We start from the raw sequence: 115895 nt of genomic DNA, 5'->3' as shown, positions 1-115895 counted from the left end.
TAGAAACTTCTAATGAGACAGATGGCGTCAGCGCATGCAGAGTGAGTGTGAGTGCGTTTTGACGTGGCACGGTGCAATTAATGATGATCAGAGTGTAGGGTTTTGGGTGCGTTTCTTAATACAAATTTTGGACAGGATTTTAGAGCATTAATGACGTGCTTTGACAGGTGGTAGTGGTTTAAATTTCCGAGACCTTACACTTAGATCTATATTCCATTCTTAATCATCTTTTTGTTAAGATATGTCATTTTCATATTTCCATATACCAATCATTAGTACTTTAATTGTGACTTTTATATACTATTATTTTGTCAAAATAATATATTAAGGTTGATAAAATTATTGTCACAAAAAAAAACTTATATATAGAATCTTCATATATAACATTCTCTATAACTTGTCGAAATCAATTACCAAAATAAATCACAAGTTATAATGATAGATCTTTAAATAGATTTATTCTAGAAATTAAAAATAAGTAGAATTTACCTAAGAGACTTATACTTAGATTAACTCAAATCCAAAATATTAAGTATTTTTTTTATAATATGTTTAACTTTTTCATCTCTGAACATATCTAATTAATATTTAAAATTTTAAAAGGTAGTAAATATGTATATATCACTTTTGTATATAAGACAAAATTGGAAAACTTTACGTAACTCGTTTTCTCATAGAACACTTTTTTTTTAATATGTTTTCAACATTTGACATAATAATATAATTTATATTACAAAATTTAATTTTCTAAAATCTTAATTCCTAACGTGCGTAAAAATCTACTTTAATAAATCATGTTATATGAGTTTTTTTTATAATGATTTATTGCTAGAAAAAAAAAACCCTTATTTTCACACTTTAAAAGATAATTGAAGCATGTGTTCATTCTACATTTTGAGAATTTGAACTCAGTTATGTTAATTTTTTCCCCAAAGCTATATTTATTTTCTCAAATAGAAATACACGTCACAAATTAAACACGATATACAATTTACACAATTTACGAATAAGGTTGATGTGGAGCTTTTTAAATTTAGATTTGACAAAAGGGAGGCACCAAGTTCCAAGAATGTAGTAAAAAAAATATAAAATTAATAATAAAATGGTTGAAAGATTACATCGTATAAGCTTAAACCTCATAAATTATAACTTATTTATTAATTTACGTTACTTAAAGATTGTATTCACGTCTTCATTTTCAAGAAATCAACGTATCTTTATTTTGTTTTCCCTTATCCTGTTAGCTTTCAATCACTTTCTAACTTAATATTTTATTTTTTTATTTAATTTATAATTATTTTTTCTTAATTCAAATTGCTCCATCCCAATGAGTCAATACCCAACAAATTTTCAGTTTGAAATTCCCGTTTTAATTTGTATATTGAAGTGGTATATTCTATCAAAAGAAATATCTCATCCATATTATTATCGCTTAATATTATTTTAAATTTAATTAATATTTTTTTCCATACACTCCATCATATTGATTTTTTTAATTTTTTACTCAATTTAATTAATATATTTTAAACATAATTGATTTTATTATATTGATATTAACAACGTCTGAAATATGTTTTGGGTTAAAGTTTGTATATCTTTTTATATTTGAAATTTTTTGTTTTGATATGGGTTCCAAATTTTAACACGAACACTTTTCCTAACCTGTAAATATAAAGATTAAATTATTTCTAAAGAAATATTATATTAATATAATAAATCAAATTAATTTTATTTAATAAATATTAAAACTCAGTAAAAGAAAAATTAAAAACCAAGTTATTAATTGATTTTTTTCTGATAAATTTTTTAACATATTTTATATACTTTTAACTGTTACACAAAATAGCATATTGATTTTTCTAATAAATTAAAAAAATGTTATATACTTTAAGAAAAAGTTATAGTGTTTTTCTAATAAATTAAAAACCAAGTTATATACTTAAAAAAACACACACACACAATAGCATATTGATACTGCTCAATGTATTACAAAAGAATTTTAGTGTAGAAAGATGAAATATTTTCTTTATAAATAAAAATTAGTTTATATATTTTTTAAATAATTTTTATGGTATTGCATGTAAAAGTGCAAAATATGATAAGATTTGACGAAACATGGAGGCAGAGCCAGAGAAGCCTAAAAGACGGTGTTTGTAAAACAGGTTCAGAATCCGAAATTGAATTATCTGTTTTCAATCATAATGTCTCAAACAACAACGTATTGAAAAGTAATATTGTAATATAAAATCACGTTTTTCTTGTCTATATTGTAATATTCCAACCATCAATAATTGTAATGCACCATGCCTCCAAAAGGACTTTTTTCAATATAAAAAAGCGCTTTTATGGGATATCGGCCCCCACTTTCAAAATCATCAAAATGCTGGTGTCATTCCCATCTAACATTACCAAAAAAATTAAAATATGCATTTAGCTTTTCTTATATAACAGAAATTTTAGACTTTTTTTACTTATCTCCTATTGAAAAGTGTGCCCATCTTGCGTGCACAACTGGAATTTTGGTTTGACAAAAACTTAAGTTTGTTTGATGTTATACGAAATAAAACAATGTTTAAACAGTTAATTTATTTATTAAAGTTGATCTCGGCATGGTATGATCATTCCGTACTGATTCGGTCAATTTGCTTTCGTCAATTCAAAACTGAACGGTTTTGCTAATTTGAAATTTAAAAAAAATCTGTCACATATTCTGCCGGTCATTTTAAAGGAAAATTAAGGTTAAATTTAAATAAGATTATTATCATTTAAACTGTATTTAAGTTACTGATAATATGAAATTCATTCAGAAATTTATAAATTAAATTTTGAGATATTGTGATAGAATTTATTACATATTTATTTATAAATTAAATTTTGAGATATTGTGACAAAATTTATTACACATTGATGGTATTATTGAATTCTCATTTACTTTGTTATAGAAGATTTTATACAAGTAACTTTTCAGATAATGAGCGCAAAATAAAATAAAAACTTTAACTAAGTTTGGATATAAAGAAAAAAAATTGATTTTGTCTCAACAAACCAAAACAATATATATTAAAAGAATTAGAGTCAACCAATAAATGAAATGTAGTGTAGATTTCATATAATTATATTGATGATAAATAAAATTAATTTATAACACTTGTGATCATATAAATTATTTCGGTATGGTGGAGATCATGATTAAATACTTTTTCACACTTAAATGAATTTAAGTATCTTTAAGTGAAATTCATCTGATGTTCAAATCAGTGATATAGTTGATGGTTTATTTCAATAAAGATTAAATTCATAGTAAATGTAATTATTTACTTTCTCATCTCAAACTTATATTTATAATTTTTAACGTAAGCTTGTGATTAGCAAGTAAGTTTGAGATAAGAAAATAGGTAATTACATTTATTGTGAATTTAATTTTTATTGAGATCATCGATCTATCATATTATTAATTTGAACATCAAAGTGTCTTTTTGACAAGTATCGACCGTATCATTTGGATTTATAGTTTTCGATATGAGCTTATGATTAATGAATTTATAATCACAGTCGAATATCTCATAAGTACGACTTATTTATAAACTTGATTATAAGTGTGTTTAAAGTTTTTTAGAGTTTATAACCGTTTAGTCAATCCAATGCCTCGAATGATCTCATGACCAATCAATATTTGATTTTGACCTTATGTCCGACATATGGCTATAAATTAATTTTATATATATAAATAAATTAAATTTAAATTTAAGTCTTAAAAGCCGAACGAATTCCTAACTAATATTAAATCTCACTTGCAACATGATTTTAAAAGCCCGTTTTGAAGAATAAGTTACTTATAAACATCCCTTTCGGTATTTCTTGGTGCTTTCTTTCGCTGTTCAAAATAATTAGGAGTGGTTGTTGCAGAATTTGCTCCTTTTGAGTGTATAATAATGGACCAAACGAAGGCTGGGAATTAAGCAAATCTGAGAAGTGCAAAATGAAAATGGGAAAGTGATTATATAACTAAGTCGGCAAAGTAAACGACAGAAAACACTTTTTTCGATATGCAGGGTTCACACTATGATCTTGCTTCAGAATCTTTGAAACATGATATTGTAGAAAAAGGTCGGCACAAGATAAGAAAGGAATATTTCCCTTTTAATTCCTCAGATGGATCACTTTTTCAACCACCTATCGTCTTTACATAGTGTCATGATGTCAAAAGCTAATTTCATTTATAATGATTAATTATTTAATGAATTAATTCAATTTGATTCATTTAAAAATTTTGAATTTGGTTTTATTTATTACAAATTTTTAGGTTAAATGATTGTTTATTTAATTATAAGTTTTTTTATAAAAAAAAAAAATTTAATTTAAATTTAAATAAATTTTAATTCAAAAAATAAAAGTTAAACGTTGATGAATTAATCAGATTCTTAATAAATTAAATTTAAAATTCATTTATTTTTACTCAATCTTATTCAAACTTGTGATGAATCAAGTTAATTCATAAGTTTTAATTTTGACAGCATTGATATAGTATTATCAAATTTCAAATAATTTAGCAAATATCTTCTTAGAATGGATTTTATATTCAGTCGAATCCTTTTTATAATAAAAAACAAAACTTTAGCATGTGGTGTTGTATGTTATTGCTTTGGTTGTGATTGAACTAAGTATTATATTTTATTAGGACAAAACTTTTTCTAATTGATGAAGGTATAAAGATCGAGAAAAATGCAATTAAATAAATTTAAATCCAACGTGATTGATTTTTAGACAAATATTTTAGTTATTATGTAATTTCTATTTTTATTTTTATTTAATTGTCAATAGTAAAAAATATAAATAGATTATTTATATTAAAAAAAGAAGTTAAATTCTTAATAGTGATTAAATTTATATTTAATGATTTAATTTATTGGATTAATATTATACAAATTGTTATGTTGATAGTTGTAACATCCCAAAAATACAGTAAAAAAAACTATATAAGGGAATAATCACATATTAATAATATTCCAGATCAGTATTACAAAAGATAAGACGTACGCTTATGGCCGAACGACCTTACAAGATAACGGGAAAATTAAAACTGTACAAATATGCAATCTAGACCGAACGATTTACAGAAGACGTACCGAACGGTCATACAAAAGAAGAAAACAACAGATGACCGAACAATTATCACACAAAGAAACTAACTAATGACCGAACGGCTCTACTGTTCGGTCTTAACTTCTACCTCGACCAAACTTTCTTCTTCCAGCGCCTCTTCCAGCAAAGCTTCTCCTTCTGCTCACATCCACACGGATGATCATTACAACAGAAGGACAACCACCGAACGTACAAAATGGACAAGACAGGAAATAGGGTAAGCTTATGTAATTTAATTCAGTTATCAACATATATCTCACTCAATCAATTTAAACAAGATAACTCATTAACTCTTTCATGCAAAGCCTAATACTAGACTCTGACTGTCCAGACTGTATGAATTCTGTATAGCTACGACGTTCGTGCACCCGGGTGATGTAGTAACTGGGATACCCTCAACAGCTGCCACCCGAGGTTAGTCCGTTCCGTCCAAATTAACCATAAGGACGAGGATCTCCTACCATTCCCACACATGACTTATCCTTCTCTACGTGAGAAACGAGTAATCACGGAATATCAGGATGAACCGCCAACTTAGCGTGCCCACATTTATACTTTACCATTCCAATATCAAATCATGAGATATTCCTCCCCGGAACACTCTTCCATAACCAAAGTCATTTCATCCATATCGTATTCTATCATCTTTCATTATTAAAACCTTAACTAAACCAATTTGAATTAAAGATCCCTTAGGATACCAAATACCGCAGATTAGTTTTTTTAAATACAGAACAAGACCGAACACTTGGAGTGAGACCGAGATGTCTCCAACTCAAAACATAATCAAATTGAGAGAGTTACTCACTAGTTGTGAAAAAGACTGAATACAATAATACTTCTCAAAGAGTAATAGAATCGAATGTTGTTTACCAAGTGAGCCAATTTAATGAACTGACTCTTGAGAGTTCAAACTGAACACCGTAAAGCCTAGGTCGAGTACTAAGACTCTAGGCCGAAACCAATTGAGACAGATACTGTAGGACATCACATAATAGCACTTGACGGAATCATATGAAGAAACTGATCGCCAATAAATAATTAGCTTCTTAATGAGCTAAACCTCAAGGAAATCGAATGTCAGTCGAAGACCGAGCACTGTAGAGAGCGAACTCTATTGAGTTTGGATGAACGCTCTTATTATAAAGATAGATTACGGAAACGAGAACGAGCACCTGGTGTAAGACCGAGCACTTACTTAGTACGAGCGCTTGGTGTAAGACCGAGCACTACTAAACTTATAGAAGAAAGGCTTGATAAATATAATAAGATATAATTTAAATAGTGTTCACGAACGAACGAAATATACAAATACATATAGGTATACTTGAGTTTATAACGAAATACCAAGGAATGACTACCCTTGGCCGAACGCTCATGTACAAATATTACAAAGTGAAAACATTCGTCCTCAACTAGAATTCTTTCCAAATGAAAGAATCCCGTTTCAGCCGAGTCCACAAGAAAACCCAACGGCAAAGACCTTCAGTGGCGAACATCAATTTTCACATAAAACTCCAGACTTAGAATTCATACTCTTATCAATACATTTCTCAACATCTATCTTCATACATTCATACATCCATATCATAGTAAATATTCATACTTCATATAGTCAAAACATATCAACAATCATACTTCATATTCATTCAGAAATCAACGAACGTACATTCATTCAAAACAAGAATCTTAATCAAATTATATAAGCTTTCCTTACCTCTAAGCGTGACCGAACATTCACAGTTCAGAATACGGGTTCACCTTTACCAGAGGCCTTAGCGTTCTATAGTCACGCCTTAAGAAACTAAACCAAACAAAAATCCAGAAACTCTCAGAACAAGATGATTGACTCATGCAACCCATAAACTATGTTTGCATGTACCAGGAAACCAACCGGCTGAATGAAGAGAGAACCTACCAACTCAGAACCCGAAAGTGATCGGTTTAAACGAACGTCCTCGACGTCGAAAATGCTCAGGTGTGGTCTGTTTGATGATCGGAAGAAGAAAAGAGTGAGATTTTGTAGAGAGAGGTAAGAGCTTTTTAGAGAGAAGGAGGAGAAAAATGAAGTTTCAGAAGATTGAAGAAGATGGTTGCATGCAGAGAAGTGACACGACATTTGAAATTTTACCTTAAATACTGTCGTCGCCCAAAACGAACCGTCACTCCCTTGCAGCCACCTGTTCTCCACTAACTGAGACGCTCACTCACTTCTTGGCACATGGATCCCACTACTTGAAATTTTAGGTGTGTTTTAATGAGGTCTGACAATAGTTATTTTAGCCGAATTATTTGGATTACGAGTTTATTTAAGTAAATTTTTAAAAAAATTATTTTAAATAAATAAAATAAATAGAAAAAATCTTTAACTTAAAAATATGGCACGTGTGATTTTAATAGTGATTACTACGACCAATTTATTATTAAATTTCAACAAAAAACATTATAAAAAAATGAAATTTAAAATAAAACCACAAATTCTTTAGTATTAAAAAATAAATTTAAATTGGATCGGACACCATAAAATTTTAATCCCGATCCCACTCCTATTATCCATTTTCCTCAATAGATTTATTTTTTCTCATGCATTTGATTCACTGGTTGACCATGAAACAAGAGCCTTATGAATGTTTTTCAAAACGTTTGCATACTGGGAAGCAGCCTGACCCTCTCCAGGAGTTGCACGGTTACATGATTTTATGGAACGTTTTAATGTAATATGGAAACATGTTTCATTGCCCTCTTAAATTTCTTCTTCTATCGCCATCAGTATTTCTGTACACAGCTACTTATGTCTCGATTAAAATTTTAAAATTAATTTATCAATTTTATTAAATAATATACCTTTTAATCTGATTTGATTTACAAGTTAAATTAGACATGTTCAAATTACAAGATGTAACCTCCTAAAAAATATAGCTTAAAAATATTTAAAGGAGTCAATATATAACAATATGATAGGATACTTAAAAGATTTACAGTTCTAGATAACCTAAAATACTGAATATTTAAAACTTTACATTAAAACACAAAGTTTAATGTCACATAAGATAATAAACTGAACGGTTTCAAAACTATAAGCCTAAACCGAAAGGCTATACAGAATTATACTAATCCTCCTGACCGAACGATCCTATGCTTCAACTTCAAGATTCTCTCCTTCCAGAGCTTCTTCTAACGAACCCGCGTCCACTTCTGCTCACATCTACAGGATGATCATTGCAACAGGAAGTATGATCGAACGAACAAACAAAGACAAGACAGGAGAGTAGAGTAAGCTTGAGTAATTTAATTAATCATATTAATATAAACTAATTCATTCACAACCAAAGCATACAATCATCATAAATATACATTCAAGTAAAGACAGAACACATAAAGATAATAACCGACCACTTTTACTCTGACTGTCTGGACTTTATGAATTATGTAGTTACGACGTTTTAGCACCCGGATGGTGTAGTAGCTGGGATGCCCTCAACAGCTACCACCTGAGGTTAGTTCGTTATACCTCGCCCAAGTTCACCTTATGGACTAAGACCTCCTGCCATTCTCACGCATGAGTTACTCTTCTCTATTTGAGAATGAGTAATCACAGAATATCAGGATAAACGTCAGCTAAGCATAACCACATTCATACTTTACCATTCAATAACCAAATCAAGAGATATTCCTCCCTGGAATACTCCTTCATATCCATATTATTCAATTCATGCCACACTTTAAATACCATCATATGTAGCCTTCAATACAGTTAAACCACACAATAAAATAAGATCCCAATCTTTGACAAAACCGAAAGAGATATCATCATTCCTATGAATCACACCGAACGAAAGAGTACTTTTTAGTGACCAACATGACCGATCGTTATAGCCAGGCTTAACACTATAGATTAAACCGAATACTTATTGTGAGACTGAACGTTTTCTCGCTACTCAAAAGCTATGACCGAACGGTCTTTACTAGATAGAACTCAAAGAATTTGCTGAATACTATATTACACTTGTAGTTAAACATGACCAAATACTAAAAGCTTTTAACCAAAACCTAAGAGCTAGGACCGAACACTACGAGCTTAAGCTGAACACTCTTAGTTTCAAATACAAGTACATAATTGAGTATTATGACGAGACCGAGTGCTTGGTTCACGATCGAGCCTTATTGAGACCGAGCGCTTGGTTCAAGATCGAGCACTACTAAACTTATACAAAATGAATAAATAGATTCTCCCATACAACTACAAATACTTATTTACAACTGAGGATAAGTATAGTATCTAAGACTTAAGTCATATCGAGTATCTTAACTAAGCTGATTACTAAGAAGAAATAGGAAACTATAATTAGGCCGAACGCTCATTTACAAGTATACTAATAGAAAAATCGATCGGTCAGTAACTGAAATTCTCTACAGAAGAAGAATCCAGTCCAGACCAAATGCCCAATGGAAAACCGAACGGTCACGAATGACTCTCGGCGACAATTACAGAATTTTTGAATGCTGCAGATTTAAGATCAAACCTTATTCCTACCCAGTTCCCACCATTTATAAATCCTCAACACATACAGATTAATCATGCAACAACTTCAATATTCAATATCAACTAGATAACCAAACAGAACATCATTCAAACATGCAACCATTCACAATCAGAGAATCATAATTAAATTACAAGCTTTCCTTACCTTTTTAACAGCACAGCTACTTAATCAACAACAGAATACGTCCACCAAACACCAACCTTTCTAGAATGCCTATAACCCACCGAATAATAAGGAAAGATCAATTAAAAGACCATAATATGATCAGGATTTGTGAAGATGAAGCTGATGAACACATGCAACCATAACTTTGGCTTGCATGAGCCTGAAACCAGTTTTCTTAGAAAGAGAAGGAACTTACCAACTCATAATCACAAATTGATTGGTGCAAAGTGAAGTCCTTGACACCAGGAGTACTCAGGTGTTGCCTGATTGATGATCGGAAGAAGAAAAGATAAGAGTTTGTAGAGAGAAGAAGAAGAAATTTAGAGAGAAGGAGGAGAAAATGAGATTTTCAAAAAGTTGGAGAAGAGATGGTGCATGCAGAAAGTGGAGCGTGATTTGAAATTTTTCTTTAAATACACCGTCAAAACCGAACGGTCCACTCTGCTGCTCACACCTGTCTTTCACTTTCTGAAATTTTGAATTTCCTGCACCAACACTTGGCTTCCACTATCACTGCTGAATTTAAGGCTTCTGACACAAGGTAGACTTGGAATTTTAGATTATCATACTGCTTTTATCTTTCTTTTTTGAAAAATATTTCATGTCTGCAATGAGTATAATGATAACAAACGCTGGCTATAATAGGGCTGCAGTGTTATTTTTAAGAGTGGGCCTATGCCAAACTAACTGGACTGGGCTTCTGAAGGCGGTCCAGAAAAATACTATGAAGAAAGAGAAAAGAATAAATTTAGAAAAAAATATTTTGAACTTTTTTTTCCGAGACATATTTCATGTAGTTTTGAAACTTATCCTGAAATATATTTTATGTAAGAATGTTTTGGAAAACTGATCCCAAAAAATATTTTATTATTTTTGAAAAATTTATTCTAAAAATCTCATTCTAAAATTTTTATTATAGAATATATTTCGTGTGTTTTGAAAATTTTATTCTATAAATTTTATTTCAAATGTCTCGTTCCTGAAATCTTGTTCTAGAAATTATTTAAAATATATAATCCAAAAGCCATTTTTATAAAAGGTAAAATGATCATTTAATTTGAGTAGGTGCGCTGACAAATTGTGGGGTTGGAAGAAGTAAAAGACGAAGCGCTTGCTTCACATGGCCCATATTTCCCTGATAGCACGTTTTGGGCCTACGAATTATTTTGTATGGACAATAAAAAATTTAATTTTAAAAAGAAATTTTTGGACAGGTAGTGAGTATATGGTTGTTATTTGGATGCGTAAAACCTGAAGCATCACTGGAGAGGTGTCTCTCTCTCCCGCCATTGAAGTAGCTATCTATCGTTCTGAGAATGAGAATACACGCATTTTGTGTCTCCGCTTTTGCTTTTACGATTTCTCCTTTTCCTAACCCTAAGGTACATTTTTTCAAATTCGTGTTTATGTATTTACACTATTCAGTTTAACCTCTATGATGCTTATCGTTAAATTGTGTTATCTGTAGGGTGCACTTTTGCAAGATTGGAAACTTCGAAAGCATGCGTTGAGCTTGAGGCTCACGCCATTTCCTTGGAATTCAAGTTGCAGAAAGAGGAGGTAGCAGCTATTCGTGTTCGATGTCACTGATAAGTTATTATTGTTCAATTAACTATTATATCTAGTTGTGGTAAAAAAAACTGGATTGAATTGAACTTCTAAGAACTGCACTAGATTAAACTTTTAAATTCTAAGCTGTTTAGAATTTTACCTACTGAATTGTTTTATGACGGTTCACAAATGAAACAGAAACATAACATGAAACTGTTGTTGTGTTTAATTGTACAATATCAAACAATAAAGCAAGGTAAACAATATCAAAACATTAAACGAGATGAATAAATTATTTCTATTTGAAAAAGTTAAAAGTCGTTAACTATATACAGCAATGCAGTTCAACTTCATGATGATTATCTTGGTCACTACTTCATATTTAAACCTGTTGCTACACACAGAAATGCAGTGACTGCGTGAAGAGTTTTGGAGAAAAAAATGTCAGATTTGGTAACCTTAAAAGCCTGCAGTTTTTGGATTTAGTAGTAGCAAATTAGTAGCTTTGCAATATTTTGAGTATTTTATCTAAAACATGTTCTTTGGTGTAATGAACTGTTTTAGGCACAATTCAATTCAATTAGTATGAAGTGTACTTGTAAGAAAAGTGTTGATTTGAAGTTGAAAAATAGTTATTTAAAAATGCAGTTCAGTTTATATTAAAAGAAATACTTCATTTTGGTTTAAAATAAACTTCAGTTCAAATATCTCAAATAAAGTTCACCAAATTTAGAAACAGTTTACACCAATATACTCAATTTTGTTTTTCAATTCGGTCTCATTCCTATAAGCTATTTTTTTCACTTTAATTTAATTATAACCCAACTCAGTGCAGTTCAAAAATTTTGTCTACCCCTAATTATATCATGTGACGTGAAGGTTTATTTTCACTTCTACTGTTGTATTCTAATTATATTTTATTCTAATATATTCTAGTGTGTGATTAAGCTATTAAGAGTCAGAATTGTGAAATGGCGTGTTTGGATCTAAAAACAGGAGAACTTTCATCTGTGCAGCCAATCAAGAAGCTGAGGATGCTTTTAAGAAGACTGTTGAAATTGATAGGCTCATAGATACACTCAGAGAAGCTAATCCTCGCGAAGTAAGATTCATTCTAAGCAACTTTTATAGCTGAATTGTGATTCAGACTCAGTTAATATTTTTATTGATTGGTTTTAGATAACTTTTTTAACGGCATCCTTGTTGTTTTCCTTTTTTGCAAACAGCTTCAGCAACTTGTTGTTGAAAACATTCTTGCTTTCAATCCTAGCTTTTGGGTTCGACTTGCGGCAAGGACTGATACTTGCAAGTCTGAGGATGATAAAGTACACTTCTAATTTTCCAAAATATTTATGTGGTAGTCTTTGAATAGTTCTTTCTTACATTACACTATTTTTTGGTTTTTGTTATTGCGATACAGAAAGATTATGAAGAATTGGCTGCATCGGTCATGAGTGTGGTGGATTGTGTGGTGCATAAGACTAAGGTAACCCTCTCTCTTAACTGAACATTGTTAAACAGTTATTTGGTTATCTTTGTAGCTTCTTCTAACAGTAATTTTGTTATCATGCGCATGCTTTGCAGGAGAAGATAGAGTCTTCCACCGATGTATTGAAGGGAGTACTAAAACCTGTGATTGATGAGGAAGGAGAGATTCCATGGCCTCCTAGAGATCCCCATGCCGTAACATTGATGGAAAAGGTGTGTTCTGTTTCTCTTTGATTTTTCCAAGACTTGCCTACTTAACTCCAAGAACTTTCTTATAAATTTTATATTATGCCCTTGTGCCCCTCTCAGTTCCTTATGTGGTAAAGCAGGCAACAATACACAATTCGTGTCATGTGTTAACATTAAGCTTAATTTGCGTACTATTTGATTTTTAGTTGTTGCAAGGATTTCCGACTGCCTACCTTCATTCTAAAACCCAACATTTGATGTACGCATTGTGTCTTGAGTCTCTCATTCACCTTCAGGTTTTGTAAAAACTGAATTTGATTAGACTTTGGAGACCAAATGATTGATAGCGATAATTAACTAGGTGATGTCTATGTGCATGTTTGCGTAAACTTCTCCATAATCTCTTCAAGGAGAAAAAAAAAACTTGTTCACAAATTAAAATTAACTTACGTATAAGTTAAAATAATATTTTGATATTGGAGAACTTTCACAAATTAACCTATTTTTGAGTTAATTTTAGTTTATGGAGAAACTCTTTCATTTTTTTGTGTCATTTTTTTCTTGTATAAATGCTTATAAATAAATATATTTATCTAAAACGACTCCATGTATTATTCTATTCCCTTGTTAATGCAAGCTTAACTGAGATGAACACCATACAGTCATTTCTGAATTCAAAAAGTAAACAAGGTGTAGGCTAAATTGTGATATTTATTATTGTTTCTGGGTTTCTTCCCTTATAATTTCTAAGGAGGAGCTTGCATTTTGTTAAGCTATTCTATTTGCTAGTGGATTGTTTTGGTTATTTGAAAATATTTTCGGTAAATCCACTTTCAATATAAATTTTAACTCCCAATCATTAGGAAATAAGTCAGAGGGAACAAGAAGGACAACTAGATGAAGGCTTCCTCGCTGAAGTTAATGCACAGCTTCGACAAGTAAGTCTGATTTTTTCTTTTACTGCTTTTTGTTTAACTTTTTCAGTTGTCAATACTCAACAGAACCTTATACCCTAGTAACAACAAACGTTTGTCCAATCCTCACTGTCTGTGCTGTATTTATTCTTGAAACTTGATGTGTATTTTGTATCTGATTCACACTTTCCCCCCTTTTTTTCACTGCAATATTACATATAACAAATTACTTGTTTGTTTATCATGCCTATAATGAGCAGGCAAAGGAAGACGGTGATAAGCCTGGGCTCGAGGCTATGTTGCAAAAGGTGTTGCAGCTCTATGCTTCCAAAGTTCTCTCAAAACGTAGTTATGCCATTAAAGGTATGTTCGTAGTTCTTGTATTTTATGTAGAAAATTTATTTCCAGTTAGATGAGTATTTGCTTGTGAAAAATGGCACCAATCAGTGTAAGTGTTAGTTTTGCTTTTTATTTTTATTTAATTATTTTTGTACTCTAAATTTATGAGTACATTCGCTTCATTGGACAGGATATAGAAAAGGTGGGACAAACTAACTTGAATTAATTAAGTTAAATGCAGGAATTTTCGTTCTACTTGCTATGGTCAAACTATAATTAAATGCTTATTTTTTTCTTTTAACACGATCATGGTTGATTTTTAGTTCTCTTTTTTTCTCTTGTTTGTATATGATCTTTCTAGGTGCTCTACAATTTTTTATCCTTTTAGATCTGAATGGCCGTTCTGAAAACTCTCCCCTGAATGAAGAAAGGCATGGGATAAAAATAAGCGTATTGACTGTTAATTGTGAGGTGCTAGAGGGAACAGAAGAGGGAGATAGCGTTTGGTTGGTTCGTGATGTCGAAGAGTATATTACAAATTTAACAAAAGACAAGAAGAATATAACACGAGTAATACAAGTTTCCAAGTTTAAATATATTGGATAAACATTGCAAAATGATGGGAAAATTTAGTATTGACAAAATGGGTTGTAAACGGCGAACCAACTGACTCATCACGGGTTTGATCTGGGTTGGGTTTGAAAAAAATGTAATTTTTTAATGCGGGTTAGTTTTCAACCCGGTTTACGCAGGTTGAACCCGTGGTGAGCCGGGTAGGCTCACCAACCCACCTAATTTAATTTAATTATTTATTATTTTGTGTTTTAATATTATTAGTTAGTATTTTTTTATTATGTTGTAGATGGGATAAAAAAAGATGTTTCAAGAGAGAAAAATATTATAATTTATCTATTCAAGACTCTAATATTATAGATGAATAAGTGATACAAAATATTTTAATTTATTTATTTTGAATTGTTTTTTAGTTTAATATCATTTTAAAGTGAAATTTATTTAGATTTGAATTAAAAAAAAATTATAATTTTTTTATTTTAAAAAACTTATAATTAAGTGAGCTAGTGAACCAACCCGTTTAACCCACCAACCCGTGGTGGATCGGACCGGGTTCGAATTTTTTCAGCTTACTAATAAGTGAGTCGGGTTGGGTTAACTCACTAAGTGATCAACCCGTGGTGGGTTGGGCCGGGTCGAGGCAGGTTACCCGACTCACTTATTGGAGGAATTTGTTCAGAGAAATTTCATGGTAAATTATATCTTTGTAAAATATATGACGAGCATGGCATCATGTGATTTATATAGCTAATCTCACTTAGTGGGGTAACGCTTTTACTCGAAGAGTTTAACAATGGAAATATATGACGAGCGTTTGGTTGGATTGATTCATTTGGGAACTAGGATCAGGTTTACCGATGCATTGGGATGGCTCCCACGTAGTGAGATCTATTTTTTGTTATTGCAGCCATTGAGCTGCTATTTGATCACTATAATGTTTCTCGTGCAAAATATCAGTTTCATCTAGAAATCTCGTCATCTTGTTGAATTCTTGCTTGTGGGTTACCAGAAATATAGGGCTTTTATGTCTAATTTGGAAGGTTGTTGTGTTCTTTTTGCAGGGAAGGAAGTGTTAAAGGACGAGCAGTTCCTTGAAACCATAATCCAAGGTGTCTTAGTTATCCTAATTTTTTTATGTTGTTGAAAAACATTAAATTGTAAATTTGATATCAGAATTCTCTCCCTATTTCTTGACAAAGAATCGACGTCGTAATTTTCGAGTTTGGGTTTAATTTCTTTGTTTTTTTTCATCCTCTTTAATTCAATGTATTATGTGGTTTTTGATTTCATTTTTCCATAAGTATCTTTCTATGGATTGTTCGTTTCACTTGGTTTAATAGTAAAAAATGGCATTTGAAATGATGAATTTTTATTTTTATCATAAATATAATTTCTTATTGGATGAATAACCTTATCTTAAAATCAATACATCTTGTGAATCTGATCAAGAATCATGGAAAATAGTTTATATGAAAGGGATTTTGGCAAACCAAATTAGTAAAACTTCTTTTTGTAATATTACTGATTAATACTGTGACGTCTTTTATCTCCAACTACTGATAAATAGCTTGTTTCAATGATCAATCATTGGTTATCCCTTGCAGCTCCTGAACAAGAGTGGAACAATATTTTGATCAATGGATTGACAATTGGTGCGGGGAATATTTCAGCAGAGGAGCTCTTCGCTGTCTTAAAGAAACGAATTGAACGCGTTTTGATTCGAACGGTGAGACAGAGCTTCGTTTTTATTCGTGCGGTTATTGTTTATTTTCGTCCTCTACTTAACTGATGATGTTTCTTTGATTTGTCCTTCTTCTTTCTATTCACTTCGTGCTGCTAAAAAACAAAGGAGGGAGGCTCTTACCGACAGCGCATTCTGACAGAGTACCTGAGAGGCATTGAAAAAAGAACAGAAGAGATTGTTCAAGCGCTTCAGGGGAAACCACAATAGCATTTTCTTCGAACCTGAAAATGGCTTGGCAGTTAGAATGTCATAAACCAAAGTAATGTTCTGCATGGTGCTGGAAGTGGGTTATTATTTGTGAAGCAGATCAAGCTGATTCAATGAGCTGGAGAAATATAATCACATATCTTCAATCAGTAGCAATACTCACACGGATCAGAAGATTGGCTTTCAGAATAGTATCTGTCGACTTTCATATTCAGGTAGCAGGTTAAGTAATCTCTCCTGGAAGAAAATATACATATTTATTGTAATATTGGAATCTGGAAAAATTATTTTAAAAAATAAATATAATCATTTGTGGTTTAAATTTTGTTAATATTTTCTTTTTAGGTAGTTTTTGTTTCTATAACCTTAGGCACTTGCATCTGGTTATTTATTCTCAACCTGAAGATATGCACCTAGAGTGAGTTGCGATTCTTTTTTGAGACAATGAAATTTGAAACATAAATATATAACATTATTATTATTATTATTATTATTATTATTATTATTATTATTATTATTATTATTATTATTATTATTATTATTATTATTATTAATGAAAAGTGTTCTTAAGAATTTTCAGCATGCTGTTTAAAGAATTGCAGAGGATTTAGATCAAATTCACGTGCGTGATACAACTCCGGGCAAATAATTGTAGGTTATGTATATAGGGCTTAAAGATTGTTATAGCTTTCTAGCACCATTTAAAATTTATTATATCAAATCTCAAATAATCCAACAATTAGTATAATAAGTGATTAATCTGAGCGTAGCATCATAGTTTTTTTAAAAATTAGTTAGGGGTATTCATTGAAATAGGGTGTATATCATTTTGATAATTAAAATTGTGATAATTTGACTTTTTAAATGAATAAAAAGGTCTTAAAGTGATAAATGTTTTTAAATATATTTACTTTTCTTATATTTTTTATTAAATGACATTAATGTCCCTTACATTAAAACTTGTGAAAACTAAAACATAAAAAATATAAATATCATTTATTAAAAATATAAGAGATAAAGTCTCATTTATTGGAAAAAAGTAATGTAATTTATATAAAGGAGATATGAGAAGGTAGATGTTTATCTAAAAATTACAAGGAGTAAGTTCGATTTGGTTAAAAACATAAAAGGACTATATACAGAGTTGGTGTTATTTATTTAGTACAAAAGAAAGGTAACTAAATTTTCCTTTTTTTTTTTTTGTGGATTCCAGATTGAAATTGTGAAAGAGCATGTGAATGAGTGTTTTCCTGAGAAGGGTATTCTAAATATTTCTTAAAAATATACGGAATTTATAATTGTTATGAACGCTATTATTAAAGTGTTATAAATCTTGGCATCATCTTATTAATATAATATACAATTTGTGAGTGTTGTATCAGGCTGGATGATTCTATGAGTTGGAAAAGCCACATTGAAGACTATATTTACTAAGAAAATGCATATCCATTTTTGGTGGATATATGGATATATTAATGTATTAATTTTTTATTGAAACTGCACCTGAAATATATCTTGAGATGATTACAATATTTTTACTAATACATTTTCCTAAAACATAATTATATTTATGTTACATTTTTTAATATAAAAGAAGACTAATTAGCAAAAACTTATTTTAATTTATGACTCTTGCTTAAACAGTGAAATATGGTGCATTGCATAGAATTTTGGCAAGTGGCTTCTAGTGAACGAAACACTCATCTCCTTCTACCTTTGTTTTCCTTGGTTGTTTGGTATGATTCCATCATCATACTAACACTACCACACTTCGCTTCAAATTAAAGCTAAAAAATAACTAATAGACCAATAGTTTAGAATTTCCACTCATAATAAATCAATTTCTGAATTGTATATTTACATTATTGACCACTATCAAATTATCACAATATTAATGTTAACATTAATTAACTTAAAACAAAGTATCATTATTAATAAGATTTTGATTAAGTCATTATTAATCTAAAGTTTAATTCAAAAATTATAAATATAAATTAAAATAAGTGATTATATTTATTATCTATTAACAATTATAAATGTTAAATATTGATTTTCATATCGAAATAGTTTTTGATAGATAATTTCAAATTCAATCAAACGAAATAAAAAATGAATCGTGATAAAAACAATTTAAAAAACTTATAACATAGACCTCATAGAACAATTTCTACTTTCAGTCGATGTTTATTCGAGTGAAAAAAATTGTCATTGACCACCATTTACAATTGTCGTAACAAAACAAATGTTGAAATTGACGGATAAGTTTGTATTTGAATTCCTTTATTTGTTTACTTTTAATATAAAACATTTTATATTTTTCTTAATATATAAAAATAAAATAATTATAGAAAAATTAAAAATATATATTAATTCCCGGAAATTAATGGTTGATAAATATGTAATAAATGGCGATGATGGCAGAAATGCAATAACAATGTACCATTTGAAACTTCTGAAGGGTACAGTACACTACTTATAGAAATTTGATTCCGATCTCTCTCTTTCTCTTACTTTCTCTGTGTCTCTCGTTGTTCTTTTTCTTCGTAAATTAACAGACATACCCAAAAACCATAGCCAGATCTCATCTGAAAAGAGAAGTGAATATTCTCGTTCTCTCTCATCTCTCATACATGCTTATCATCACTCTTCTGTCGGTGAACTTGATCTCTTTGTTGTAATCAGATCTGAGGTAAATTCGCTCCACTTTTCAATTCCGCGTTGCATTACGAATCCACCGAGTAATGGTAATTCCGAACAATGAGATTTGATTTTCATTCTGATTAGTCGGAATCAGTGAGAATCGGTGGGGGCAATGTTAATTGTTAATTACTATATCTTGTAATGAAATTAGTGTCCGAGGTTGGTTCCATTTGAGGCGAGAGAAACGTTTTTCGTGTGTCGGAATGGGGATTGGGGTTTCGGGTTCTTATTGAGGCATTGGAAACTGGAGTTTTTATCAATTTGATTGGATCGTGCAGAAACGGTGTTTGTGATCGAGGGAAGATGCTTACCAAGTTCGAGACCAAAAGTAATAGAGTGAAGGGACTCAGTTTCCACAGCAAGAGACCCTGGATCCTCGCGAGTCTTCACAGTGGCGTGATCCAGCTATGGGATTACCGAATGGGCACCCTTATTGATAGATTCGACGAGCATGATGGTCCGGTCAGAGGTGTTCATTTCCATAATTCTCAGCCCCTATTTGTCTCTGGAGGTACCTTTTTCACAACCCGTCTTATGTTTTTGAATCTGTAATTTACTATCTTCAATTATCCTTACACTGATTATACTCTGATCCGTTAGTTATATATCCTTTATTGTTGTTGGTCTGCTATATCTGAATGGGGGCACTTAATTAAAACCTCCATATGTTTCTCTATCTTTAATTTACTATCTCCAATTTCCTACATACTGCTTATCTCTGATCTGTAAGTTGTGTATCCTTTATCGTTGTTGGTCTGCGCATATTTGAAATATTAGTGGCAAAATATTAGTTGTTACGGAGACATGTAAACTCCACTATAATCCGGTAAATCTTGCCGGTTTATATAGATTTGTTTGTGTAAGAAGCATCTCTCTGTCTAGATCTGCCATGCTGAACGAATAAAAGTAAAATTATGACTGATGACTCGTATTTGGGTGTCTTGGAGAGGAATTTACTGCATTATATATAATGCTTCTTTTATTAGTTCATATCTCTTTGCTCGCCCTTGGTTGATGAAACAGGATTATAGCATGAACAGTAAGAATGGTGGATTTGCATATATGTTTTAGTGTAGTTGAAATGCTCTGGATCTGCAAATTAATAACTAGTATAAATCTGGCTTTTGAAAACAAAACAGTGGTGCATGGTATCTTGTTCTAATGGTTGGGTTCAGTGTGATCTTCTGAATGTTTCATTTGTCACTTGGAGTGGAGAAGATTTTGATGTGTCATGTACTCTGATAAAATAAATTATTGTTCTAGTAGAATGGGGAGGGGTTTGTACTTTATACAATTTGACTATTTTTTTTCTTGGGACAGGGGATGATTACAAGATTAAGGTTTGGAACTATAAGATGCATAGGTGTTTGTTCACTCTTTTGGGACACCTTGATTATATCCGCACTGTGCAATTTCATCATGAAAACCCATGGATTGTGAGTGCCAGTGATGATCAAACAATTCGCATTTGGAACTGGCAGTCACGGACCTGTATATCTGTTTTAACCGGGCACAATCATTATGTTATGTGTGCTACATTCCATCCAAAAGAGGATATTGTTGTGTCGGCCTCCCTTGATCAGACTGTTCGTGTTTGGGATATTGGTTCTCTCAAAAGGAAGGCTGGGCCTCCTGCAGATGACATTCTACGATTGAGTCAGATGAACACAGATCTTTTTGGAGGTGTTGATGCAGTTGTTAAGTATGTATTGGAAGGTCATGATCGGGGTGTCAACTGGGCTGCTTTTCATCCTACACTGCCTCTCATTGTCTCCGGAGCTGATGACCGACAAGTGAAACTTTGGAGGATGAATGGTAAATTTTAAACAAAGATAATTACTTTATATTCTCCTAAATAGTAACTACCTAGAAATGTCAAATTCTTTCTATTCCAAATTTTGTATTAATGCTATTCTGATTGTTATGAATATTAACAAAACAGTGTTTGGGCGAACTTTTTCTTCCATTGTTGGTAGCAATACCTTTCATACAGGACAGTACTTTCATGCATTAACTTTTTAGTGCTTAGTTATCCTAACCAAGTATAGTATTTTTATTGACCTTCTCAATGTTCCTAATATTTTTCACCTGTTTTCAGACACTAAGGCATGGGAAGTGGATACTTTGAGAGGGCACATGAATAATGTTTCATGTGTTATGTTCCATGCCAAACAGGACATCATTGTGTCAAATTCCGAGGATAAGAGTATTCGAGTATGGGATGCCACAAAGCGGACTGGAATACAAACTTTCCGCAGAGAGCATGATCGGTTTTGGATTCTTGCAACACATCCTGAAATGAATTTGTTGGCAGCTGGTCATGACAGCGGAATGATAGTCTTTAAGCTGGAGAGAGAAAGACCTGCTTTTGCAGTCAGCGGCGATTCACTATTCTATACGAAAGACAGATTCTTGCGTTTCTATGAATTTTCTACACAGAGAGAGACACAAGTACTTACAATCAGACGACCTGGCTCCTCAACTCTTAATCAATGTCCAAAGACTCTTTCCTATAGTCCTTCTGAAAATGCAATTCTTCTCTGTTCAGACGTGGATGGAGGATCTTATGAGTTATATTGCATATCCAAAGATAGCACAAAGGACAGTTTTGGTAGGGGGGATATGCAAGATCCAAAGAAAGGTGTTGGAGGATCTGCAGTCTTTGTGGCTAGGAATAGATTTGCCGTCCTTGACAAAGGAAGCAACCAAGTCTCTGTAAAAAATCTGAAAAATGAGCTTGTGAAAAAGAGCGCCCTTCCAACTGCTGCAGATGCTATATTCTATGCTGGAACAGGCAACTTGCTATGTAGGTCAGAGGATAGGGTTTTTATATTTGATCTACAGCAGAGGATTGTTCTGGGTGATCTGCAGACCCCTTTTATAAAGTATGTAGTCTGGTCTAATGACATGGAAAATGTTGCTCTGCTCAGTAAACATGCAATTGTCATTGCTAGCAAGAAGCTTGTGCATCAATGCACCCTTCATGAGACAATCCGAGTAAAAAGTGGAGCCTGGGATGACAACGGCATTTTTATTTATACTACATTAAATCATATCAAATATTGCCTCCCCAATGGAGATAGTGGGATAATAAAGACACTGGATGTCCCCATCTATATCACAAAGGTTATGGGAAACACCATCTTTTGCTTGGGTCGGGATGGGAAAAACAAGGCTATAACTGTTGATGCAACAGAATACATCTTTAAGCTTTCCTTGTTGAAGAAAAAATATGACCAGGTAATGAACATGATAAGGAATTCACAGCTTTGTGGGCAGGCTGTGATTGCTTATCTACAACAGAAAGGGTTTCCTGAAGTTGCCCTCCATTTTGTTAAAGATGAGAGAATCAGATTCAATTTGGCTTTGGAGAGTGGCAACATTCAAATTGCTGTTGCATCAGCAACTGCAATTGATGAAAAAGATCACTGGTATCGATTAGGGGTAGAAGCTCTTCGACAAGGTAACTCTGGTATAGTAGAGTATGCATACCAGAGGACCAAAAATTTTGAGAGACTATCATTCCTTTATCTCATTACTGGTAACGTGGACAAACTTTCAAAAATGTTGAAAATTGCTGAAGTGAAGAATGATGTCATGGGCCAGTTTCACAATGCCCTATATATGGGTGACATAAGAGAGCGTGTCAAGATCTTGGAGAATGTTGGACATTTGCCTCTTGCTTACGTCACTGCATCAGTGCATGGACTACATGATGTTGCTGAAAGGCTTGCAGCTGAACTTGGCGATAATGTTCCATCTGTTCCCAAGGGAAAAGTACAATCTCTCTTGATACCACCGTCACCTGTGTCGTGTGGTGGTGATTGGCCTCTTCTCAGGGTCATGCGAGGAATATTTGATGGTGGGTTTAACAATACAGATCGAGATGCAGACGATGAAGAGTACGAGGCTGCTGATGGCGATTGGGGCGAGGAACTTGACATGGTTGATGTTGATGCATTACAAAATGGAGATGTTTCTGCAATTTTGGATGAAGTAGAAATGGCTGAAGAGGATGACGAAGAAGGGGGATGGGACCTGGAAGATTTAGAGCTCCCACCTGAAGCTGAAACACCAAAAGTTTCTGTCAGTTCACGATCTTCAGTGTTTGTGGCCCCAACAGCTGGGATGGCCGTTAGTCAGATATGGATTCAGAGATCTTCTCTTGCAGCTGATCATGTAGCTGCTGGCAATTTTGATACTGCGATGAGGTTACTGAACAGGCAACTCGGGATAAGGAACTTTGTCCCCTTGAAATCTATGTTCCTAGATCTGCATACAGGCAGTCATTCCTATCTGCGTGCCTTTTCATCCGCACCGGTTGTAGCAATTGCTGTTGAAAGAGGTTGGACTGAGTCATCTAGTCCAAATGTGAGAGGCCCACCGGCACTTCCTTTCAAATTGTCTCAATTAGATGAAAAACTCAAAGCTGGTTACAAGTCAACAACTGCTGGAAAATTTTCTGATGCTCTTCGCACCTTTATCAATATTCTTCATACCATTCCTTTAATTGTTGTTGAGTCAAGGAGGGAGGTTGATGATGTGAAAGAATTGATTGTCATAGTGAAAGAGTATGTTTTGGGGTTGCGGATGGAACTAAAAAGAAGGGAAATTAAGGACAGTCCAGCACGCCAGCAAGAGCTTGCCGCTTATTTCACCCACTGCAATCTTCAAGTGCCTCACTTGAGGCTAGCTTTGCTGAATGCCATGACTGTCTGCTACAAGGCAAAGAACCTTTCCACGGCAGCTAACTTTGCCAGGAGATTACTTGAGACCAATCCTACTGTTGAAAACCAAGCTAAGACAGCAAGGCAAGTGCTGGCAGCTGCAGAAAGAAATATGACTGATGCCTTACAATTGAACTATGATTTTCGGAACCCATTTGTAATTTGTGGGGCAACCTATGTGCCCATTTATCGTGGACAAAAGGATGTCTCTTGCCCCTATTGTACTTCCCGTTTTGTGCCAACCCAAGAGGGACAGCTATGTGCTGTTTGTGAGCTTTCGGTGGTTGGGGCGGATGCTTCTGGATTGCTCTGCTCTCCTTCCCAGATTCGTTGATTGCACTGGATCAGGAGCGATTAATGAATTTTTGTTTCAGGTCAATTTTCAACAGCAGATAAGAGTCCTATTCATCAATTAATATATTTTTCTGTAGAAACTAGAAGTAGTCAAAAGTTACTGTTTGAGTGAATTTCTGTCTTTCCTTTTTTCCATGGTTTCCCTTTATGATTTTTCCCCCTCATCTAAGTATAAGAAGAAAGGGGACAGTCTATTATTAATCTTTCGTGCATGTGAAGTTTTCTTGTATTATGTTGAATTAATTTTGTTAGTTTGAGTTGGAAAAAAGTAACATTTTGAGGCTTTAATAAACGAACTTATACAGTAATTCATGATTACTTTTTAAAATAACGACTTGTTTTGCAGTATAGACCATTTTTCCATTTTTCTGCACTTTTTAACTGCCCAATTGTCCCCAATATATGGGTACTCCTCCTCGTCCTGTTTAGGTTGGTGCTTGGAGCAATAACGAGACCTGAATCACGTTCTCAAATATGATATCCTACTACATTATAGCTTTTGTGTCAAAACGTTTGTTGTGAATATGATAAATCCTATTAAACGTTTACCTGTCCTGAAGACTCGAATTTGTCTCAATTAAATGTTAATCCTATTTCTTTTAATAATAATAATTGTTTTGGTTCAAAAATTATATGATCGATGTATCAATTGTATAATTCAAATTAATTAGTTGAATAAACAAAAAATTATATTAACATATGTAAATTTAACTTTAATATAAAAACTATTGTTTCGAAACTTTTTTAATTGGAAAATAGCATAAAAGATACAAATAAGTCTGCATCTGAGTTTTATTGGACGATGGCCTTTTTTTCTCTTCTCTTAATTTGTTTCGATTTCACTTTCTTTCATCTCTTTCACATTTTTAATTCATTCTTTTTCAACGAGATTTTTGAAGAATTGTGAGATTTTTACATATTTGATCTTTGCGTGTCTATTGTTTCGACCAAAATATCGTGTTAACATAAGCAAATGGTTTTAACTTCAAAATTATATTCAAGTGTTTTTTAGACAATAGATTAATTATAACCAAAACATAATAATTTAGTCAGTCGAAATAGAAGAGAACAAATATTGATTCTTAAATTATATTCCGTTTTAATCAATCATTGACTTCTTTCTGTTTTAAATTAATTTTCCAAGCAAAATTAGATTGAAAAAATGTTTGACCTAACAAATTATTAATGAATATTTCCTCAAAGAAAAATAATATAATAGTTTGAAAGCTGAGCCGTACAACAAAAGACACTGTTAACTTCGTTTTCTTGTTGTGTAAAAGAAAAGAAAAAAATAAGTTATTGAATTAAAAAATCTTAATGTCCTGTAATATAAAACGGAACGAAATATATTGATTTAATATATACAACAATTTTTTTTACCATGCATTGCATATATCATGTTTATTTAAGAAAGTAAATTTTTTAAGAATTCTTTCTATTTTTAAAACTTTTTAATCTACAAAAGTAAAACATTTAAAAAAGATTGCTAGGTAAATAAAATAATGAAATAAATAAGAAAAAAAAAACTAAAATTTATTTTTTGTTAATAGCTTGAAAATTTTTATACAGGCTACGAATGTCTTTCACATAGACAATCATGTTCGAAATTAGTAAAATCACTATGACCAACACAACTCTCTTGTTTAAAATATTTAACAGATATGTTTATACAAAATTGAAGTTTGAGACTTTTTCTTGAATTGAGTTTATTCCACCTCATTCCATTATTGCATCCGTTATGGTTATTAACTTAATTCTAACTACTTGATAAGAGCATTATTTGACGTGATTATTAACATTTAAAGATTAACTGAGTTCGAATAACTATTTACAAAATGTTTTTTTATAAAATATAGATGTGTTTTCTGTAATGAACAATAACACAACACTATCTTTGCTTTCCCAAAAATTTAGAATGGTTGTTCACTTTCTCATAATATATTTTGCTAAGTTTTTTCTTTTTCATTTTTTCTTCTTCTTTATTGTTATTATTATTATTATTATTATTGGAGAGCTTTTAATAAATTTTATTAAGCTATTAGGTATTTAAGAATTTTATATTTTTCAATTATGTAATACCGTTTAATTTTCGAATAACTAAATTCAGTTGTTGTTATCTTATTTCTCGTCTTTCTTACTTGTTTATAAAGTAAAAGAAATATGAGATTATGATATAAAAATTATATTGTAATAAATATAAAATAATAAATAAATTTGATTCTTTTAATTTGTGTTGTCAATAACAATTTTATGAATGGTGTTGATGTAGACAATTTTATTATAACTATAGATGATGATATAGAAATCATTATCGAGACAAATAACATAACCAATTATAAATGACAATATAGAAGTCATTAATAAATACGACGACAAAACGATAAAATATACATTAATCATTATAAGTGAAGATGTGAAAATATTTGAAGACCATGACAATATAGAAAATAATAAAATCACTGATTATTTTACATTATTTATAATATTATTTTATATTAATCATATAATTTTACATTTTTTATTTCATAATGAAGACAAATAAAAAAAATAACAACCATAATCTAATTAAAGAACCAAATATAACAATTTTCAATACTCAACAAATAAATAATAATAATGAAAATTTCACTACAAAAATATATAACTTTTTTATAAATTTAAAACTTAACTAAGTCTTACTATTTAAAAATGTCAGTTTCTCATTTGGAATCACGAGTATATTTACCTACTACATTAAGAATCAAGAAATAAGTGAAACAATTTCTTTCCTCTATTTTCCTTATTATGAAGCTAAATTAGAAAGATCGGTTTTAATAAAATTATTATTTGCAATAAAAGTCAAATTACTGACACTTATAATTATTATTTACAGTATAAAATTAAACCAGAAAACTCTTGTACAAAACAGATTAATATCACGTATCTCACCCAGACTCAAATAATAATAATAATAATAATAATATTATTATTATTATTATTATTATAATTATTATAATTACAATTTACAATTATAATTATAATTATAATTATGATAAGACATCCACGTTCCTTAATCAAGAAACGTTGATTTTTATTTTTAAAGGTGCATTTAATTTTTTAATTTTTTAACAATTTATTTTATACGTTATTCCACACCAAATTTATACATGACTATAAGAAGCATGGGTGAGTGGCGAGCACAACACGTAACTCCATTTTTGCACCACCCAACCACCATTTTAAACCATACTCTCATCTTCTTCCTTCAACTCTCTCTTTAAAAACCTAATTCAACAACCACTTCCCTAAAAACCATCACAAAAACAATGACTTCAATCACAAACAAAAGACCATCATAGCAATGTAAGGTAATTCGAAATATTTAAGATCGTTATTTATAATTTGAAATTAGATAATATTATTTAATTATTATTACTATTTTTCTCACTTTTAACAAAAACATATTATTGCTTTTTTATTATTAAAAATTAATCATATTTTTATTTGTTAGATATGTATTTTATTTCTCTCTTAAAGTGTGTATTAATGAGAAAATTATACTTGCATGTGAGGGCATGTAAAAATATAAAGGAGCCAGTGGGTCTTATGTGAGACAGTCAGGCCCGTCAAACCAAGGACAACTTAGCCTTATGAAAGACTTCTCAGAAGTCTAATTCAGTTGCTTAAGCTCTCTCTCTCTAAAACTCTTTTTGCCCTAAATTCTCTATGCATTCTCTCTAAAAATTTTCATTCACTGAACCATTCAATCTTGGATTTGAAGGTGCTCAGGCGTCCACCACACCGAAGGCTTCCTTTTGACCCGATCGTATTTTCGTTTGGACCGGTAAGTGATTTTTCCCATTCCTTCGTTGTTTCTGGAGCCTAGGGCATGCAACGTTACTGGTTGCATGTTGCTAGTAGGGTTTCGTCTTCATATTTTCTGTCAAATCAAGCTCTAAGAGTCGTTGTTGTCACCACTTTGGTGGTTTGTAGGGTCAGGTTGAGTTCTCGTGCTGTGAAGGGTACTGTTAGGGCAATTTCAATTAGTTGTGCTTGGAAAAACCCAGGTAAAGGGAGCTAGTTATATTTTTTTAGGAGCTGTATGATGTGCATGTTTGATAAATTGTGAATTGTCTTACTGATATACTATATTTTGGTGGTGAGCATGTTGAGTTGCATTTGTTGAAAATGTGAAATTTGTGTAACCATGGTGTGCTGATTATTATTTGACTTGGATGAGTTTGTTGGTTGTACTTGATTTTGTTAGAGAGGTTTGGAGTAAGAATTCAGTAATATCGTTAATATGGATAGTAAGTAGGTACACATGTACTGTTTTAGGTTACTGTGAGGGGAAGTGAGGTATTGAAATTGGGCATAGGTGGTCTTGAGTGCAATTGGGCTGTTTGACTAGCTTGGATGAGTCAATTAGAACTAGTTAGGGTCATAAAACTGAGTAAAGTCATGTTCAAAATGGTAGAATTGAAATTGGGTTCTTGGTTTAATGAAATCAGAGTTTTAAGCTAACAGTTGGATATTAATCACTTTAGAATCATGTTAACAATGTTTATAATCAAATAGACAAGTTTAATTAGGCTTATACTACGATCTAGGATCATTAGAAGTTAAGGAAGAGGTCTAGAACGAGTTATAGGGTGTTGAGTACTTGAAATTTTCAGACTTTCGTTCTGCAGATTATGCAGAGTCGCATAGCGCACCCAGTGCGCTATGCGAATTTTAGCTTAAAGGCTCCCTCGTCAGGAAAAATCGCTTAACGCACCAAGGGTGGTGCGCTGTGCGAAATTTTGCTGTCTTGCCGTGCACCCTGATGCGCTTAATCTCTAGTTCTCATTTTCACTGCCAACAGACCAATTAAGCCCTTAACCTCTAGTTCTCATTTTCACTATCCCACTTCCTCCAAAATGACTTAAAACATGCATAATTCACTTAACCTTCTATCTAGTTATCCTTATGACAGATTACCCTCGTCCATTATGATCAAAACGGCTTTGCACCAGATCCAGTTCAGTTCAAAATCATCATTTTCACAAGTTCAAAATCAAGCAATCAAATTACATAAAAGACAATATTACTCAAATACCTAAATTCAGTTCAATCACTATTATATCACAAACTTCATCACACATACATGCCAAACTACCAATCAAAAACAGAAATGTAGTTTTCCTTACCTTGAATAATTCTGGACAGCTCTACCAAAACCCTGACAGCTTGTTTGCAACGTAAGGAATTTTTAGGAACACCTACAAATCACCAATTGACAATAGAAAACAACTCTTAAAACCTAAATTGAGTTAGAAATTGAAGAAGAAAGCACCCAAACACATGCAAACAACAATTGTTGCATGATCAAGGTTAGAAACGTACGGAGAAAGGGAAAAAAGACTTACTGACTCAAATCAAGAAATTGATCGGTCTAGATTGTTGTCCTTGACGCTAGGATCGTCTAGTCACCTCCTGATCGTCAAGCCGACAACTCAAATGAGAGAAGATCTAGAGTGAAGATAGAGAAACGGTAGGAAATAATGTTTTAGAGAGATGAAGTGTTCTTAAAATAATGAGACGCGTTTATAAAATTCTATTTATATTATAAGATTATTTTAAAGTAAAATAACCGGTCTCATTATTTTAAAACACTTATCTACTATAATACTTTATTTTATACCAATTAATATTTTGTTACTATGTTAATATAATAAAAAACATTTTATAAAAATGTATGCATGTACATATTATATAAAACGTGCTTGCCAAGTGTTCTTGTATCACCGACAAAATCCCTTGCCGCCACTTTTTCCAACGAAAATGTTATTTTGTTAATCTAAATCTTAATTAAATATTAAAATTATAAAATATAAGATATAAGACTTAAATTTAATTCAATGCGAACAATATAAAGATATTAGGACCAAACTTTCACTCTATAACCAGAGTATTTAATCTGTAAATAATCTATTGAAACCTATCATATATATACAGTGTAATTAAATTTATCATAAAATATCAATACTTTAAATAATGATCTTAAAAGTTATATTTATAGAATAAAGTTACTTATATCAGTAATATACAATTGTTGAATTCAGTAAAACCGACACCTTTCAGTAAACTCGCCTAATAAAAGGAATATTAATGAAGTACTGTTTTATTTATAAAATTTGATTTTGGAAAGCTTCTTATTTTTTATGAAAAAATCATTTTTTTATATTAACTATAACTTAATCTCATTTAATATTTCACTTCATTTAGTTATATTCATAATGACCATTTTTTTTATATCAAATCGTATTATTATAATTTAAATTTTGTATTTAGAAATTCCAAGAGTATTTCAACTAGTTGAATTAATAATTCGTCGTACCACAAAATATCAGTACTTTATTTATTTTTGAGAAAAAAAAAAGAGTGGGTAAGAAGACGTAACTAGCAAGCACCTACACGTACGGAATTCCACGTGTCGAATTGGTATTGGCTTAAGCACGTAATAAAAGCTGTTGTAACGTTGTCCCTTAACGACACGTATCCGTGCATTGCAAGCAACGTATTTTATAAATACTTTATTTATTATTATATTTACTCACACCACACACCAACGCAACTAAGAAGAGAGAAAAAAACAGAAGGAGAAGAAAGAGCAAGAAGAAGAAGAAAGAATCAATTAGGGTAACCATGGAAAACCAATCCTCAGAGATGCACTTTCTTCTCCTCGAAGAGGTTCAGTTTTTGAAGGTCAACGACGATTCTCTCTTGCAGTGGGAGCTCGTCGATGTCGTCGACGCAGAAGAGGAATTCGACGAGTTCGATTCTTCCGATTCCTGTCCCAACCGTGCTCCAATTGAAGAAATTCGCCTTCTTCTTCGTGAGAGTTTACACGATCACGATGTTGATGGCGAGTCGCAAGTAGAAGAATCGGGTTTAGATGTTCGGCACTACGATCATCACCAACGTTATTTTCCCCATCGTGATGTTGATGATGAGGAGGATGAGGATGACGACGACGATGATGGCTATGGTTTGGATGATGAGCTTGTTCCGTGGACGGTGAGCAACAAGTTCGGGAGACAGAGGATGAGGAAATTGGGGAAAAGGGCATTTTCGAAAATGCACAGCTCCAAAAAATCTCCTTATCTGTTTGTGAGGCCTGGGTGTGTCCGTGGCAAGCACGGTTTGGGCCTTAAGCACGTTACTGACTCCTAATTAGGGTTATGGATTATTGATTTGGGGGACTCTCCTGAATATGTTAGGCTGCTTAATTTAACTTTTAGAATCCTTGATTATCATTTGTATTTTAATATCAGGTGGATATATCTCTAGGACATGTAATGATTGATGTCTCTCTCTTTTGTGCATACCTCGCACTGGTTCTCAATGTATTTACCAATGGAAAATGCAAAAAATTCTTATGCTTTTGCATATGTTTTGTTGATTTTATGTTTGGAGTTGGAGTTTTGTTTTGATTTTGAATTGGTTGATTTTGTGCTGAAAAGTCTGTTTCTATAGAGGAAGGGCAAAATTTGAAAGGGAACATTAGTCAATTCAATTCTTTCGTAATTTTTGTTGAATCAGACGAGTCAGAAATGGTTTTCATTCAAACCTGTTTGATTCGTTCAAGCTTTTGGAAGTTGAGATTGAGCCATTCGTGGAAGTTTCTTCTCATTCTTTCAATGCAATCTGTGACTGGTACGTCTCTGTTATCAAGCGACACTTAACTTTTTCGTCGAGAGAAAAATATATGAAATTCTTGTTTTCAATTTTGTTTCTTTTTTCTTTTAACGGAATACTTTTATTTTTTATTTTAGTGTAGCAACTTATTTTATAATCGAAGGATTGATTAAGATGTACCGACACTTAAAGAACATTAAAATATTTAAATTTTAAAAGTTAATATGTAAATACTGTTTCCAGATGCGATAAATTAAAATAAAGGATTTGTGTTTTAAACATAATTTTAAATTTAAATAAGAAATTGGTTTTAAACATAATTTTATTTCATATTTTTAATTCATGTTTATAAAATCATTTTTGAGAGAAATTTATGTTTCCAACTTAATATTTAAATAAATCCATGTTTTTTAAATATAGCATTTATAATTTTGTTTTTGTTTTTAATTCATGCTGACAGAACTAATTTTTATTTTAACTTTTTAAGACAAATTTGTGTTTCTCGTGAAAAATAATAGAGTAATTGAAAACAACACTGTTTGTTAACATTGGAACTCATAAATATAAGTGAAAATTAAAAAAAAAAAGAAGAAGGAAAAACGAGATTCACGTATAGACATTGATTGTGTATTCTCCTCCAACTATGACGACCCTTTAGGAAGTGAAGAGACCCAAGACCAAAGAAGAAAATATAAAAAAGAACCTCTATTAAAATACAATAATATTTTTAATTTGTAAAACATAAACCCTAAAGAAGAACACACAATAAACAAAAGTCATTAAAATAAAATTTCAGAACCAATTAAAATAACAATTTATATATATATATATATATTTATATAAAAATTACTCCCTAAAACTTCAACCATTCAAATAAACATTACCTTAAGCTGGGATGTAATTGTAAGGGGTGCAGAAAGCAATAGCCAACACGAAACCCCCAGGCCCGGATTCAAGCCCACAGGTTTTGGCGGGAATCTACAAATCATTCCCCGCCATATCTTCCCGTTATTGACCCCTACTCACCAGTTACCGCCCTTTCTGTATCACTCACTCTTGCTTCTGTATCTGATTTTCTCCGACAACCAAATCTATGGCTTCCGATTCTTCTCCGAATTTCAACAACGGTTCGTGCCGCTCCTCTCTCTGTCTCTTCTTTCGGTTTTCATTTTCCGAATTTTCTGATTTGTTATTTTATTCAAACCTCCTTTCTGATAGGTCCTTCTTCCCCCGACGACTCCCTTTCCAGCCCCATCGGCAACACCTTCTCTTCTCCGGGAAGTAGGCGCCGCCGCCGCCGCTCCTCCACTCCCTCCGCATTCGCCACTCCGTCGGAGCGTCGATCTCGATTCGCCTCCTCCGAAGCCACCCCAACCGCGCCGCGCTCCCGCCATGGCGTCGGCGGAGGTGGGCGCGTTCCCGTCACACCTACATCCACAACAGATGACGCGGCGGCCTCGTCTGACGGCGGCGATGGCTACGACATGGACGACGCCAGGCCCACCTTTGTGTGGGGCACTAACATAAGCGTGGAAGACGTGAACGATGCGATTCACAGGTTTTTGAGGGACTTTAGGGAAGTGTCTTCGTCGCAGGGTGAGGATGACGGGTTGAACTTGCACACCGAAGGGAAGTATGAGAAATTGATCAGACAGGTTATTGAAGTTGAAGGAGATTCTCTTGACGTTAATGCGCGTGACGTGTTTGATCATGACCCTGATTTGTACACCAAGATGGTTAGATACCCACTTGAGGTGCTTGCTATCTTTGACTTGGTTTTGATGAATATGGTTAGCCGATTGAAGCCGATGTTTGAGAAGCACATTCAAACTCGGATTTTCAATCTCAAACACTCAACCTCAATGAGAAATTTGAACCCTTCTGGTGAACTTTCATTTCATAATTCGAAATTATCTATCTTATTGTTGGCAGCTGGGTTGATATAACTATACCGTGACATTTTTTTTGTAGATATTGAGAGGATGGTGTCATTGAAAGGAATGATTATAAGGTGTAGTTCAATTATACCTGAAATTAGGGAAGCCATATTTAGGTGTCTTGTGTGTGGATTTTGCTGTGACCCAATTCCTGTGGAGAGAGGTAATTTTAATGGGATGTTTATGCTTATTCCTCTAGTGATTAACCACTTACTGTCACTTTACCTTAGTAATGTTTTGCTGACTATTGCGATTTTGTAGGACGAATAACGGAGCCCACTAGATGTCTGAGGGAAGAATGTCAATCCAGGAACTCCATGACACTTGTTCACAACCGATGCAGGTAATGCAAATCTTTCCTTATGTATTAGGAGAAGCTTGTAACCTAACAATTTGAAATGGAGAATCTTTCCTTTATAAAGAAAAGCTCGTTGAAATGTTTTATGGTTTTTGTGGAGCAAAATTCTGAACGAAGACATCTTTTATTTCTTTTCTACCTCGTTGATTCGGTTCCTTTATTTGCTTTTTGTACAATCTGGGATAACTAATGCTTTTCTGGCAAAGTAAAAGATACCTGAACAACTTGCTGCAAAACTTAAGCTTCGGAATCGGTTGTTATTCACCTATAAATTTACCTACTTCTAAACACCTTTTAAAACTAGCAGACTAATTAATAATCCGTATTGTGCCTTGGTTAGAATTCTGGTTTTATTTTGTAAAGATGATAAAATATTTCTATGTTAGTAAACATAATCAGCCCATTTTAAATTTAAATGAAATTTAGCTTTCTGTGTAGTCTACTGTCTTTCAAGTCTCGGCCTATAATCGGGTAATTTGTTACATAGGTTAACTGTGTTGAATTAAAGGTTAAGAACCATACTTTCTTTTCAAGAGGTTTGCGGTGCATTAAAAGATAATTTAATTGAAGTGGAATGGGTACTGGGTAGAATTTGGTTTCGGGAATAGAGGGGTACTGTCGCAGTCAGACCCTGTTTTACAAATGTTTATTTTTTATTATAATTATGAGCTTAGATTTCAGTTCTGGTAAGTAACCATAAAACTGCAGTTCACATGTATTTTTTCTTCTACAACCAGGTTTACTGATAAGCAAATTGTGAGGCTCCAGGAGACACCTGACCAGATACCTGAAGGAGGAACACCTCACACAGTTAGCTTGCTGCTACATGATAAGCTGGTGGATACTGGAAAGCCAGGTGATAGAGTTGAGGTGAGACCTTAGTGATGTACTAATGTACTTGTGATATCTATATGTGCATAAGATTGTCTAATCATGCCATCAAATGTTTTGTTTTTTTATCAGGTGACTGGTATCTATAGGGCTATGAGTGTTAGGGTTGGGCCAACTCAGAGGACTGTTAAGTCATTGTTCAAGGTATGCGCTAAATATTCTTAGCACTTTTCACTGATTATGCTGTGTAACTGACGTTTTTATTTTGTCCTCTTGATGTTGTAGACATATATTGATTGTCTTCACATAAAGAAGACCGATAAATCTAGGATGCAGGTAGAGGACGCTATGGATATTGATAGTGGCCCTGGCAGAAATGAAGAGGAAGTTGTCTTTGAAGAAGATAAAGTATGGCTTGTATATATTTACTATGAAATCCAGTGCTTGCTTTATAACTTGCTAATTGTATGCTTGTCTGAGTTGCAGGTGGCTCGATTGAAGGAGATCTCGACACGGCCAGATATATATGAAATACTGACAAAGTCATTGGCACCAAACATCTGGGAGCTAGATGATGTGAAGAAAGGTCTTCTTTGTCAGGTTAGGCATGTTTTAGTTATGCATTCTTTGATTTCTTACCAATTTTCTGAGGGTGCTAATATATAGTTGGCTGCAGCTTTTTGGTGGCAATGCATTGAAATTGGCTTCTGGTGCCAGCTTCCGTGGTGATATAAATATTCTCCTAGTTGGTGATCCTGGGACTAGCAAGTCCCAGCTACTCCAATACATACACAAACTATCTCCACGTGGCATTTACACCAGCGGAAGGGGAAGCTCTGCAGTTGGATTGACAGCATATGTAGCCAAGGACCCTGAAACAGGAGAAACTGTATGGACCATGAATGGGATATTTTACTGCCTTTTATACGTTCAACACTGGAACCTAATTTTTCTGCTTATGGTTCAGGTTCTTGAGAGTGGTGCCCTTGTTTTGAGTGACCGAGGTATCTGTTGTATTGATGAATTTGACAAAATGTCTGAAAATGCAAGGAGCATGTTACATGAGGTTGATTACATTTTTCATCTCCCTATTTTAGCCAATTTCTGCAGTCATATACATATTTTTTCCTTCAAAATTTGTCTTCAAAATTTGTCTTAGTTGAAAATTATGCTGCAAATTTTACTGAGGCCAGGTTTCTCAGCCGTACTGTTTAGTGACTAATGCACTTGTCTCTGTTTTATCCAGGTGATGGAACAACAAACCGTTTCAATAGCAAAGGCAGGTATAATTGCTTCCCTCAATGCTAGGACTTCGGTGTTGGCTTGTGCAAATCCAAGTGGTTCAAGATATAATCCTCGCTTGTCTGTCATTGACAACATACACCTTCCGCCCACACTTCTGTCCAGGTAGGCTTTGCCTATAAGCTGTGATAACTAGATTATTAGATTATGGGTCTGGCAACACATTTATGCTAGCTCCCATCTAGGCTTACTAAATATATTATCTATGTTGTACAGTGGGAGCCTCTAATATTTTTTATTCATTTGTTTATTAAAAGAAATACTAAACATGCTATATTAAATGAATTATTTCTCTTCAACAAACTATGGTGTGAGAAGTAGGGGTTAAAATAAAGTGTCACTTAACTATAATGCAGGTTTGATTTAATCTACTTGATCCTTGACAAGGCTGATGAGCAAACTGACAGGCGCCTTGCTAAACATATTGTGTCCCTACACTTCGACAATCCCGAGGTAAACTTGCAATTATTTTATTCAAGGTTAAGATTCAAATTTAAGCGTTATGACCTACATTGTTCCGTGTCCGTGTTATGCAGAATATGGAGCAGGATGTGTTGGATCTTTCTACATTAACAGATTATGTTAGCTATGCCCGGAAGTACATACACCCTCAACTTTCTGATGAAGCTGCTGAAGAATTGACTAGAGGTTACGTGGAAATAAGGAAAAGAGGAAATTTTCCTGGGAGTAGCAAAAAGGTAATGCTTTTCACTTCAGAAATCATTTCACTCTCTTTAGTATTTGCTTCTTGCACGGAGCTAAGTTTTGTTCGTTAAAATTTTACTCAATGGCTCTAACCAATCAATTAGCCAACAAGAACACCAATTTTGATGTAACTACTAGAGTAAATTTCTCAGCGAAGAATGACGTGCATGATCGGGCACCGATATTGTGTATTTTGGTATTGATATCTGTAATGTGAATGAAGGAATTTGCCATGTTGGAATTGTGAAGGTTTCTGTTTTTATTTTATAATGTATCTCTGACATGTTTGCTCAACCTTACCAATCTATTTAAACAGGTGATAACAGCAACGCCGAGGCAGATTGAGAGTGTGATTCGTCTAAGTGAAGCATTGGCTCGTATTCGCTTTTCGGAATGGGTTAGTAACACTCAATCTTCGCATGATGTACATATATATGGAATAGTACCACAATTATTCAATAACCTGATACGAACAGGTCGAAAAGAATGATGTAACGGAGGCTTTCAGGCTTTTGGAAGTTGCAATGCAGCAGTCTGCAACGGATCACTCTACTGGTAGGTTTCCGGTCAAGCCTAGTTCTTAAATTTCACCTGGAAAAAATAAATTGAAAATGTGTTTAATTTTCATGCCGTATTTTCCCCTTTGCAGGAACCATTGATATGGATCTTATTACTACTGGAGTGTCGGCAAGTGAGAGGATAAGACGAGAAAGTTTGCTGCAAGCAACACGCAACTTAATCATGGAGAAGATGCAGATTGGGGGACCTTCTATGCGGTTATTAGAGGTATGGTTAATTGTTATATATGAAACATGCACTATATAGATTATTTAGTTTCCAATGACTTTAATTAATACAATTAAAATGATCACGTAGTTATTGGAAGAATTGAAGAAACAGGAGACTGGTGTTAGCGAAGTTCATCTCAATGATGTAAGTCTGTAATTTCCCCTTTATAAAAGGAAACTTTTAACCTTATTTTACGAATGTCCCATTTCAAAGGATAAGCTAACTACTTGGCTAATATTTGTTAATGCAGCTAAGAAATGCAATAGCTACCCTGGCTACCGAAGGATTTGTTAGCATGCACGGTGACAGCCTAAAAAGATCTTAACCGGAGGCAGGCTCTAGCCGTGTATGCTGCTATTTCTCCTTTAGTTTTAGATTGTCCAAAAGCCTTATTAACAGTATGTATCTTGTGCTCATGTTTAGTACATATATTTTTTATATTGTTTTATACAGTGCATTTATAGGCCTCTTTAGAGTCATTTTGTTTTCTTTTTACTTTTCCTTTACCCTAGTAAACGATACTAATCAGACATCTCATGTCATAATTAAACGTCGACATCTTTAACAAAATCAATTTGTTAACGTGGATTTTCTTTAGTAGAAGAGTTTAGTTTCAGATATAAAGTAGCAGGAGTTTACTGTGTTGTATTTTTTTTAATTAGGCAATTTTGGCTCCAGTTATAATTGTATGACTTAGTTCATTGTTATATCCCTTTACATTCTGATAATATGGTAATTCAATAGTTATTTTTTTAAGTTGGATAATGCATTTTTGTGACTGTTAGTATGTTTTAATTTATTTAATAATTTAATAAGTGATTTAGTTTTGAGAAACTAGTAATTTTGTTACTAGTAATAAGAGTTGAATATTGATGTCAAATTATAGGTTAAAAGATGAACGATAATTGGACATTAAAAATTGTGAGGTTTAAAGTATATAGACATAAAAGAAACAAGTCAAATGGTAAGAACAGTATTGTCCGTGACACCTACTGAAAAATCTTGTCATGTCCTCAATTATCTACATTATTGTGCCCTTTTCTGTTATCTAAAAATAACATTTCGTTTTAAAAAATACAAATCCCGATGCCTTTAGTAGGGAAATATTTTGTTTACTTCCCAGGTTACTTAGAAAGGCACCATCTATAATCTCCAACCTTGCTTAACCATCTAACTATTTACAAAGATAATTGCCAAAGTGGTATTTAGAATAATAGTCAATTAATAACCATGTAATATTTGAAGTATTTATTCTTCATAATCAATGTTCATATTTACCACTAGAAATTCAACTTTTAGGTAATATGCTATCATAAGTAAAAAAAATATATATTATGATGACTAATGGATACTTATAGAGTAAGAAAAAGTAAAATAACTTTTTACATGTATTACAGTTCAAAATTAATTAGTTATTAAATTTATTGTTCTAATAGTTGTTGGACGGTTATCAAATAAATTAATATTTAGCTTATTATTTGAAATTTATATAATTTTTTAAAATTAAATTAAATTTAAAATCTAATTTTAAAATAAAGCGAGATTCAAAAATTTGTACAACTGTTACTGACAAAAAAAAATTAAATATACCATCAACATTGGTATAAATTATCCAATTTAAAATTATGTACTTAACAAAAAGGAAAAACTTTCTCTTTTTGATTAATAAAAATTGAAGTAGATAGTTTTTACACATTCCTAATTTTAAACGATCGCCAGCGCAGCACCCTTGCCCACAGGAGTTAATGCACGTCACATTTTATTTTAAAAGTTTAAAGAGAGTTTTAGGTATGGAATAAATTATACTATAGAAGATAAGTTTAAAACACTAAAAAATATCTAAATATCTTAAATTGAATCAAATATTATATAATGTGATAAAATTCTAACATGTTTCAAAAAATAAATATGTTATTCAATTTGTTATTTTATTGAAGATTAATAAAGAAATATGTAAAGAAAATATTCTCTGATTTTATATTATATTTGATACAACTATATTAAACGATAAGTAGAATGTTATCAAATTATTCATTATTAAAATCACATGTAAATTTAAGAAAATACTTTTTTATTTTTACTTTACGTTTTTATACGTGATTAAAAAGTTATGACCTTAGTTTTATTTTATTTTGAAATTTTCAGCTATTTATGTGACATACAATTTAAACGATTAATTATTTCTCTTCATCTTTTTTACTTGTTCTCTTTTTAAAATTTTCTTAAATATGATTTTAATTTACTTTTATATATTGGATTCACACGTTCACACAATATATATATATATATATATATATATATATATATATATATATATATAAAGATAATCTGATAAAAGTAAAATATAAAGCACCATAAAATCAATAACAGTAACGAATTAATCAAGCAATGATAATTTATTTTCTTCTTCAATAATAATAATAATAATAATTATTATTATTATTAATTGAAAAAACCTAACTGATATAATATTATGTAAAACTTAAAAGATATAATAGTTAAATTTAGTGCCAGGGAAAAATAGGTGAAAGTAAAAAAAAAAAACAAAATTGAGCAAGGAAGGAAGGATCTTGAAGAGATTGGAAGGTAGTGATTCGATAAGGGGATTATAGAGAGAGAGAAAGAGAGGGAGGGAAAGAGACGGAGAAAGTCTCTCTGAAGCCGTAGTTGAGACTGAGATCGATCATTGCCTCGATCATCTGTCTTTGATTTCGCAGCAGAGAGAGAGATAGAGAGAGTGAGAATGGGAGAGGTAGCGCGCAGAGGATGTTGTCCTCCGATGGATCTGTTTCGTTCGGAGCCGATGCAACTGGTTCAGCTCATCATCCCAATCGAATCCGCTCACCGCACTGTCTCCTACCTCGGCGACCTTGGCCTTCTTCAGTTCAAAGATGTTAGTACTCTTCTCTTCTCCGATAAACCCTTTCTCACTTCCCTCGTCTTTCAATTTTTCGTCGCGAACTCGTAATTAGGTTTCCGTCTTCTCCAAATCGGTTTCTCTCTCTCATCGCATGATTTATCTGCTTATTGATCTGAAAAGAGACTTGGATTCTGTTTTATGTTCGCTGAGGAGTGCAGGTTTACTGTCGTACTTAATTGGCCTATTTCTGAGTGATGATTAAACTTAACTTGATGTTTTTTTTTCTCGAAATTGATTAGTTATTTGAACTTAATCCCGGTGATTCATTAATCGTGGGTGAGTGAATGGGGAGAGTACAGTTTGATAATAGGTTTTTTATATTGGAATGCTGAAACAGCCAGGACGATGTTATTGTAGTAATCTAGCAGCGTGATACAGTTTTTCTTGTTTTTTCATAATTTTGGTTTGTATACATGTTTTTAATTAAGTTACAAAGGGCTGTTTGGACTAGATTGGAGACAAACGATTATCCTAGCAATTAATTAAGCAAGTTGTTCCTTGTTTTTATGATATGAAGCATGGTGTGCTGCTTTGAGAGACCTTTCTAAGCTTAATGTTTGTGTTGTTTCCAGCTCAATGCAGATAAGAGTCCTTTTCAGCGAACATATGCAACTCAGGTACGTTGTTTTTATGCTATTTGTCAGTCAGTTCTTTGTTTCTGGAACCTGTACATGGTCTTCTTGTTATAAAGTTTTGTGGAGATGTCTTGCAATGATTTGTTTTTAATGATGATTATTACTGGTCTTGTCTGTAACTCAGTATTTCTGTTCTACAAAATCTTCTAGAAGGGAACGGTACTCAGCTGAAAAACCCAAGCCATCAATTGATGCGGAAATGTTCTGACTTTCTTTGTCAGCCTTTGTTTTTGGGATATGATTTGAAAATCATACAAATTTTGTCTTTACATTTGCACAACTTGTATCATATCATTTTAATTTACAATGCCAAAATTTCCATAGGGCAAGAATGGCTTAGGTAGCGAAGAATGAGGGGAGTAGAGTTTTTTCATAGTGGATTAAGCTTCTCCATTGGAGTTATTGTTTCTCTCACATGACTTAATTTTGGAATGTAGCTTTGCTATATATATTGATTGTGTGGTTGGCACAATAACTGATTTCGGTAAAGACTGTTTGTTATCTATTTGGTGTAAATCATATGGACTTTTTAAGTAGTTTTCTTCTACAGCTTTACTGATGAAATGGGCAGCTTTTCTCCATTGATGTTTTCTTTTTCTCTTTGATTTTGTGATCCTGCCCTTACATTTAAGGGGATTTGTTGTCCTGCAAACTCATTGTATTTTCTTCTCTTTTTTTCATTCAATTTATTGTTTTACCAACAAAAGTATTGATATTATGTTTTTAAATTTGTTGGGGGATTTATATTTGGTCGTTGTGAAGATAAAAAGATGTGGAGAGATGGCTCGGAGACTGCGTTTCTTCAAGGAGCAAATGTTGAAGGCAGGTGTTTCACCAAAATATTCCACAACACCAGTTGATGTGAACATTGATGACCTTGAGGTACATGAGCATACTTGTGGACAGAGTTTGTTTCCATTTCCTTTTTATTTTCTATAGTTTATAATTTGACATCTGGCCTGTCTTGTAACAGGTAAAACTTACAGAAATTGAGTCAGAGTTAGTTGAGATGAACGCAAATGGTGAGAAGTTGCAACGGTCATACAATGAGCTTGTGGAGTATAAGCTTGTTTTACAGAAGGTACTGTGCCTATAAAGAATACTATGATTTTTGTTCAAGAATAAAATCTTATTGGAACTGTCCAGTTCATCCTTTGGAATCATATAAGATCCTGAATAGGATGAAATAGGATGAATTGAGACGGTATTTTGTAGGTACATAATTATTTTGAATAAATTCACTATTTTTTTCTTTTCCTATTGCCTAGAAAAAGCAAGATGTTTCTTTTGTTCCTTTTTAAACAATTTTTTATCTCTAGTAGACCTATGGGTAGGATTCTAAAGTTTTGACCACCCGTCAGATTAAAAAAGAATGAGTGGCTCTTGCAGGATTCTTAAGAAATTCTTTGATTTCTTCCGGAAGCATATGATTATTCATCTGCTTCTCACGTTCCATGAATAGTTCGCACATTGAGAAATATCCAGAAAAGAATATGAAAATAATTAAAAAAAGAGTAACTAATGTCTTTTCCTTAATAATATTGCAAAAAGTGAAAATAGAAAATATTTAGGTTATAATGTCTCACATTGGCTAGGAATATGATCAAAACACTAATTATAAGACTAGGGTAATCCTCCCCCCGAGAGCTAGCTTTTGGGTTTAAGTTAGGCTTGATTTACTTAACTTCTAATATGGTATTAGAGCCTTCCAATCTTAATGTTGGGCCATCTGCAGATCTTCATCCCTACAAACCTCATGCTTCACATGTCCAGTTTTGGGCTCTGAGGGGGTGTGTTAAGATATCCCAAATTGGTAAGGAATAAAGTTAGATTCTCCTAATAAGACCTAGGCAATCTACCTGCCCCAAGCTAGTTTTGGGGGTTGAATTAGGCATGGTTCATTTCTTACTATGGGTATTTCTGATATATGCTGTACTAGAAATAGGATATATGGAAGTTTCATTTTTACCTATTGTGTATTGGATCTTCTCTTTTTGTTTCCAAAAAAGCATATAACCAAAGTGCTTCAAATATAGTTTTTCCTATTTTTATAGAACTTAACTAAAATCAAATATGGGCACTTGAATCACTTCTGAACTTTTATTTTCTTCCCTTTGTACTCCTTAGCCAAACTCAATTATTTTCGTATGCTTGCATTGGGGTGCTTCTTGACTTATACTATTCCACTTCCTTGTTTGATTGATGCATTAAAATTAATTTTAGCGTTAGTAATTGTTGTATGCTGCTTAGGGAAGAGAAATGAAGAATTGATAGAATGATCAGTTTTATTGAACAACTGGAAATAGGAGAAAGAACTTTTCTTGAATGGGTTCTCCTCTCAAAGGGATTTCTCGTTTGTACACACTATTTCTCTCAGTGTATCCCTTCAACCCTATTTCTCACTATCAATCTAATTGACATCCTCTCTAACTAACTGACTGCTCTAACAATCCTTAGCTACTCTTCCCTATCTTCCTATTAGAAAGTGAGTTTATGCCTAACTCATCCCCACAAAACCGGCTTGTAAGGTGAGGTTTGCACCTCAATTATATATTATCATTTGGCCTTATCTCTAGTCGATGTGGGACTTCCAACACACCCCCTTCACGCCGAGGTATAGACATCTCGTGCGTGATAGTAGAAATTGGGTGGTCCGGTAACGGCCCGATTGCGGGTGGAAGAGAAGAATAGAATGCCCACTTAGAACTCGCTAGGATAGGCTCTAACCTGGCTCTGATACCATATTAGAAAGTGAGTTTATGCCTAACTCATCCCCACAAAACCGGCTTGTAAGGTGAGGTTTGCACCTCAATTATATATTATCATTTGGCCTTATCTCTAGTCGATGTGGGACTTCCAACACTTCCTATCCTAAAATCTGGTGGTCTAAAAATGGGATATGCTTGATATAATGCAGAAAGAAAATGTGTCCATACATGCTTTCTGCAAGCTAAGGAGAGATACAAACTTAGATTTGCATAATGTTTACAAAATTACACAATTTTATCTAAATCAGTGAATGAGAGGTATATGTGCTTTCATTTTATGTTGTATTCTTGTTAATTTTGTAAGATTGAAATTTTAGATCTGTGTTGAAATGTAATGTTGTTTTATTATTATTTCTTTTGTGTGTGCCCAACTTTAGGGTTAGGGTTTAAGGTGAGTTCCTTGCCTCTTTTTGTAAGACGCACACACACATTAATAAAAGGTACGACAATGTAGGTTGAATATATTGTGTTTTCTCCATCTTATTTATTCAAGTTGGTATCTCAAGGGGAACGGTGCCGCATTGTCTTATCCTTCATTGTCTCTATCGAAGTCTGTCTTTTCAACAATTTCGAAAAGAGTTGTTATTTCTTTTTGTTTTAGTTATTTTGTATTTCATTGATGTACTTGAGTTTATTTAATGAAAGACAAATTTGAGATATTATTTGTTTCTTCATTGAAATTAAGAACCAATTTAGGAAGATAGTTAAAATTCTAAAAAATGATAATGTTAAGGAATATTTTTTGTTAAGTTTTTTTCATTCTTATCTTCCTAGGGAATTTTACATCAGTCAACATGTCCTTACATTCCACTGCAACAGAGAGGAAGAATAAACATTTTATTGAAATCACAAGCTTAATCCTAATGTTCCTATTCATCATCGGGGGAGATGCAATCCTCAGTGCCGGTTTCCTATTCAATAGGATGCCTTCTTCCTTACTCTATAATTTTTCCAAATGAATCATGTCTCTTTGTTTTGTTCATAATGTTCTTCAGGACTTGACAAGCTTTCTTCAAATACTATTAAGTGTCTTAAGTATGAAATAAAGTGTTATTACCTGATCTAGTGCAGAAGCCAAAGCCAAATATAGATCTATATCCTTGGTTACATGTGAACTTGTGTGGATTAAACAACTCCTTCAAGAGTTGTAATTTTGTGAAAATGAGTAGATGAAATTGTATTGTGACAATTAGACACTCTTCATATTGCCTCTAATTTGGTGTTCCACTAGAGAATTAAACATATAGCGATTGATTATCATTTTGTTTGAGAGAAGCTGTTGCTCAATATTTTATTATTGAGTTTGTCAGTTCTAATGAACAACTTGTAGCCCTAAGATTTAGTTTATATTTTCCAAGCTTGGTGCATATGATCTACAAGTTCCAGTTTGAGGGGGGGTGTTTAAATGAAATGTTATTTTATTATTATTTTTTTATGTACCCAACGTGAGGGTTATAGGTACAACAGTGTAAGTTGAATACACTATGTTTTTTCCATCTTATGTACTCAAGTGTATAAAACCTATACTGCAGACCAATCACTAACTAGTAATTGTCTTTTTCCAGGCTGGTGAGTTTTTCCGCTCAGCTCAAAGCCGTGCCATAGAGCAGCAGAGAGAATTTGAATCCCGTCATCTGGGGGATGACTCTATGGAAACACCTTTATTACAGGACCAAGTAGACTTCTTACATCTCATTTCTAATTTTCTTTTATACTATTGATACTAAACTTTTAATGAATTGGTTCTTGCTGTTTGTTGTGTTGTGAAGGAATTGGTAGGTGATTCGTCAAAGCAAGTTAAGTTGGGGTTTTTAGCAGGTCTTGTTCCCAGGGAAAAGTCCATGGTATTTGAGAGAATTTTATTTCGTGCTACTAGAGGAAATGTATTTTTAAGGCAGGCTACTGTTGAGGATCCTGTCACAGACCCTGTTTCTGGAGAAAAGGTGAATCCCACCCTCCATTTTTTCACAGAGAATGTTTGAAATAAAATAAATAGTTGGATTATGCAACAGGCTATTTTGCTTTCTTTCTAGCTGATGGAAAGATCATACAGAAATTCTGTGCTGATGCATGTTAGTATAGATGCATTCGTAGGCTCATTTTGAGTCTGTAAATGTAATGTTTGCTATTGTGAATAGTTACATAAACCCTATTAGATAAAGGTAGTTTGTTGGTTTAACTACTTAGGTTTGTTGGCTATCGGTTCATGTCAATGATATATTTTGATGTGCATATTGCAGCTTGCCATGCCATCAGAGATGTATTGACAGATTCCTCTCTGAATGATGACTTTTCATAATGTGAATATAAGATTAGCCTCTTTAGTTGTACTGTATCTTGGGTTTTCTAATTATATTTCGTTATGTTAATACTCAATATTGTTTGTGCATGTTGGCTTGTTGTGATTAGAAAATTTAGAAAACAGAAGCGATTATTGAGTCGTAAGCTCTATAGTCTTCTGTTTTTTAATAAGACTGGCTACCTTCTATTTTGTATTATGCTTTTAATTAATACATGTATCTGCTGTATAGATCTATGATTGCCAGTGAACCTATAATAATTAAGATTCTTCATTTTTTGCTTAAATAAGTTTCTCTCTGTTGTCATATATATATATATATATATATATATATATATATATATATATATATATGCGTGCGCGTATTGTTTAATATTCTATTCTATGGTGACTTATGGATGTTCACCTGCAGACTGAGAAAAATGTTTTTGTGATCTTCTATGCTGGAGAAAAAGCAAAAGCCAAGATTCTCAAAATATGTGAAGCCTTTGGTGCTAATCGTTACCCTTTTGCTGAGGAACTTGGAAAACAAGCACAAATGATCACAGAGGTTGGTATTGGTTCTCAATTTTCCCCAGGAAAATCTTCTTAACTTTCCGTGTGTCAGCCCAAGTTTTTGGCTGCCACACTGTTTAATGTAGTACATGTGAATTGATTGCCAGAAACAATTGGATTGTAAATTCCTAGGTGGAGTACTGACAAGCCTCTCTTTACATTTTAATTGTGGGTGTGGGAGATATGGTGTACTATTACTGATTCTGATGTTACACAAGCCATGTTATTTGAAAACGCTGATTAGTCAGCAATCAGTAATTAATTGATGAACTTAGATATTCTTCCTTTGTAGTTGCATACGTGGTCGATAAATAATTCTTGCTGGAGAAAGAATTTATGGAATGATAGAATAAATCATTATAGTTGCTAGGCCTAGGCCTAATCGTTCCTTTCCATGTGTCAACAACATATATCTAGCCAAGTTACTTTATTTTGTCTTATTTTGATGATCCTTCATCCTTTATATGTTTGCTCAATGCATTATAGTTTATGGCTTTCTCCCCCAACTGTTCAAAAAATTCACCTGCAGGTTTCTGGAAGACTTTTGGAATTGAAGACCACTATAGATGCTGGACTACATCACCGGGATCACTTGCTAAATACTATTGGGGCTCAATTTGAGCAATGGGATGTTCTGGTATGTCAAAAATAAAAATTAACAATGTTCTGTATTATTCATGTGATGAATTAAATTTATATGCCTATCACCTACTTTACTTTATCATTCTTTTGATTTGATTGGTTATAAATTTTAATTCTCAAGTATTCAATTTACTTTTCTGATTTTTGTTGTTGTTGACATTACTGTTTAATTTCTCTTGACAATACATTCATGAAGGTGAGGAAGGAGAAATCTATTCATCATACCCTGAACATGCTGAGCCTTGATGTGACGAAAAAATGTCTTGTGGCTGAGGGGTGGAGTCCCATCTTTGCAAATAAGCAGGTATTTGTCGTTATTGTGATGCTTTATTTTGTATTGAGTTTTCATTTTACCTAACCAGAGTTAATTCCTTTGTGGTTTTTTGTGATATTGATTTTATGAGACTTGTTACCTTGAATTTTCAGATCCAGGATGCATTACAGCGGGCAGCATTGGACTCTAATTCTCAAGTCAATGCCATTTTTCAAGTTCTGCATACCAGGGAGTTGCCGCCTACCTTTTTCCGCACAAATAAATTTACTTCTTCTTTTCAAGGAATCATTGATTCATATGGGTGAGGACCATACTGTTTTCTCCCCCCACTCTTTCCTTTTTTCTTATCCCTTTGTAGTGTGGAGTTTAGTTATTGATAATATGTGCATCTGTTAAACTTCAGAAATGTGCAGGGAAAATTGTGTGTTCTCGTGCTGGAGAATTCTCTCTCTCTCTCACACACACACACACAGTTACAATACAAAATTACAATAAAAGAGAATAATAGTTACAATACAAAATTACAATTACAATCGCATAGACTTTGCTGACTTTAAATGTCCAGCTGGTTTTGATGACCAGATATTTTGCCAATTAAGGTTGGTTTTAATGACCAGCAGATTTCGTCAATAATTCTTTTGACAGCATCATTCATATTATGTTCATGGTCATGTGTTTATACATGCCAAAATAATACTGTTTATAGTTGCAGGTCGTCACCAATATGATTAGATGAGTCATGTTTCCCATCTATGAAATATTTGTTGTGCTCTTTTAAGAAGTGGACCCTTACACTAGCTCTACCAATGTTGACTTATTTTTATGTATATATATGTGTATGTATATATGTATGTATGTATGTATGTTTTATTATTATTACAAGTATACCATCTCCAATTTATGGTTCAGTACTATGGTCCACCCTTAAAAATCTGACTTATAAATGAGTTTGTTTACATTGAAATATTCATTTCATGTATTAAATATAATTATCAATTTTACATCTCGTTTAGACATGGTTGAAGGTGTATCTTGGCTCCACTATGTATTTGTCCAGCATTTTATTGCAATGAACTTCGATGTATTGATATTAATCTCATACTATGAACTTTATACTAATATTTCAGGGTTGCTAAGTATCAGGAGGCAAATCCGACCGTGTATACTGTAGTTACCTTTCCGTTTCTTTTTGCTGTTATGTTTGGCGATTGGGGACATGGAATATGTTTACTACTTGCAGCTCTATATTTCATAATCAGAGAGAAGAAATTATCTAGTCAGGTAACCCTTTGGTTTAGCTTGAAGAACCTTCCTTTAAGAAAAGTAAAAAAGGCTAGATTTTATATTTTAATAGGAGAAATTAAGTAGCTTCTCCACCTTAGTAGAAAATATCTATGCATCGCCTTCCTGGGAATCTGTGAAACTTGGATATTTGATATGATAAAGATGCAATACTCTGAGGAAAAACTAGATCCTTCTGTAATTCTAGTTGTATTCAAAGTATTGGTGCCATATTTGAATATTTCAAATGTTAAAAAAAGAAAAATTGAACTATACTTTCTTGGTATTGAACTACACTTATTGTACTCCTGTTAATATTTGATTTAAGTCCAAAACCATTACCTTGCCATGTTAAGACTTTAAGAGCGTTTTGGGGTTCATAGTTGGTGGCTAATGCTGACGTTTTATCTTGGTTAGAGTCCTTATGTATCAACGAAGATCTGCCGCAGTCTATAGGTTTAGGTATCTGTGCAAAACTGTTCCTTCGTAGACCTTAATTGTTTTAGGAGTTCCAGTAACTGTTTTCCTGCTGCAAACTTATTGGGGCATGGATTTTTTTGAGAGTGCCAAGAGTACTTTAAATAATTCAGGTCACTGATTATTTTTCTGTAAAAGATTATAGTTCTATTTTGAGCTGGAGGCAGTCCTCCTCTCCCTATATGATGAAGTTGGATTTAGGTATTCAGCTTTTGGTCCCTTTGAATTGTTGCAAAGGACGTTCCCAACAAGCTAACTAGCTTTTTTATTATCATTTCATTTATTGCTATTAACCAAATAATAAGTAGTATTTTAAAGAAAAATTGGTGAAATCCATTTCTGATTGACATTAAGTGACCTTTTAGTCTGAGAAAATATTCTGTTTCAGAAGTACCACTTTACTTATGCTTTATTTCCCATTTTCAAATGTTTGTAGAGGAAAGAATGAAAATAATTTCTGCTGTTTTCTGCAGAAATGAAATTGTTTTCACTGTTCCCTATACAAATCTTTGAAGTGAAAAAAAGTGATGCTTTTATAATTAAAATGTAAAAATAAAAAGTAATTTACCAAATCAAACTACTCCTAAATTTTCCATTAATTTGTGCTTGGCGTGTCTTTTTGTTCCTCTTATGTTTTAAGTATTTGCATGTTTTCAATCTGTCTTCTAACACGGAATCTTGGTGTAAAAAACAGAAGCTTGATGACATCACGGAGATGACTTTTGGAGGTCGTTATGTTATTTTGCTGATGGCGCTGTTCTCAATCTACACTGGCTTTATCTATAACGAGTTCTTTTCTGTTCCATTTGCACTCTTTGCCCCCTCTGCTTATGATTGTCGTGACCTCTCTTGCAGGTAAATCAAACCTTTTGACTGGTAATATTGTAATATTGTGCTTTATGCTTCTAAAAATTAAGCCACCGTCTCTGTTTTTTTAATGCGATCTTTCTGATGCAGGGATGCTACAACAGTGGGCTTGATAAAAGTGCGGGACACTTATCCTTTCGGAGTTGATCCTGTATGGCATGGAACACGAAGTGAACTACCATTTCTGAACTCATTGAAAATGAAAATGTCAATTCTTCTTGGAGTTGCTCAAATGAACCTTGGAATTGTGATGAGCTATTGCAATGCCATATTCTTTAGAAACAGGGTGAATGTGTGGTAAGTTAATCACCAATATTTGTTATGGAGAAATCTTATTGTAGAGAATACAAGTTGGGTGGGGGATAGAAAACAGTTACTTTGCAGTTTTTTGCTTCTGTAATCAATTCACTGATTCTATCAGTACACTTTCTCACTCATTAGTATTGATGCACTATTCTTTTACTTCAATGTTTCACTCTCAGGTTCCAGTTCATTCCCCAGATGATATTTCTCAACAGTCTATTTGGTTATCTAGCCCTTCTTATTATTGTGAAGTGGTGTACTGGTTCTCAAGCTGATTTGTACCATATTTTGATCTACATGTTCCTTAGCCCGACTGATGAGTTGGGTGAGAACCAACTCTTTGTTGGTCAGAAGAATTTGCAGGTTGGTTAACTTCCAACACTCCCTCGGGCATCTTTGTAAATCTTAAGAATGTACTTCTATATGAATAGTACTTACGTTCTTTGTTTTATTTTTTACCAGCTTGTGCTTTTGCTTCTGGCATTTATCTCTGTCCCCTGGATGCTGTTGCCAAAACCTTTTATCTTAAAGAAGCAACATGAAGCTGTATGCTTTTTTTAGTACTTAAAGGTTCCTCCTTGTTTACATGGAACTATAATATTTGTAGTTCTAACTTGTAATATTTATGCTACTTCAGAGGCACGGGGCTGAATCCTATACACCACTTGAAAGCACAGACGAGAGCTTGCAAGCGGAGTCAAACCACGAATCCCATGGTCATGAGGAATTTGAGTTCAGTGAAGTCTTTGTACATCAACTTATACATACCATTGAATTTGTGCTTGGAGCAGTGTCTAATACGGCTTCTTACCTCCGTCTGTGGGCCCTTAGGTATGTCAATATGTCGCAATTATTCTATTCTAATAGATGTTGGAGTGCCACTAGAGAAGCAAGTTTAGAACCTCACATCAAGCAGTACATTACCTTTGTTTCTGTTTGTCTATAGATATGTTTCATGCATATATTAAATTGCAATTATGCATTGACTGATTTTTCGTTTTTTGTATCCAGTCTTGCTCATTCAGAATTATCAAGTGTATTCTACGAGAAGGTTCTGCTGATGGCATGGGGGTATGTTAAAATTATAAATATATTACGTCTTTTTTGTGACTCGTGATGTCGATAGTGGAGGGAAGAGTTGTGAACGCTAAACCAGTTGAAATTATTCAGCGTGACCTATACAAGTGGAAACTTAGAAACTTACGGTTAAAATGCAACTGTTTGATTTTTGAATTTTATGCTTTTAATAGCAAAGGATAATTGGAAATGTTATGCAATAGGCTTATTGAATGCTTTCTTAAATTTGCCTGGTTCTTGTTGCTCATGGTTTATTTTCTAGAATAGGTCAGTATTACCCGTTAAATTTAGCAATGATTTGAACGGAGAATGACTGGTAATTTCTCTGCCTGATGTTACAGGTACAATAATGTGATAATCTTGATAGTGGGTCTCATTGTTTTCATCTTCGCTACAGTCGGAGTGTTACTTGTCATGGAAACACTTAGTGCCTTCTTGCATGCGTTACGACTTCACTGGGTGGAGTTTCAAAACAAGTTTTACGAGGGCGATGGTTACAAGTTCCACCCTTTCTCGTTCTCCCTACTGGATGATGAGGAATGATATGCTCTAAAATCGCATTAATAAGGAGTAGTTATGTAGCTTTGGACCTGTATTGATTCTTTTATTTGATGTAAGTAGTCAGTGATTACTATCTGCAGCATTGTATGCGGTGGAATCCTTTAAGGTTTTCATCAAACGTCCTCTTTTGTTTATTTATCCATTGAGGGAATAAATATTCCCAATTAGGGGAGTAACTTCGCTTGAGCTAGGCAGGGTGGCCATGTGTAATAATAATTATACTTGCGACATACACTTAATATTCATGTATTTATGTGTTTTAATTTTAAAATGTCTTATACGATGTCTTAATATGCATAAAATATTGGAAATAATTTACTAGTATCTGAAATGAATTTGTAAGTAAGTCTGGATGCCCTTTTTCAGTTAAGACTTGTTTTGGTCCATGTCAATTATAAAAGTCGTCCTTTTCTGTTGGAAAAATGTTTTTGAATTATTTTATATTTTCAAATTTGTGAATATTTTTATATTTTTTTAAAATGTAAAGTCACATTGAAAAAAAAGGTACTTTGGAGCATAGTTTAAATGAAATTATGTTATAATTTATTAATATAAATACAATTATCTTTCTAAAAAATTAGTGTAAAGAAGTTGCTTATGGACACAGTTTTGTGATTGGTGTTATTTATCATGCTTTTTTAAGGGTTTATGTTTAAAATAATCTCGATATATTAGTTTTAAAGAAGGATTTAATTGTAAGTGAAACTTTTTGTCAATTTTTTTTATGGTGGTGGATATATGAAAATAAAATTAGACTAGAAGTCATTGGTTCAGCAAGAATTCGCTCGGAAATAATATAAGCAGTAAAGTAATCAACTCACCTATTATTCTGCATCTGTAAACTAGATAGATAAATTAGCAATTAAGAGCAAGCTCAAAATTGAATGGATTTTTTTTCATAAGGATTTCAGTAGCTCTACACATTATACATAAAATTTAAAATTTAGGGATAAATATATTTTTGATGTATTAAACATAGTCTATGGTTAAAATTTTTGATACAGTTTGATTTTTGTATTTTTTAAAGTTCTTTAATTAAAATAAAAAATGTAAAAGGGTGGATGGATAGAAAAATAGGAATTGCTCTTGATAATTTTAGGAATTGTGTAGATTTTGATCATTTATGGTTCCGAATTTAAAGAAAAATGGAATAAAAGAATTAATCATTGCTCTCCAATAGGAATTGAATATTTTTCTTTATAACTTTAATTTTATAAGTATTAATAAAAAAGCATAAATTTATAAAATAAAATTCTTGAATATTCTGTTAATGTTTTTCTTAACTTGATCTAAAAAAAATTCAAAGAAAAATCACTAACAACAATTAATAGATATAAGGAATACTGATATCATGAAACTCGTATTTATTCTATTAATGTCGACTTAAAATAATTAAAATATAAGTATTACGTTAATATGATATAAAATATCATATTTATCAGAAAACAGGAATACGCTACTAAAATATTAACCAATCAGTTCAAAAATAATAATATTAATATTTTAATTATATATTTTATTTTTACATTAATTATTAATATATATATATATATATATATATATATATATATATATTATATTAATAAAATAAATGTGTGTTTTATAGATAGAAAATGTCGAAATATATTTTTTTCTACTACGAAATAATGAAAATTACCTATAAGTCATCAATTTTTGGCATGGGGTCTTTGGCACTAATATGTCTAAGGTTTGAATCTAAATAGTTGAGAAGAAAAGTCATCATACATGGCAAACAGTGTGTTTATGTCGTCCTAGTGAGTAGTTGTATGAACTGCGGCCACAGTTGAAACCATAGAATCTACTCCACAGATATTTCGGCCTCTACAAATCTTGTAGTATCCATTTTCTCCCCAATTCTCTCCCCAGGAGTTTTTGATGATCCAATATGGCTTCTCCTTCATCCGAATGGGTGCATAGGAACCAGAACCATATCCCACCAGTAATACTCCATGATTCAGCCTTTTTGAGCATATGTATGGGCATGATACTCCATGCATATATGTCTGCATGAATACTGCATTGATGGCAACTGTTTTTGTGCCCATTTAAAGTCACAACATATCAGCGTTAGTAGTTCTCATCTGCAAGAGGATAGTAATAGTAGTTTATAATAACAGCAGTAGTAGTTCTCACCTGCAAGAGGACCGTTTTTCACAAGATTTGCAGCAATCTGGTCTTCATCAAGTGAGACCACACTGAAGTTTGACACTGATGCTGCAATCTTTGCTTTGTCAAATTTACAGGTCCCTCGATCAGTACCAGAATAAGGATAGTCTTCCTCGCGCATCACCCCACCAGATTTTAGGATGTACTCAAAAGCACTATTCATCAATCCACCATTGCACCCAGAGTCGCAAGAACCTGCTTCATCCGGATCACACTGCACATTGAAATGGATCCAACTTAGAGAAGATCAGAAGGAAATGATTAGTAATTAATAATATTTCTCCCTCATTGTGTTTGATTCAATAGAATTATTTCACTCATTTACTATTTTGAAGGGTGTTAATAAAATTATTGAATGTTCCAAACATAGGGCAAAGCATACTCATGGTATGCACATTGCTATGAAAAGACCTTAACATGGACCTTTTTAGATTCACCACCTTTTAAGATGGAGGATATACATTAGAAAATTGACTGCATTTATTGCATTGACGTCTGAACATATATGAATGAAAGTATTTTGACCTCTAAAAGTATCACCGTTCGAAATCATATTCTCTAATTGGCAGCCATAAAAGAATTAAGGTAGACTAAATTTTTCCATCAATAAGCATAGAAGAACTAAGTTCAGAAAAAGCACCTTAAATGGTAAAGCCAAATTATATCTCAGGACACTCGTTCTAAACAAACCATTACAAAATTTCACCTCCCAAACTCAGCGCAATATAGTGACATGTCCTGATCAATAATAAACCCCAAAAGAACGAACAATTGAAAGGACACAGGCCTAGTAAAAACACACATGCTTGATCTTCATGTCCTAAAAGTTTATCATTTTTCCAGAACAGTTAGTTTCCTAACTACAGAGGACATGAAGTGTCTTAAACCAAGACAAAAGTTACACAATATCAAGCAATAACAAGACTACATAAAAAATTGCACGAACAAACAATGAGTTAAAGGTCGTTAGCAAGAAGATAAAGGGCGAAAGAAAGAAAGGAAAAAAACCTCGTGATCACAATCAACAAGCTGCTGCTCACTAAGACTCACAAGTTCCCCTGTTGCCAGAAAGTGAGCCCCTTCCAGAGCCCCAGTAGCGCTGAAGCTCCAACACGAACCGCATGAACCCTAATTCACCAACCAATCGAAATCAATTATTCTAAAACAAACATTCACAAATCATATCATCATGATTAGTACTATTGGCACCTGATTCTTGACAGCGGTAACTGCACCGTTATCTCTCCAATCAAAATCACTCGGAAGATTATCGGTGGGGAGAATGGGAGCTTTTTCCGCATCGGAGGGCAACCTCACACCTCGCAGGCCCAAAACCTTATTTCGGAACTCCGTCGGCGTAAGGTCGGAGAACTGAGTCACGCCGTGAACCGCGGAAGGATCCAGGCTCTGGTGGCGCCGAGCACGGCGCAAGTTAGCCTTGAACACAGTGAACCTGTAATCGTGCTCTTCCCCGGTAGCGTACGCCTTTCCGAACCTACGCTTGAACTCCAAAAAGTGCTCTTCTGCTCCGAGCCGGACGCCGCCCACCACCTGGCGGATCAGAGGGTCCTCGCCGACATCCGAAGAGGCAGCCGCCACAAGAACGACGACGGAGAACAGACCAGCGAAGATAAGATTCCGATTCATGTTGGAATAATTTTAGTGTGGAAAGTGAGTTTAGGAGTTAGTTTTTATAACGTAACGGTCATGCTAAGAATAACAACCCAACCTGCGATTGCTTAGGAGACAGGTAAGCTCTAACAGGTAACACCCAATCCCTACGCGACACAAACCTACTCTCCGCTGTCTTTCACGAAAAAGCCCAATAACAATAAATGGGCTTAATTTCTTCAAACTCCATTCCTGCACCCCACCTTTTTTTTCTTATACTCCCAAAATTTTCATTCTTTCCCATTTTACTTAAAGAAAAGGTTTAATAGGTTCGGAGGTCCCTATATTTGTGGGTTCGTTTCAATTGGGTCCTTCAATTTTGAAAGTGATCAATTTGGTCCCTAATTTAATAAAATTGAGTCAATAATACCCTTTCCGTTAAATGCAATGGACGTCATTAACTTTTTAAACATGTGGTATGTTGAAGCATCCTTCAAATAAAACTGTGCCACCTGCAAATAAAAGGATGCCTCAACATGCCACATGTTTAAAAAGTTAACGCCGTCCATTATATTTAACGGAAAGGGTATTATTGACTCAATTTTGTTAAATTAGGGACCAAATTGATCACTTTCAAAATTGGAGGACCCAATTGAAACGAACCTACAAATATAAGGACCTCCGAACCTATTAAACCTAAAGAAAAAGGAAAAATTCCGCAGAGGATTACTGAGGGGTAAAATTGAAAAAGGGGAAAGGTTTGGGTGTGTAGGAAGAAAAACATGGGCTGCAGGAAGAAGCCCCTAACTAATTGGGCCTTTTCTAATAGTCCTAATAATCCATAAAAAAAATATCCTCCCTCAAATCCAGCATTGTTCTTCTTTCACGGAGCAGCGAGCAAACGGTGAAAACGTTATTCGTCGTTTCTCTTCGACCTTCATTTCACGTTGACGCCCATTGTTGAGTATTTGTTCTTATTGTCTGTTTAGCTTTTTCTTTGTTTTATTGATGTAATTTCTCTTAAAGTCTGTGTGCACTGCAGATGGAGGGTCGGTTTGCTGAAGAATTTTATGCCGAAAGTTTAGAACTGTCCAAATTAGAACTCACATCCACCAGTGCTGTTGATGATAAAGATAAGTTAAACGGTAAGATGTAGTGTGAGTGATTTGATTTGGAATGAATGCATCTATCGTTGTTGTTTTTCAGTCTCTTGCTTTAGTTAAGGCTTTTAATTTCTCACTATGGTTTTAGATCGTGGTGGTGATGATGATTTGAGTTTCTGGGATGATTCTGATGACAAGTTGGATAGTTCGTTGGATTTGGACAGGGAGTGGCAGAGGAGGCATGACCAATTCCATACGGTGTTTGTTTTGGCATTGTGGAATTACTTTTCCTTAGTTTTGTTTCCAATTCTACACTTCTATATTGTGATTATCTAACTATGCATTTTCAATCCTCCATCGTATTTTAGATTGGGTATCGAGATGGTCTTATAGCTGGGAAGGAAGCTTCTGCTCAAGAGGGGTTCAATATTGGTTTTAAGCAATCGGTTCTTGATGGTTACAATTGGGGTGTTGTAAGAGGTGTTACCAGGTACTCTCAGAGGGAATACATGCAGTTTATTTTATTTTTAGCACTGTGACTGTTTCACTAATTGTATTTTAAAATTAATTATTTTTGGCGACTTGCTTCTTGTGAAGTGCTTTTTCTCATCTTCCACTCCAATTAAAAGAGAGGTTGATTCCAACACAAGAAAAGAGGAACGAATTCCAAGGGCTGTATGAGTCTGTGCATTCTTTGTCAACACCAGATGCCCTTGGATTGTTTGGTGAAGAAATCAAAGCACAAGAAGCTTTGGAACATAGTGAAGGCTCAGAAGCTAGCCATCACACAGTAGGTTTGCAAGAGCATCCTTCCCATGGCTCTCAACTGAGAAATTATCGTGGACAACTTGAATCTCTGATTAGTGATTTTCCGGCCATTGATATTCATTTACCTGAACCAAAATAAATGGTGATCTCTCTATCTTATGTAATATGCTTCAGCATCGAATGATAAGAGCTTCTTATGGGACACATTTTCCGACTTTATGATTGTAAAAACATATCACTTTGTAATTGTTTAGTTTTATTAAAAGTTTGCTTTATTTTTATTTTTTGTAAGTGTCCAGTTTTACCTTTTTCTTAGTTATAGGTGTTACCAATTGATGTTCTCTAACTTAATCAAATAGATAATGTTATTCGTGTCTACTTTTTGCTTGATAAAACACAGTTGAAGCCAACAAAAAAGTTGAAATGGTGTTGTATTTGGTTTTCTGAATCATAGTTAATTAAACATCATCCATGCAGTTCATTATGACATAAATTATTATGACTACGTTTATATATCGTCACAAAGCAGTTTAACTTAAGTTTCCCTTATATACCTTTATTTGTTTATAATTCTAGTATATAACTTGAGCAACATATGACTGTTTTTTCCTTCACATCAGAACATCATGTTCGCTGCAGTTTATACTTTTCAGGTGCACGCAAGTTCATCAGAACGTCATCTTGAGTTAACATACAAGAAAAGGTTATTTTTTAATTTGATCTCGAAAAATACAAGTTTACTGCAGTTAATAGTTTTCAGTTGCACACAAGTACAAACTTCCAACCACAATTTGAATTATAAAACCTAAGCGACTAACTAGGAATTATTATATTTTTTTTTCATTTTTCACCAGCCATAGATTCTTCTATTGGTAACTAAACCTCAACAGTTGATTGATTGGAATTATTAACTGAACACATTCATTCACAAGTTGTACTTCTATAATTCCTTGTTATGAAATGAGTAAAATAAAAAACAAAACCATACAAAACACATACTGATAGCTATGCTCTTGGATAGAAATAAAATGCACTAACAAATCTCGAGGGTGATTTGCATTTATCATACACAAAAGTAATAGTGCACCAAACACAACTTAAGAAAAGCAAATACCAAAGTACGCAGAACAAATTCATATGGCAAATCCACGTCCATTTCTTGTGTTTCAGTATTCATGTAAAAGCCACAAAACCCTGCGGGTTGAATTTTCTCCAAGCTTGAGAAAGCAGATGCATAGAAAGTTACTCATTGAAATGGGTACTTGCAGATTTCTCCTGGTCGTGGAGATTGGCTTTTTCCTGGTGTCTTTGATTTCTGTGCAAGATAGCACTTGATGTAAGGAATCAGAGAAGACTCTCAGTGTTTACCTTTGTAGCATGCATTGCATACATCAACTACACGCTTGAATAGGTCTTGCATGAGCAAAGGGTGAATCACTTCTTATATGAGCTTCGCATTTGGGCATTGACATTACTTCTTCAAAAGCTTCAACTAGTAATGACACTTTCCTTTTCCCTGCTGGAGCAAGTTTTGTGACAGCTTGTCTCAGTGCAAAATCAAGCATCCATTCCTCTGCATCTTTTCTTTCCTCTATCATTTGGTGCTTCAGATCAACTTTCTCTGGTTCTACCTCAGAAACTAAGGGCAGAAAATTTGGCTTTCGTGGGTTGATCTTTCTCATTTCTTCTTCCTCTTCTACAGGTCTCTTCCTCTTAGTTCCCCATTGCCAATTCTTGCTTGTGTGCTGTTCTTCACCACCTGTGCTCTTCAACTTACCACCTTTAACTTTATTTTCCTCTGATAATTTTTGCTCCTCAATAATAATGGTGGTGCTTTCTTCAGGCACTTTAGACATGTGAATTATGTGCTCCTGGTTAAATTCATCATCATCTTCATTTTCTAGGCTTTCATCTTTGTCTTCATAGCTCTCATCAATCTTGCAACTTTCACTACTGCTGTGGCCTTCACTATTTTCAACTATCTCTTCATCAAGTAACATTGAGACACAACTAACCTCATAATCCAAACGTTTCTCATTTACTCTGTTGTTATCTTTTTCATTAGCTAGATTCTGAAATACTTCCTCGCTCAAAGTAGATTCGTCATACTCAGAATCTATATCTTTGGATGGATAATATTTTTCTTGAATGAGAAGCTCGATGCTTTCACTTGTGTCTTGCAGAACAAAATTAGTACAATGAGGTTGTGCTTGAAAACAGATTGACCTCTCTTCTTTGGCTTCTTGGAGTCTGACATCTTCAACCATAATGTCTGCATTATTGCTGTTAAAGATGTCATCTAACCACATTTCAGATATATCATGCGAACTCTCGGATAGCGACTCGAGTTTTGAGTTGATCTCCTCCACTGAGCAGATGGAAGAATCGGTAGTGTCTTCATAGCTGAATTCACGGAAATGTTGTTCCTCCCAGCATGGAGAATAGGACTCATCCAACTCAATATCCTCCATGTGTTCACCGTTGCTGTACCTTTCTGTACAGGTTTCTTCATGAATACAGCTAGTTGGATGGTTTTCTTCTGCATCTTCAACATCTTCTCCTAGATGAAAGATCCCTTTGTTATCTACTTCAGTTGCAGCAGCAGTGAAGTAGTTTCTGAAATCCCCTTCAAAATTCATCTGAGACTTTAGGAGATCATGAGTCATACCTGGAGTAACTTGCTTGACACCATCCTCTTCTGCTGCAATGCCATTCTCATCCTTTGCAAAATTGATATCTTGTTGCTTTTCAATCTCTTTGACGGTGTTGAATTTTCTCATTTCTTCAGCTCCTTCCCATTCCTTGGCATAGATTTGAAAAATGAAATTCATACCAATTTCTTGTGCCAAGGGAGAGATTGTTGGATTACCTGTAGCAGCTTCATCATATGCTGTTTTTTCATGAAAGAAAATCTGCTCAATATCAGAGTTTTCTTTTGTATCACAGCGGGTCACCTTCCATCTTTGAGGGATCACAACTTCCAGCTTCGTATCCTTCTTCCGAGTCTCCAAAAGATGCCTCCTTTCTGACATGAAGCTCTTCAATGGAGGCAAAGGAGCATGGCCATGGCCATTAAGAGAACAGTATGTATAGGGGCAAACCTTCATGACTGAAACTCCCTCAGACTCAGTTCCTCCAGGGTGAAGCGTGAGGTACTCGGGGAAGTTATACTCTTTCAAAGTTGAAGAGCAGGTAGCTCTCTCTGGTGCATTCACGTCTTCGAACAGAACTGCTGATGTGAGATTTTTTGAACAAGCTTTGCAAGGCTTTAAACTATTACTCTTTGTTAATGTTCTCATTGAATTCAAACTACTCGATCTAGACAAAGTTTTTGCAGGTTCTTTGCAAGAAACGAAAGTAGCTTTTGAATTTCTCATACCCTTTTGTGGTAGACTCTTACCATCTGAACTGGATTGAGTATGTCGATGACTAAGCGAGAAAAGCTCTTTCTTTGCTTCTGAACTGCTGGTGGGCTTCATGTAATTGGGTGCCTTTCTCGGTTGAGATAAGCTCCTTACCGAAGACGATGAATGAGAAAACTCAAAATCAGAAAGATGAAAGGACCTTGACTTCATCATTTTCTTCATCATATCAGTTTTTCTGGTTTTGCCATCTTGGTGCTGAGAGGAAGATGGCTTCGAGTTTCCTAGAACTATTCTTTGAACCATATTCAACAGAAAACCACATACATAATAACAAGAGATTTTGAAGCAAAATCAGTCTTCCTTTTCTGTGGTGGAATTCAAGCACAAGAAAAAAAATCCTCTTGTGCTTTTGTTTTCCACAAGGAAGTTCACATTGCAAAAGAAAAGAAGGAACTATACCCAAAAGAAGCAAGAAAGATTCCTCCCTCTTGAACATCTTCTTGATTATTCTCAGTTGTTGGGAAGGTAATGGAATTTGAACAAGGCTGATACAAGTATTCCATGGTGATGCGTACAGACACTTTGTGCTTGAGCATTATTAGTACTTTGTAACACCACAACTCTCCATTTGCTAGTGACTTTCGTATATTTAAAGCATAAAATCGTTGTTGATTTGATTCCTTAACTCATTCTCCTTATATTACAATGAATAGAGACTTCAATTTGAATTATGTATTGGTGTTTAATATGTTTAATGTGTATATGTGAATCATGTATTAGTGTTTTGGAAAATGTTTTTTCAACAACTTTTTTTTATAACTTTTTTACAACAGGTGATAGTTTATGGCTGATTCATTTCAAATATACAAACTAATAATAATAACACAATCTATTGTAAAAAAAAGTTGTTAAAAGTTGTTAAAAATTGTTAAAAAAAGTTGTTAAAAAAAGTTATTAATCTATCATAATCATAGTGTTTTATAAATATATACTTGAAATATTTAATTTATAAAACAAAAATATTTTTATGATAATTAAATTTATAATTTTTTATTTTGGTAAGAATAACAATCATATTTTTAAAAAAATATATTAATATTTTAATATACATATATAATATTTTATATCATATCATTTTCAAAATAAACTTATTAACGTAGACATACATTCATCGTAGATATTATCTTATCTTTCATTTGGATAAAGAAAACCTTGAAGGCCTTTTCTAGGCGACAGACGAAGACAACACAAATTTTTCTACTTTGCATTGCTTTTGTTCAGTGGCAATTAAGTTCTATTAAAGCTGCCTTTTGCTTCACGAAATCGCCTCAACGGTTTTTTGCTTTCAATCAATTGCATGTTAATGGTGTTACATAAACAGATTTCAAAGTAGAAAAAAATATTTTAACACAGTATATATTTTTTCATAAATTCATTATTTATATTATAAATTGTTGAAAATATCACTTTGATAATAGATAGGTCGGATTATAATTTATAAGTAGATACAAACCTCACTGATATAAATTTAATAAAAAAATATCGAACCACTATCTGATTATTCATTGTCGGGTCATTATCAGACCATCTATTCATTTTATTTTACGCTTGAAATGTCTATACCTAGACGTGAAAAAGGTATGTTGGAAGTGTTACATAAACTAAAAATAAAACTAAATTATTATATTAAGATATTGTAAAAAAAATCTATATTAATATATCATTGTCAATTATCTACTTAGTTATAAAAATGGTAGTAGGTATTTTATCGAATATGAATAACTCTTTTCACTTTTCATTGAGAAAAGTCTTCAGTTCGTACAGTGTGGGGTTAGTTTTCTGTTGAGGAGTTCGAAGTAGCTAAATTTGCTACATAGAAATAACTACATCAACGGAAAAACAGATGTTCATAAATTCTACAAGTTATGGAGGACGCGGCACCTTCAATTTTTAAACACGAAATTTGCACAAAAAATACGAAATTCCTTGCTAATAGTATAAAAAATTGTATGTACTGTATAACCTGTATTAACTAATCACATATATGCTACACATAAATTTGATAACTGCTCTAATTATTCAAAATTGTAAGTTTAAGTTTCAATTCATTCTCATAATTATAAATAGTTTCAATATTTACATAAGTTAAATTCGTGTTAGTGACGGATGTTCACTAAATATTATAAAAGAGTGTGAAAATTGATGTATAAATATATAAATAAATGGGTTCAACAAAATATAATCTGTCATTGCTTATTAATATATATTTTTTTCGATGAATCCCTCAAAATATTGACTTAGTGTAAAAGGGAAAATATAATTCACTGGGGTGCTATCTTTAGAAGAAAAAGAAAAAGAAAATTATTTGATGTATAAATAAAATAAAAAAATAGTCTTTTAATCTTAAATTTGAATTATGGCTCTGCCAAAACCCGTTTTCTTCAATTTCAGTATACCCACTTTCTTCTCACATTATTTTGGATCTTCCTTGTGTTTAAATGAACGGTGCAACTCACATCACATGCAATGTCAGAAGTTGATAATGAATGAATATACATTTTCTAATAATTCAACGATTAATAAATGGTATTCTTCATGATTATTAATCACAATGATTCAAATTTTGGAAGTTTGTATAGTTGTTTGTTTGTATTAAACAAACACAAGAGTAATAGTGTAATATCATACTTTGAAATTTATAATTAATTTAAATTAAGAAACGTATTGAACAGGCGTCAGTGGACATTTTTTTCTTTTTGATGTCAAAGATATCTGTAAATATGGGTTAGAATTTGGATTTTCTTCTAAGTTTCATTTTTCTACTGTGTCTTTAAAATACATTGAAGATATGATTTTGAAATTTTAAAATATATTAAGAAAAGTTCATTAAAACGGATTTTCTGTGAGCCTAAATGGGCCATGGGTCCATCTCAAACTAACGTCTCAGCTCCTTCAAATAATGGTTAATGATAATTATGGGATGGCCCACAAAAAAATAAAAAATAAAAAGTTAAAACTTAAAATCAAATGGTAAGTGTTTTGGATATAGAAATTGAAATCAACGGTTTATCGTCATCTAAATCTAAATGTTTGTAATGTTGCAGTTGTCTTAAAGATTATTTGCAAAAGCACTTTGATCTCATGTTATTATTATATATTAAATGTAATTATTTACCTTAAATTTGTATTTATAAATTTTAAAATAAATTTCATATTTATAATATGATTCACCGTTAAGGTTATGCAAAAAATAATATCAGTAAACAAAAATATATAATAAATGTATCTTTATATTGATTTTGAGGTAACCAAACACCACCAACAAATGCTTTCTCTTAAGTAATCGACAATGATGATAAATTAAAAACGTAGTTTCTAAAATAAGGTGAAAGAAGATGTTTTTGGGTAGAATTCCAAAATCGTGTAAATCAGTGTTGAAAAGAGGGTGACCACAGGTCTAACATGAATACAAATTTCTAGATAATAGACTTTATTTATTGAATATTTAATGCTTATATTTAATTATCATTATCAGTAAGCAAAGAAGTTCATTTTAAAAGTTGAGTCAATTGTGACAGGGAAAGATAATCCTTACTTTCATATACTTTTTCAACCTTTCATTTATTTGATTTAAAGATCAGTTCAACTGATTTTTTAAAAAATCTGTTTCACTTTAATGCTAATATTTACATTACCTGTTTCATTTGTATTTGTACTAAATGTGTTAATATTTACATAACACTTAGACTGATAATGCCTTTTTTTTAATTCTGATGCATAAAAAAACACTAAAACCATATTAATTTAATAACTAGTAACTAATATGTGTAAGTAGAAAAAGTTTAACTTATAATGATTTTAAGAAATAGATGTCAATGTGTATACTGCTTTTTTTTTTACGGTGTAAGAACCTATTTAGCTACTTGCTTTTCTTCTTATGCCACAAGCATCATTTAGACTTGTTTATTATATCAAATTATTTATTTCTTATTTAATTGAATTATTTTTTTGTTTAAATTTACTTTTAATTAACATTTAAACCATCAATTAACTTCGTAAGTAATCATGAAATGCACAAGATATTAGCTAAATATTATTTTAATATTCATTGGCGGTATGCTTATTGATTTCCAACTTTAATTTTTTAATTTAATAATAATTTATAATGTTTTATTTATAAAGCATAAAACATTATAATTAACAGTCTTATTATTAGTAAAGAACATTTTAAGCAACAAAAAAGTAGAAGAATTTTCTTAGCCATTTAGTGCAGAAAAAAAAAAGGTTAACCAAATAATATACGAAACGTTATAAAAGAACTAAAAATAGAAACGCATTCGTAATATTTACATATCAGAATTTTATGTTAAAAAACTACTCTTTATTTTTGTACTCTTTCCTTCGAGAATCTGTGAACAGTAACATTTAATTACAGATTCAGCACACAAAAATACTTACAACTTTATCATTTCAAAAATTAGTACCTATTAATCATGGATATTAGTTCTAAAAAACTGAAAATTGCATCCTGAAATATGACAGCTTCTGTATAACCTAACATGAATGAAAAAAAGAATTAATATTATTACTATTATAATTGCTCTAGCCAAAAGATAAAAATTCAATAAGTTGTGATATACTTTTTCTTATCTCTTAAAGTTTCTTTATGCTCATCATTCTTCTCCAATATTCTGGATTTCTTTCGATTTTTATTATCCTCAAAAATTCTTTCTTCTGTAATAATCCTCAAAATTCCCTATTTACAATAGTAGAGGTTAATTTTGCACCAAAATTGAATGAAGCAGTCCAAATTGGAAGAATTTTCTTCTGTTCAAAGGATTTGATCATTGACATGTATGTAATAATATGAAGAAAAACAAAAAGGGACACGTATACAAACTGAAAAAAATAAAATTATTTATATTCCTTTCTTAAGAGCAACTAATAATACAATAAAAATAGGAGAAAGAAGAAAAAGAATATACGGCACAACCTGATTCATTGCACTTTCTTGAACCAGGTCATCTTCTTGAGGGTAGTTAGACTTTTTCTCTACAAATGCATCAAAATAATTCTGGTAGCCTGTGTTCTTTAAATAAAACGGAGAACTTGCTGACACCTTCATCATTTCCATAGCCTGACAGAGTTTGTAAATGCAAAAGATAAAAGAAATAATTAAATGTGTGCTTTCTTTTCCATGATGTGCGTAGAAAACATCATAGATTGATGTTTTAGACATTAGATAAAGTACAGTTCTTTTAAATTCAGGTTGAACTATTATGTAGAGTATCATTTTGCTGAAAGGAAAACATCACACCAGAAATTACCTGAAAGCTGTACATGAACTGTCTTGCTTTCTTGCTTACTTTAGGATTTGGGTGAGATAGAAGCTTCTCGTACATACTTCTAGCCTCATTGGACCTGTCAATCATCAAAATATGTTGGAAATCTTGAAAAAGGAAAAATCGGGTCAGTTAAAAATGAACATAACCACTTTCTAGTATTCAGGCTGTAATTGTTCCTACGCAAAGTCCCACTAAGATTAATGGGCATGGCAATAAAAACATAGAACTTATTTTAAAGAAAAACAAGGTCTAAATAAATATTAGCTGGGTTTCGTATGCTGCAGTGGAAACTTACAAGGATTTCATTATTGCAACTTCACCTTTGGAACAGTTAAATAGTTAAAGCGACCATATCTAAATGAGGTAGCTCATTGATGAAAGTTCTATTTCACTATGAACTAGATCTTATCTTTCCCTTTGCACCAGGCAAATAATTAACAATGGAACCCTGATTGTGACTGCGGCTAATGTTTCACCACTTCAATGGCAAAGATCCATTTTTCCAGAAAGAACTTCAACAGGTCTGAGCCATCTCATCCAGGAGAACCAACGCTTCAATTAGAGTTTACTTTTAGAACCATTTTCTCTATTCCCAACATTATGAATTCTGGGGAGGGGGTAGGGGAGGTCCTACGTCATCATTTTGCATCAAAAGCCTAAAATTATACAGTAGGATTGGGTGATGATGACATGATCAAGAAATGAAAATAAACATCTATTGAGGGCTCAAATTTGTGAATTGACCCGGATAAGGATAACAATATTGCAGACTACAAGGCAATATATAATAAACCAATTTGACACACAACATATGACACCATTTTCAGAGCCGTTTAATTGTTCATCCTTTTAAGCTAAACTTACAGGAACAAACAAAGTGCATGATTTTGAATAAGAAACAGTCATCAACACGAACACAACACAAGTTGAAGTTACAACCTTGCACATGCATATTCAATACTAGGATGTCATCAATTCTAAGTAGAACACAGTTTGGTAGTTCCCATTAGAAGTTTGGGTATGTGAAGTTTCTGAACATACCTGCTGAGGGAGTCTTGACAAATCGACCACTGCAAAGCAGCTAACCCATGGAGTTCACTCTGCAAAGACATGATTAATCTCATACATTCCTCCAAATTTTTTTCCTTAGTTTCCCTGCTAGAGTATATGTTATTACATTTAAAAGTTCAAAAAATAGATGTGATGCTATGCTCAATAAAATGTAAAAGTACAAAAGAAAAGAGCATCTTCCTATGGTCCCTATTTCACCTTCACCAAGCATGAATTTAGCTGGTTTTCAGAGGGGTGGTGATATTAGCCTTTTACGGAAAAGATAAATATGATTTTTTTTTTCATATCAGACAAGTATTTTTATATTAAAACATTTACCTCGAAGGTTAATTTATCCATGACCTTCTCATAGTAGGACAATGCTTCGTTCAGCTTTCCCTCATTCATTAACAAGTCGCCGTCCTTCAATGTCTATAAATATCACATACAATTTAGAAAGTATGTAAGCTGGGATTATCAAGCAAAAGATAATCAACTAAAGAAGAGGCAATAACACATTAAATTGCAAAGATAACCATCTAAATAAAAAAGCATTGAGAATTTAAGATATCTTAGCTAAAGGATCAAAAAAGTTTGTGCATGCTAATTTTCATTCTCATCGCATAATTCTGTCCAACCCCTTTCTTCAATCGTTCAATCAAATACTGAACTTAAGGCTTCATTGCCATAACCAGTGAAGATAGAGTTTACTAACCAGGAGGAAAATTGCGGTTACATTGCAAACCCAAGAGACTATTATTAACATGTCCGTCAATATAAAGGTTAAGCTTAAACCATTTCATTCCAAATTTCCATTTTGATGTTGCTCGATTAATTTGTTTGATATGAGCAGGAAAAAAAAATTGAAAAGTTTTTTTTGCTTAAAATCATCAGTTTTGAAATTACTTATTATATTTTCTTGTAAACATAATTGCTTTAAGATGAAAACAGTTAGAAGGCTCTAAATTTACTTTATTACCACTGAATGCATTTTGAACATGTAAGTTGAAGGTCAATCTATCATATTCTATCAAACAAAGTTATGTCCATTATTTGAATAAGCCAATAAACCAGAGCATCTTGAACTGTATTTTCTTTATACTGGTCATAGCAATCAATTGTTAATGATGATAATGAACAGTCAGTACAAATATTACAAAAAAAAAATCTTAAACGAAGGAAATCATTAGAGCAATAATTGGGATACCGCTATATATGTGTACCTCCTCACACTCAGATTTTAGCTTTGGATCAATATTCAATCCCATTTTCTTTTTGTAGGCAGCAAGTAGTTGCTTTGTGCGTGCTTCTTTAGCAGCCTTTTCTTCTTCAGTCTCTAGAACATCTCCTGGACGTATAACTCTCCCACCACCAAACTGAAAGCGACCAAAAGGAAAGTGTAAAAAGTGGGGGTATAAATGATAAAGGGGAATCAAAAACAAGGGACAAAATTGGTTTCATTAGGCAGGAGCATTTGACAAACGCTAAATACCATACTGTTTTTGATATATTGGCAGGTCTAGGAAAGACACCCCAGGTAGAAACTTTTGGCTTGTAAAGTTCAGCCTCGTCTTCATTAGCTTGTTCAGGTTCTGGAGCCATTGCATCACCAAACTTGCTTGTGTCTCCAACAATAAGCTCCACCTCAGGCAATTCATCATCAAAGAAAGGGTCCGAAATAGGAACCAACCCAGGTGGCAATCCCCTAGTCGTCTTCTTATCTGCAAAGTCAAGCCCCACAAAATCCATTTTTGAAACTGAAAGTTCTCCCTTCTTGCCAACCTTGTCGTCCATAACATTTCCCCCTGAACTTCTCTCACTCCCTCCCAAGGATCCTAAAATCGAATCCAAGCACCCATTTTAGCACCACATGCATATCGAAGGACAGATACATACCTTGTCGCTAAAAATTACCAATGAAAAATCAATGGAAGTCCTGGTAAGATGGAAGATATCATCTAATATCTATCACACAAGTGCCCTCTGCTTTGTTTCTAAAGGATCAGTTTCTCTATGTACTTATAAAGAAAAATAAATAAAACTAATTAAACTTTTTTCTCAGTTAAAATTAAATTAGTTTGTAGATGAAAAACCTTCCATAGCAGCAATAAGTATACAAGTTTATTTAACGAGAGTATTCAGTTGGGATTAAAGAAAAGACTTTTATAAAAAGTCATCTAGATTCTACAAAACTATTTAAGAATATAATGATCTTTTAAACAATTTGATTAGGATTTTGTAATTTGAATTTTAAAGGATTCATAAAATAAGAAATTATAATATTCGGAAAGGATTTCTAAGAATCTAAAGGATTTAACGTTTTAAAAAATGTATCACTAGTCCATATTTTTTTTTACCAATTATGTGAATAATAGTATATCTTAGTTGTAATTACAGTATATCTTAACTGCACTCCATGCCAAAAATATCTAAGATATAACATTTGGTATTAAATTATGAAGTCATTATTAAAAATATTAAGCAACTAAATAAATAAAATATTAAACATCCAGTTTAAAAAAAATATATACTACATGACAATTTATTATTTCAGGCAAAAGTAAATTGAACTTATGATAAATAAATTTTAAAACAATTATCATAATTAATGAGACAAATAAAAATAAAGAATACGATTTTGATTAAAAAATGTAAAACTAATATAAATTCTAATGACCAATTAACTTTAATATATTATTTTCTAATATAGCATTTATCAAGTTATAATAACTCTCCATATTAATATTTTATCATCCTTACATTTTAGTCTGAACAATAAGTTGATAGTCATGATTTTTTCTTATCCAATAATTTTATGCATGAAGATTCATCTTCCTAATTTAATAGAAAATTCACAATAATAACAATGACAATAAAATAGTAAAAATGATTATCATTACAACTTTTTATTCTATAAATTCTTAGTAATTTTTGTCATACTTATTTACTTGAACCTTACAAAATATCTTTTTTAGACTTTTTATTTTATAACATTTTCATAAATGTGTATAGATACTTGAAAAATAAATATAAAAAGAATTACAGTAACTTTTAAACGAATACTCACATGTGAATATCATTTCAATGTTTAAAAGTATTGATTGAATACTACAAGCCTATTATTTTATTAAAAGAATTAAAAAATAAATAAATCTGAATAGAATCCTCCCTCATAATTTTTTAAAAAGAAAACCCAATTCATTTCATCTTCTAATTTTCTTCTTCTACAAGTTTATTCAAACAAAGTTTGAGTTCAGACATTTTCGTTAAAAAACATCGGAGGAGACAAGCATCGCATAATCACATAGAATTATAATAATTGTTAAGAACATCGGAGATGAGCATGGCTTAATCACTAAGAATTATATTAATATTACATTAATCGAACACGTGAATGAATTTATGAGCAACAACAAGCACTAATTAGCATTACCTTGTGTTTGTGTTGTTTCGCTATCAGCAACACCTTTGTTCTGCTTGTACTTTTTGGCCTTCTCCATTGCAATCTTCACGGAATCCGGCAAATCCTTTTGGCCCTCACCACCGACGTTTCCCTTTTCGACGGAATTGTCATCGTCAGCCCCTTGCGTAGTTCCCAACCCAGAGTTCGATATGTTGGACTTTTTATAAGCTTGGGCCTTGCTGAACGCAAGCTTCACGGGATCCAAGGGGCCCGTTGGGGCTTCCTGTGAGGGTTCAGAAGATTCGGTATTGTCGGGACCCAGGGCCCAACACAGCTGCTTGGCGGGCTTAAGAGAAGCTGAAGGCGGGCCTGCGAGTTTTGTTGGAGGCGCGACGCGTAACGAAGAAAACCACGGAGGCTGTAAACAAGCCATGCGTGATGTGAGTGAGAGGAAGCGAAAGATCAGCACCAACAAGTATGTGTCGCAGTGTTTGCAACGCAGAGCAACCGAGCCATCTGGTTTCTGGTTCCTATTCTGTTGTTTGTTAGATAAGGCAAACAAATCAAACCAGCAATTTTTCTACCCTTTTTATTCGATTTTATCAATTCCTCGTTCTCTTGAAATTATTTTTCACAAAAAAAAAAGTAATATAAAAGAAATTACACAACTAAAATATATTTTTAATTCCATTTTATTTCTAATACTGAATTTGTGTAATATAAAAGAAATATCGTTTACGTATTTGTTCACTAAAAATCATGCATAGTAGATTATAAATGTCAAGGAAGGGACGTGTGAATATCAAGAAGACAGGTGTGTGATGCAGATTGGACGTTCGATTTTGACGGTAGAATTAAAATTCAAAGTTTCAAAATTTACGTCATTCTCTGCATGCAACCATCTTCTTCCACCTACTGAAAATCATTTTCTCCTCCTTCTCTCTACATCTCCTTCATCTTCTCTCTAAGAAATTTTCACCTTTTCTTCCTCCGATCACCATTCAAGCACCGTTTCTACTCCTCCGGTGTCAAGGGCTTTCGTTTGAGTCGATCGGTTTTGGGTTCTGAGTTGGTAAGTTCTCTCTTACCTCAGCCGTGTGGTTTTTCTTGAACATGCAAACCAAGTTTCTGGGTGCATGGGTTTCTTTTCACATTCTGAACGATGCTCTGTTTTGGTATTTAGGTAGTTTCTTAAATCGTGAATCGTAGTCTTCAAAGGAATCTGGTGGTGAGCCTTTATCTGCAAAACCGTGAGCGTTAGGCTAGCTTAGAGGTAAAGGAAGCTTATATAATTTGATTTAGATTCTTGCTTTGTATGGATGCATGTTCTTTGATTTCTGAATGAATATGAAAAATGGTTGTTACTGCATTGTTGATTGTATGAGGAACTAAAATGATATTGTGTTTGATGATTTGGTTGATGATGAAATATGGTATGTCGTTTAAAAGTATTGATGATTAATGAAAGCCATGAAGTGGGTAGGGATGTTGTCGAGAGTCAATATTGAGCATTCAATTATACCAACTTTCGTTCTCATTAGCGTTCGTTCTTAATAAGTGTTTGGTATTAGACCATGTTGTCGAGAGTCGGTATTGACCATTCAATTATACAAGCGTTCGTTCTTAATAAGTGTTTGGTATTAGACCATGTTGTCGAGAGTCAGTATTGACCATTCAATTATACAAGCGTTCGTTCTCAGTAGCGTTCGTTCTTAATAAGTGTTTGGTATTAGACCAGCACTCGTTCGATATAGTGTTCGGTTTTCTCGTGGACTCGGTTGGAACTTGAATCTTTCATTTGGAGAGAATTCTAGTTGAAGACTAGCGTCTTCGTTTCGTTTTGTAATATTTGTACTTAAACATTCAACCAAGGATATTCGTTCCTTGGTATTTGATTATAAACTTCAGTATATCTATATGTATTTGTATATTTCGTTCGTTCTTAAACATTAGTTAAATGATATCTTATATTTATCAAGCCTTTATTCTATAAGTTAAGTAGTGCTCGGTCTTACACCAAGCGCTCGTACTAAGTAAGTGTTCGGTCTTACACCAGGCGTTCGTTTTCATTTTCGAAATTTATCTTTATAATAAGAGCGTTCGTCCAAACTCAATAGCGTTCGCTTTCTACAGTGCCCGGTCTTCGACTGGCATTTGGTTTCCTTGATGTTTAACTCATTAAGAAGCTAAGTATTTATTGGCGTTCGGTTTCTTCATATGATTCCGTCAAGTACTATTATTTGATGTCCTACAATATCTGTCTTAATTGGGTTCGGCCTAGAGTCTTAGTACTCGGCCTAGGATTTACGGTGTTCGGTTTGAACTCTCAAGAGTCAGTTCATTAAATTGGCTCACTTGGAAAATAACGTTCGATTCAATCAGTCTCTGAGAAGTATTATTGTATTCGGTCCCTTTCACAACAAGTGAGTAACTCTCTCGATTTGATCTGTTTTGAGTTGGAGACATCTCAGTCTCACTCTAAGTTTTCAGTCTTGTTCTGGGTTAAAAACTAACTTTCGGTATTTGGTATCCTACGGGATCTTCATTCAAATTGGTTAAGTTGAGGTTTTAATAATGAAAGATGATGGAATATGATATGGATGAAATGACTTTGGTTATGAAAGAGTATTCCGGGGAGGAATATCTCATGAATGGATATTGGAATTAGTAAAGTATGAATGTGGATAAAGCTAAGCTGGCGGTTCATCCTGATATTCCGTGATTACTCGTTCTCATTTAGAGAAGGGTAAGTCATGTGTGGGAATGACAGGAGGTCCTAGTCCTTATGGTTAATTTGGATAGATAGGACTAACCTCGGGTAACAGTTGTTGAGGGTATCCCAGTTACTACATCACCCGGGTGTACGAACGTTGTAGCTACACAAAATTCATACAGTCTGGACAGTCACAATCTAGTATTAGGCTTTGCATGAAAGAGTTAATGATTTATCTTGTTTAGTTGATTGTGTGAAATATATGTTGATACTTGAATTAAATTACATAAGCTTACCCTATTTCTTGTCTTGTCATGTATTCCCGTTCGTTTGTCCTTGTCATTGCGATGATCACCCTGTGGGTGAGAGCAGAAGGAGAAGAGTTGCTGGAAGAAGCATTGAAAGAGACGAACGTGAAGGTTGAACCTTAGGACGCTCGGTCAGTTGTTGGCCTACTCTTTTGTAGGAGCGTTCAGTCATGCGTTTACTTTATCTTTTGATTTGACCTTCAGTCATGCGTTTACTTTATCTTTTGATTTGACCGTTCAGCATAGGAAGAGTTATAAGTCGTTCGTCTTATATTTGTAGCCATTTGTGCAGTTTTAACTCCCTGCTATTTTTGTAAGGTCGTTCGGACATAATTGTACGTTCTATCTTTTGTAATAATTGAACTGTAATATTATTATATATGATCATTCTATTATATGGTTTTACACTGTATTTTTTGGATATTACATATTTACATCACAACTTGATATTGAAATAATTATTTGTCTTTTGATTACGAAGAATTTAGTTCATTTTAAGAAAAATCTCTTCTGCTGATCTTCTTAGTATTTGCAACCTTAAACTTTTATTCTTTGACTTTACCTTTTTTTTCACCAACTAAAACCATATTTGCAAAACCTCTAACTTGACATAATTTTTTCAATTCCTGCTCAACCAATCTCAATTTGAGTAAAGTTAAAATGTGCAAGGGAAAACTGTATTCTTACATGTATTTTTCTAATTCATTTATTGTCATGCGTTCTTATTTGAAATTTTTTGTAATATTAATTTTTCTATCATATTATTTATAAATTTTAATTTAATCAACATTTATAATAGCTACAGAATAGTTTGCAGCTCGTTTCACACTCATATTTGGAAATGGGCTTTCATTATTGGGTTTAAACATTGACTGTGGCCAACCCAACACCATAGAGTTTTTATTTTTAATATAAAAATGAAAAAAAAAGTTTAGGGTTTTTGCAGGCTTGCTCGTTGATATAAAAGGTAGTCCTTATCTCCTCTTATTGTTTAGGTTTTCTTAGCGAGTGTTACCCTTTGCTCTCAGTACTGAGCTTAATCCAACTTCACAAAGGTACCGTTTTTATTGCTCTACTATTCTATCACCCAATTTCATCTTTCTTTCGCTGTGCCATGTCAAGTTTTGCGTTAATTATTGGGTTAATCGGTTTCTAAGCGGTTTTGTTTTGTCCTTCCTGTACTGTTTTGATGATGTCATGATTGCGGGTTCTATCTGATTTCATTTATCTGAATTTGGTCATTTTATTGGGATTTGTATAACATTTATCTCCTCTTTAACATGTGGGATTTTGGAAATAAAGGATTTTAAGTTGCAATGATTTCTTGCATCATTTGGTTTTAGGGCTTGTAGGATTTCGAATCACAATTTTTGTTTTTCAATTTCGAACTGGTTTTTGGTGGATAGTATATCGAAGATTGTTTTAGTGGATAGGTTGTGTGAAGCTGTGACATGGAATCAATTGAGGGTTATAATGTGTAGGGCAAGATGATTTTAGTGAAGATTGTTAATTGTATTTTACATTTCCTCCGAGGATGAACAAAATGAACTTTCGTTCTTCTGAGTTGTTTCCAATGCGGAAAATTACTGGAGACCTGAACTGAGGAGGCTGTGTGAAATGTTCTTATGTATTTTGTATGTTATTTTATTCTTTTTTTTTCTCGGGTTGCATGTTGTTTTTCAATTCTCAATGTTCTTTATCGTAACCCTTTATTTAACGTAGGACTATCACCTTGATACGATAGGAGCTTGTATTTAGATGAATTCACATTGTCTCCAAGTTTAGGAGTTTTGTCTTGTTTTGATGGGCAACACGGCATCGTCAAAAACCATTTATTTAGTTTCAGTATTGAACATATCTACTTTAGATCTGTTCTGAATTTGGGTGTGCATTTAATTATTTGTCGGGTGCTAAGTAAAGTCCATATAAAATTACTTCTGTTGTGCTGTTAGCATTTGATTCATGCATGATTCAATTATACAATGTAGCCTGTTTATACCTTTGCATGTTGCATGTCACTGCATTTTAAATTGAATCTACAACCAAGTTTGTAAATCGGTCTTAAATTTCCTCACCATTCATTTTTGGATCTTTCTATGTTCCTAGTTGACTAGGATGAAATTTATTTTTTTCCTTCTTTGCCTTTACCCAGATGAATCGGGAAAAGTTGATGAAGATGGCTGGTTCGGTTAGAACTGGAGGGAAGGGTACCGTGAGAAGGTATTTCCATACATTTAACTTGTTTTTTTCATTTCGATTAAAGCTAGTTTTCTTAGTGTACTGACAATTTTGGATTTTAACATGTTACCTTATCATCTGTGATTGGATTTGACATTATCTTGTACAGACATTCTTTTTTTAGCTTTTCTCCTCGCTCCCCCTTTTCACTATGCACTTATTTGAGGGATTATGATCAATTTGTTGGCTTTTTCTTTTTTCGGAAATAAACACTGTGCATCATCTGTTAGGTTGAATTTTCAAATGATGTTTTCTCTTTTTTCAGAAAGAAGAAGGCCGTCCACAAGACCACAACCATAGATGACAAAAGGCTTCAGAGCACTCTGAAGAGAATAGGGGTGAATGCCATTCCTGCAATTGAGGAGGTCAATATCTTTAAGGATGATGTAGTTATCCAGTTTCTAAATCCCAAAGGTAGTGTCAGTTCAAAATACTTATAAAATTTAATACAATAGGCTATATGTTTTGCTTCAATCATATTAAGTTGGATTTTTTTCTTACAGTTCAAGCATCTATTGCTGCAAACACTTGGGTTGTCAGTGGTTCTCCACAAACAAAGAGTAAGCAACTATTTCTCTTTTCTTTATTGTCGTATGCCCTCTTTTCCACGAGTATTCTCAATTTATTTGTAAATGTTGCAAAATAATATTAAATTAAAAAAAAGTGGCTGTGTCAAATCTTCATGTTTTTCTAATTAGGCATTAATGCATTAAAGGGCACAAGAAACTATGGTTAAATTGGCAATGAAATATCCGGCGATTGTTCTATAAGTTGGACTATGCCAACACTTCGCTTCGTCCAATTTCTCGATTACTAGATAGACGTGTATTTGGTTCAGTTTATTTCAGACAGATATTTGCTTGTTTTTCTCATTAGGCTTTAATGCATTAAGAACACAAGTGCCTCTGTTTAGATTGACATTGAAATATCCGGCAATTGTTATAAGTTGGACTATGCCAACGCATTGCTTCCTCTAATTTCTAGAGTAAGACAGACGTGTATTTGCTTGTTTTTATCAACATTTTTGAAAAACAAGCAATTAGTAATTAATGAAATTTGACATGAAACTTTTTTCCTTTACAGAGTTGCAGGATATACTCCCCAGCATTATCCACCAATTAGGTATGTTTTCTGAATTTGTTTGTAAGTTGTCTAATGGTGTTTCTCGTGCCTCGATCTAATATTTTTGATTATTAAAATGCAGGACCAGATAACCTAGAAAATCTTAAGAAGCTTGCGGAGCAGTTTCAGAAGCAGGCTCCCGAAGGAGCTGCTGGCTCAGCAGAAGCTCAAGAGGAGAATGACGACGACGTCCCAGAGCTTGTTGCAGGACAGGATTTTGAGACAGCTGCCGAGGAGACCAAGGCATCTTAGACTGTTATTGTTATTGTGCCCATCGTTATATATTCTGTGTTTTTAATTTTTTTTTCTTGATTTACCATTAAGTATTTCAGGTGTTCAGTTCTCCTGTCATATACTTTAAACACTTAAAACCCTCTATTAAATCTGCTTTCCTCCATCTAACTAGGTATACCTGACATGTCATCTTGCATTATTCACTGTTTGATAGTTAGTCTCGAGTATTCAAATCCTCCCTGTTTTGTCTCACTCTTGGCTTTGATATAAAGTTAGTTTTGATGGATTTTTTTCGAAAATTTAGATGGAACAAGTATATTGCGCTTTTCTATTCATATCGTGCACATCATAATTCACATTTAGGATTTAATTATGTTATGATTGATGTACTCCAAACAGAAACAGTCCATGCCCACTAACTCCTTGTTGAATCAGGTACTCAGTCTTCACGAACGTGGTTGTAATGGTCTCTAGTAGAATGAAAATTGTTGTCTAAATTTGTCTTAACTGAACATTGGTTTAGAATTCGAAGTGATCCCAACTGTAATTTGCTGTATGAACTGTTTCTGTAAAATGGTTCAGACGAATTATTTATATACAGTGGTTTGATTTGGCTTCTTGAAAAACACTTGAACTGGATCAATTAAAAAGCTCTAATAAAAATATCATTAAATAGTTTGTTCTTCAAATATAAGCGACTAAAAATACCGTGTATGTAACTAAATTTTCTACTATTTTCTTTGACAATAATTGGTGGTTAACAATAGATAAATTGTGTATTTATACGTGGCCCAACAAGTAGTAAGTTAAATTTTAATGTTTATATTATTTTTTATTGTGTATTTTTAAAATAAAATGCCTACACTGTTATAAAATTTTAAATTTAGAAGTTACATTCTTTTTAGGGGATGAAAAGATATTTTTTCCTTACTTTTCCATTACTATTGTTTAACATAATTTATTTTATTTTATTTTCTTTTTTTGTTTTAGTTTTTGTTTTTAATATTTGTGACTACTCTTTTGTGGTGGGTGTCGCGTGTATTAGTTGGGGAATTAGGGTTAAGTTAGTAGAAAAGAATTGTCCTTTTACGGACTATTTATTTTTGTGGTGATTGTGAAATTGCGATAGTGAAAGTAGTGTATAATTTTATAATAGAATTTACTTAATTCATAAAATTATTAGATGAAAAGGATGGAGAATAAATAAGTGGTATCGCATTCACATTTGCAATCGTAAGAGTTTATTTAATACTTTTTAATGAAAAAGTAGATAAAATCTTTTAAAAAATTCATATTAAATAATTCCAATTAAATATTTTCTCTGAATTTTCTCTTAATTATGTCAGACCCCAACATTTAAATCATAATTTGTGTTTGATTAGATGACAAAAAATATCCACACTTTAAAATAATCATTTTTTATTTTCCAACTTTATTTTTATACTAATGTTTTTTTTTTGGGATATATAACATCTTTCCACCACCAAATTAAATGATTTTTTTTTAATAATTCGGAATCTTCCTTTTCTTAAAAGATAAGGTCCCGAATAATATGGATATCAATATTGTCATACAAGATTTGTGCTACTTTACGCTTCACACACTTAAAAATTCCAATTTATATAGTCTCTTTTATCTCTTTAAGACAAAGTAGTTTATCCTAATGCCAAAACTGTAGTTTTATACTACATGTTTCATATAACAAACCCTTCACTTTTAAAGAATTTCAAAGAGAATGTTAACTTTCATTAAAATCTTCAATCTTGTTTTGATCCTTCGATACTTAGGCTTTGTTTACTTAAATGGATTTGGAGGAGAGTGATTGAGGAGATTTGAAGGTAAATTTTTTTGTTCTTTATTTGAGTGAATTTGGAAGTAAATGAGAGTGGATTTAGAAATACATTTTTTTAATCTGTCACGTCAATCAAATCTTACACTAATTCTCACAAACTTTACTTCCAAATTCACTCTCACCTCCAAATTCACTCAAATAAACAACAAAAACAATTACTTTCAAATCTTCTCAAATCTCCTCGATCACTTTTCTTCAAATCCATTGTACAATACTTTAAACAAATACGTACTTACTTATGTATTTAATATATATAATATAGTATGGGACAGAAGAAATAATAGCAGTGACAAATATCTATAAACAATAAGAGTAATCATTTTGTACAAAATTTCTTGATAGAAGCAGAACGACGAAAACCCTTGGAATTACATGACAGTTGACATGAATGCAAAAATAATTCAAACCTATTTTACATTTCGATAGATACATACAATACTAGTACAGTTTTTGATGATGCTGCTCCACTTTCAAGAAACAACAGATGAAGTTATTGATACAGTTTCCTCTGTGTTAATTTATTGTTTTGAAAGAGAAGTGAATGTGGATGAGCAAAGATCATAATGATGTGTTTAGAGATTAATGAGGCTGTGAGTGTGAGTGAGTGGTGGAGCGAGGAGGATTGGTGAGCATATGAACGACTTCCCTCATGGTGGGCCTGGCGGGGCCCATTTCCCTAACACACATCATAGCAATGTTGAACATGTAAATGACACTTGTCAATGGATACCCACTCAGCCTTGGATCCACCACTGCCAACACCAACGCTGCATCCGACGGCTGAGATATCTCCATTCTCGTCTTGTTCACCCATCCAACGATGTCCACTCCGTCTCCAAACTCCCCCACCGGCTTCCTCCCTATTATCAGCTCCAACAGCACCACCCCGAAACTGTACACATCGCTTTTCTCGTCCACTTTCAACGTGTATGCATACTCTGTCCACCCATCACAAAAAAAATAATAAAAAAGATAGTAAATATAGTATGACATTTGACACATCTAACAAGTATAAAATGGTTTTAAAGAAAGTAAATTTTTATAATTTTTCGAAAAAAAAATTAAAAATAAGAAATGATACTATCAAATGAATATAAAATTTTAAGTAATATAAAGAGCATAAGGTAAAACGTGATAAAAGTATAAATGTTTGTAGTTTTTCAATAAAAAGTAAGGATAGTTAAAATGAATGTAAAAAATTTAAGTGTGTTAAAGTATCATTTTTCATCATGTGAGAATCAAAAATTTTTTACATTTATTTAACATTATTCTTTCTTATTTTTCACTCTTTTCTCTTTTTTCTTGGTTTTTAACATTTATTTGATATAGTGTGAGACATTTTTACTGAATTTCTAGACTATCATAATATACAATTTTAAAATTTAATGACACCTACCACATCAAATAAGTGTATTTATTAGAGTGTCAAGTTACTCCTATTTTAAAAGCTTACATTTTTAGGATCATCTTATTCTTACAGTATGAGTGTGAAATAAATATAAAGAAAAATATTTTTTCAAACAACTTTTTCTTAAAAACTTTTTTACCATAGTAGAAGTTTATGATTGGTCTATTTTAAAATAGACCAATCTAATAGATAATTTATTATAAAAAAATTGTTAAAAAAGTCGTTAACAGCATTAGTCACAAATGTAGTTTTCCAGTTTTCCATTAAATCAACTAATCAAAATCTACATCAATCATCTTAAAAGTAAGCTAAATTCATATGATCGAGATTATCCATGAAATCATGATTGATGATGTGAATATGAAGTGGTAAAAGAGGATTAATGGAACCTGGAGCAATGTAGCCGTAGGAGCCGGCGATGGAGGACATGGACTGAGAGGCGCCGGGATCGTGGAGGAACTTGGCGAGTCCGAAATCGGCGACATGGGCCTCGAAGTCGGCGTCGAGCAATATATTGTTGGATTTGACGTCTCTGTGAATGATGAGAGGAGAACAATCATGGTGCAAGTAACAGAGTCCTCTTGCAGCTTCAACTGCAATCTTGAACCTCATCTCCCATCTTAAATGCCCTCCTTTCGCTCCATGCAGCCATTCCCCTAAGCTTCCATTCGGCATGTACTCGTAGAGCAGCAAGTTCGTCTCCTTGTTCGACACGTAACCCAGAAGCCTCATTATGTTCCTGTGCCTTATCTTCCCCAGCGTCTCTATCTCCGCCCTGAACCCGTAATCGTTCCTCCCGCTACCCGCCCCGACCAACCGCTTTATGGCCACGTCGCTTCCGTTCGGCATCGACCCCCGGTACACGATCCCCGCGCCTCCTTTTCCTATTATGTTCTCCTCCTTCAGACACTCCACCACGTCCTCCGCTTTCAAGTTCAGCCGCTGGAACGCCGTCAGCTTCCACGTCATCGCCCGGAGCAGCTTCCTCCTTCGCATCATGTACACCGTCACTGCCACCAGCAGCGCCGCGGTGGCTAGTGCAATCACGCTTATTATCACCCTCGTCGATTTCGAACTCCATGGGCCTCGCCTTTTCTGGAAGGCGTCGTCTGGGTACATGGAGGAACTGGTGCAAGAGCGGGAGGAACAGAGATTGGGGTTCCCCGCGAAGGACCTGTCGCTGAAGGCCAAAAACTGACCGCCGGTTGGGAGCTTGCCGTTGAAATTGTTGTAGGAGAGATCCAGCGTTGTGAGGCTAGACATGAAGCGAATCTCGTCGGGGATTGGTCCTGTTATCAGGTTTTGAGAAACATTTAAAACGCTCAAGCTCGTCAGGTTTTTTATGCCCTTGGGAATCTCCCCCACCAGCATGTTCCGACTGAGGTCAACGAAGTTGAGTGAAACGCAGTGAATCAACGTCGTGGGGATTTCACCCGTGAGATTGTTGCCGCTTATGTTGACGGAGGTCAGTATCGGTAAGACAAAAACCTCCGCCGGGATTTCTCCAACGAACTCGTTGGCGTCGAGTGAGAGTGTCTGCAGTGCCCTCAAGTTCTTCAAGGCCGGTTGAATTCTCCCCGTCAGTAAGTTGTTGGAAAGCGTGAGAATCCCGAGAGAATCGCCGGAAATCTCGGGAGGTAGTTCGCCGTCGAAACGGTTGTTGGCGAGCTCGATTATTTTGACGGAAGGCAGTTTGAAAATTCCCGACGGAATGGCGCCGCTAAGGTAGTTATTGGAGGCTCGGATCTTGACGAGTGACTTGCAGTTTCCAATGTCATCGGGGATTGGACCGTGGAAGAAGTTATCGGTGATGACGAAGGTTTGTAACCTCCCACTCTTGCACAGACCCGGAGGGATCAACCCGGTGAAGTGATTGCTCGTGACGTCGAAGAACTTGAACTTCCCGTTTTGGCCAAGATTCTGGGGCAGCACGAAGGACAAGTTGTTCTCCCAGAGCTGCAGCGTTTCCAGATTCGGAAGCTCGCCGACGAAGAGGGGAACAGAACCACGCAGCTTGTTGTGGAAGAAGTTCATCAGAGTTAGGTTTCTCAGCTGGGAGAAACTCTCAGGAATCTCTCCGGTGAGACCGTTGAAGGAGAGATCCATTGACATGAGGCTCTCCATGGCAGAGAGTTCCGAAGGAATAGTTCCTGTGAGGTTGTTCATTTGCAAGAACAACGTGTCAAGGTTCTTTAAACTGCTCAGGCTCGGTGGAATCTCTCCGCTGAGGTTGCAGCTGGAGAGGTCAAGGTATTTCAGTGATTTCATGGCTCCGAACTCCGGTGGGATCCCACCTTCGTAAGCGTTGTTGTATCCAAGTTTTAGAAACTTCAGCGTCTTCAACCGAGACAAACTCTTGGGAATCTTCCCCGACAGACTGTTAGTGCTTAAGCTTAAAAACTCCAAGCACCCAAACTCCGAGTATCTCTCCGGTATGCTGCCGGAAAAGTAATTTCCATCGAGCTTGAGGTATCGGAGTTTCTCCAGTTTCACGAATTCCTCCGGAAGCGGTCCGGTGAAGTTGTTGTCGTAGGCGTCGAGGACCTCGAGTTGGGTCATGGGGAGAACGATTTGGCCGGGGAAACCACCGGAGAAGCTGTTGTGGGAGATGTTGAGGAGCTTGAGGGAAGCGAGGGCAGCGAGCTCCTTGGGAAGCTCGCCGGTGAGGTTGTCCTGCGAGATGGTTAGGTTTTGGAGTTTGTCAAACTGTCCAATCTCCGGCGGAAGGTGGCCGAAGAGTGGAAGGGAGGAGACGTTGATGGCAACGACTCGAAGGTCTTGGTCGCATTGGACGCCAGAAAATGAACAGTGTGCGGAAAGCGAGGTGGAAAACTTCCAGTCGCTGAGCGCATCTTCTTTGGCTTTGTGTCCCTTCATGGAGTCCTTCATCTTCAGCAGCGCATCCATGTCACTGAAAGAAGAACACTCGGCCAGGCGGAACCATACGAAAAGAAACAACAGTAGCGTGTAAGACGCTGAGCTTCTCATGTCTGTGTTGCTTCCTACTACTACTACTATTCCCTTTCTCATATACCTTTGCCAAATGCATACATTTGGCTGCCTCCTTCTTTTGACACCACACACCTCCTCCTGTCTGCTATAAATATTATGTGTAGATATTTAATCAAATACCATGTGTGCATGGTGGCATCGCATGCAATCAATGATAAACGTTCTTCCAAGTGGATGCCCTGAAAAATATAAAGAAAAAAGAATATTAATATGCAGCACCAGTAGCTGCACGAGATCCACTATAAGCTTGTGAAACATCAAGTATAATTATGTTTGAAGAAAATTGTATACCAATTTCTAATGTAGATTAATTATATTATATATATATATATATATTGATTTTAGTGGTGGGTGAGGTCCTACCAGCAATTAGTCTAGGGGAGAAAGTTTATGCAAAGCTTGTCAAATCTTTTTATTCGGTACGTATATATCAAGTTAATTATTCTTGGTATATTAATTGTATTTTATAATATGACTGTAATATTCTTACAGTCAGCTGGAAGGTGGAGTTAGCTTTTGTGAACACAAAGATGCAAAATTTCTTTCTCACCATTTAAACTTTTGATGAGCCTAACTTTGAAATGAAACGAAAGTGATTTTACGTGATGCACCAAATGGAAAAAGGGAATAAAAGAAAGTTCCTTTACGTAGAAGTCTTCTTAGCTACTGTTCTTTGGTATATCACATGGATAATTATTGCCTATGGCAAAGCGAAGCATCAATTCCGTGTTTTAAGTTGTTCTGTCAACGATCAAGAACCAGATATATTGCAGAATCGTATTCTATGCAAATGCATGACGATTAATGCATATGAATCAATAACATTTTAAAGCAAATTCTGTTCCAAACATTAAGCTAAATGCAAATTACCATTTTGGAGTTTTTAGAAGAGAATCAAGACAAACTAGATGATATAAATGTACATAAGTACAAGTTATTACAACATGGACTTTTCATGCATGTTCTCTTTTCTGCATGTACTGTTTTAAGATCGGGATGTAAAGAGGGTTAACACAGGTAATGGTGGTAATGGTAAGGTATATTATATGCTTTGAGTCTATTTTTGTTAAAGAGGGTCTATTTTCTGACGAATACCCTTATCCTTCTATCAAAACTCTTAATATCTAATGTGTATATTGAAAATGAAACTTTTGTTTATATAAAGAGTTATCTAATTTCTCATATTTTCAATTTTATACATGTTCTTAATATTTTTTCTTATTAGGGATTCCTCAAAATTGTCGTAGCCTTTTGTTGTGTATTTGGGTCGATTGTAGCTACTTTAGATTATTCGTATTTGGCATAAAAAAAAAAAAAAAACTCAAAGAACATTGATAAAAGAAAATAGCTAGAGACAAGTTTTTTCTTTCATTGAATGGTTAAAAAAGTGTTAGAAGGTCAAGATTCTTACAGAATGATGCTTATTATTTGATAGTTTTTGAAATTGTAGGCACTGATAAACGGAAGAGTGGTACATGATTCTCAAAAAGTGTTGAATAATTGTGGTTTGTCAACTCCTACGATGATAGCGACAGCGAGTTAGTGTTGTTGAAGTGCCCACAAAAATCTCATATCATTGGCCCTTTTGGTTACTTCGTCTTTTACGTGGCAGACAGTGTTAATTCCCTAAGCCTAATTAACTTCTATATTTAATTATTTCACTCTATAGTTTTTAAATATGCAGTTGAATCCAACAACACATTATTTGCTAAAGATACACTCTATATTTACTGATATGTCCTGATTTTCTTTTTCTCTCAATTGAGTAAAACGTTTGGTAGGAAATAAACCACTTATTTCAAGAAATTTTAATATGTAGAATAGTTAAAATTGCACTCATGGTAATTATACAGGCTTTTGAGTGTTCAGAGATAAATATGAATATAATTATCATTGGTTGAGTGGTTGGACTATGTATAATGTGTTGAATTGGTATAAAGTATATATTATTAAGAAATACTTGAGTTTTTATTTGTTAATATAATTGATAAAATCATTAATTTGTTGGTTGATAATAAATATATTTTTTATATAGCTAGATGTGGGAAGTTACAGCCTTTAAGCAACTTAAATATTTTGTTATACTTAGGAGGTACTCTACTTGCTAATCTAATCAAGGTATAGGAAAAAATTTAAGAGAAAAATAAGACAAAAATGATAAAAAAATATGTTGGGTTAGGCTTATCGATAAATTGGTTTTATCGATAATGGTTAAGATAAGTTGCAATTTATGGTTCTCCAATTTTTCTCCAATTTTTTGTTAGGAAAATGTTTTGTTTGGATAGGAATTTTTTATTAGTTTATAATTTGTAATAATTTTTTTTATCGCTGTTACCATTATTATTATAGTTAAAAAAATAGGAGATAAATATTTAATTTTTGGGTGTTTTTTAATTCCATTCTATATATTTACAATTTGTTATTCTGCTTAAGATTATAATTAAAGTTTTTTAATATAGTATCTTATTTTTCTTTATTATTTAATTCATTATTTTGATTATTGTGTTATTAAACTAAATTTAAAAATAATAACTCGAAGAAGGTCTTCAAACCCACATGATCTGTCCTCTCCAAATAGTTTTATATTTTCATTTCATTCAATAGATCTGGGGCACAGACTAATAGTCCAATTAATAAAATGTTTACCAAATACACAACTTTTAATTCGAGTGTAAGCAAATAAATATTCACTCATATACAATCATCAATCTTAAATCGACAAAAGTCTACAAGTATATAATTTTTCAGTTTTTTAAGTATATGATGACAAAAATTTGACACCAATATCGTATATTTAAGTCATACATTAAGTAAATAAAAAATTATTTTATAAGAATTTAAATGATTATTTAAGTTTTATATTAAATAAAGATAAGAAAATATTTTGTAAGATAGAACATTTTTGAAAGATTCGTCAGTAATATAAAAATAGTTGTTTTATGATGAAATCATATGAATATAATATAGTCAAATAATCAATTAATAACTATCTAACAATTTCTCTTGATCATTTACTCTTTTATATTTATTTTACTTCTTTTCATTCATTACTTAAATATTGATTTTAAATATTTTGGATTTTAATATGTTGTTTTGATATCTCGATTTTTTTATTAGTTTAATCGTGTCACGTTTTATCTTATTTTATTATTTACTTATTTTATCTTTTACGTGCTAACATTTTTTCATTTCTTACATGGGTCATGAGGACACATAGTTCATGAGCAATGGAGAACACAAGAGAATATATAAGTCGTTAGGTTGATTAAGAAAATAATTAAGAATCCACAAAAAGTATATACATATAATAACACCACCTATTAGATTATAAAGATATCAAAATTTTTTTATTTTCATTATTTTTTATTAATTTTTAATTTAAATAAATAGTAATAATTTTCGGAATAATATTTTTATAATAACATATTCATTGTGTATAACATTAATTTAATTTAAAATTGATGGCAGATAGTAATACCTTGAATCTCAAGACAAAAGGTTTTAAAGGGGAATATTTGTAAGTAAATGTAAATGTGTATAAAGTTAAATATTTTTGGTATATTTTTTAATAAGACTAATGTATTCTTACATTTTTAATGTGTATTAGGTGGCCATGCACTTCACAATCTTTTTCAAGTCAAAGATGCAGTTTATATTCCTGACAATTGTGGAGGTTTCAATTTGGAATGAAACAAAAATTGCTTCACGTAATTCAGCAAATTTAAGAAAAAAAAAAGAATAAAAGAAAGTTTTTCTTACTTGGAAGTTTCCTAGTGTCTGTTTTGTGTATAAGTGTGATACTTACTGCTGTGGAAAAACCAAAGCATAATAAGTTCTACGATAACACATTTTACATTTATTTGATATATAATATATAGTTTAAATGCTCATAAAATAATAAAATTTTATATTTTTTAAAAAAAAATTAAAAAATGATAGTATAAAATAAATATAAAAAATTTATATATATCAAAATATCATTTTTCTTTTGTTTAAGTTGTTCTGTCAAATATCAAACACTAACAATAGTGTAGGATCTTATTCTATTTGTGTCACATTATGCATTTCAAATGGTTTGGCACCAAACATTGCCATTTAAAAATGTAAATCTCCTTTGTCTTAAGGAGGAAAACATTCCAAAAATAAAATAAGTCATTTTTCAAGAATATGTTTCTTAGTAAAATTATTGGAGTTTTCTAAACTTCTTGTAGTTAGAAACACGTTATCGAGGACAATATTTTCTTCTTTTATCATGCATTTTCTTTCCACGTTTGTTTTCTTCTTTTATTCTTCGTTTTGTACAAGGTCCAGATTCTCACACAGTGACAAGAAAAGCTTCATGCCAGTGACCATAAACACTCTGATTAGAATGATTAAAATGAATTGGAAATGCTTCAAAGATTTAAGTTGGTTCAACTTTTCTTAAGTTTGATTATTTGCTCCACAATTTTTATCAAAAGATATAATCTGAGTTACAAATACTATAATTCATTTCAAGTTAAAATGAAGTAAAATCGATGTACCCTAATATTTCTTTGTTGTTGTCATTCCACAACATAATGCAAAAAAATGCTCAAAAATTGAATAAAGTATAACTGATACCATATCACAACATTAACAGCTAATGAAAGTACAAATTATGGAGTTACAGAATAAAATTGGACTGAAATAGAACCATAATACATTTTTCTCAACAAAAAAAAATACAGAAAATTGACAACACTACATTATTTAATTAGTCTATAGCATTGTCATGTCATAGATTAAACATTTGCTGCTAAAGCAAACTTTCAGTAAATGATATTTTAATTTTCACGTATCTTATAACTAACAAATTTCGATAAAAAAAAAGTTTAAATATTTGTGTTGATTTTGTTATGGTGAAAAATATTCGTAATTGAAGTTTTATATGTTGATAATATTTTAATTTATATGTAATGTCTCAAATCACGTGAACGAAAACTAAGTTTGTGTCCTAAGCATACATATTTGAGAGTTTAATGAATGTCACACCATACATGCATTTAACTGGTGTTAGATTTACCATTAAAACGTTGGTTCGACACTAAGGTGCTTGCTTCTCCAAAAAAATACTAGAAAGCCACAGAAATATCAAAGACTTTGAAGACTCTACAATTACATTACCACTCACATGACAAATTGAACATTTTTATAATTTAAAAAAAAAATATACCGAGTAACTTTAGTAAAACCACAATCCTCTGTATGAACAAGCTAGTTAAGGTTTTGGGCTTAACAAACCAAAAATGATGTAAGAAGCCCTGCAAATACTACAGCTCATAACCTACCACAGAAAGGAGCGAGCGACTAGCGATGTTGGACATGTGAAAATAGAATTACGAAAGGTAGATCACAGCATCTTCGATGATTCACAAACATGATAGCATCAAATTATCACTCAAGTCCGGAAAGAAGGAATGTATCCCATTAAAAAATAATAAGGATGTATATAAGGCTACAAGTTGCATAAAAATGAAAACAAAAATTTTACCGAACAAACTACCGACCTGCCAGAAGTATACAAAAATGGTTGTCATTCACCAGATTAGTAGATGACTACACCGCTATTAAACTTTAGTTTTCAGTTTTCTTTTTTTTCCCTTTCTTCTTGCTTGGCATTTCAGGAGATTCTTCTTGCTCTGCATGCTTTTTCCGTTTTTTCTTCTTCTCTCCTGCATTCATGTCTCCATTCCCATTCTGCAACTCAGTATTCTCACTAGCCTCCTTCCTTTTCTTCTTCTTTTCTTTCTTCTCAACTTCGGGTTCTGGCTCCTCAGCAACATCAGCTTGAACAGTTGGTTCCTCTTCATTTTTCCCCTTCTTTTTCTTCTTTTCTTTCTTTTTATCAGCAACAGAAGCCTCTTGTTTATCCTCATCCATGGCGGAATTGACAATTTGCCCGATAACTGAATCAGCCGAAGCATTATATGTCTACAAGGAAAACGACAATCAGCATAGACAGAAAATAAAATTGAAGTTATTAACAACACCATAAGGAACAAGAAACAAACCTTAGCCGGGGTGATCAGTCCTCCCGCTCCTTTCTTTCTGTCCTTGTCATATGCTTCTATCTTAGGTTTTCCCTTAGCAGAACCGGCAAAACGACCCAACTCTTTCCCTTCAAGGTTCCTCAATCGCGCCTCAAGCTGCAGAAAAAACTTGTTAAAAGTAGAAAAAAAAAAAAAATATATATATATATATATATATATATATATATATAAACAAAACACATGTACCTTGGCTCTGTTCTCCAATCCCATGGTGTTGTCTTGGCCATCTCCAAGTGCGTCACACCTAATAGCCAATGCTGTCTTTGCAGCAAGTGACCGAGAAATTTTCCCCTTGAACTTTGCAGCTGCCTGACCAATCAAAGATGCATGGTATATAAGACCATACTTCGGAGTAGCATGCTTAGTCTTCAGTGCCCTGAAGAGAGCCTTCTCAGCACCAAGAATCTGCACAGTGCTACCAGGCTGCTTTGCAAGATTTAATAAGCTACCACCATGGGCAATGAGACGAGCACCAACAAGCTCCCCAACCATCGCAGTCAAATTGGGTGCAATGGTGTTCATCCTGCTCTTCAGATAATCATATAGTTGTGCCCTGTATTCCGAAAGAGCCAAAACCTGGTCACAGAGTTCCCTAATATTTGCCAAATCAAGATCACCGATTTCAGTTCCCATAGATATTACAGCTGCCTCCTTAAGTTCTGCCTCCACTTCCTCAGACAAAATCTGGGACAAAACGTATGAAAATAATTAAAAATCTATAAAGAAACATAGTTAAAGATAGAAATATCACTTTTCACAACTCATTGTGAACCACAGAAATATCATATACTTTTCAGACCAAATTGTTCACCAGTGGAGTAAAGTTGAACATTACAACTCATTGTGAACCACATGTCTGCTTAAATGCAAAAAAAAGGGCAGCATTTAACTGAGATTATACCTCAGAGAAATCAAGCTCAGCTGCATTGACACGATCACCCATCAACTTGACTGCCCTTGCATATTGGATGTTATCTTGTACTATTTTAGTAAGTTCGGGAAAATGCCAACCATACCATTCACGAACCCTCATGGCATATGTATTCAACTCTTTATCAAGATCATCAAGTAAACCAATAGCTTGCACAATCATGGTATCCACCTAAACAAACATCTCGAAGTCAGCCAACAGTTATTCAATAAACAATCATTCACGAAGGTAAAAATTTCCATAACAAAAATAAATTGACACCGTCTTGTTTATAAGTCTACATCAGAAGGTCAAAGATTCATCATATTCCAACTCCAACTATTTTCATGAAAATGCTAAAACTGCTACTTTGGTATCAGTGAAAACTCCTAAAGATATTAAACCCAAAAAATAAGGCCCTAAATTGGAAATAACATGTGAGACAACATGCAAACTATGAACTCTAAACAAGGGCACTAAACACACAATTTGTGCCAATGATGTATGAGACATACTTTATTTCTAAAATGTAAGATGTAAACGATAAAATAGAAATAGCAGGACAAAACATTGGAATTAGATACGTGATAAAATTATGACTATTAAGAAGTTGAAGCATACGCATATTCTAAGAGCAAATGAGAATAACACCCGCAATAATTCATCAAACTCCCCGCCATACCGTAAATTGTTCAAAAAGCAATAATCCGTGTACTCCTATAAGGTTGTAGTAACTATTAAAAGAGGTAGGCGATTATGTGCAATTTCTGGGGAAAAAATCAAAGGGAACATGTGTACTTTTCTCATATTCTAACCATGTTAGTCTCCTCACATTATATGATTCACAAAAGCTTCACAGCCTTCAGAAAACAATGATATCTTCATTCCTACCAATCAATACACTATTTGGGGAGAATTCTTTGTGAATACAAGAGTAGGATATAACTAAAGGATGTCAATATGCATAATACATAATAGGAAAACATAATTAAAAATGGTACAAGAACAATTATATCGTCAAGTTCTTATAACCATCAAGTCAACAGAAATTACACCTTATCTGCGCTAAACTTCAACTTGTATCTGGATAAGCTATGGGATAAACCCAGGCTCATTGGAGCCATGTCTTGAACAGCTAGACCAGATATGAGTTCAGTTAACTGATTTCTGACACCTCTCATCAACTCCATGACTGCATTGTTGTGAATACAATCGATTTTCTAAAAGGATCAACAAAACAAATTAATTTATCAGATAGATGAGTGGAACATAAATTATCATATCACATGTTCTATTGGGAAATAAGCCCACCAATTTCTCTTTAATCACATTCCCAAGTTTTGAATCGGCCACACCAAGTGTTTCATTTTCACAATGAACACGCAAGAACTTGCGAAGACCTTTGCTTGCTTTTCCATCAATTAGTAAAGTCGCTGCTTCTAGAGCTTCTGAAGTGTTCTCGAACTTAGAAAACGCTTTCAACTTGACCACCTAAAATTGTGGAAATTTGGATTAGCTTCACAAGCAATTAAAAAACTTTCCCAGAGAAAAAAAACTGGATTCGTATAAATAGATTGAGCACAGTTTTCACACTTTCACATTGATACCATCAAATAGCCAGGGAAAAATGGGTGACAAGAAATGGATAAAGAGGAGAACCTGTCTAGCAGTGTCTGCGCTGGAAAAGTCCTTCCACAAGTCCTGCGTTAAGAAACAAGTATAAATTAAACTTCTTGAACAGAGCTTCAGAATGTGGGAAAGAAAAACAAACGACATAACATATTAATAATAAAACAAACTCAACTACGTTCCAAATTTCAAATGCTTAGATGAAAGAGTATGTAAGAATATAGAGCTCGGAAATAATTAATAAAATGGTAGTAATAGTTCCATGCAAGGCATTTCGTTAAAGTAACACACTAAGGTTCAGGATGTAATCAGAAATTAATATCGTTTCCCCTTCAGAAATTTCTAAAGATCCAATCGTTTCAATAATTGACAAAGAAAAATGCATGCCTCCTTCAGAATGAGTCAAGTAAACTAAGAAAAGAAAGAAAAACCAACAGAAAACGCTCCACGAAAAATCCAGCAATGCAATCTTTAAATTTTCACGACAAAAATGAAGAATGTATACCTCAACTTTTGAAAGCTTGCCTTCATCCAGAACTTTAAACAGGGCAAACCCGGCAGGAGTTTCAAACAACACAAGCATTTTTTTTCTACTCCGACAAAACCTGAAAAAAAAACACCAAGCGTAAGTTTAATGAACAAGCAAAGGTCAAAAATGAAGAAGCACGGAACACTTGTTAACATTGACCCCAACGAAGTAAACGGTTTTTCTTTGCTGGAAGAGTTACACTAAAACGATGATCACCATAACAAGCACTGGTGACAAGTAACAAAGTTAACAACTACACAAAATCCAGGAGCATAAAAAGAACGAAAAATGGAAGAAGAGGAAAACCTGGAATAAGATTTCGATCCCCCAAGAGGGTTTTAGAGCATAAACCCTAAGCTAGGGTTGAAGAGAGAAGGTACACGTCGAGGAAGAAGAGGCGGCAGCCAAACAATTTTGGGTTTAGGCATGAATCATATATAAACGGGAACAATGCTATTATTAATGGGCCCAAATTATTGTCAGGACGGCCCAAATTTTACTTCACTTATCAATCGGGCTGACCCAATAGCGCCTCCATTAAAATGAATTGTTTGAATTATATATATATATATATATATATATATATATATATATATATATATATATATATATATATATGTGTGTGTGTGTGTGTGTGTATATATATATATATGTGTGTGTATATATATATAAATGTTAAAAATGTGAAAAATTCAATAATGTTTGACTAATATTTGTTAAAATTTTGAAATAAAATTGTATCTTGAAAAATAAATTTATGTATTCAATTTAAATAAAAAATTAGATAGAAAATATTTCAATTATTTTATTTAAATAAAATGTTTAAAAAAAAATCAACTGCAAGTCCTTATTAAAATAGAATAGATTTCAATTTATTATAATTATCTAAATCTCTCTTACAAACAAAATGTTACATTGGAAATGCTATGAAAATTTACAAGACCGTCAAAATGAGTTTGTCCGATATATTGATCCAAAAACTCCATCAAAAAATGAGTAATGCTAAGTAAGAAAAATTATAACTTAGTGGAGTCAGTTTTTATTTGATCTTTAATTTTACAATTTAAATAGGATTAGGTGGACTCAAATTCTAAGTTCATGAACCATCTATTTCATTAAATGATAAATATATTTAATAATAATAATAATAGTAATAATTGTTTATTAAAACACATGTATTTATCATAATTTATATATTAAATCACTGTATTTAAAATTAAAATTAGTTTTATTATTGAAATTTCACAAGATGTGATACTTAATATTTTGTGTATTAACAAATATTTTCAATTACTTCTCTAAATTAATCTTAATGATAGAAGATAAGAGAGAGAAATAATGAAAAGGGATTTTTCTACCCTCCATTTACCTTTGTTCGTTTTTTAACAAACAAAATAATATTAAAAATATAGTTTTTTCATCCACTCCATTATCTTTTAACCAAACACTTGTTACTATAAAACATGAAATTTTTCATATATGATGATTTTGTAATAAAAAAACCATACAAAATATTTTCTTATTATCGATATTATATATTTTCTCTTTCCAATTTATTTCTAGTATAACTTATTATAGTATAGGTTTTGTTTTTCTGGGATAATACTTATTTGTGATGGAGTAAATTGGAATTACATGTCCATAGGATTTGTAGTAATTATGGGAGAGACGTGAGATTCTATCTCTCATAAAGTTGCATGGTATGATGAGATAAAAAAATGTAACTATAAAATGATCCTTAACTCTTTTTTTTTTAATTTACAACATTTATTTATGATAATTAATAATTATAATAACAAAAATCAAAATCAAAATATTTAATTAAGATTAGCTTTAATCAATCAAATTTTATTTTAAATTAATTATATCTATTAATTTTTTTATAAAAAATCATCTAAGTTTTATTTTAAAATAATTTTAACTAAGTATGTTTCATTTTTTATTAATTTTAATCACAAGGAAAAATATATAATTTTATCACTTAATTTATTAAAAAATATTTATTTGTCACGTCCATCAAATAATTAAGAAATTTTTATAAATTCTATCATTTCTGTATTTTTACTTATAAGACTCTTAAAAGATACACTATCAGTTTATCTTTCATTTTTCACTCAAATTCGAAAAGAGTCTTGATTCTTATTGTTTTCTTCTACCCTATTTATTTTCCCCATTGAGACGTTCACCTTCATTTTTCAACTTCTCTCATCAGGTTTTTTTTCATTAGTTTCTTTTATTATTTTTATGTTATTTGGTAGGAACTAATTTTCGTATTATATAACTAATACATTTATATGATAACATATATTATAAAATTACATCTAATCAGTTTATAAAAATATGTACTATGAGCTATAAAGTTGACTTAAGATAGAAATTGAAAGCACAGAAAAGATTATGGTTCAACTCTTTCAATAACTAAATATTAATATTTGTCAATAAAAAAAGAACAAAAATGTGTACTAAAAATTTAAATTTTGACAGGTTATAAAATTCACAAATTTGTCTTAAAGCCTTGGTTATAGATTAAATCAAAATATATATTTTAGCATCCAGCTAAAACCTTTTATAAACAATGATATTTTTATTAATATTTACACAATATATATACAGAATTTTTTAAAAGTGAAGCATAATCTCAAATCTTATTTTTAGACTAAGGATACTTTTTACTTAAAATAACGAATAAAAAATTAATATTTTTTTTAGGTTTAAGTTAATTCAGTAGTTATAACCAGTTTTTGTTATAGAATAAATGTTGATTACATTAAAAAAAACTCTGGATACTTTTTTATAAATAAACATGTGATATTTTTAATATATTTATAATTTATTATAACTCTATATTAATCATAATTTAATTTTCTATTGGTATAATGTCCCCTAAAGGTAGAATTTAAATGATAATAATTTTATATATAGTATTATATTAATATCTGTATTGTAAAAGTCACCGTAATTTATATTTATGTTTGACTTTTAATGAATTATTTACAAGTTTTTAATGATTATTGTAATACTTTCAATAATTAAAAATAATAAAAAATATTGATAATAGTTGATTTTTTTAAGGTTCATTGGAAATATATTGTATAAATGTAATTATTATATTCGCGATAATGATCTGGTTTTACTTTGTTTGAAAAATATTTGTTAACTCTTATATTGTAAGAATGTTGGTAGTATAAAGAATAATTATTGTATTGTACTACGGTAGGATGACAACGGGTCGGGTCGGGCACGGATAGTGTCTACTCGCAACCCGATCCGACAAAAAAAATTCACCCACTATTCGCATGGATACTCGCTTAAAAAATATCCGCGGATATTTTAAAATCCGCGGATACCCGTAAATATTTAAAAATATATATTTTTATAAATTATTAAAATAAAATTTAAATAAAATTACAAAAAATATATAAAATATAATAAAAATTTAATTAAATATACATTAAAATTTAATTTAATCTTATAAAATATAAATTAATATTAATTTTGATTAAATTTAACTTAATAAAATATAAATTTAATTTTTATTTTTACGAGTAGTGGATATCGTACGAATAGTATAATACCCGCACCCCGACCCATTTATAAGCGGGTATTAAAATACATGTTACTCGCTACCCGCAGGTAATAAATATCCGCGAATACTAACTATTCATCGCATATATCCGCGGACGCGGATTTTTTTGCCATCCATACGTTAGGGTATGTATAGAAAGAAAGTCTCATTTGCAAAGACATCCTACATTTATTAAATTTGCATACTCATGCATAAAATGAATTTTAGATGATAAAAGTTGAATGAAATTACTAAAGCGAAATTAATGTGAAGAAACACCATTACGACCATGTTATCGTAAGCTAATCATGTCATATAATTATGAAAGGAACAAAAACCATTTACTATCGTACTATATATATATATATATATATATATATATATATATATATATATATATATATATATATATATATATATATATATATATATATATATATATATATATATATATATATATATATAAAAGTTTCAATTTTTTTTTTAATGAAAGACTATAAATAGATATTATATACATTATCTTTAATACTGTGTAATATTTTAATTAATGAGATAATCCAGTATGTTACAATTATTATGATGATTCAATTAAATTCACCTTAATAAGTTTGTAAACGTTTTTAAGTTTTTACTGTACATAAAATAATTCTGTACTAATACGATTACATAATTATTCTTCTATATTTTAATTTAATGATTTTATAATTAAATACATAAATTTTCTAGCCATATTATTATTTTTATTTATCTTGAAAAAAGAAGTTGAAGTAAAAATTAACTTTTTTTTCTTAAAATAAAAATTTTTATATTTTTTTCATTATTAAATCAAAACAGTCGTAAAGAAAATAAAGCAAATGTTAAAAATGATAAAATTGTGTATAACAATTTTTTTAAGTAAAAATTGTGTCAAGATCAATTTTGTACTCTCGAAAGCATTAATGAAATATTATTCCTTTAGTTTTGCTTATTAAAATTTAAAAAATTACAACAACAAAAAACAAAAACAAAAGAGAGAGGAAGCATTTAAAACTTGCTCTAAAAGAAAAACAAAGTGAAATAACAACAAAAATGGATCCCTTAATCTTCAATTTCAAAAGTGAGAGAGTTCAAACTGAAGCATGTTGTGTTCAAGCTAACAACATCTTTCTTATCTGCAAGAACACCAATCAATAATAACAACACATAAATATAAGAAACGATACTTTAGTCCACATAAATTTTTATATTTATGTTGTGTCCACACAAATTTCTATATTTATTTAACATTATTTTCTTGTTTTTTTAAAAAAAATATATAAAATTTTTTTTATCATCATTTTATCCTAATTATGTGGGTTAAATAAATATAAAAATGTGTCATCCAACCATTACTCATCTAATTACGTATCAATGTAAAAGTTAAATTTTTAATTGAAAAAATTGAAACAAATAAATAGGAGATTAACAAGAACATGCCTCGGGCAGTTTCTGTCGAAAAATAACATCCAACCGTGCATCGAGGGTGTTTTCCAGCACAATCTTCCCATCCTCTGAGGCCAACACTATTCCTCCAGAGCTTTATTGAAACATTTGAGAACACACATGAGTTAGGTTTAACGCAATACTAAAATTATATTATTAGAGATTGAAGATTGTGTTCATGAAAAAAAGTGCACATATAGTGTTTGTTATAATGACAGACAGGTAAAAACTAAGAAAAGAAGATACCAAAAAGGTTCGTGGGAATCCGTGGCAGCATTTTTCTTAGGTGGTGGTGGGAGATAAACACGATCATCAAGGGTAATTTTAGGGGCTTGCACGTTTGCTTTCTCTGAATATTCTTTTTTGGCTTCCTCTATCAACGACTCAACTAGCTTACGATCACTCTCTCTGCATCTTATCAGCACAGATGGTTCCCTCAAGCGTAGTAAACCCTACAACATATACAACATTATAAGATTTTGTGTTTTGTGCAAAAAACCAAATACCATAATTATATGACTGTGCTTCAAATACCTGAATAATCATGTCTCTGACGAGTTTTTTGTATACTTTCTTGTCATTTGAGAGACCCGAAAGACCCGTTCTAGCAGCGTCCTTCATGGAATTCACTGCATCATCCTGTGCTTGAAGCACTTTTATTCGGGATGTATTCAATTGTGTTGAGTATTCACTGTTCATGTAATGAACAAGTTTTGTGAACATTTTAAAAATTTGTACGTGAAATCATTGATAATTTGTGATCAAAGGGTATGAAAAACGAAACGCACGAGCTTACATTTTTCTACGAACGTCAATCTGTTTGGCTTTTCGTTCATACTCTTGCTTGATTTTTTTCTTTTCAGCTTCAAGTATTTCCAGCTTCTCGATATTGAATTCCTGCAACGAATCAAAACAATGTGATTAATAAATCAAAATCCCCGAAGATAATAATAATAATCATCATATCAAGAAAGCACTAATATTTTCAAAAGTAAAGATCTAAATACAAACCATTCAATAAAACATCAAAACAGTAATATTTTCAAATTTAAAAAACAAAAATAAAATGTTCATATATACTTCTTCAGCAGCAACGGATATTTCATTAGCTTTCTCCTCGGCTTCTTGGCGGATGAACCTGATCATCTGCTGGATCTGCCTTGAAACATCTGCGTCCTTCATCTTTGTTTTCAGATTCAAAACCTGGGAAGATGTAATGAACTTTTTGATGATTTTTCAAACAAAAGAATGAAAAGAGAGAGAAAGGAAAATGTAACTATGTTTTAGTTTAATGTTTGTGTTATAATAAGTAAGTAGTGAGAAGTTTAAAAGGAGAGGAAAAACATATACAAAGCTGATAGAGCATTTATTTCGGTCTGTTTAGGAATTGGATCTTGAACAAATTTAACCTATCTTTGGAATTTTGAACAAGCAAAACAAGGACAGAAGAGATTAAAGAGAACAAAAGGTAATTAAACAAATATAAAATAAAATCCTCCTATTATATCCTTACGACATTTTTTTGTCCTTAAAAAAATCAGCAATTTTGACATTTTGTGAAAAAATCTTTAACAATTTTACATGGTCAATTTTAATTACTTGTCAAGATTTTACATCTAACATAGTTATATATTTGACAACTGATAATAAGGAATGAAATTAAAAAAAAAATACATATACATGGAGACTAAACTGCAAAGTTTACTACATATATAAAACCTATATGCGTAATTAAATCATTGAATATCACACTATGGCATATTACTTGAAAACACAGGGAACACACATCTCATGGCCTCTTAAAAAAAATAAGAGTATTGAAATATAATTAAAAGTGACGATTTAAAATATACTATAAAAATTAAAGCATAAAATAACGTAATATATAAATATTAAAACGAAAATCTGTCAATAAAAATATCAAATTAGTAAGTACTTTTTATATCCAGTGGTCTTTTATTTTTTAAGTTTTTTTTTTAATTATGTATGTTTTTTAAAATACCTACCAAATTGATCATTATGCAAAAAAATATTAAGTAATAGACTCAATATAACGACTTGTACCACAATTATTTAGTTCATTCAATTGGGTCTCTAGCGTTTTTTAAAAAATTAATTAATTCTTTTTTGTAAAACATATTCGTTTGATTTCTCGTGTGAAATTGACCATGACCCTAGTTGCATAATAAAAACGACTAACACAATATTGATGTGGTAGTTAAGATAGATATGTGGCAAATTGAATCTCTATATAAGTTAATTTTCTTACACCCCTCATTCGTAATTCATAGTCTTTTGTCTCTTCCAAATAGTGCTGTCAAAATGGGTTAAAACCGTAAACCAATCCGACTCACTACGGGTTTGAGCCGGGTTGTTGGAAAAAAATGCAAAATTTTTTGTGAGCCAATTTTGACCTGGCTCACTAAGAACTCGACTCACACGGGTTGAACCCGTGGTGGGTCGGGTTGGCTCACCAATCCACCTATTTTTTTTTAATTAGAACAAATTAATTAAATTAATTATTCAAATCTTATTTTTTTATTAAAATCAAATTAATTAAATTAATTATTCAAAATGCACAACTTTTACTTAGCAATAGAGTCTTTTCGCAACTTTATGTTAGAATATATATAACAATATATTTCTTTTGTTTCATTTTCTTTTATATCAATTGGTCTAATTAATACTGTTTCAATTTGATAATCAAAGTAACATGTTATAAGAATCTCATGGAAGAAGAGGGTGAAAAAAAAAGTTAATTAAGTGAATCAATGAGGCAACCCGTTTAACTCACCAACCCGTGGTGGGTCGGGTCGAGTTTAAATTTTTTGGCTCGTTAATAAATGAGTCGGGTTGGATTGACTCACTAAGTGACCAATCCGTGGTGGGTCGGGTTGGGTCGGGTCGGGTTACCCATTTTGACAGCTCCACTTCCAAACAATATGAACACACTCTTTTCTCTACATAAAAGGAACTAAAAGGACAAAAAAAAAAGTGAAATAAAATTATAATAATTACTATATTTTATAATTCACAAATTTTGTTTACTTTATTTAATTACCAGTTAAATAGTCTCATAAAAAATTAATTTTAGTTTGATATAGTTTTAATTAGGGTTAAATATGTTTTTAGTCCCTAAACTATTGGTCGTTTCTAGTTTTCGTCCCTCTTTCAAAGTAAGGTACAATTTGGTCCTCATTCTTTTCGAAACGTTGGTTTTAGTCCTCGAAATTTTGGTTTTAGTCCTCGTAAACTAAACACTGTTTAAAAATTTGGTCCTCATTTAGTAACAAATGAGGACTAAAACCAAAATTTCGAGGACTAAAACGAACGTTTCGAAAAGAATGAGGACCAAATTGTACCTTACTTTGAAAGAGGGACGAAAACCAGAAACGACCAATAGTTTAGGGTCTAAAAACATATTTAACCCTTTTAATTAAATATAAAATATAACCAAAACCAATGTTTTAGTTTAAATAATTTTTTCTGATTTTATTATTAAAAATTCTTAAACAATCTATACCTCTATATCACTGATAAAGGAAATCCGGGTACACATTTTTTTTTCCTTAGTAACTACTTTTTAAATTTAAAAAAATATTTAAAATGAAAAACCATTTCTCACTTTTACCTTTTTAATAACTAATTTTAATTCAAATAATAAAAAAATTGTAAACACACATGTATGGATGACAAAAATACTTGTGCTCATGAGTATTTGTGGATAAAATTCACAATGGATAATTGGTACTCAAGGATAGCGATAACGGGTATTCTAATACTCGCTTATAAATGGGTCTGGTGCAGGTATTATACTACTCGTACTCGTGGATTATATTTTATTTATATTATATTTTATATATTTTTTATAATTTTATTTAAATTTTATTTAAAAAATTTATAAAATATACTTTTAAAAATATTTGTAGGTACGTGCGAATACCCGCGAATTTTAAAATACCCATAAATCTTTTTTAAACAAGTATCCACGCGAGTAACGAGTGAATTGCAGTGGGATTTTTTTTCCGAGTTAGATAGTGCCTAACCCGACCCTATCTTCTACCCAGCCTAACCGTTGTCTTTGCTACATGCATGTAATATGTGAATCGCTTTTATGCACACCCTTCAAACTCTTTCTCTTTGTTTTGATTTAAGTAGAAGTTCCTCCATGTAGTTTCATCTTAATTTCATCTCATCTTTTCCCCTTTTATTCTTGGCTAGGATTTGTAACACAACCAAAAGAGGACAACTTCTCAAACTCCATTTGTCTCGTATCATCTTAGTGTAAGTGAATGTATATGTCCCCTTTTCTTTTTCGTTGAGCCACCTTGGAGTCACATTTTTCTTTTTCGGGTGTCATTAGAAAGTTTACTGGGAATGTGACTCCAAACCTTTGGAGTACTCACTTTAGTTTTTTCATGGTTTTAGAGGTACCTTGAAGCTTGCGAGTCTTAGAGCATCTTAGCAAAGGTGGATTATGTCCAACTCATGAGAGTTAATTAAACTTTTCCATGTTGTGGTTTTTTTATTTTAATTACCTGGTTGTGTTTTCTTAAGATGGCAGTGGTAGTGTAATTCTGAAAATTTAGCTTGCTTAGAGTTTCATTGTTTTTGCTTGTTGAATTTGTCTTTGTATTTGCATTGAATGAGTGTTCAAATGTGTTGTGTGATTTTTTTTAGAAAATTAAGTGTGTGTTTGAAGTTAACTTGTGATTTGGTAATATGATTGGATTGGATGTTTTACTTAAGTAATCAGAACAACATAAAACATGTTTTTAAAATAAATCGTGTTAAGAAAAATAAGAGAAATACCAATTTGATCAATGGACAAATTAAAACTCTACATTATCTACATGTGTTGTTATGACCATGAGTGTTACAAAGATAATGCTTAAGTGTCAACCTTAAATTTCAAAGTCAACATGAATAAAGTATACAATAAAATTCATTTAAAATTCATGTAAATAATACATATTCATACCTAAAATCAAATATTATCTTCTTATTCACGTCTAAATAATCTATCGTAACTAGTTTCATTTGCTCAAATTTAAGTTATTTATTCCTGAAAATTTAAACCTTATCAATAATTTAAACATATCCATAAACCAATAAAAATTCATTTTATCTTAAAAATAACAAATGCAAAATCTCTAATATCTATGCGGGCAAAATTTCTCAAAATCAACTTAATAAAAAAGACAATAAGAAACCTATTTTGAGATCAATTGTGAAAAAAACAAACTTACTTTGTTATCTATTACATGCTATAAGACGATACAAATTTTTCAAAAATATAAAAGAAGATAGAAAAAATAGAGAGAATATATTTTAAAGATATGGTGATTTTTCTAGAATAAAAATTAGTTGATTAGTTTTTTTTTTCTGTTTCCAAACCTATACTTCAATAATAAAATATTGATATTTTATCTCAACTAGATTAGTTTTAGTCTTAAACAATTAAATAGAAATTTTTTTACACAATTTGTTCCAGAAAAGTTAGATTTAAAAATTAAAAGAAATTAGAATTTTGACCTTTCTAAGAATTAATTCGCGACTATCTTATTTTGCATCGGAAAGATTTTAAATGTTGTTGTCAATTATTATTATGCTTTTTCTTATACTATTAACGAGATCATGATGATAATTTGATTAAAGAGATAATTAGTGATATTATTTTAATGAATAGAGGACTCGTTAATTTTTTTTTTTACTTTTTTTTTATCAATACAAAAAATTGAACTCACATATTTTCACTAGTTTAAACAAATAAAACAAAATTGTGACCAACTTCACTAATAATTCAATTTTCAAAAATAAATAAAATTTATTAAAAAGCGGAAACCATTCTCCTACACGACACGAGAGAGAAGCGAGCGAAAAGATGAATTTACGAAATCTATAAATTCCTGAACCGAGCTAAAAGGAAATGTTTATATTGTTTTGGTTCCGTTTCATTTCCGATCATAACTATAAGCCTTGCTGCCAGTTTTCGTGATCACTCTCAGCTGCACCGTGCTCATAGATCCAGCGCCAGGTGGTAACATTGTTCTTATTTCTTGCACATTTCGTTCCTTCGCAATGATTTCGTCTCGCTTTAGTTTTCGTGAGCGATAATTTCTTCCTTTTGTGTTTTGATTTGCTAAAAGAGATCCATCTGCACTTAATCTTGTATCATTTTCGCTCTAATTATGCGTGTTTGGGAATGTAGCCATTTTGATAGGATCAGGACGCCTATATAGGCTGCATGAGATTTGAGTCATCGTTGATTAGATTTAGACTCCACCGCATGGAATGTCTTATGTCGCTGTGTTTGGTTGCGTAGCTTTAGATTCGACAGAGTCAATTATAAATGCCGTGAAAACGAGCGATTTCATTTTATGTGGTTCTGTTTTTAGCTACTTTTGTTCCCTTGAGATGACAAACAATGAATTCTCAAGGCGGTCTTCCAAGGGTGTGTGATGTGAATTACGTTAGTCTACTATAAGAAAGAACTATGGCGCAAACTTCTCAATAAGTTATAAACTTACACAAAACAACTTGTGGAGCATGTGATAAGATATCTTCTGCAAATCAACTTCTATGGAAGTTAGTTTAACTTTTTGGAAAAACTGATTTTACCTTTCTTCCTACAAACGCACGACTTGCACCTGTGTAATAGCTGCCATTTTATGAATGAGTTTACTGTTGAACTTTTGAAATTACAGCATTTGTTGTTGATATTTTTCACTTAATAGACTTGAACCTTGATCATTTACACTGTTTCCTTTTTTTGTCAAGTGTCACTGTTTCTAGGTGTTGGTATTGGAGAATATATATGGTGGAATTTTTTTTAAATAATTTGTTGAGTTGATTGCTTTTCATTTTTTGGTTAATAACATAATGTGCCTGATTTCAAAAGCCCAAAGATATGCAAGGGTTGATTCTAGACCTGTGGGAACTTTGCCTTTACAGGCTTTTTGATTTTGCAAGCTTTCTCAACAATGACCGGATAAAGCTAGGGGGTGTTCATATTGACTACTATAATTGTATATTTGACATCAGGATCTGGCGGCTAGCGGCTGCTAACAACATCATGGATTTATTTTGCAGATTCAATTTGACACTGGAAGCACTCCCTCATCTCAAAGATCAAGTGAAAAGATGGTAACACTTTTGTCTCCTTACAGTCCCCTGGTTAAATATTGAAGGACTTGCTTGATTTGCTTGACTATTTAACATTAATTATTTGATTTTTCTTCCACTAAATTCTTTGAATTGTCACTTCTTTTACTTTTTATAATATATTTTCTTTGTACTAACTCCAATTTGTTATACATCTAGTTTTAAACCATGATCTCGAACTACAGCCCGAAGGAGCCTTCTAATATATATTTTTTTCTGCTTTGAAATTGAAATCTTGTATAAATATTTCCTCTGCATCCTCTGGTAACATTGAAGTTTGAATTTGCTTCAAGATTACTCTTAATTTTGGATCTTCTATGTGTGTTGTTTTTTCTTATTTTCATCTCAATTCTAGCTATGCTGTTTTGAATGTTTAATTTAATCCTAAATTAATGTTGGCCTTGACTGTCTGATCAATTTGCGTGTCAAAGGCCAACTGGGTGTTACTAAAATGCGGGGTTGGGATTAGATTTAGACAGGTCACTTCTGTAACTGAAAGAAGTACTATTTTTTTACTTAGGAAAAATAATTCAAATGGAGGGAAATGTTATTCTCTCTTTCGATCTATTATTGACTTTCTTTATGATCAATTAAAACTTTGTTTTACTTGTTGATCAGGTTGTCCTTGCTGCATCCATTGTGAGCAAATCTGGAAAAGGTGAGTTTTTCGTAGCTTTCTACTAAAGTCCCTGAACTTTTCCTTTGAAAGAATAGTTGGCTTCTTCCTTTTTAGTAATTTGAACCTGAAAAACAGGCTATATGGTCTTAGGAACTAAAAAACATATATATTAGTCTGATATATGGTTTTAGGAACTAAAAACCATATACATTAGTTTGTTGATATGTAGGAATCTACTCTCAATACCATATCTTTTGATTTGGTTTGTGTTTCCTGATTTTTAGATAACCAAGAAACTAATATATGATGTATACTCCTATTGTTAAATTTGGTACGCATAATCTACATTTAGTCTATTTTTCTTGTATCTGTAATCTATCTTCCCTTTACTCTCCGTCAGCAACATAAGTGGAGTTACGAAATCCTTTTCTACTGAATAACTCAATATGTTAAGTTGTGTATGTTACTCAAATATTATATCTTATCAATTGGTCCATTATTTAATATTGTCAAATTCAAGATTAATTTTTAGTTTGTTCTGCAAAGCTTAATTTGCATCGTTTATAATGTTGAATTTGGTGGTGTACCTAAACAGAATGGATTCAACATCTATGCTCTTTTTTACCAGCGCACCATTTTGTGTTATTTGCAGTGCTAGTTTCTAGACAGTTTGTGGACATGTCTCGTATCAGAATTGAGGGTCTTCTAGCAGCATTTCCCAAGTTGGTAGGCACCAGAAAGCAGCACACATTTTTTGAGACGGAGAATGTACGCTATGTTTACCAGCCAATAGAAGCACTCTATCTACTTATTATAACAAACAAAAGTAGCAACATACTGGAAGATTTGGCAACTCTGAGACTCCTCTCCAGACTTGTATCCTTTTTTTATGCTTTATGTTTAATGTATTATGCCATTAGCTCAATTTCTTTTTAATTGCTTGGCTTTGTCTTGAACTTGGTGAGACTCGCTGCCCTGAATTTAGATTTGTTTTGTGCCCTTGTCTACTCATTTTGGTTTTCTTTTAGAGTTTTAAAGGTACAATAATCAATGTAGGATTTTCTTAGACATGGCATTTAGTATGTTAATTTTTATAGGAAGGTTCAGGATGGTTTAGGATTGATCAATTGGTTAGTACTGCAAGTTTGGGATCTTCTTAAACTTTATCGGTCAGATTAGAGTCATTTAATATCTATATATTCTTTTGCCAAAATATTGTGCTTATAGTTATAAGGCTTAATTATGTTTCAAATCCTTCAACAAATTGAGTATTTTTTATTCAGTTCCTATTTTTTATTTATGTATTGAGTACTCAATTAGATTTTTTAATTTTTTCATTAACTAGGTGATATAGCTATTATCTTGTCATGTCATCTTGCTTACTTATCTTCACATGTTAAATAATGACATCGTCATGCTCTTCAATGTCTTACATGTCATCCCCTAGATTGACCAAGAGGATATTGTCATTACCACTATTGGTGTAGGTGTTGATAGTATCCAACACTTTTTCAATGAAAGCAATAAAAAATTCTTGTTGTTTTACATTAACTGCAATATCGTTTTATATTAACTATAAGATCTCACATTTCTTAACACGTGAAAATAGGAGATCACGAACAAAGGGTAAAATAGCAGCCACGTTATCCTCTTAAATAGAGACTCTACTAAAAGTATCCAAATTTATAAGAGACTTAAAAGTTCATCAAGCATAGTTATAATTAGTTCATTCCTTAATACTTTTTTAGGTGCCTGAATATTCTTACTCCCTCGATGAAGAGGGTATTTGCGAACATGCATTTGAGTTGATTTTTGCATTTGATGAAGTCATCTCTCTTGGGCACAAGGAAAATGTGACTGTTGTACAAGTTAAGAACTACTGTGAGATGGAGAGTCATGAAGAGAAACTGCACAAACTTGTTATGCAGAGCAAAATCAATGAAACTAAGGATGTTATGAAGCGGAAAGCTAGTGAGATTGATAAAAGCAAGGTATGATTGGAGGGACTATGTTACATTGTTTAATATTCTAGGAGTGACATTATTTGTTCAAATTAATGTATGTTTTCTGCAGGTTGAAAAGAACAAAGGGGATAAAGGGGGATTTGGTCCCTTACAGTCACTAGGCTCTGGAAAAATTGAAAATAGCCTTAGTGATTTGAGCATATCTAGCAGCGGAACTGCTTTTGGAAGTGGCTCTGGTCTCGGATTTAGTTCTGATGTTGATTCCTTTCCTACCAAGTCTAAAGGTTTGGTCTTCATGAATTTTCATGAAATATTCTAGAATGCTTCTAACTGTAATAATGACTGGAAAGGCCATCGCAACATGTTGTATCCTGGCTGTGGTTTATTCTATATCCAAATTAAGATTTTCATCTATGTAGTTGTGTATTATTCCCATCCTTAGGTCGTCCTACATCATCTGCTACTGCTCCACCAAAAGGTCTTGGAATGAAGCTTGGTAAATCCCAAAAGGCAAATCAGTTTTTGGAATCATTGAAAGCAGAAGGTGAGGTCTTTCTTGAAGATGTTCAGCCAAAACTTGGCCAGTCTCAGGCAGCTGCCCCACCACCTACGGATCCCATCACTTTAACTGTTGAAGAGAAACTAAATGCGACACTAAAGCGAGACGGTGGAATCGGTAATTTTGATGTTCAAGGCACAATGTCCCTCCAAATTCGCAGCAAAGAGGATGGACATATTCAAGTTCAGGTATCACATTCTCACTATCTCTTTCTACCTCGACGTGTCTCCAGTGAGCTTCTGGTTTTCATAACTTTTGGTGTGCCTTAGTAACTTGAAAGGATCTTTTCGTGAACAACCATTAACTAATACAGTTGGATTACAACATATCAGTCTTAGTCTTCTGTCTTGCATGAAAAGAACTCACAGTTATGAATGAAGCATGATGTCATCATGACAACTAGGACAAAAATAAAAGGAAGAAAAAAAAGAAGGTGGATCAGATATATTCAGTTACGCACAAAGGACGAAATGATGTGGAAGATACTGGCGGTTAAAATTCCTGCAGGATGATATTAGTGCTGCTTCCGTAGTTTGATTAATATGAAGTAGTTTGGTGCTTTCGATATGTCATATATTGTTAGTTAGAGTTTAACTGAACAATTTTCGTCAGCATGTATTGTTAGGGTTTCTTGCTTGAGACGATTTTTAATTCAAAAATCAATTCTAGAGGACAATTAAAATTATGAGCACTTGCGTACTATGCCATGTTTTTACAGGTCCAGACTGGTGAGAATCAAGCCATTATTTTCAAGACACACCCCAACATGAATAAAGAATTATTTGCCAATGAAAATATACTAGGCCTAAAGGATCCCAATAGACCTTTCCCCACTGGTCAAACTGGTGGTTCTGAAGGTGTCGGTCTCTTAAAGTGGAGAATGCAAAGCACTGATGAATCAATGGTACCGCTGACAAGTGGGTTTACAACTGCTTTTCATATGGTCCACTATTTTGTATTTGTATTACCGCATTAATAACGATGCCTGTTGCAGTCAACTGCTGGCCTACTACTTCTGGAAACAATACTTCTGTCAGCATCGAGTATGAGGCTTCTTCAATGTTTGATTTGCGGGATGTTTTGATTTCAGTACCTCTTCCATCTCTTCGGGAAGCACCATCTGTTAACCAGATTGATGGGGAATGGAGGTGTGGGATTTCTTTCTTTACTTTTTTCCCTCTGAATAAATGTCAGGGCCAACATTTTTGTGGTTTGCATTGGACATTGCTGCAAATGAGCCGGTTTCTATTAAAATCAATATGTGTTATGTTAACGGTTGGCAATCTTTGAAATGCTGACCGTCTTTGGATGAATTAGAAAGCTTCACAGAATCAACTCTGCTCCCCTCCCCTCCCAAGATCACCATCGGTCGATGACTCAGCATACATATTTTTTATGTTGTGAAATTATTTTATTTTACTGTTTCTTTCTCTCTCTCTTATAATCCCCTATAAAATTGGTTTTACAGGTATGAGTCCAGGAATTCCCTTTTAGAGTGGTCTATCCTTCTGATTGATAATTCAAACCGCAGGTATGCTAAATCTTGGATGATCTTTTTAAAAGTTAACGTGCAGTATTTACTACTATGTTAAACTTTTCAACTTGCTTTGTCTGACGTAATATAATTTCAGTGGATCAATGGAATTTGTTGTTCCGCAAGCTGATGCATCAGCATTCTTCCCCATTTACATTCATTTTATGGCAACAGATACATTTAGCAAACTGAAGGTTTGTTTGTATTTTCAAAGTTAAATCCGAAACATTTATTTGCTGGGCAATCTTATATCATTTAATTCAATTCATGTGCCATCATCTAAAATAATGGATTATAATTGACATGCCATTTTTGAATATCGATTGAATGGGAGCTTACACTTACGCATTCACTTCTCTTTGTAGGTCACCAACACCATACCGCTAAAGGGTGGTAATCCTCCTAAATTTTTTCAGCGGACACAGTTGATCACAGAAAACTACATGGTTGTGTGATTCATTTTCTCCCTCTTGAGGCTGAACCATGACAGGTTGGCTTTTACCAATGCGATTCTTTTACCAAAGGGTTTTCCTTCACCACGTTGCACCATTTATTAAATTCGACTCAGTTTATTTGCAAGCGCAGTCCAAAGTAAGAAATTTCACAATTTGAAACTTAAAAATCTCTTTTTACTTCTTACCTTCTATATTTTATACGGTGGGATGCCATTCCCATCTCTCTGTCCTCTGAATTTGAGAATGGAATAAATAAAATATGTTGTTACACCGCAAAATAGGCAAAAGTTCTCTTTACTTTATAAGAGAAACTAATCAGACGCGCTCCTTCAAAGAAATCATGCATGAAAAACCACTACTGATGGTGGATTTACAATATTGGCCTGATTAATTGAGTTTAATTTTTATTTTACTCATTATCAAATAAAGGATTTTGTACTGTTATGATTAAAAATATTATCTCCAATTTTAAGTAATAATATTTATGAAAAATAAATAAATCGAACTAATTTCATAAATCTACGTAATAATGTTACATGAGGGTTATAGAATTTAGATATTCTTTTATAAAAAAAAATCAAGTGAATAAGCTCATTTTAATCTTTGAGGAACTTTAATAATTTCATTTTAATATTTTGTATTACAAGTGTTTTTAGAATTCTTTATTTAAATGGGATGTATACGTGATTTTCAAAGTAGTTATTATAAAAACCAGTAATCTAAACCTATATGACAATTTATTATTGGATTTATATTAATTATTAACTAGGAATTCACTTGAATTAAATGGCTGTTATTTATGAGTAACAAAAAAAAAAAGATTTGTGTTCTCAAATGTATAGCTTGATTGTGTTTTCGCAGTGTGATGCTAACACAACAATTGACATAAAAAAAAGCTTTTCCTCTAATTTGACACAATCTCTCACTCTATTTTTTTAAAATATTTAAATATTTACTTTTTTTCCCATATAATATTAGTTATTGAAAACTGCAAAGTAATTATTAAAATTCACTAAATATGTATACTACGACTTACAAATTTGTAATATATTATAATTGAATTTCACGTCAATAATAAAAGAAATTTGAATAATAAAATATTTTAGAGAATATATTAAGATATTTCTGTCTTATACAGACCCAACTCTCGCGTATTAGATCTAAATCAGAGATGAAGAGCAGTATAAAAGTACAACAGGAAACTTTCTGCCCCGGTCTCGTGCTGTATAATTTCTTCAACCAAGTTTGTTTTTATTAATGGATCAAGAAAAAAAAGAAGGTTATAGTAGTTCTTGGGGTGCCCTTAGTAACAAGTGTACTGCTTCGACTTAACTAGGCCTACTTTCAATTTTGACAGGGGTAATTGACGACAATTTCTTTCTGCACCTCCATAACTTTCATTTTACAATTCTCATGTAAAAAACTTTCTGTTTTACTTTTTTCTTCGGATTATCTAATTTAAAAATTATTTTTTTGTTTTTTAAATTCTTAAAATAAAATTTATGGATTCCACAATTAGAAAAATTTTCAGATTATATAATCTAAATATTACTTTTTTAATAAGTTAAATAATTAAAAAAAGAACAAAATAAGAGTTTATTTATATAAAAGTGGATGAAAAGCCTTATGGAGATTCAGGAAGAAATTGCGTAAATTGGGTTACTTTTTGAAGTAGATTTGGAATTGGAGCCCAGCCTTTATTATAGGAAAAAATATTAACCTACTTTATCACATTCAACAAACTAAATATAATTATTATATTTGCAATTATTGGACTGGTTGAGGAAGATGGTTAAGCGTGTGAAATATGAACAATTACTTTGTTTGTGACCCTTAATCTATTGAAGATAAGATTTTGAATTTAATTATTTTTAATTTCTCGTAACTGTACCTTTTCTCCTCAATCAAAGGTGTGAGTTCACAAAACCTATATCACCCAATGGACCAACTGAACTTAGCTATTATCTTTTCGTTTCCATCTTTTCATAAAATAGAAAATGCCAACAAACACATTTTTCAATTGAATAAAGTGCTCGTAAACTTTGATTAATTATAATAATAGTATCTCAATGGCATTCTTTTAACGTGATTTTTAGCAAAAAGAAATGTGTTGATACACTCTTGATAATAAAAACTTTATGCATATCTTATAACGGGTCATATAGGATAGAATTTATTTCCCTATTCAATTTGTAATAAAAATTCATCTATTGTCGTTTTGTTATCGATAAGATATTCATTCAAAAAAATATCTTTATATATTTTAGAATTCACATGAAAATCTGAATCTTTTAAAATATATATTTTATAAATTTTTAAAATAAAATTATAAAATATAATATAAATTAAATTTTAATTTTAATTAAATATAATATAATAAAATATAAATTAAATTTGAATCTTAATAAATATCTATAAAAATAAATATCATACATCTAAACTATTTAAAATAGATATTAAAATATTTTATTCACTCTTCATAGTAAATAAATATCTACAAATATCAATTATTCGTTACAAATACCATTTATAAATGTTTATTGACATAGTTTATTTTTGTCTCTTAATTAATCTTGTATATATTTGGATCCATAATATTAATGTTAATCTTGTATGTGTTTGGTTTCTATGTAGAGAACAAACAACCTATTTTTGGACACTACAACATCCTAGTACCTAGAAGAGACGCTACTACCCTACAAAGTTATGTAGCCTTTTCTTTTCTAATTTAACAACCACACAACCTCATTTCACATTTTTAAATAATAATTTTAAAGCTTTTACCCTCCCTAAGGTTTTCCCTTTCACTACTACGAAAAGTATCTTTTACAACATAATAAGAATATTTATAAGAACCTATTTAACACAAAATACAATAGTAATCCTCTAAATTTTATGGAGTGTTTTAGATTGAGTATTACGTAATCATTTAAAGGACTGAAAGGAACATAATATTTACATTAAATCAATGTATTCTATATAGTTTATTTAAAATATGCTTTTTGTATTTTTTTTATTGAACATCCACACTTAATAAACCGTTATTTAAAAGGTTTCTTTTCATTCTTATTAAAGTCGTTGTCACTTTTATTCACAAGAAATAGATATGACAATGAAGTCCATCTCTTTAAAATCCTTTCTCAAAACAAATATGAAAATTTCCTCTCTAAATTAATTTAAAAGCAGTGCAAAAATATCTTATTTTTTATAATACATTTTTAAAATTGATTCTAAAATCGATCTATGAAAAATTTAAAATGGATGTTTTTCTTCTTCTTTTAGAAAATCTTCTTAAAGCTTAAATCATAGTTTGGTTTAGATTCTTCAATTCAATATTTCCATATTTGTATCCCATTTTATTGCGCTCGCTATGTGCATCCACTCCAAAAGAAAAACTTTATAAAAAATCAACCACATCAAAATGCTTTTAATTTTGCCTTTTATCGTGAGTAAGAAAAGTGAAACATTATAATTAATCCCTATTAGCTTTAATGTAATCCACCTTGTTAAAAGCCATAATGATATATAATTAGGGTAAAGCCGCAATAAAATAAGGGTGTTTAAAGTTAACTATAAATAGTATAAAAGAAAAAAGTGTACTATATTTTTTCTTAATTTAGTTTAAAGTGTATCGTGATTTTAAAATCACGATTGTTACATAGTTCAAATTCAAACTAACTTAAAAATATATATTTTTTATTTAATAATAATAATAACAATAAGTTTAATAATAAGTTTGCAATAATTATTTTAAAATTATACTTTATATGATTTTTAAATAGTTATCATACTCTCTTTTTTCCCTTGATATTGTACAAAATTTCAATTGTTTCACAAATAACAAAAATGTTACTTTATGTTCTGTTTTAAAAGGTTTATGCACAGGAAAATAGTGTCTCTTTTAGTTTTACTGTTTCCTAAATAAATATCTAAAAGCATAAAATAAAGTAAACAAATCATAACATCTCAAACCAAACGTATTCTTACTTCTTCTTTTTTTCATAGAAAAAAATGAGATGTTTTGGTGTAATAGTGTCGCGTGTTTATGAATTTGAGAAATTCATGAGACTTTATTGTAAATTAAAATTTTAAATCTACAATGACTTTGATATATACTAAGTGATAATACCATATTCTATACATATGTTACGTGCTAAATCGATGTATAAACTTTATTAACTTTTACATAGAAAAATTGTACATTAATTATGCAATAATCGATGCAAAATTTTCAAAATAACCAGTATAAAAAATTTCTTTATTATCAGTGAAAAGAATTATTAGCTTCTTGTTAATTATACAGTTCTCTTCTCTAACAACCAAAATATGCTTGTAACTTTCTGTAAGGAAATAAAATGATAAATGTTCTTGTTCAAGTAGGTTTTGATTTTTTAAAAGAATGTACTTGACAAAAAAATATTCCAGCAAGTCAATTGGTGTCAATTTATCACCAATAAAATGTTATTTAATGTGTTCTCTATATAAAAAATGTGATTTTATTTATAAAGTGTTATTTATCATAGTTTTGTTTTTTTTCTAATGAGTGATTATTTTTATTTTGTTGATTAAGGATAAAATTTTAAGTAAACATTTATTATTATTTTTACTTTTCGGTTATGTTTTATGATATCTCAATTCATGTTTTGTGATTTTTTCAATATTTTGTTTTAGGTTAACTCAAATTTATAATGTAATATATTTAATACTGTCTTTATTGTATCTTGTTTAAGAATCGAGATTTAAATAATTTATGTATTTCTTCGTTCTTTCATTCTTTTTTAAGAATAAATATGTGACATTTTACGCTCAAAAATAGACAATACTTTATATATATATATA

General features: G+C 32.3%; 14 protein-coding genes and 1 non-coding gene across 18 annotated transcripts; 9 read left to right on the top strand and 6 right to left on the bottom strand.

Moving 5' to 3' along the window:
• Positions 1-11091: 11091 nt before the first annotated feature.
• On the top strand, positions 11092-17187 carry LOC108339816 (hypothetical protein). Of its 3 annotated transcripts, none has more exons than XM_017577030.2 (11): positions 11092-11233; positions 11320-11411; positions 12399-12504; positions 12629-12727; positions 12823-12888; positions 12987-13103; positions 13955-14017; positions 14254-14356; positions 15967-16014; positions 16510-16631; positions 16755-17187. In XM_017577030.2, the coding sequence occupies exons 1-11, from the start codon at positions 11168-11170 to the stop codon at positions 16854-16856; spliced, it is 984 nt and encodes a 327-aa protein (XP_017432519.1). In that variant the 5' UTR covers positions 11092-11167; the 3' UTR covers positions 16857-17187. The 3 variants fall into 3 exon arrangements, with proteins under 3 accessions (XP_017432519.1, XP_017432517.1, XP_017432520.1); XM_017577028.2 differs by having other exon boundaries at positions 13943-14017; XM_017577031.2 differs by lacking the exon at positions 11092-11233 and having other exon boundaries at positions 11320-11444; positions 12419-12504; positions 13943-14017.
• A 2099-nt stretch (positions 17188-19286) lies between these two features.
• Positions 19287-24966, top strand: LOC108340298 (coatomer subunit alpha-2). Of its 2 annotated transcripts, none has more exons than XM_017577579.2 (4): positions 19287-19545; positions 19835-20067; positions 20877-21371; positions 21655-24966. In XM_017577579.2, exons 2-4 carry the CDS (start codon positions 19860-19862, stop codon positions 24615-24617), a joined length of 3666 nt encoding a protein of 1221 aa, XP_017433068.1. In that variant the 5' UTR covers positions 19287-19545; positions 19835-19859; the 3' UTR covers positions 24618-24966. The 2 variants fall into 2 exon arrangements, with proteins under 2 accessions (XP_017433068.1, XP_052734424.1); XM_052878464.1 differs by having other exon boundaries at positions 19287-19600.
• A 6236-nt stretch (positions 24967-31202) lies between these two features.
• Positions 31203-32047, top strand: LOC108339710 (uncharacterized). Its single transcript, XM_017576905.2, has one exon. The coding sequence runs from the start codon at positions 31304-31306 to the stop codon at positions 31829-31831; it is 528 nt and encodes a 175-aa protein (XP_017432394.1). The 5' UTR covers positions 31203-31303; the 3' UTR covers positions 31832-32047.
• Positions 32048-33256: 1209 nt separating this feature from the next.
• Positions 33257-38713, top strand: LOC108338907 (DNA replication licensing factor MCM4). The gene is made up of 18 exons (XM_017575975.2): positions 33257-33423; positions 33515-34180; positions 34268-34396; positions 34495-34576; positions 35329-35461; positions 35555-35626; positions 35708-35830; positions 35909-36022; positions 36099-36311; positions 36390-36488; positions 36669-36829; positions 37081-37177; positions 37261-37422; positions 37746-37826; positions 37906-37984; positions 38079-38215; positions 38306-38362; positions 38469-38713. Exons 1-18 carry the CDS (start codon positions 33390-33392, stop codon positions 38541-38543), a joined length of 2514 nt encoding a protein of 837 aa, XP_017431464.1. The 5' UTR covers positions 33257-33389; the 3' UTR covers positions 38544-38713.
• A 2078-nt stretch (positions 38714-40791) lies between these two features.
• Positions 40792-53164, top strand: LOC108340440 (V-type proton ATPase subunit a3). Its single transcript, XM_017577832.2, has 18 exons — positions 40792-41111; positions 41711-41755; positions 42536-42655; positions 42747-42854; positions 46107-46217; positions 46311-46484; positions 47253-47390; positions 47925-48032; positions 48234-48341; positions 48464-48612; positions 49439-49592; positions 50764-50924; positions 51027-51233; positions 51419-51602; positions 51702-51785; positions 51877-52070; positions 52251-52310; positions 52658-53164. The coding sequence occupies exons 1-18, from the start codon at positions 40962-40964 to the stop codon at positions 52857-52859; spliced, it is 2457 nt and encodes an 818-aa protein (XP_017433321.1). The 5' UTR covers positions 40792-40961; the 3' UTR covers positions 52860-53164.
• Positions 53165-54475: 1311 nt separating this feature from the next.
• LOC108339526 (cysteine protease RD19A) lies at positions 54476-56821 on the bottom strand. The gene is made up of 4 exons (XM_017576658.2): positions 56274-56821; positions 56073-56192; positions 55032-55278; positions 54476-54927 (listed from the first exon to the last, which is right to left on the bottom strand). Exons 1-4 carry the CDS (start codon positions 56709-56711, stop codon positions 54650-54652), a joined length of 1083 nt encoding a protein of 360 aa, XP_017432147.1. The 5' UTR covers positions 56712-56821; the 3' UTR covers positions 54476-54649.
• A 706-nt stretch (positions 56822-57527) lies between these two features.
• Positions 57528-58827, top strand: LOC108339948 (uncharacterized). Its single transcript, XM_017577174.2, has 5 exons — positions 57528-57634; positions 57718-57820; positions 57927-58036; positions 58147-58268; positions 58376-58827. The coding sequence occupies exons 2-5, from the start codon at positions 57718-57720 to the stop codon at positions 58683-58685; spliced, it is 645 nt and encodes a 214-aa protein (XP_017432663.1). The 5' UTR covers positions 57528-57634; the 3' UTR covers positions 58686-58827.
• A 739-nt stretch (positions 58828-59566) lies between these two features.
• Positions 59567-62605, bottom strand: LOC108339016 (uncharacterized). Its single transcript, XM_017576153.2, has one exon. The coding sequence runs from the start codon at positions 62212-62214 to the stop codon at positions 59938-59940; it is 2277 nt and encodes a 758-aa protein (XP_017431642.1). The 5' UTR covers positions 62215-62605; the 3' UTR covers positions 59567-59937.
• Positions 62606-66811: 4206 nt separating this feature from the next.
• On the bottom strand, positions 66812-72266 carry LOC108339558 (uncharacterized). Its single transcript, XM_017576700.2, is given in 8 exon segments — positions 66812-66922; positions 66925-67048; positions 67239-67332; positions 68298-68356; positions 68646-68738; positions 69530-69682; positions 69804-70141; positions 71740-72266. Coding segments are annotated over 8 exon segments (1344 nt in total). The 5' UTR covers positions 72143-72266; the 3' UTR covers positions 66812-66842.
• A 3360-nt stretch (positions 72267-75626) lies between these two features.
• LOC108340410 (basic transcription factor 3) lies at positions 75627-78487 on the top strand. The gene is made up of 6 exons (XM_017577776.2): positions 75627-75785; positions 76883-76950; positions 77234-77382; positions 77472-77528; positions 78052-78090; positions 78173-78487. Exons 2-6 carry the CDS (start codon positions 76883-76885, stop codon positions 78340-78342), a joined length of 483 nt encoding a protein of 160 aa, XP_017433265.1. The 5' UTR covers positions 75627-75785; the 3' UTR covers positions 78343-78487.
• Positions 76255-76339, top strand: LOC128196863 (small nucleolar RNA Z159/U59). Its single transcript, XR_008249270.1, has one exon. It is a non-coding gene; the product is annotated as a small nucleolar RNA Z159/U59 (small nucleolar RNA).
• A 1967-nt stretch (positions 78488-80454) lies between the features above and the next one.
• On the bottom strand, positions 80455-84813 carry LOC108340409 (leucine-rich repeat receptor-like kinase protein CLV1B). The gene is made up of 2 exons (XM_017577775.2): positions 81974-84813; positions 80455-81114 (listed from the first exon to the last, which is right to left on the bottom strand). The coding sequence occupies exons 1-2, from the start codon at positions 84612-84614 to the stop codon at positions 80756-80758; spliced, it is 3000 nt and encodes a 999-aa protein (XP_017433264.1). The 5' UTR covers positions 84615-84813; the 3' UTR covers positions 80455-80755.
• Positions 84814-90024: 5211 nt separating this feature from the next.
• On the bottom strand, positions 90025-94168 carry LOC108340542 (probable nucleolar protein 5-2). The gene is made up of 9 exons (XM_017578000.2): positions 94042-94168; positions 93712-93811; positions 93237-93278; positions 92889-93068; positions 92633-92797; positions 91569-91769; positions 90854-91351; positions 90629-90763; positions 90025-90548 (listed from the first exon to the last, which is right to left on the bottom strand). The coding sequence occupies exons 2-9, from the start codon at positions 93787-93789 to the stop codon at positions 90192-90194; spliced, it is 1656 nt and encodes a 551-aa protein (XP_017433489.1). The 5' UTR covers positions 93790-93811; positions 94042-94168; the 3' UTR covers positions 90025-90191.
• A 4209-nt stretch (positions 94169-98377) lies between these two features.
• On the bottom strand, positions 98378-100055 carry LOC108339468 (V-type proton ATPase subunit E2). Its single transcript, XM_017576596.1, has 6 exons — positions 99842-100055; positions 99558-99658; positions 99296-99452; positions 99008-99213; positions 98752-98855; positions 98378-98451 (listed from the first exon to the last, which is right to left on the bottom strand). The coding sequence occupies exons 1-6, from the start codon at positions 99941-99943 to the stop codon at positions 98378-98380; spliced, it is 744 nt and encodes a 247-aa protein (XP_017432085.1). The 5' UTR covers positions 99944-100055.
• A 4584-nt stretch (positions 100056-104639) lies between these two features.
• LOC108339728 (coatomer subunit delta) lies at positions 104640-111352 on the top strand. The gene is made up of 12 exons (XM_017576927.2): positions 104640-104798; positions 105854-105907; positions 106544-106583; positions 107197-107420; positions 108293-108535; positions 108618-108792; positions 108951-109255; positions 109786-109984; positions 110062-110215; positions 110536-110598; positions 110699-110795; positions 110967-111352. The coding sequence occupies exons 2-12, from the start codon at positions 105905-105907 to the stop codon at positions 111054-111056; spliced, it is 1593 nt and encodes a 530-aa protein (XP_017432416.1). The 5' UTR covers positions 104640-104798; positions 105854-105904; the 3' UTR covers positions 111057-111352.
• The last annotated feature ends 4543 nt before the right edge of the window (positions 111353-115895 follow it).

Source organism: Vigna angularis, chromosome 5, assembly GCF_016808095.1.
Source record: "Vigna angularis cultivar LongXiaoDou No.4 chromosome 5, ASM1680809v1, whole genome shotgun sequence".
In the NCBI taxonomy this organism is placed as follows: domain Eukaryota; kingdom Viridiplantae; phylum Streptophyta; class Magnoliopsida; order Fabales; family Fabaceae; genus Vigna; species Vigna angularis.
The sequence above is the reverse complement of the archived record's forward strand: the minus strand, read 5'-3'. Positions and strand labels throughout refer to the sequence as shown.

Excerpts from the sequence above, each read along its gene's own strand:
- LOC108339816 (XM_017577028.2), top strand. The coding sequence starts at position 11,168 with ATGAGAATACACGCATTTTGTGTCTCCGCTTTTGCTTTTACGATTTCT. Across the intron at positions 11,234-11,319 it reads CTCCTTTTCCTAACCCTAAG|GGTGCACTTTTGCAAGATTG; the intron begins GTACATTTTTTC and ends TGTTATCTGTAG. Across the intron at positions 11,412-12,398 it reads TCAAGTTGCAGAAAGAGGAG|GAGAACTTTCATCTGTGCAG; the intron begins GTAGCAGCTATT and ends ATCTAAAAACAG.
- LOC108340298 (XM_017577579.2), top strand. The coding sequence starts at position 19,860 with ATGCTTACCAAGTTCGAGACCAAAAGTAATAGAGTGAAGGGACTCAGT. Across the intron at positions 20,068-20,876 it reads GCCCCTATTTGTCTCTGGAG|GGGATGATTACAAGATTAAG; the intron begins GTACCTTTTTCA and ends TTCTTGGGACAG. Across the intron at positions 21,372-21,654 it reads GAAACTTTGGAGGATGAATG|ACACTAAGGCATGGGAAGTG; the intron begins GTAAATTTTAAA and ends ACCTGTTTTCAG.
- LOC108339710 (XM_017576905.2), top strand. The coding sequence starts at position 31,304 with ATGGAAAACCAATCCTCAGAGATGCACTTTCTTCTCCTCGAAGAGGTT.
- LOC108338907 (XM_017575975.2), top strand. The coding sequence starts at position 33,390 with ATGGCTTCCGATTCTTCTCCGAATTTCAACAACG. Across the intron at positions 33,424-33,514 it reads TTCTCCGAATTTCAACAACG|GTCCTTCTTCCCCCGACGAC; the intron begins GTTCGTGCCGCT and ends CCTTTCTGATAG. Across the intron at positions 34,397-34,494 it reads CCCAATTCCTGTGGAGAGAG|GACGAATAACGGAGCCCACT; the intron begins GTAATTTTAATG and ends GCGATTTTGTAG.
- LOC108340440 (XM_017577832.2), top strand. The coding sequence starts at position 40,962 with ATGGGAGAGGTAGCGCGCAGAGGATGTTGTCCTCCGATGGATCTGTTT. Across the intron at positions 46,485-47,252 it reads ACCCTGTTTCTGGAGAAAAG|ACTGAGAAAAATGTTTTTGT; the intron begins GTGAATCCCACC and ends GTTCACCTGCAG. Across the intron at positions 51,603-51,701 it reads TTGGTCAGAAGAATTTGCAG|CTTGTGCTTTTGCTTCTGGC; the intron begins GTTGGTTAACTT and ends ATTTTTTACCAG.
- LOC108339526 (XM_017576658.2), bottom strand. The coding sequence starts at position 56,711 with ATGAATCGGAATCTTATCTTCGCTGGTCTGTTCTCCGTCGTCGTTCTT. Across the intron at positions 56,193-56,273 it reads TTACCGCTGTCAAGAATCAG|GGTTCATGCGGTTCGTGTTG; the intron begins GTGCCAATAGTA and ends TTGGTGAATTAG. Across the intron at positions 55,279-56,072 it reads TTGTTGATTGTGATCACGAG|TGTGATCCGGATGAAGCAGG; the intron begins GTTTTTTTCCTT and ends TTCAATGTGCAG.
- LOC108339948 (XM_017577174.2), top strand. The coding sequence starts at position 57,718 with ATGGAGGGTCGGTTTGCTGAAGAATTTTATGCCGAAAGTTTAGAACTG. Across the intron at positions 57,821-57,926 it reads TGATAAAGATAAGTTAAACG|ATCGTGGTGGTGATGATGAT; the intron begins GTAAGATGTAGT and ends CTATGGTTTTAG. Across the intron at positions 58,269-58,375 it reads GTTGTAAGAGGTGTTACCAG|TGCTTTTTCTCATCTTCCAC; the intron begins GTACTCTCAGAG and ends CTTCTTGTGAAG.
- LOC108339016 (XM_017576153.2), bottom strand. The coding sequence starts at position 62,214 with ATGGTTCAAAGAATAGTTCTAGGAAACTCGAAGCCATCTTCCTCTCAG.
- LOC108340410 (XM_017577776.2), top strand. The coding sequence starts at position 76,883 with ATGAATCGGGAAAAGTTGATGAAGATGGCTGGTTCGGTTAGAACTGGA. Across the intron at positions 76,951-77,233 it reads GGGAAGGGTACCGTGAGAAG|AAAGAAGAAGGCCGTCCACA; the intron begins GTATTTCCATAC and ends CTCTTTTTTCAG. Across the intron at positions 77,529-78,051 it reads TGGTTCTCCACAAACAAAGA|AGTTGCAGGATATACTCCCC; the intron begins GTAAGCAACTAT and ends TTTCCTTTACAG.
- LOC108340409 (XM_017577775.2), bottom strand. The coding sequence starts at position 84,614 with ATGAGAAAGGGAATAGTAGTAGTAGTAGGAAGCAACACAGACATGAGA. Across the intron at positions 81,115-81,973 it reads CTACGGCTACATTGCTCCAG|AGTATGCATACACGTTGAAA; the intron begins GTTCCATTAATC and ends ATGGGTGGACAG.
- LOC108340542 (XM_017578000.2), bottom strand. The coding sequence starts at position 93,789 with ATGCTTGTGTTGTTTGAAACTCCTGCCGGGTTTGCCCTGTTTAAAGTT. Across the intron at positions 93,069-93,236 it reads GCGCAGACACTGCTAGACAG|GTGGTCAAGTTGAAAGCGTT; the intron begins GTTCTCCTCTTT and ends CCACAATTTTAG. Across the intron at positions 92,798-92,888 it reads ATGTGATTAAAGAGAAATTG|AAAATCGATTGTATTCACAA; the intron begins GTGGGCTTATTT and ends TGATCCTTTTAG.
- LOC108339468 (XM_017576596.1), bottom strand. The coding sequence starts at position 99,943 with ATGAAGGACGCAGATGTTTCAAGGCAGATCCAGCAGATGATCAGGTTC. Across the intron at positions 99,453-99,557 it reads ATTGACGTTCGTAGAAAAAT|TGAATACTCAACACAATTGA; the intron begins GTAAGCTCGTGC and ends TTACATGAACAG. Across the intron at positions 98,452-98,751 it reads ACAGAAACTGCCCGAGGCAT|ATAAGAAAGATGTTGTTAGC; the intron begins GTTCTTGTTAAT and ends GTGTTCTTGCAG.
- LOC108339728 (XM_017576927.2), top strand. Across the intron at positions 106,584-107,196 it reads TGTGAGCAAATCTGGAAAAG|TGCTAGTTTCTAGACAGTTT; the intron begins GTGAGTTTTTCG and ends TGTTATTTGCAG. Across the intron at positions 110,216-110,535 it reads CAGATTGATGGGGAATGGAG|GTATGAGTCCAGGAATTCCC; the intron begins GTGTGGGATTTC and ends TTGGTTTTACAG.